The sequence below is a fragment of the Pelobates fuscus genome, chromosome 8, assembly GCF_036172605.1.
Source record: "Pelobates fuscus isolate aPelFus1 chromosome 8, aPelFus1.pri, whole genome shotgun sequence".
Classification (NCBI taxonomy): domain Eukaryota; kingdom Metazoa; phylum Chordata; class Amphibia; order Anura; family Pelobatidae; genus Pelobates; species Pelobates fuscus.
Genome location: NC_086324.1, coordinates 166,359,182 through 166,503,360, shown reverse-complemented (window position 1 = coordinate 166,503,360; position 144,179 = coordinate 166,359,182). Strand labels below are relative to the sequence as shown.

Here is a 144,179-nt window from a genome sequence, read left to right as displayed (position 1 = left end):
TCCCTCTATATACCGTGTAAACATGGCTCCCTCTATATACAGTGTAAACATGTCTCCTCTCTATATACAGAGTAACATGGCTTCCCTCTATATACCGTGTAAACATGGCTCCCTCTATATACAGAATAACATGGCTCCCCTCTACATACAGTGTAAACATGGCTCCTCTCTATATACAGAGTAACATGGCTCCCTATGTATACAGAGTAACATGGCTCCCCTCTATATACAGTGTAAACATGGCTCCTCTCTATATACAGAGTAACATGGCTCCCTATGTATACAGAGTAACATGGCTCCCCTCTATATACAGTGTAAACATGGCTCCTCTCTATATACAGAGTAACATGGCTCCCTCTATATACACAGAGTAACATGGCTCCCCTCTATATACAGAGTAACATGGCTCCCTCTATATACAGTGTAAACATGGCTCCCTCTATATACAGAGTAACATGGCTCCTGAGCTGCGGGTGGGGGCCCTATAAAAGAATAATGGGGGGGGACCTACTGTTCTCCCCCCCAACCCCACCCCTGAGCTGCGAGTGGGGGCCCTAAACAACAATAAGGGGGGGGAACCTACTGTCCCCCCGGCCCACACCCCTGAGCGGCAGGTGGGGGCCCTAAATGAAAATCTCCCCCTCCCCCATCAAAGGTGACAAGGGGTACCCAAGCCCCTAGTCACACACCCAAATAAAAAAGCCCCTAGTGAGGGGGGAATAAAATTACTACCCTGTAAAGTAAAATTCAACTTACTATTCAACGTCTTCTTTTTTCTAAAATCTTCATTTTTCAGCCGCGAAAAAGGCCAAATAAAAAGCCATCATACCCGTCGAACTTAAAAATAAAATAAAAAACCCGAGCGCAAAAAAAAATGAATCCATCTTCACCTAAAAAAAAATGTATGCAGCTTCCAAATGAATCTAAAATGGATGCTGTCCAAGAGGTGGGAGGGTCTGCTAGGGAGGGTGTGCTGCTGATTGGCTGGAATGTGTCTGCTGACTGTGAGGTACAGGGTCAAAGTTTACTCAATGATGACGAATAGGGGGCGGAACGAACCGCGCATGTGTTCGCCCGCCGTGGCGAACGCGAACACGCTATGTTTGCCAGGAACTTTTCACCAGCGAACCGTTCGGTACATCACTACCCATCACCTTTCCCAATCACTGGACGACACACGGTATCAGGAGTAGAACAGAAGTTTAATGGCAACATTCCTTCTTTTATGAGATTCTCCCATGCAAGGGAGGGATTTACATTTATTACACATTGCACCAATCATATAGACGTTACCTTCCACACATCTCCTCCCCTTAGCTTAACAGATAATACAATTATACTGCACATACTTTTCCCCACTTTCTAGATGTACCCCAAATGTGTGATATACCTTTAAATATGGTACCCCCTGGTAGCCCTGATCTGGGTGAGAAACATATCCAAAAATCACCCAGATCAGACCAGGGGTTCGGGTGTTATAGGAAGGTAAAGTTTTGACCGACTGCATAGGTAAAGAAGCCGAAAATAATTCCATGAAATTTGGCCCTGCGGTCGGTCTCTGCTCGTGCCCCAAAACTCCCGAAATGCTATACCACACATAATGAAGTCGGTAACCGGATGAATCCCCTAGTTCGTGGGATTCATCCTACCGAACGACGGGCCGTTCGTGTATTTCCTTCGGTAGTTTCTGCCGTCCTGGAGGTCTTAGCAGCGTTCGGCTAGTCGAGTGTCCGTTTTGAGTTCCAGACACTCGACGACCAAACACCGCTGTTCGTGAGTTTAAGATGGCTGCCGCCACGAGTTCGGCTACCGAAATGGCAGCCACCCAGGGGATATAGCAGCGTGTTCGTATGAACAAAGGGAATAGGAGAAGCGATCAGGGAGGTAAATTACATGAATAATGTACATCAGGGTGGTTCGGTTGTTCGGTACTTTCTTCGTATACCGAACAAAGTATGTCCATAGATAGTGCAATATAAATCCGTGCATTCCAGGCATGAAAAACCTCTGCAGTGCCAACAATAAAACAATAGATGGGACAGCCAAAAAGTGGTTCCGCTACAAGAAACTAGATGTTTTTTTCAAAATTTGGCCCTGTCAGCTAAAGAGCCAGACAGTGAGTAAATACATATGTGTCAATAAAGATAAGAAACACAGATAAGACAAGTATGTGTTCATTTTAAGAAAAAGTACTTGTTCAGCAAACACACATATATATTGCTATAAGTTTAGTTATATACAAAAACAGTAATATAGTGTGATAAATTCCTAGTCAGCAACTTATATATATTTGTGTAAGGGGCAAATAGCCGTATATGGAGTAAGGATCCAGCATAAGCGTAGGATAATATAAAGGGAGCAAGTCGGTTGTGGTGTGCCGAGACCGACGATACGGTAGGCCTGTAAATAAAGAGGGCCCACCAAGGAGTAAGAAAGTAAAAGTAAATGGAAAGAAAAGAGAAAGTGTTGAAATGAGGAGTGGGTGGGAGGGTCATTCTGATGCTGACCTCAAGTGATATGAGTCAGGTAAGGGGTGTCCCTTATATAGGGGAGTGAATTAATTTAAGCCCCTCCCACAAATACAGGCCAAATGGCCTTAATACTTGTGTAAGGGGCAAATAGCCGTATATGGAGTAAGGATCCAGCATAAGCGTAGGATAATATAAAGGGAGCAAGCCGGTTGTGGTGTGCCGAGACCGACGATACGGTAGGCCTGTAAATAAAGAGGGCAAAATGAATAATCAAAGATTTAATACAGTCAACAAATATATACAAATTAACCAGACATTTCCTTAAATGCATTACAGTATTTAATTCCTGGAAGAATTTTGAAGGTAGGAATCTAGGACCGAAAGTGGACACCATTTGTTGTGGGTAGGATAGTATGTTATCTCTACTGTTGGTCCGTGTTGACTCGTTTCGGAATGTGGTAGAGCCAAAAGGTAATGAAATATGTGTTTACGTACGTGGGATCGTTGAAGACAATGATCTGTCTGAGTGGTGGTGATGGTAGTGGATTCTCTGGCCCGAGAAAGGCATAAAAGGCAATGTGCATGGCTGGTAATGGCCGACTTGGTAGTATAATTGAATGGTTGTAGATCTAATAGGTCCAATAAGGATGAAAAGTTGAATGGCTATTGGTAATCTCTGAGAGTATCGTGGGGGAATGGATTCCTGAAAACCTCTGAGTATATTCTTGTCTGGTATGATAGCATGAAGTTATGGTAGTTTTGGCCATAGGTTATCATGTGTTGTTGAATGCCTGTAAAATATATAATTAATGGTGTGTGAGATAGTTTAAGGTGGCAAAAAGAAGCAAAACCTAGGAGAAATGTTATGACACAGGTTGAGCTATGTTGTGTTCCAATTAGATTCTTTAAGCCAGGTAAAACGTTGTGTTATGTGTTCTACAAGTATGGGATGAAAGTGCTAGATGGGATAGTGCATGCTATGCTGCATGAGTATGTCTAATCCATGATTTTGTCTCTGGAACAAAAGAGTGGCCGTGACTGTATGGGCGGCTGTAGGAAGCCTATGATGAACATGCCTGGAATATAAATGAGACAATTGTCGGCAGGGATGTATACTCCCGTCTGGTACATGAAAGTGAAATGTGATAAGTGGCCAACCAAGTGAGTTCCCCAGAAATATCATGACCTTATGGATGAGTAGTGGTGTTTGTTGATGATATGACATGTGCCTAGTTGTCTGAGTAACAACGGATTGATGACCCTGACCATGCCACAGCAGCTGCTACAATGGGGTAGATCTCCTAAAGGGGCTGAGGTGGTGGAAAAAATTCCAAACCTGGATGCCATGGCCAACAGCTCCAAAGCAATTGTTCCCGGTAGATCGCTGCCAAACCCGTGGTAGATGCCGCATCTGACCATCTGGTTGGAGAAGTGTCAGACAATCCTGGAAGGAACATGCTTTTACCATGCCAAGTGGTTAAGAAATTCCCCCCATGTGCAGGTCTGCTGTTGATGAGGTGTCTAGGGACATCCTCTGATCGTCATGTTGGAAGTGTGGAAAAAAGGGGAAAGTACTCTGGATGTGAAAGCGTGGTCTTGTGGTATGATTGGCATGGCAAAATTAAGGAACCTGGTAGGGATTGTAGTTCCTTGCATTTGTAAGTACTAAGCAGGAGGTAGTGAATGATGTAGTTGAGAATGTTCCCTATTTGTCTTGTGGTAACTTGCGTGTATCGATGCCGACTCAAGTCATATGCCCAGTAATGTGATGATAGTGTCTGAGCCTTCTGTTTCTTATGGGGTACTGGGACGCCCAAGTGGTCAACCAGACTAAGCTGCCGTGAGGCTTCTAGTGAAAAATATCTTCTAGATAGTGTATGACTAAGGCATCTGGATATGTTATCATAACCAGCACAGAGTATCTGCGAATATCGATAGTAGGCTAATCTACTAGCTCGAAAGATGAGCAGGGAAAGGATTGCCCAATTTATGCCATGTAAGTGCCAGTGTGTAGGGTAGATGGTAGCCGTTTACTGCGTTGATGATATTGGTCTTACTTAACCAAGCTTCAACCCATGCTTGAGTGATAGCTGTAAAGGTAGATCAATAGTGTTGTATAGTAAGAAAACTCCTCGGAGGGTATGAGCGAGTTGAGACTTGGGGTAGCGGAGGTGTGTGGTTCCAATAAGTCTATGGTTAGTCTTTGTTTAAGGGAAGATTCCTTGTGACAATACCAATGTGTTTGTGTTTGGTGCCATGCTGTAAATGGTGGAGATTGGAAGACCCCTCTGCAAATCTTGGCTATGAGTGTGTTTACAGCCAATGGTTTTGTTGTGCTGACTGTAAGTGAGGGCATGCTATATTCCTTGAAGGTGTGTTTATGATACCTGTATGGGAGCCCTTTGAAGCTCCAGAGCTTTAGTAAATCTACTACAAGTCTGGAAGGGTGATGAGTCAGTAGTGTTGAAAATGCATTAGTGTGTACAGATGGTGAGTATGTTATTTGTAAGTTGTATTGGGACACATGGTTTGTCATGTGCCCTGAACCATTTGAACATATATGCAACAGTCTATATGCAATGCAACTACTCATATCAATGGTCTCTGGTAGTTCAGAGGTGCTGGTACCTGGAGCCTGAGAGTGCTCGTCCATTTGTTTGGGACAAACTCCCTTCGGTATGGGTACCTGCACAAATAAACATCTCTACATATTCCAAATGCCAACCCAACCAAGGGATGGTCAGTTCCCGATTTACCTGGAATCCCTGGATCTGACCATCACCGATACATATATATGCCTTGCTTCCCCAATGTGCTGGGATCATACGTGCAGGGTTAACGACTTGTGTGTCATAAGAATTGATTGTACCAGGTAACCGAGTTTCGGTTGGTGCTGGTTGTAGAGTAGCGTGAGGCCCAGCCTTGTGAGGGCTGTGGTGACCAACTCGAGATTGCCAGTCTATCATAAATGTTTTATTTATTTATTTATTTTTTTGGGCTCATGAGTTTATGAGTGAGGCTAGCATAGCCTGGGTGTCACCTGAGTTGATGTAGCTGGGCCTTCCCCTGCCTCCGTGTTGTCCGTTGATGTATGGAGGAGTTTGCTGTAGCAGGGCAGGGGATTTGTCACCTCCTTAGGTCGGTGGTAATGTGTGGGATCGTCCAGGATCTGATTGCTGCTGGACTAGCAACATCTCCTCTGCTTGAAGGTGTATCAATTCTAGCCGGGGTGCTAGGAAGAGGTGATTCTTCACCATCTTTTGGAGAAATACTTAAATAACAATAAAGATTGCAATTATTATTTGTACCCAGGGTTCTTGTACTGGCTTTCTAGCTAAGCCGTAAGGCGAAATGATTAGGCTTGGTGTTTTTTGGTGACTGGTGAGGCCCTGCTAGTTGCCAAGTGGCTTGAGAGGCTCTATCTATGCTTGGCGCAAGGGGATTTTTTGTGGCCACTGAATGTTGTGGCAGGATGTTGGCCTCTCAGTGACAGTAACCAGAAAATAGGAAGGGGAGTGACAGGTGAGGACCTCTCTATGATACAATGCGAGGCGGCTAGCTCATGAGTGGCCCGAGGGGTGTATGCCTCCGAGTGTGAGGCGGGATGTTGGCCTCGCGGGACCACTAACCGAAGCATAATGCAGAGAAAAAAGGGGGTAATACCTATTGGGCACTAGAACCCTAATTGCCAGTACACTATTACTATTCCAGGGAAGGTAAGAGATGAATAACTACGTGAGCAGGTGTATGCACCCTGTAGTATGGTATTGAACCTGACAATCCATATAAGTTTTTAGTAGTAACTGTAACCGAATGGATAAAACCGTATGGCATAAGGAAATGTGGCATAGACCAAGCTTATCTTAATACGTACAGTATATGTGAAAAGTAAAGTGCCGTGATGTGTAAATATTAAACATCGTAGCCATACTGGTTAAATATGTATCAATCTTAACCCATTAAGTGCCGTATGTACAAGTGAAAATGTGGTCTGTCCCCACCTTGTAAGTTGTATGTCCCCTTGCTAGGGGAAAGTCTGTTGTGTGAGCAGCATGCTGTGAAAAATGTATGTGAACTATATTACCAGTGACGTATATACAGATGCGTCTGCTACTGTGTAATAATATATGTATTTATACCAGATGTTGATATAGTGCTTGCTATGTGAATTGTTGTATGTCTTATTGAATGGTAGGGGTCAGTGAACATGGTGTTGCAAAATGCAAGTGCACTGGAGATCTGCCGAGTGCCCTATAGGTGGCAGTGTAGTTGAATACTGATTGGTATGTGAAATGTTGTTTGTCTGTTGACCTATAGGTGTCAGTGTTTTGGTGTTTGTAAAACCCCATGAAAATTGTCAACGTACTTGACAGACCTGTAGTTGGCAGTGTTGATAGAACCACTGTTGGTCTTTATGTGAAATTTAAATTATTGTGAATTAAACCTGAAGTTGAGCCCGTGCTGGAGTTTAATTTATGGTTATGTTTAAAACAATCTTATGTGTAATTTATATTGGCTGGTAAATTGTATATGACGTGTGAAGACAGTTTTGCTGTTGACCAGTAGGGGTCAGAAATGCTGATTGTATGTTAAAATACCCTTTAACCCCTTAAGGACCAAACTTCTGGAATAAAAGGGGATCATTACATGTCACACGTGTCATATGTCCTTAAGGGGTTAATCCTACCGTTTGACAGATAGGAGTCAGTATAAAGGCGAAAATGCTGTAGTTAGTTTGTTTGCTTATGAAGTGAAAGAAAGTCTGAGAAGCCTGTAGTATACCGATTGACCGGTAGGGGTCAGCATGTAGGCGAAAATGCCGTGGTTAGTTGGTTTGTACATGAAATGCAATAATGTCTGAGAAGCCTGTAGTACACTGAATGACTGGTAGGGGTCAGTGTGTAGGTGAAAATGCAGTGGTTTATTGTTTTGTACATGAAAAGCAAAAACGTCCTAGAAGCCTGTAGTACACCGAATGGCTGATAGGGGTCAGTGTGTAGGTGAAAAATGCAGTGGTTTGTTGGTTTGTACATGAAATGCAATAATGTCTGAGAAGCCTGTAGTACACCGAATAACCGGTAGGGGTCAGTGTGTAGGCGCAAATGCAGTGGTTAGTTGATTTGTACATGAAATGCGATAATATCTAAGAAGCCTGTAGTACACCAAAAGACCAGTAGGGGTCAGTGTGTAGGCGAAAATGCAGTTGTTCGTTGATTTGTACATGAAATGCAATAATGTCTGAGAAGTATGTAGTACACCAAATGATCAGTAGGGGTCAGTATGTAGGCGCAAATGCAGTGGTTCGTTGATTTGTACATGAAATGCGATAATGTCTAAGAAGCCTGTAGTATACCAAAAACGGTAGGGGTCAGTGTGTAGGTGAAAATGCAGTGGTTTATTGGTTTGTACATGAAAATGCAAAAAACATCTAAGATGCCTGTAGTACACCAAATGACCGATAGGGGTCAGTGTGTAGGTGAAAAATGCGGTGGTTGGTTGGTTTTTACATGAAATGCAATAATGTCTGAGAAGCCTGTAGTACACTGAATGACCGGTAGGGGTCAGTGTGTAGGCGAAAATGCAGTGGTTCGATGGTTTGTACATGAAATGCAATAATGTCTGAAAAGCCTGTAGTACACTGAATGGCCGGTAGGGGGTTTAAACAAATGATATGCATGAACTTGCAATGGTTTTAGAACAGACTTAGACAAAATGCAGCCGTAAAGTGAGGACATGACCCGTGCATGGTGCCGTGGGACTGATGCCTGGCGTAACGGGTAGGTCGACTTACGGTTTGTGAGTCACTTGGACACCATCCACGGTGATGGATTGAAGAAAGAAGGTGGTAGGCCGGAAAAGCCTGTGGCTGGATTTCTGACACAGCTCTGCTTAGAAAACCTCATGGAGTAATCAGGTAAAATGGCGTCTGGATGACCCGGAAGTGGAAATCATTCTGATGCTGACCTCAAGTGATATGAGTCAGGTAAGGGGTGTCCCTTATATAGGGGAGTGAATTAATTTAAGCCCCTCCCACAAATACAGGCCAAACGGCCTTAATACATATATATATACACATATAAATATGTAATTATCTATACATAGATTAAGTTGAACTTAAAATTCTTGAAATAGAATAATGCTTAGATAAGCAAGGACACATTTGGTTTGAACAGGCAAAGTCCAAATTGAGAAAGGAGAAATGCTAACTAAAGCATATTAAAAGTAAAACATTCCTAAATTGTCCTAAACAAGACGCTAACCCTATATGATAATAGCTGATAATATTCCTGATGTAAGCCAACAGCTCCACCTGTTTGAAACATATAGAAATATATATCAAAATGACGTCAGCAGACATTAATATAAAACTTGCCCCAAGAATCCCATTGGACCAGGTCAGAAGCTTAACAGATAAGGAATGTCATATAACCCAATGACATAGGTATAGAAAAAAAAATCTTCACAAAGACATCACAAATCATCATAATACTCGGACGATCTCTTGAAATCCCTTGACATCTGACAATCTAAAGACATCTTGAAACAATCTTAAAAATAAAATCCAAATCTGAGAATTTCACAAACCATGCGATGTGGACTTCCCAACAAAATCCAGAGTTTTTGTGAGCTGAGTCTCCATTGTGTGAAAACTCAGAGGGGAAGCATAAGTAGAGTAAGAGGAGTGAATCTCGATAGACATGAGATGTAAAGATTATATCATGTCATTTATCATTGGATGTAGTAACTACGTACTACGTACCATAATTCCAAGGGAGGCCCATGATCCGATTGTCAGACATATTGTGCCAGAAAATATAAATGTTATTCTATTACACACACTGCATGACACTATTAGGATAAATGGTGTCACAGATAATTTTTGTAGCTATCAAAAATCTACCAACGGAAAATGCTTTCTGACGTTGAGAAACATTGAGATAGCAAGTTGCTCACTGACAGCCATCTCGTAAATACTTGTAGAATTCGCTTAGTGCACATACAGAGGTTACTTTATTATCAACAAGTATTTAAAAAAAAAAAAAAAAAATCTTGGAAAATTATATTTTCATTGGTTTGTTCTACATAATATTATTGAATACCAATATAGCGAGATATAGTTATTTTTATTACCATTTTATAAATGCCTTTGCATATTATCAGTTTGCAATTCCATGCTGAGAGAGTTTAGTTGCTGGGTGGATTGGAAAACGTTAAGTCGGTTTCCATCCATTTGTGGAAACAAGTAATTGATACTTTGTAGAAGCAGCAAATATGGATTATTTTCCTGTTTATAATTCCAGGAATAAATGCAGTTTGTGCTTAATTTTTCAGGTGATCTTGTAAAATAACACCATGTCATATTATGGTGGAGTATATTATATGTAGTATATATATATGGAGTATATTATATACTACATTGCTCATTATCCAGATTTCACTGTCTACTCTACTGAAAATGATTCTGACATGTTTGAAGCAAATTTTCTTTGTTACATGTTTTTTGATCACTGTTTATGGTACAATCGTATAGATTGTTGTTGTCACAGTAAATTATATTTTTTAAGTAATATAGTTATTGTATGCTGTCTTTAACGGGACACTATAGTCACCTGAACAACTTCAGCTTAATGAGGTTGTTCAGGTGAGAACTATAGCTCCCTGCAGCCATTCTCGTGTAAACACTGTATTTTCTGAGAAAATACAGTGTTTACATTGAAAGCTAGGAACACCTCCAGTTGCAGTCACTCAGAGTGAACCAGAGGGGCTTCGGAGTTGATGGAGGCATAATATGCCTCCATCCACTCAGATCTGCTGTCAGCAGAGCACAGGGCAGCATTGTGCACAGCATCCTGTGATTCAGTATCTCCTCCCTCTGCATGCAGACACTGAACTTTCCTCATAGAGATTCATTGATTCAATTCATCTCTATGAGGAGATGCTGATTGGCCAGGGCTGTGTTTGAATCATGCTGGCTCTGCCCCTGATCTGCCTCCTTGTCAGTCTCAGCCAATCCTATGGGGAAGCACTGTGATTGGATCAGGCTACCACATGTCAGCAGACTGCTTGTTTTTCTGAGTCTAACAGCATGCAGATTTATAGCTTCTGGCTTTAATACAGTAAGATTTTTACTATATATATGGAGGTATGAGGGGCCCAGGGGGGCTAGATGGTCGTGTTAACACTCTAGGGTCAGGAATACATGTTTGTGTTCCTGACCCTGTAGTGATCCTTTAATTTATAAAATTAGGATGAACTACAAGAATTTAAGATCAGAGATAATATAGTAGGTATCTCTTTAAATAAAAAGTGTTGGTGTGGTCAGATAATAATTAATATCACCATATTAATACTCATATTAAAAATAATTTATATATTTAATATTAATAAAATATAATTTTTTTGTAATTTTCATAAAATATTATTTTTAATATTTTATCCCACACTCAAGATCCAGCGCACTCACTCGTCTACTAAACAGCAACTTCAAAGTTCAACTTCACAGATTTTAATAGTTTTTTTAAAACACCTAATCTAGGCAAAAATAATGGGGGTTTAGTTACAATATAGGATCATACATTGCATAAACCAGCCACAACGTCAATCTAACCCATGACTAATGCATAGTCACCTTTCTCGGCATATGCTAAACAAACCCACCTAAAAAAAAAAAAAAAATATTTGGACACCTTTATTTGGGAAACTTATCACAGCTTTAATAATATATAAATAATACTTGAAATTTTTTAACATCATTGTCACATATTACCATTACATATCAACCCCAACTCCTTTAACAATACTATCCCAGACAATGACCTACATCACAATAAGTAAAACCACATTATAACATATAATTAGCATTAGATTTCCATCTTTCTTCCATGTAGGGGTATACCAAGATACACCCTACACACACCAGGTTCGAAACTACCAAAGAGCTCAAACCTACCAATACACAATCACCCCTTCCAAGCACCTAACATAAGCCGTCATGATTTCATTCACCTTCCCCTACTAATCGACAATGCCTGATGGTCTCTAGAGTGGCACCACTGCAATCGTAGTACCATCTCCGACCATATGACCCCCACGTCTTGGACCAACTGCCTCAACCTATCCACTTCCTTCTTCCTACAGGTGAGCAAAGCCCTCTGTGACACCAGACCTAAGTCATTCCCTCCGGCATGAAACAAAAAGATGTTCGGCACTTTACCCTCGCTAATCCTCTTGCATAGCTCTAAGCACACCACTTGCCAACTAATACCCCTAAACCAAACCACTCAATCGGCACCATTGAGCGCTGGAAGCCCAGCTGTATGCCTTGACGACGAACTGGAGCTCTCCGTTGTGCCCAGTACACATCGCTACTAGCCTAGCTACTTGTTCAGATATGAGGAATCTAAGCATGAAAAACATACAACAGGGTGTTTACAATGCATGCGATCATGTATTTGCTGAAATATGTAATCTCTAATGAATACCTTTTCCTCACTGTGTAATGCAATGTTTATGCTTGCCCGCAAAAATAAAGAATTACAAAAAAATGTGACGTTATGGTAGTTGGAGTTTCCCTCTAAAGGTGTAGGAGCCTATTTAAAAAAAAAAAAAAGTAACATAAAAAGAAATAGATTTTCTCACCCTTCCTGGGTAGGATGTTTATTCTCATTCTTGGGTCCTCTACCAGAGGCTTGGGAATTTGAGGGTTCTGCTCAGTGTGTTAGTTGTTCCTAGAACTGCACTCCTCTGGACAGCCATTTCATATGTCCCACCTGGAATCTGTTGAAGCCACTCCCCCAACTTGGGAGTCACAGCCTCGAGTGCTCCTATCACAACTGGGACTACTACAGCCTTCACTTTCCACATCTTTTCCAGTTCTTCTTTAAGTCTTTGGTATTTCTCCACCTTTTCATGTTCCTTCTTCCTGATGTTATAGTCACTGGGTATTGCCACATCCACCACGATTGCAGTCTTCCGTTCCTTGTCTTCCACCACAATGTCAGGTTGCTTGGCCAGCACTTGCTTGTCTATCTGGATCTTGAAGTCCCACAGGATCTTAGCCCTGTCATTCTCGATTACCCTTTGTGGTATCTCCCATCTGGACTTAGGTAGGTCCAATCCATATTCTGTGCAGATGTTTCGGTACACAATTCCAGCAACTTGGTTGTGCCTCTCTGTGTTATCTGTCCTGCTAACATCTTGCATCTGGCTACTATGGATGTGGAAGGCATATGCCTTAAATTGAGGGAGGGATTATTTGTCCTATTTAAACCACAGTAACCCCTGCTTACCTGTTGTCGACGATTTCAGAAGTTCCTCTGTTCTACTTCCGGTTTGCAAAGACTCTGATGTCATTTTTGCCCGCCGGCCATCCGTACGAACAAAGTCATCCAAATTACTTACATGCAATTCGTGAGTATTAAAAAAGGAACACAGCCATCACACGAACAGGAAAACTGTAAGTAGTTTGGATATACGAACACCTTTTCTTTCGTACATTGGTCTCATACAATTCATATCAATTTTGTGTGTTTCTCCGTTCGGTTAAATAAAGGAATTCATGTTTCAATCTGCTTCGTTCATGTGCTACTGATATTTCATTCGTATGGGGAAAGCATACGAATGGCATTCGTGGGTTCTCGAGTACCTTTACCTAGGCATTTCACATCATTAGCAGGCAATGTAATTTGTGCCAAATTTTACAATCACTAAATTCGTATGAAGGTTCCGTTCGGAGTCATTCCCTCCGGCATGAAACAAAACAATGTTCGGCACTTAACCCTCGCTAATCCTATTTTGTTTCTCTACCTTCATTCCTAGGAACTGAAATTTGTTTCACTTTCATATTAACACTAGGACAATGCACTGGGTTTCATGCATTACTGTTCGGCTATTATTTAGGTGAATTTTATTTTATATTATAATTTGCTGGTTTCATTTTAGGTCAGTTAAAACTCTTCATAAATTAATTTCCATTAGATTGTTACATTAATCTCCATCTATAATATCTGTTGGTTCAGTCTCTGTCATTTCACTATGTGCACATAATTCCTTCATATGCGTATTATCGCTTTCACAAATTTAAAAGACTATTCATATAACACTCATTCTCTTAAGTGGATTTCAGGTTGAATTTTTTTTTTTTTTTATTATTATTATTTATTCTGTTATATGCTTGTATAAAAATGTTTGTTTAAAAATGAAATTAGTTAAATTAACCAGAACAGCATTTTTGAAACTCAAAGTTTTAACAGTTCTAGTTAAATAGATTAAAGTTTCTCTATCTCTCTCTTTTCTCCCCTTTCCTACAAATAATATGATTACAGTCATGCAGTTATTAAACTTATAAGAGATAAAACTTCATAAGAGAGTCAGAATTAGGAAAAAAAAATAATTTTCATGTAAAATGTCAAGAAAAAACTCTTACCCATAAGAGGGAGAATACGCGGGAGGGTAAAACGGACCTCTGATGTATGATATTTGTTTTCTGGGTTGGCCTGTGAAAACAAAGTTAAAAAGCCAGTAAATAGTTGTTATAGTTTTAATTAATTTGTTGCTTCTCCCAGGGGTTAGATAAATACAAAGATTATTTTGGTTTTACTTAGAATCACATGCTTCTGGCTAGAATTAGTCTGAATTAAAAAGAACAAGGCTTAAAAAAAACATTATGGTGGTTATGGTGCCAGGTTTGCTCTGGCTCCCACTCAGAGTAACCAGGGACGAATTAAGAGCCTATTGGCCCCGGGTGCTGAAAATTATGATGGGCCTAACTACAGGATATTATTGACAGAAAACACCAAGTGTCTGTATCTGGTGGAGGTGGTGGTGGAAGGAAAATTACAGGATGCATTTATAAGAAAACACATACCCTATGCTAATCTCTGGTTGTCATCTCTCAGCCTAATCCATACCTAGGAACTTTGGCCTCCGATGAAGCCGGATGTCGGTAGGCGTGGTAAAAGGAGGTGAGCCAGTGACTCGAATGACATCACTAGCACCGCCCAAAGCTGCAGACCCGCCTGGAAAGGGGGCAGATCTGCCTAAAGAATTGGATAGTTAGTCTGGTGTTAATGTATGCCAGACTGCCTGCCAATTATGCAAGTCGGCCAGCTACAGGCGGGACTATGCAAATAGCGCTGAGCTTGACGAAAAAACGCATCTAGTGAAACGCTAGCTCTCTGCTTCCTGGGGACAGCACTCACTTGCCCACTCCTCTCCTTCCATTCTTACTAGAAAGCAGTAGCACCTGGAAAACCGTCTGGGACAGGGAAACGGGTGGATATAGTGAGTGTAGCTGAAAGGGAATATGCCACTCTTTAGAGAGACCAGAGCAGCAAATCATTAACATTGTGTGCAAAGTCAGCTTTTTGTTAACTATTTTATAGTCTACCAGACCACACAAGTTTTGTTCCCCTGCATCCCTTCTAGGTCCCCATCCTTAACCTCTGCGTAAAGCAAGAGCATGTGAAGAGTAGTAAAAATATACACATATTTTATTTAAATCAATGGCCCCTATTCCAGGAGCATGGACGTGGGTCATCAGCTCTATTAACCCCCATGTTAATCTGGCCCTGATCATAACTGGCTAAACCATATAAAATTATTTGAAAAAAAAAAAAATGACACAAGGGATTGTAGGTGGACAAGGCTGTCTCTCTAGGTCCACTCCCAATAAGCTTAAAAAACTTCAATTTAACTAAATAACACGAGAAGGTGCCAAATAGCACTACAAAATGACAATCAGGAGAGAGCTTATATAATAATAAATAAAATACAATTACCACTCTTGCAGTTGTATAGAACTTACATATAACACTGGACAAAAAGCAAAGGATCATGACACAAAAAAATGATTACCTTATATATAATAAATACACATTTTTATAAAAAATAGAAACACACAGCATAAAAACACTCACAAAAGATGTGGCACTAATTTTATAAAGAAAAGTGCTAGAAGCGCTGTGCCCAAATAGGGCCAAAGATGTAGATAGCTCACAGTAATCATTCAGTCCTTTGATCTCCAAGAGGCCTCCTCATTGCTGGATGTCACCTACAGGCGTCAAGAAGAGTAACTGGTGGCTACTGTGGCTGGCTTGCCTGGCTCGAAGCCTTTCATCCATTAGTGTTCAAAACTTCCTCAAGAACTATGGTTTCCTTGCCCACTCCTCTCCTTTAAATGCTCAAATCTGCAAGGCGGCGCATGCACGTTCGAGCATCCTCTGCGGGCCATATGCAATGATGCCATGGCATGGCGGGCACGCATTAAAGAGCAATGTAACTTTATTAGTCCAATGCTCATACGCTTTCCAGTACAAAACAATAAATATAGGAAAAGGCATATAAAAATGCAAAATGACATTATGAAAAATGCACTATATATATATATAAAGAAAAACAATATTTTAAAAAGCCTACATGAAGCAGACCAGATTTTATCTCGACTTGAACTGGACTGATCCTTTGATATATAACTTACCTAGTTACATAGCTGTTAAGGACATGCTTCCATCAAGTCCAGCCTTTCTCACATTTGTTTTTGCTGTTGATCCAAAAGAAGGCAAAAAAAACAAAAACTGTCTGGCTTAAGTGCTTCCAATTTTGCAACAAACTAGGAAAGAAAATCCCTTCTTGACCCCAAAATAGCAGTCAGATGTCTCCTTGGATCAAGAAGCTATTACCCCACTAATTAGAAATGATATCCCTGTATGTTATGTTTTTGCAAGTATTTATCCAATTGCAGTTTAAACATCTGTATGGACTGTGATAAAACCACCTCTTCAGGCAGAGAATTCCATATCCTTATTGCTCTTACTGTAAAAATCAATTTCCTTTACATTCGACTAAATCTCCTATGTTCCAGTTTAAATGCGTAACCTCGTGTCCTGTCCTGTGTATGAATCGATTTACAGACAATGCTTTGTAATGGTCCCACATATTTGTGTAATGCTCTCCTATCCCCTCTGAGGTATTGTTTTTCAATGTAAAGAGATTTAAACTGAGATTCTCAATTCCTTTTTTATCAATTTAATAAACTTTTCTAGTGCCATAATATCTTTCTTTAGGTTAGCATATTCAAGGTGTGGTCTTACCAGAGATTTATAAAGAGGCAAAATTACATTTTCATCCTGAGAATTAATGCCCCTATTTATACATGACATATACCTTACAGGCCTTAGCAACTGCCTAATGACCTAGCATATTGTTGCCTAGTTTATTGTCTATAACAATTCCAAAATCTTTCTTGTGAGTTTTTATATTTAATCTACTACCATTTAGAGTATAAATTGTTTGTGCATTCTTTACCCGGAAGTGCATAACTCTGCATTTTTCTACATTCAATTCCATCTGCCATTTGAGTGCCCAGTCCCCCAACTTATCTAAATCCCTCTGCACATTTCAGCTGCTCATCTCGACCACTATACTGCTATTTTCCAAGTCTTTTAATTTATTTTATAGTAGTGCTATTTCATTATCCTTACTTGAAGCTAAGGAAGTAATAAAGACTTTTATTATCAGTTTGACAAGATATATTACACAGACACACCAGTCTACTCTTAAATGACAATACCTATTGTATTGATTCAAAATGCTGCATGTTGTTTCTAACTGTTAGCAGGATAACGTTTATTTGACTGTTAATATAATTTATTTATTTTTAAATCCGGAAGTGTAGAAAATATTGTATAGAATTTAGCTTTGATAGAGAAATGTACTTACTGCTGTGATTAGACTTCGTGAAAGATTTCTGGCATTTTTCGTATACAAATTTCAGCAACATTGTACAGACAGTGACAGCCACACCCCAACGTATGGTATAGTCTGACTCTTCATCCTTGTCATCTATGGGTAGATATGAAATGCACTTGTTTGTTTTCATTTGTATATAGAATTTTTAAAAAATTAAAAAATAAAATAGTGTGACCAGTACTCTACTTCAAGGCATAATAAGGCACATGATATAAATTGTGGCCTAACAGTACTTCCACTGTCCACCACCCTCTGTGAAAACGTTAGAATTTACTTGGGAGATTGAGAGTGTAGCTGTAACCAAGTCATGGATCACTGTCCTGCTTTCACTGTCTGGCACTGTTTTCCATCATTATTCTAAGGCCCTGTCCACCCACAGTCCAGCCCCTACTAGGGTATGCGTAAGGCAGAGATTACACTTTTTCTTATAGTTATACCAATTCATACCAGCAATGGAGTCAAATCTTTTTAATAACAAATACAACATGCTACAATGTTTAACAATGAATTTCATACATTTGGAGTATACAAAACAGAATGGTCAGCTTTACCTATATATTCCAGCTGGAAGTCTTTTTGGCGAGGTCTAGATAGTGATGCATGTTGGATCTTACAGGAGAAGACCTCGTTTCTGGCCCGCTCGGTGGGTTTTATGGTTACTGTGCTGTACACACTGTATGTGCCGTCTGGGTTCCTCTGAGGTTTGAATATTCTATAATAATTTAATATTTCCCCGTCCCTGAGCCATTTAATGTCGATGTCCACAGGGTAGTATCCGGTAATCAAGCTGCAGAGAATACTCTCCTTATTCACAACAGCAATTCTCCCTGTGATAGTGATCTTCGGAGGAGCTGAAATTGATTAAAATAAGACAATAAACAATAACCTCTATCTCAGAGCATTGAGTGAATGGTTCATATACTGTTATATTCCTCCCAGTGTCAAAGGTAATAGAAATGTATAATAAATCTTAAACAACTATCACTAACCTACTAGTGAGGGTCATAAAGGGGAAAATTGACTAGGTCCCACTATTAAACTATGGTGCACAAGTGGCACAGAGGGGAGAGAGACCACAAAAGGATGGGGGTGGGGGACGGACAGACAAAAAGGCATACTGAGGGCTGAGGATGGACAAAGAGATACACAGAGGGGCTGAGGGGGGCAAAGAGACACACAGATGGGCTAGTGGGTCAAGAGGCACATAGTAGAGGGGCTGAGGAGGGACAGAGAGGCAAACAGAGGGGTTGGGAAAGGGGACACAGAGACACACAGAGAGGCTGGGGAAGGGGACAGTGATACACACTGTGATACACTCAGAGTGGCTGGGGAAGTAGAAAAAAAGATATGCAAAGGGGCTGAGAGGAGAAACGAAAAGGGGCTGTGGAAAAGATGCAAAAAGGGCTGAGGGGGAAATAGACACACAGAGGGGCTAGGGGGAGGGGTGGAGAGAAAACCCCCCACAGATGTGCTGAGGGGAAAAAGACACACAACGTTTGCAATATTTTTTTCCAGTTGGGGTGCTCTTTCCAAGGGCACATACTAGTCTAGCACCTGATCTTATTATTGCCATATCACATGGCCAAGGGGATAAGGTACAGGGCAAGTGGACAATGCCGCCGCCCTCTTGTTCTTTTCAGTTTTATCCCTCACCTACATAATGTGTGAAGAGCAAAGGGTGCCTTCTACCCATGTCTTAACTTTAAAAATGTATTGTGATCTCAGAGAGCAGTGAGCAGCATGATTGCCATACACTTTAATTTATTTTTTTGTCAATCTTTCTTTTATTTAAGGCATATAAGATGGGGTACAGAAGAAGAAGTATGGGAAATGTACGAGTGAGTTACATCTTGGGGTTGATACATCGGTGTTGTTAGTACAGTACATTTTCAGGATATTGATGCCTCATTTTAAATGTTTATGTTAAACACGAGCAAATCCACAGTAAATTGAGTTAAACAGGAGTAGCATAGCCTATTTACTGTATTAGTAAGTAAATGGAAGACATACATATAATAATCGCAACTTGCAATAGGAGTAGTATACTGGCTATTGAATCAGGCTAATGCGTTGGGCCCTATGATGGCGGAGCGTAGCTAAGGTAGGTGGGTCTTCTAACCATAGCATGCTCTGCTCGTATCTCCGAGCGGGCAGTGACAATCCTATTACTAAGCAATAAAGTAGTCAGGCAAGAGACAACAAAATATAACAAAAATAATGAAAGGCCGATGTGACTAAGATAAGACAAGTTGGTAAACAGTAGGTCATACATGTATTGAGAACAGTATTATGTGCCACTGTAGCCCATCCTCAGAGCGTGATAGCTGTTATGGTGACAGTAGGTTGGCAACTCCTAATATATGGTCATAAAACATAAAGACCTAAACAAGTTCAATTGTCCCTGGCCCGTGTTAAAGGCAAAATAGGTAAACTGCTAGCATAGGCAAACTGATAAGTGTAGCCGGTGGTTTAAGCATTGTTATGTTACGGTACTTGCATGTCGAGAAATCCCGTGGGCTCCTGTTAAACTGGGTAAGGGAGGTATTGGCTGGTATTTCTCAGGGAGCAGGAGTAACTTTTGTAGCTATCGGTATACATTAGTGAGAATTTCGGCCCAAGTCACAGTTAGGTGCCAGTAAGGTCATCAGGCACTGGGCAGTATGTCCGTTGGTGTCTCAGCCCACTCCGCAGGGTGTGAATGCTGCTCGGCCATTAGGAGCTGGTCTTCCGTGCCTCAGGATATTGGCCTTTTGGATGTCTGCCGCAGCGGAGGGCCATGCCGGTCCGCCGTTGTGTCTTCTCCGGTAGGAAGTGCAGCTGATTCTTCCCTTTGCGGTGGTGCCCCTGCGGCCGGGGACCGCCTTTCTTCGGCCTGAGGCCTTAGTAGGCGCTCGTGCCCTTTTGCCATTGATCCCATCTACAGGATCGTGGGCCCAGGGTTCCATCGGATCCCGATCTTCTCCCTGGGTGTATGGCAGGCTCTGGAGGAGTTCCTCCCGGTGAGCGCCCAGCTCAGATGAAGGGCGAGCGGTCTCATCCGCAGTGGCTTCCACGTGGGTGGTGCGTAGTGTTTGGACACTAGTGCCCTGTGCCCAGTGTGTCTCGGGTCCTGTGGGTTTCTGATCGAGTCTGGTTGTTTGCTGGTGCCTGCTCACCTGAGACAGCGGTGGCTGCGTCAGTGCTGCACGAGATTCAATTCGGCTCCAGAACGCTGCGCAGATTTTGTCAAAGGTTGCATTGAATTGTGCCTCCCATGTAGGCCTCCATGAGTTCTCCTCCACAGTCGCCATTTTAGGTCAGCTTGTCGGGAGGGAATGTCCCGGGGGGTTGGTGAGTCAGTTGTGTATATTGGTCGCTTCACCCCCAGGTGGGACCGGGATAACCCCCGCCGGTCCGGGGGGGGTCGGTCGGTTATGGTACACTGATGGCGGGTGGCTGGGAGACCGGCCGTGTCTCCCCTCCACTCAGTCTACCGTTCAAGTAGGCCTCAGTAAGGGGGTTTGGTTGCGAACCGTGGACGTGGCTCCCCAGTCGCTCGTGGGAGTTCCCTGTCAGTTTGCGGTTCAGGTTTGTGCCTTTTGGACTCCGTTTGACGGCTGCTGGGCCGTAGTTTAGCGGGTGTCGGTGTGATTATTTGAGGAGCTCCCCTCAAACACGTCCGTCGGCCATGCTTGCTAGGCCCCGCCCCCAGACTTTCATTTTTAACCCTTAACTGCCATACATAAGTGTGGTCCTTCTTTATTTTTTAATGTTCATCCCCTGTCCCCCAGGCCTGGGGATGAGGATGGGGATGGGGATCGGTGAAAAACATGGTGAGCTGTCCACAATTTATATTTTTTGGTATTGCTTCTAACATAAAGTTTAATAAAGATTAAGGGTTATATCATACCAGGGGTGTTACTAGGTTTCTAAAATACTTAATTAAGCTAAAGATGTTTTGGTGCTGATAATAGTCCTTTACATTTGAAATTTGCTTTGAATTCAGTTTGCATTCACTTTAGAATTCTTACTTTAGTAACTAACCTGATTAACCTCTTAAAACATAATTAATTTTGAATACTGAAAGTTGCAGTTAATGATGACTAGTGACTAATATATCAGATATGTCCTTTCTCACCGTAAACAAACAAGCTGGTTTCCTTTTCCTTCATCTTCCGATTGTAAAGTACTGAACACGTGTAGACTCCAGTATCGTTCAAAGAAACGTTGAAGATCTGCAGAGACACATCTCCATCCACTACCTTTGTTGTGTCTATGGAAAACCTGTTATCAGTTTTCGTCAGTGTACCATCGTAACTCAGGATTTGCTCTCCCTGGAAATTCCAGGATATTTCGAGGTATCTGGGATCCGCAGTAGGTGTATCCACAGAGAACTTGCAGGGAATTCTTGTCACTGACCTCATTCTGGCTTGATGAGTAGGAGGAACAATCAGCTCCAGAGGACCAACTGCAGAAAGAAACCGTGAATGTAAAAATATTTTTGGGTGTTTTTTAACATGAAGGATATTTACAGTTTCCTGTTCCCTGAAGAAGTCTTCAAGACACAATGTGTAGTGCGGGTTTATCTGGTGGAGGACCTTCAACATCGTTGTTGTCAATTGGGGCTTCTACATGAACTTTGCATTAATGCATTGCCTGTTTGATGATTTTATTATTTGAGTGAATAAAGTGTGTTTTAAACTTTTATGCTATATGGTTATTTTTATCTCCTTTTTTGTATGTTGCTATTCACGAAAAGGAAGATTTAGAAACCTACAAGAGTTCGATTTTGCATAGACCAGTATATAAAGATTATCCTGTGAATGTATTTGCTCTAAATTCCAGAAGACATTTAATGGCGTCACTCTATTTTCTTTTATCTTTGTCATTTGTGTATTTTTTTATAATTTCTTATTGTTTCCTTGTTCGTTTGCGGCTAATATTTTGTTGTTTGCTTTGCACATTATTTAACGCTGATTATTAGGACATATTTTGACTTATACTACATTTTGCATTATATCACAAGACTTGGAATTCTAGTTAGATGGGTAATATTAAAATCTTTATCCCAAGATATATTCCCAGTGTAGAAACATATACAGGGTTCTTCACTAATTTGTGAAATGTTTAGAATTTTAAAGTAATTTGTTAATTGTTTGGAATTCAAAGTTCTAGTTATCGACCAAACTAGTCAAACTGTAAACATAACCAACTTGGAGAATTGTTTTCAGTTTTGCTATTTTACCAACAATTCACACTTTAGTAAATAGCCCTCTGGTTTATTCACTAAATTCCATGCACCATCGATCTGGATTGGCACATGTCACTCAGGGTTACTCTATCTAACAATGTTCATATTTTGCAATACTGGCCCAGTTGCCACACAAAAAGGTATAAAAAAAAGTGTAAATAAGACAAGGCGTAAGTAGATGAGGAGAGACATGGAGGTGCTGATCCAAGAAGATAGAATTGGGGGAGTCAAAGGTGAGGGACAGAAATATAAAAGTAAAACAGAAAGATACATAAATGGGGGGGGGTGGAGGGGGGCATGTCAGGGCACAGGTGGAAGTACAATCACATTCACTGACACAACATTCAAATGAGTGACCCAGGTTGCGCAAAAATCTTAATGGAAATTCAACTACCTCAGAAAGACTGTGACAAATGAAGCAAAGGTTGTAATTTCTCCAAATTCTTTTTTACAACAAATAAATAAAAAGAATGGTTTGCTTTACCTATATAGTCCAGCTGGAAGTCTTTTTGTCGAGGTCTAGGTAGTGATGCATGTTGGATCTTACAGGAGAAGATCTTGTTTCTGTCCTTCTTGGTGGGTACTATGATTAGTGTGCTGTACACACTGTATGTACCATCATGGTTTCTCTGAGGTGTGGATACTGTGTAATTATTTACAGTCTCCCCGTCCCTGAACCATTTAACATCGATGTCCATAGGATAGAATCCGGTGATGGAACTTCTTAAAACACTCTCTTTATTTATAAAAGCAATTCTCTCAGTGATAGTGATATTTGGAGGAGCTGAAATTGATTAAAATAAGACAATAAAGTTCAATAAACAATAACCTCTATCTCAGAACATTGATTGACTGGTTTCTGTAATGTTAAATTCCTTCCACTGTTACAGATAATATGACTTATTATCGCCCTTAAAAAACACAATTACATGTCCTCTAGATCAGAGCAGGAAGCCAACCATCACTAACCTAATGATGAGGTTCATGAAGGGAAACATTGATTAGGTCCAACTGGTAATCGTATTATGCCCTTGTCCCATGGCCCAGGAACTGGGGTACAGAGCAGGAGGGCAATGTTGCTGCCCTCCTGTTCCGTTCAATTGAAACCCTCACCTACTCAATGTGTGAAGGGAAAAGGGTGCCTTCTACCCCTGCTTTAAATTTTCAAAAATGTGTTTTTATCTGACAGCTTAGGAAACGGGGCAGAGAGCAGTGCATAGCATGATAGCCATATACTTAAATTTTTAACCCCTCATCTACGATACTTGGGTGTAGGTATGCAAGCTGGGAGGGCCCTATGGGAGGGCCCTATGGGTGTCCCTTACACTTAATGACACCCGATGGGCATCTCAGATCAATGGAGGCAGTGAGGAAAGGTCAGTTCCTCCAAGCTAACAGAGAAAGCATCATGGGGAGGACTGGGAGGATGCAGAAATGAGGGGGATAGAGGAGGTGAGAGAGGAAGAATTAGACTCTCATCAGCCCCAGACTCCAATCAGTCTCAGCCACTAGTCCCACTGAAATCACCTTCCTGCACCCAAAAGGAAGAGAAACAGGATGGCACGCCTGGCACCCCGACTGGGTGTCTCCGCCAATTGCTGCTTCCTAGCTGTTGCCAAGTACAATAAGCACCGCACCGGACACCATAAGCACCGTAGCCCCTTGACCGCTGCAGCTTGGCTGGGGTCTCGCCGTCCCTTCTCATCCTGGATCAAGCCCCCAGTGAGAAGACCTCTCCTCCAAGAGTGTATAGCAAGTATAGCTGTGTAGCTCTTACAAGAGCTAGTGATTATAGCAATCCAAAGAACAATGCCAGGAGCAGGGATTATAGCTGGTATAGCTTGTATAGCTGTGCCCTACAATCACGAGATGAGGCTCTGTGTTGAGGGTGAAGATGATATGTTTTATGGCAGCCACAGTTGGCCTTATATGCAAGTCCCCATTCCAACATATCCAAAAATCACGCAGATCGGTTCAGGGGTTCAGGAATTTCCTAGAAGTCATAATTTCACTGACCGCACACATGGTCCCATGCCCAAAACAGTTCCAGAGAATCAGGGCTTGCGGTCGGTCTAGTTTGGTTGGTTGAACCAATTCTGTTCACATAGATTTTAAAGTGCCCATAGTCTTTTGGCAGGAGGCTGGCAAGCAGGCCCCTCCAAGAACACGTGGCAGAGGCATTTCTGCCACATATGGAAATAATGACTTGTGTGTGTGTGTGTGTGTGTATCTGGTTTTGTCAGTGTTTGCGTCATTGTGTTTATTTGTAAATGTATATGTGTAGCTGTGTCAGTATGCATGTATCTGTGTGTGTCAATGTGTATCTGTGTCAGTTTGTGTGTGTGTCAGTTTACACACCTGCATTCAAACACCAACACTACACACACATGCACACCTGCATTCAAATGGCAATACTACATATTAATTCACACAGACATATACTCCATATAAAAACATGCTCATATTTACATTCACAAACACAACTATGGAGAGTGGCAACACAGTTGAGGATCTTCCTTTTTGCCACCCTTGCGTTAGAGGAGGTCCCAAAAAAATGTATTGCGCCAGGACCCTGTCTAGTATGTTTTTCCACTAGCGTATTATGTGTATTTTTCAATAAGGCTTGTTGACACAAAAAGCACAGAATCTAAAAAAAAATTAAGCAGACACAAAGGCTTCTGCATGGCAAAAAAAATGTGGTTTGATCATAAAAAATATTAGTTATGGTGGTCCGAATTTTGTTCATTTCATTTTGGTTCAAACAAATTCTGTGCAGAGAAATGATTCTGGAAAATCATTCTAACAAATCAAAAGGGTGGGAAAAAGCTGTGTGCTGTAATAAAACTAAAAATGGCTACAATATCGCTTAGCCTAATAGCTGCACAATATTAGGCAATTATGCAATGCCAATTCCCAGTTGTCAAAATTATATTATCAGGAAAAAGCAACCTATTTTGTCCGAATGGACCACATTGGCACTAGTTCGAATGTGTTTGAAAATCCATATCCGCATGCCAACCAATATAAAACACAGGAATCAGACAAATAATTGACGATTCCATGGTGACCGAATATAAGTAATTCCAGCATCAGATTTTTCCCATAGGAAAGAATTGATTTAGTGTTTCCTATTTGCTGTTCATGCGCATTAGCACCCACTTGTCGCAGGACATCAGAGGAGGAGGAGCTGCGACCCTGTCAGGGTACCTGTAGTCTCTACCCCTGAGATGGGTAGAGACTTAGACGTTTTTCCATCCAGACGGCATGATTCTCCCGTTCCTCGCGGTCCCCTCGCGCATGTAAACGCCGGCCGCGAGAGAACTATGCCTTTTTGTAACGTGACGCTCAATAATCGACGTCATGACGCTATTCTAGCCCGACCTGTCAGTCAAATCCCGGACACGAATCAGGTCTCGGCGGAGGCGTGATTAGTCTCTAGAACCAGGGTATTTAAGGGAGCTCTCAGCATTTGCTCATTGCCCTGTTGTGGTTCTAGCCAGCCTAGTCACACAGTGCTCTTGTATTCTCTTGTCTTTTGGTTCTGACCCGGCTTTGTTATTACTTACCTGTCTTCTCTGTTATCCTTGACCCGGCTTGTCTCTCGCTTACCTGTCTTCTCGTTCCCTCGACCTCGGCTTGTCCCTGACCATTCTATACGTAGTATTACGTTAAGTCCGGCCATTCTAAGGTCCGGTATACGTATCTGCTACTCTTTGTACTCTGCGTGTTGGATCCCTGTCCCGATCCTGACATTACGACAGGGCCAATGGATCCTGCAGGTACAAACTGTCAGCTTGGTTCTCCTGATCCTAGGTTTGACGCCATGGATCATAGAATGGATCAGATGGCACTAGCACTATCACGTCCTAATAATCCACCTGAGGAGATGCGTAATACTTCTATTCCTCCTGTGAGTTCAGGGCTAGAGGTAGCCACTGTAGGTGCTTCTTCCCGAGTTACCCCACCTGTACGTTATGCTGGTTCTCCTGAAAGGTGTCGTGGCTTTTTGAACCAGATCAGTATCCATTTCGAGCTACAACCCCGTTCCTACCCTACTGAAAGGGCAAAGGTGGGATTTATTATCACCTTACTCATTGAGAAGGCTCTGAGATGGGCTAATCCGTTGTGGGAGAATGATAATCCATTAGTCTATAACTATAATGCCTTTGTAGCTGCTTTTAGAAGAACTTTTGACCCTCCTGGCAGAAAGGTCAATGCAGCTAGATTACTGTTGCGCCTTAGACAAGAGAACCGAACACTTGTGGATTACGCACTAGAGTTCAGGTCTTTGGCGGCAGAGGTTAAGTGGAATGAACAGGCTTATATAGACGTATTTTTAAACGGATTATCCGATGTAATACTTGACGAGGTAGCGACGAGAGAGCTTCCCGAGAATTTGGAGGACTTAATTTCCTTTATCTCTCGCATTGACGAACGTCTAAGAGAGAGGCAGAACACTCGAGATAGAACCGGTAGACCTTCCTTTAGACTAGCTCCTTCATTTCAAAGTCCTGAAACCAAAATTCCACAGTTTCCAGAGCCTATGCAGATAGGACTTACTCGCCTCTCAGAAGAGGAGAGACAGTACAGGAGAAGGGAGGGACTGTGTATGTATTGTGGAGTCAGAGGTCACTTACGTTTGAATTGTCCCAATCGCCCGGGAAACGCTCGCACCTAAGTTTCTCTAGAGGACAGGCCTTGGGTGTTTCTATTTTGTCCTCTACTCATAACTACAAAGAACACAGGCTTCTATTACCCGTCTCTTTAACTTGGGAGAAGGGAACTTTAGAGACTGTGGCATTGATAGACTCCGGAGCTGCTGAGAGCTTTATCGACCAAGTTTTTCTCACCAAACACGCTATCCCATCCCAGTTAAGGAAGACACCTTTGGCTGTTGAGGCCATAGATGGTAGACCTTTAGTTGAGCCTGTGATTTTCCGGGAGACCACACCTCTTAACTTAACTACTGGTATTCTACACAAGGAGGAGATATCTCTACTACTCATTTCATCTCCTTCTGTTCCCATAGTCCTGGGATACTCCTGGCTGAAGAGACATAACCCCATTATAGATTGGAAATCAGGGGAAATAGTCTCGTGGGGTCAGGGTTGTCAAGAGAGATGTTTAAAGAGAGTGTCACCCCTTTGTATTATTAACACACTTAATAACTCTACCGACTCTACTAAAGTACAGATACCGTCCTTGTATCTAGATTTAAAGGCGGCATTTGACAAAGGAAAGGCTGATACCTTACCACCACACAGGCCTTTTGATTGCAAAATTAATTTACTTCCTGGTACTATGCCTCCCAAGGGCCATGTATACCCTTTGTCTACGAATGAGAACTTAGTCTTAGAGGAGTATATTCGTGAAAACCTAGACAAAGGGTTCATTAGGAGATCCTCCTCCCCTGCTGGGGCTGGATTTTTTTTGTTAAAAAGAAGGATGGTTCTTTAAGACCTTGCATTGACTACCGAGGTTTGAACAAGATAACCATTAGAAATGCCTATCCGATCCCCTTGATCACCGAGCTTTTTGATCGATTAAAGGGTTCCAAGATTTTCACTAAGTTAGACCTCAGAGGTGCTTATAACTTGGTGAGAATTCAGCAGGGACACGAGTGGAAGACTGCGTTCAATACTCGTTATGGGCACTATGAGTATACTGTGATGCCTTTTGGTCTCTGTAATGCCCCGGCGGTATTTCAGGATCTAATTAATGAAGTTCTTAGGGAGTTTCAACATGACTGTGTTATTGTATACCTCGATCAGGGCCGGATTAACATAGGGGCTGATGGAGCTGCAGCTCCAGGCCCAGGCCCATGGAATAGGCCCATTGGTTTAAAAAAAACATTTTTTACATTTTTTTTATTTATTTTTTTACACACTACTCTTAGGGTTGCCAGGTATTTCTCATGTATTTCTTAGGGTTGCCAGGTATTTCTCATAAGTATTTCTCAGGTATTTGAGGCTGCCTAGCCGGTGCCGGTATTGCAGTAATACCGGCAATACAAATGTCTGTCTCAGTATAAACAGAGATTATTCTGCAATACCAGCGCCGGCCAGTAGGGGTCGCTGTTTGTGTGGAGAGAGGCAGTGATAAGAAGTTACGGCATCTCTCTCCCTGCCTCTCTCTACTCACTGATCCGCGGGGAGCAGCTCTGCACAGAGAGTCCAGACAGCAGCTCCGAGACATGGGGACGCTGAGACATTGGGACACTGGGGAACATGGGGACCCTGAGCATGGACGTCCGCAGGAATTTTTCCGGGGGGGAAGGGGGGGTATAATTGTAATGACATCCATGCTTGGCCCCTTTTTGACAGTGTCATGAAGGGGAGGAGCATAGTCATTTTCACATAAAGCAAGGATGAATAGCGTTTTCACAACTATGGTGTCAGGAATATATGTTTGTATTCCTGACACTATAGTGTTCCTTTCATCAAATTACAGGAACATTCTGGTCACCATAACAACTTTATCTAAATGAAAATGCTGTGATGCAAGGAGGCCCCTGGGTGCTCTTTCTTTGAAGGGGAAGGGGAAACCGTTTACCCCCAAAAGGCTTCCTTCAGCTTCCTTCAGCTCCTCCTCCAGATCTCCAGGTCGCTCAGTGGTATTTGACTTCTGAAACAGAGTGTCAGGAAGTGCAGATTGACGTTGGGCATGGGTGCCGCTGATTGGCTAGAGTGGTCAGCTGACACTCTAAGCCAATCGCTAGTTCCCGATTCATAAAAATGTTTTACGTTTTTAGGAATGGGGAGCTACTGATTGGCTTAGAGTGCTAGCTGACCCATCTAGCCAATCAGCGGTACCCCTACCCAGCGGCCCTCTGTGTTTCCTGACACTCAGTAAATAAAAGTGAACACATTAACACTGATATTGTTTGTTTTTACTTGGGGAGATGAGAAGGTCCAACGTTTCCCTGCCAGGCCCAGGTACCAACGCCTTATGATGTGGTGTCCAGAATGAAGTGCTACAATCTCATTTTCTTCTCCTTCATTTGACACAGTCTTCTTTGTCTTCTGAGGCTCCTTCTGCTCCTTTACCTTTCTGCTACTTTCTGCTTATTTTGCGCCCTTCTGCTCCTTTCTCTTTCTGATCCCTTTCTGCTCCTTCATGTCTCTTCCTGCTTCTTTCTGCCCCTTCCAGCTTCATGCAGCCCCTTGCTGATCCTTTCTGTTCCTTCTGATTCTTCCTGCCCCTTCCTGCTCCTTGCTGCCCCTTCCTGCTCCTTGCAGACCCGTCCTGCTCCTTGCAGACCCTTCCTGCTTTTTGCAGACCCTTCCTACTCATTTCTGCCCCTTCTTTCTCCTTGCTGCCCCTTCCTACTCCTAGCAGACCCTTACTACTCCTTGCTGACCCCTCCTGCACCTTGCTGACCCCTCCTGCTCCTTGCTGACCCCTCCTGCTCCTTGCTGACCCCTCCTGCTCCTTGCTGCCTCTTCCTACTCCATGCTGCCCCTTCCTGCTCCTTGCAGACCCTTCCTGCTCCTTGCAGACCCTTCCTGCTCCCTCTTCCTACTCCTTGCTGCCTCTTCCTACTCCTTGCTGCCCCTTCCTACTCCTTGCTGCCCCTTCCTGCTCCTTGCTGCCTCTTCCTGCTCCTTGCTGCCTCTTCCTGCTCCTTGCTGCCTCTTCCTGCTCCTTGCTGCCTCTTCCTACTCCTTGCTGACCCCTCTTGCTCCTTGCAGACCCTTCCTACTCCTTGCAGACCGTCCCTACCCCTTCCTGCTGCCCCTTCCTATTCCTTGCTGACCCCTCCTGCCTCTTGCAGACCCTTTCTACTCCTTGCTGACCCCTCCTGCTCCTTGTTGCTCCTTCTACTTTACCCTCCTGCTCCTTGAAAACCTTTCGACCCCTTCCTGCTTCTTGCTGCCCCTTTCTATTCCTTGCTGATCCCTCCTGCCCCTTGCAGAACCTTTCTGCTCCTTCTACTTTACCTTCCTCTATGCGGTCTCCCCCACCCCCATGCCTCACTTACCTGCTCTGTAGGCTACCTCTGTGCTGCTCCCCTGCGGTTTCAGTCATGAGAGAGAGGCAGGGATAAGCTGTAGCTTCCTGCTTTTCTCCATTCACAGCGCCACCTACTGGCCAGTGCTGGTATTGCACTGTATTCTCACACTAAAACGAAAAATAGCAGCACAAGCTGAAAAATCCGGGGGGGGCAAGTATCCCCCTTTACCCCCCCCCCCCATTCGGACGCCCATGACCCTGAGACACTAGGGACACAGTGGCCCCTAGTCTGTGTCCCCATGTCTCCCAGCCTCTGTCCCTAGTGTCTCAGTGTCCCCATGTCTCCCAGTGTCCCCATGTCTCTAAGTGTCCCCTAGTGTCCTAGTGACATCAGGACACTGGGAGACATGAGGACACAGACTCTAAGGGACACTGGGAGACATGGGGATACAAACACTAGGGGACACTGGGCGACATGGGGACACTGAGAGGCATGGAGACACAGGGAGACATGGGGACACTGGGCGACTTTGAGACATAGGAGACATGGCAGTGTCCCCATGTCTCCCAGCCAGTGTCCCTAGTATCTCAGTATCGCCATGTGTCCCTGGTGTCTCTCAGTGTCTGTAGTGTGCCAGTGTTCCCTAGACTCCCAAAGTCCCCTAGTCTCCCAATGTCTCTGTGTCCCCATGTCTCCTAGTGTCTCAGTGTCCCCTAGTATAAAAGAAAAAATCGCAGGCACTCACTGTGATAGATTTAGGCAGGTTTATTGGACAACGCAACGTTTCGACCTGTACCCAGGTCTTTATCAAGTCTCCAATGTCCCCTATGTATCAGTGTCCCCTATGTATCAGTGTCTCAGTGCCCCATGTCTCTCAGTGCCCATAGTGTCTCTGTGCCCGTAGTGTCTCAGTGTCCCCTAGTATAAAAGAAAAAAATCTCAGGCACTCACTGTGATAGCTTTAAGCAGGTTTATTGGACACCGCAACATTGTGACATGGGGACACTGGGAGACATGAGGACACAAACACTAAGGGACTGGGAGACATAGGGACACAGACATTCCCCCTTTTTGTGTATGTTCGCCCTTTCGGCCGTTCTGGGTATGTGATTTGTGTCAGTAGCCCACCTTTTTACCGCATCCATAGACTTCCTGCTTTACTGGACACTGCTGTTAGGGGGTATGGGTTTACTTGAAAGATGAAAGCATGAGATTAGCAAAGGGTATGTGTTTTCTCATAGTTGCATCCTATGAGTTTCCCTAAAGCATCATCTCCATCAGATACATGACGCTTAGGAGGTAGGACTTTTTTAGTGTGTTTGGTCAATAATATTTTGTAATTAGGCCCATCATAATTAACAGCACCAGGCCCACTGGGCTCTTAATCCGGCCCTGACCTCGATGATATACTTATACATTCCAGGGATGTTGAGACTCACCACGGACAGGTCAGAAGGGTTTTGCACAAACTTCTTCAACATGGCTTGTACTGCAAATTAGAGAAATGTAGCTTTGACCAATCCCAGACTGCCTTTCTTGGTTACGTGATTTCTGGAGAGGGGTTTGAAATGGATCCGGAGAAACTCCAATCCATTTTAGATTGGCCTTTACCTAAGGGTCTCAAGGCCATTCAGAGATTTATTGGTTTCTCTAATTATTACAGACGTTTCATTAAGGGTTACTCCTCTATTATTGCTCCTATCACCAATATGACCAGACAAGGGGCTGACACTAAGAATTGGTCTACTGAAGCACTTCTGGCTTTTAAGACTCTCAAGGAGCTGTTTGCTTCCGCACCAATTTTAGTTCACCCTGATACTACTCTGCCTTTCCTACTCGAAGTTGACGCTTCTGAGACGGGTATAGGTGCCATCCTGTCCCAAAGGTTGGGTGTGGATAAACCATTACATCCATGTGGGTATTTTTCCAAAAAATTATCGGGTACTGAGAGCAGATATGACATTGGTGACAGGGAACTCCTAGCGGTTATCATGGCTTTAAAGGAGTGGAGACATCTATTGGAGGGGACTTTGCATCCTGTTACCATTTTGACGGATCATAAAAACTTATCCTATATTGGGGAGGCTAAACGATTATCATCGAGACAGGCCCGTTGGTCTATATTCCTCACTCACTTCAATTACATACTCACATATAGGCCTGGTTCTAAGAATTCTAAAGCTGATGCCTTGTCTCGCCAACATGAACCTTCTGCCATATCTGAGCCGGTTTTATCCTCTATAGTACCTAAGTGTAATATCATCGCTAACACAACTCTCAAAATCCATTCTCCGCTTCTTGATCAGATCAGGAGCTTGCAGCATCTGGCACCTAGACTGACTCCTGCGTCTAGACACTTCGTTCCTCCTGAACTCCAACTGGAGCTCTTACAGTGTCTTCACGAGAGTAAGGTGGCTGGTCATCCGGGCGTTCGCAAAACATATTCCTTGATCTCTAAGGATTTCTGGTGGCCTTCTTTACGGAGGGATATTAAGGATTTTATCAGAGCCTGTGAGGTCTGTACTAAGACTAAACTACCTCATTCGCTTCCTTGTGGTCTCTTACATCCCCTGGAAGTTCCAGAAAAACCTTGGTCCTGTTTGGCGATGGATTTTATTGTGGATTTGCCTGTTTCGAAAAAGCACACTGTTATTCTCACAGTGGTGGATAGGTTTACCAAGATGGCTCATTTCGTGCCTTTACCTAAACTTCCGACTTCACCTGAATTAGCGGAGATTTTTGCTAAAGAGATCTTTCGCTTACATGGGATACCTTCCGAGATTACTTCTGATAGAGGTTCCCAGTTTGTTTCACGTTTCTGGAGATCATTCTGTTCTCAACTAGGCATTAAATTGAATTTTTCTTCTGCTTATCACCCTCAGTCTAACGGAGCCGCTGAACGTACCAATCAAAAGATTGAACAATATCTGCGTTGTTTTGTTTCTGAACACCAGGACGATTGGGTCGGTCTGATTCCTTGGGCAGAGTTCGCACACAATAATCTTGTTTGCGATTCAACTCGCTCTAGCCCCTTTTTCATGAATTATGGTTTTCATCCTTCCATTCTTCCCTCGGTTCCTTCTTCCCAGGGGGTACCGTCGGTTGATACTCATGTTGCCAATCTGAAGAAGTTGTGGGATCAGACTCGACAAATTCTCCTACATAATTCTATACTGTATAAAAAACACGCTGACAAACGCAGAAGGCCGGCTCCTAGTTTTGTCCCTGGTGATAGGGTATGGTTGAGTACTAGAAACATTCGTTTGAAAGTACCGTCTATGAAATTCGCTCCTCGCTACATTGGACCCTATAGGATCCTGAATCGAATTAATCCTGTTGCGTATCGCCTAGCGCTCCCCTCTGCCTTACGTATTCCTAATTCCTTTCATGTTTCCTTGCTAAAACCCCTGATCTGTAACAGACTCTCCTCCAGGGTCTCCTCTCCTCACTCTGTTCAGGTTGAGGGTCAGGAGGAGTACGAAATCAACTCCATCATCGATTCTCGAATCTCCCGGGGGAAAATCCAATACCTGGTTGACTGGAAGGGATATGGTCCAGAAGAGAGGACCTGGGTACCACAGGAGGATGTCCATGCTCCTCGTCTTCGCAGGGCTTTTCATTCCCGCTTTCCATCTCGTCCCGGTTCCTTCCGCCCGGTGGGCGTTTCTGAGAGGGGGGGTACTGTCAGGGTACCTGTAGTCTCTACCCCTGAGATGGGTAGAGACTTAGACGTTTTTCCATCCAGACGGCATGATTCTCCCGTTCCTCGCGGTCCCCTCGCGCATGTAAACGCCGGCCGCGAGAGAACTATGCCTTTTTGTAACGTGACGCTCAATAATCGACGTCATGACGCTATTCTAGCCCGACCTGTCAGTCAAATCCCGGACACGAATCAGGTCTCGGCGGAGGCGTGATTAGTCTCTAGAACCAGGGTATTTAAGGGAGCTCTCAGCATTTGCTCATTGCCCTGTCGTGGTTCTAGCCAGCCTAGTCACACAGTGCTCTTGTATTCTCTTGTCTTTTGGTTCTGACCCGGCTTTGTTATTACTTACCTGTCTTCTCTGTTATCCTTGACCCGGCTTGTCTCTCGCTTACCTGTCTTCTCGTTCCCTCGACCTCGGCTTGTCCCTGACCATTCTATACGTAGTATTACGTTAAGTCCGGCCATTCTAAGGTCCGGTATACGTATCTGCTACTCTTTGTACTCTGCGTGTTGGATCCCTGTCCCGATCCTGACAGACCCGACATCGGTGCTGGGAACAAGTAAGCGTTTTTAACCCTTTATTCACCCAGGGAGGGGTGGAGCAAGAGAGGTGGGAGGCAGTGGGAGTTATAGTGCTAGAAATGCAGAGCACTTCTTTGTAGTCTTCCTAATCCTGGATAACTATTCCTCCTTCCTTGTCCGCCCCTCTTATAACTGTTGTTGAATCCTTGGATCCTGTGATAAGCATTAATTGCTTGCCTCTCAGCTCTTGACAGGTTGTCATTCCTGTGTGATAGTGATAATAATTATATAATCAAAATGATCTGCTGTCACGCTGTTACCAATGAGCATATACATGCTCCCTCAAATGTGAGTACAGTACATTTTATTCCTACTTATTGCGTGTGTTTTCCATTTCAAACAGAGAGCACTATTCTCCTTATTTCTATTTTTTATATATCCATTGGAAAACACAGAGGAACATTCCTTTCTAACTATATTCGTGAGTGGGGATTATACCGCTTTAAGCTTTCACCAAGAGCTGAATTAGAAGCTCCTTGTTTGTGAGTGTATTTTATTCCCTCTTTTATATATACACTGAGATTGTCTTTACTGAGTTATACTATTGGACCCTATTTTCTTATGTATTTCATATGAGATGCACATGTTTTGAAAATACCACAAGACGTACCAACGTGCGTATAAAAATCCTGTGACAAGGATTATATTGTCAGAAGCAAATACAATCGAGCCAACAGATGGCTCCTTATTTGTGAGTTTATTTTATATGAATTTCTTACCTCTGAATTGATCACAAACAATATTACACTATTGTTGTTCCCTCTGTCATTCTGTCATTTCAGGAATATATCTGTATATATCCTGGAATTTACCCATTTGAATGCATTGGACTACCTACCCCAACCACTACCCTTATCAAAAACATTTTACCATTTTAAAAGGACAATTTTTTGTGACTATATAATTATTATCACTATCATAACTGTACTATCTAAAAGTATCGTTAGTGTATAGTTGTTTGGCGCAATCTGTTTCCTTTTCTTTTTTTATCTGTTTTATGCCTTCGGGTTGTTAGGGTATCCAACTAACAGAGTTTGCTGCCACCTTTGGAGTCTGCGCTGTATCTTCTTTTGCCTTTTGTCATTCCTGTGTACCTGTTGTTTAAAGAGTTGCTTAGATTAATTCTGTACTTAGGGTAGACATTCTCGATTGGTTAGGTAATGGATAAAATTTAAACAGTAGTAAAGGGTCAGCGCTGGTAGAACAAACTGGGAAAAGTGAAATTAAGGCAGCTTTCCTCCAAAAGGAAGGGAATCTCTCTATCCCTATAATAGTGAGGCAAGTACAAAATGTAAAAAAGTGTAGAGGATTAGCACCACTCTAAAAAGACACTGGAGAGGATATTATTACCAGCATAAGATGCCTTAAAAACAAATAAATAGAAAATAAGATAAATAGAAAATAAAATATTAAATATTAAACATAAGTCCAATATAGAAAGTCCAATAAAAGATGATGGTATATACTTCCCGGAAGAGCAATCACAAACTTGTTCAAGAAAAATGTTCTTGTTGGGATATCACATAAGGTCCAGGGGCGGGCTGGGAGGCAATTGTCACCCAGGTCGCCCTAAATCCAGGCTAAATCATGTTTAAAATGGCCGCTGCCTCTGCCTGCTTGCCTGCCACGGAGGCAGAGACAGGATCTCTTTGTCAGGATCGGGACAGGGATCCAACACGCAGAATACAAACAGGAGCTAGGTACGTATACCGGACCTTAGAATGGCCGGACTAACGTAAGGAGAAAGCAAAGAATGGTCAGAGACAAGCCGAGGTCGAGGGAACGAGAGAACAGGTAAGCGAGAGACGAGCCGAGGTCAAAGGACACGAGAGTCAAGCAGGAACGAAAATACAAGCCGAGTCAGAACCAAAAAGACAAACAGTAATAAGAGCACTGAGTGACCAGACAAGCTAGAACCACGACAGGGCAATGAACCATTATTTATTTATTTATTTATAAAATATTTTACCAGGAAAGATACATTACACACATCCCTATTTTATACCTTGACTCGTTAATTGATGACTCCGCCCCTGCCGAGCCCTGATTCGTTGTTCAGAACTAGATTGACAGGTCGGGACGTGATTGCCGTCATGACGTCGGCTCCTGAGCGCTGCGTCATAAAAGGAAGCGGGCTATCGCGGCCGGCGTGTAAACGGCTATGAGAGCTGTGAGGATTGGGTGAATCAACCCCCCTGAGAGGACGGCCGTTTGAAAGTCTAACCTCCTCCGAGGTAGAGACTTCAGGTACCCTGACAGTACCCCCCCCCTCTCAGAAACGCCCACCGGGCGGAAGGAACCGGGGCGAGACGGAAAACGAGCATGAGATGCCCTGAGGAGACGAGGGGCATGCACATCTTCCCGGACCACCCAAGACCTTTCCTCAGGACCATAACCTTTCCAGTCAACAAGATATTGCACCCTCCCCCGAGAAACCCGAGAATCGAGAATGGACTTGACTTCATACTCCTCCTGACCCTCAACCTGGACAGAACGAGGGGAGGACACAGCGGAGGAAAACCTGTTACAAACCAAAGGTTTCAATAAGGAAACATGAAAGGAGTACGGGATGCGCAGGGCAGGCGGAAGAGCCAGACGATACGCAACCGGGTTTATACGAGACAGAACCCTGTAAGGACCTATGTAACGAGAAGCAAATTTCATGGAAGGAACCTTCAAGTGGATGTTTCTGGTACTCAGCCATACCCTATCACCCGGGGAAAAAACCGGAGCCACCCGTCTGCGTTTGTCAGCGTGTCGTTTGGACACCGTGGAATTATGAAGAAGAATTTGTCGAGTCTGATCCCACAACTTCCTCAAATTGGCAACATGAACATCAACCGACGGTATCCCTTGGGAAGGGGAAACCGACGGAAGAACGGAAGGATGAAAGCCATAATTCATGAAAACGGGGCTAGAACGAGTAGAATCGCAAACGAGATTGTTGTGCGCAAACTCCGCCCAAGGAATCAGACCGACCCAATCGTCCTGGTGTTCAGAAACAAAACAACGCAAAAATTGTTCAACCTTTTGGTTGGTGCGTTCGGCAGCTCCGTTGGACTGGGGATGATAGGCAGAAGAAAAATTCAATTTAATGCCAAATTGAGAACAGAAGGGTTCAGTAGTTAGGAACGCTCAGTGGTTCTAAGTGTTCGTGCGAATCTCCCCGATGGCCTTGCACGATTTGGTTGTCAAATAGATGAATGGAAGTTAGTTTACACTAAATGTGGTTGTTGCATGTTAATGCTGGTGATGTAATGATCCCCCTGCGGGATTTGTTTAGTATTGCAGTTGGGTTATATGCTTATTTCTTCACCCTGTAGCATTATGTTATGTTATGCATTAGAGGTGGCTCACCGGTGGTTTAACTGTACATATGTTTGCATGTTTAGTTTCAGTTGGATACGATTGCCGCCATGCATATATCCCTGTCTTGGGCATCCAGCACAATAGGCATTTTCTTGCCTGGGAGCTTATTCTTCCTGGCATCGTTTGCCTTTGTTGCCTACTGCATTGTCGGTAGCGGCACACCACAACCGACTGGTGTTTTAAACTATGTCATCACTACTATACAGATGTTGTTTCTATTTATATGTTATCTAACCATTATGGCAATATTGCCCCGACCAAAAAGCTAAGGCAGGACCTGTAGTTGTGAGAGGGGCTGGGGGTCCCCTGTATTTGGGAAACTGCCTGACAACCCAAGCAATGTCCCTGTAGGCAGTTCAACAGATTGTTATTGCAACCATGTGATTGCGATGACAAGCTATCACATGGCCCGGAAGGGCTGGATTTGCTGCAGGTGTCAGGCATTCCCACCTAAGTGAATCGACGGGGTAGGTAAGTACTCAGAGACACAGGGGCTTCACACCGTTACATCGTTCTATGATGGCGTAACAGCTTTTACGAATTATGCCTCTACAGTCTCACTGCTCAATCATCAGCCATTTAGGAGTTAAATCACTTTTGTTTATGTTTATGCAACCCTAGTCACACCTCCCCTGGCTGTGACTAATTTACCTGTAATCACAAAGGAGGCTCCTGCAGGCTATTAACAGAGCAAGAGATAATACATTCTAAATTAAGCACACTGTGCAAGAAAGGAATTTTAAACATTAGATCTCTCTTCCAAGAAATGTTTATGGAGGCTGTGTAAGTGACAGCCAGGGGAGGTGTGGCTAGAGCTACATAAACAAAGTGATTTAACTCCTAAATTGCAGAGAATTGAGTGGTGAGACTGCAGGGGCATGATCTATACACCAAAATTAGTTAAGCTATAGATCTTTTAGCTTCAGTACAGACTCCGACACTAAAGCAGCAAATCAGTGTGCATTATTTCCCTGTTTGCATTATTCTATGTTTTGTAGATCGCATATGCACATTCTTACCATAAACAGACAAGCTGACTGACTTCTCCATTATCTCCAGACTGTACAGTATTACACATGTATAGACTCCGCTATCAGTTACTGTAACATTGGATATAGACAGAGACGCATCCCCATCTATAACTCTGGTTGTGTTTATGGAAAATCTGTCATCACTTGTTGTCACTGTATCATCGAAGCTCAGGATTTCCTCTCCCTGAAAAATCCAGAATATTAAAAGGAGGCTGGGATCCACAGGAGTCTTATACACAGTGACTGTGCAGGGAATTATTGTCTCTGAACCCTTTCTAACATGATGAGTGGGAGGAACATCCAGCTCCAGAGCGCCACCTGCAGAGAGAAACAGTGAATTTAAAAAAGTACAATTCATGATGACAATTAGTTTGTTTACACAGTATTCATTGCTGATTACTGGGAAATAAATGCAATTTTTATAAATCTAGCATTATACCACAACAATTGAAATGCAAGGAAATTGGGTGATAATAAAATATGTATCTAGTCTAGAGAAAACTAAAGGGTTATTTGCTAATGTGTAAATGAATGAGAATTCAAAGTCAATGTTAAATCTTAGGACAAAATAGCCAAACTGAAAATATCGCTACCTTAGATATCATTTTAATTGTGGTTAGCTTGGCCTAAAATTTGAAATGCAACAATTCATTCTTTAAAAAGAACAACCACCGCTTATGGCATTTGTTCTGGTGAGTAGAATCATTCCCTTCAGGCTTTTTGCTGTAAACACTGTCTTCAGAGAAAATGCAGTGTTTACATTACAGCCTAGTGATAACTTCACTGGCCACTCCTCAGATGGCTACTAGAGGTGCTTCCTGGAACGTTGCGCGTCTTCACGCTCTGCATGGTGATGCAATACTTTCCTTATAGAGATGCATTGATTCACTGTATCTCTATGAGGAGATGCTGATTGACCAGAACAGCATTTTGAAGTGAACGCATTAGCCCTATAATGTTCCTTTAATTAATAACCCCGGGGTGTATTTACTAAAGTCCAAGTACCGTCTGTCTGTGGAAAAATAATTCAGGTCTGTTTGGGGACATTTGACAGCAAAATCTGGATATTTTACACACTATTTAACACTGTCTAAATTTTGTAATACTGGATCTGAGTAAGTCAGAATTTTACGCAGATTTTATCCTATCTGGACATGGCCAAATAAAATTCGGATGTTTATATTAAAAAAACCCACTGTTTGCATGATAGCAGAAGTGAAAGAATTAAAGGGACACTATTGTCACCAGAACAACTACAACTTGTTCTGGTGACTATAGTGTTCTGGTGTCTATAGTATGTCTCTGCAGGCAGAGGCATAACTAGAAAACACTGGGACCCAGTGCCTCCCTATTTGTCTCATTCCCCCATCCCGCCATTTAAGGTGTCTCTTCCTCCATACCAACCCCTCTATCTGTCTCATTCTTCCCAGCCCCTCCATGTGTCTCATTCCCTCCCCAAGCCCCTCCATGTGACTCATTCCAACCCCTCCAGCCCCGCCTTGTCTATCATTTTTTTTTATCCCAAGATTTCCATGTGTCTCATTCCCTCCAGCCCAGCCCTTCCATATGTCTCATTCCCTACCACCAGATACTCCATGTGTATAATTTCCTCCTCCCCCCAGTCCCTCCATGTGCCCTATTCCCTCCGCCCCTCCTGTACCTGCTCACCGCCACAGTACTCATCTGACAGGAAGTGCTCTTTGTGTGCACTTCCTGTCAGACTGCAATCCGCTACCTATTCCCTCCACCCTCCCAGTCCTTCTTTGTGTATCATTCCCTTTCCCCAGCCCTTCCATGTGTTTCATTCACCACCCCCCAAACCCACCATGTGTCTCATTTCCTTCCCCCTGCCCCTCTATGTGTCTCATTCCCTCTTCCCCCCAGCCCCACCATTTGTATCATTCCCTCCTCCCCCCAGCCACTCCATGTATATAATTCCTTCCTCACCCAGCCCCACCATGTGTATCATTCCCTCCCACTCTCTATTATACACTGTATGTAACCTGCCCTATATAGCACACTCCCTCTCTGTAATTAGTTACCTGTAACTGTACATTACCCTCTCTCTATTATACACTGTATGAACAGTATGCAGTAACCTGCCCTATATAACACACTCCCTCTCTGTAATTAGTTACCTGTAACTGTACATTACTCTCTCTATTATACACTGTATGTACAGTATACAGTAACCTGCCCTATATAACACACTCCCTCTCTGTAATTAGTTACCTGTAACTGTACATTACTCTCTCTCTATTACACACTGTATGTACAGTATACAGTAACCTGCCCTATATAACACACTCCCTCTCTGTAATTAGTTACTGTAACTGTACATTACCCTCTCTCTATTACACAGTGTATGTACAGTATACAGTAACCTGCCCTATATAACACACTCCCTCTCTGTAATTAGTTACTGTAACTGTACATTACTCTCTCTCTATTATACACTGTATGTACAGTATACAGTAACCTACCCTATATAACACACTCCCTCTCTGTAATTAGTTACTGTAACTGTACGTTACCCTCTCTCTATTATACACTGTATGTACAGTATACAGTAACCTGCCCTATATAACACACTCCCTCTCTGTAATTAGTTACCTGTAACTGTACATTACCCTCTCTCTATTATACACTGTATGTACAGTATACAGTAACCTGCCCTATATAACACACTCCCTCTCTGTAATTAGTTACTGTAACTGTACGTTACCCTCTCTCTATTATACACTGTATGTACAGTATACAGTAACCTGCCCTATATAACACACTCCCTCTCTGTAATTAGTTACTGTAACTGTACATTACCCTCTCTCTATTATACACTGTATGTACAGTATACAGTAACCTGCCCTATATAACACACTCCCTCTCTGTAATTAGTTACTGTAACTGTACATTACCCTCTCTCTATTATACACTGTATGCACAGTATACAGTAACCTGCCCTATATAACACACTCCCTCTCTGTAATTAGTTACTGTAACTGTACGTTACCCTCTCTCTATTATACACTGTATGTACAGTATACAGTAACCTGCCCTATATAACACACTCCCTCTCTGTAATTAGTTACTGTAACTGTACATTACCCTCTCTCTATTATACACTGTATGTACAGTATACAGTAACCTGCCCTATATTACACACTCCCTCTCTGTAATTAGTTACTGTAACTGTACGTTACCCTCTCTCTATTATACACTGTATGCACAGTATACAGTAACCTGCCCTATATAACACACTCCCTCTCTGTAATTGGTTACTGTAACTGTACATTACCCTCTCTCTCTATTATACACTGTATGTACAGTATACAGTAACCTGCCCTATATAACACATTCCCTCTCTGTAATTAGTTACCTGTAAGTGTACATTACCCTCTCTCTCTATTATACACTGTATGTATAGTATACAGTAACCTGCCCTATATAACACACTCCCTCTCTGTAATTAGTTACTGTAACTGTACATTACCCTCTCTCTATTATACACTGTATGTACAGTATACAGTAACCTGCCCTATATAACACACTCCCTCTCTGTAATTAGTTACTGTAACTGTACATTACCCTCTCTCTATTATACACTGTATGTACAGTATACAGTAACCTGCCCTATATAACACACTCCCTCTCTGTAATTAGTTACTGTAACTGTACATTACTCTCTCTCTATTATACACTGTATGCACAGTATACAGTAACCTGCCCTATATAACACACTCCCTCTCTGTAATTAGTTACCTGTAACTGTACATTACCCTCTCTCTCTATTATACACTGTATGTACGGTATACAGTAACCTGCCCTATATAACACACTCCCTCTCTGTAATTAGTTACTGTAACTGTACATTACCCTCTCTCTATTATACACTGTATGTACAGTATACAGTAACCTGCCCTATATAACACATTCCCTCTCTGTAATTAGTTACCTGTAAGTGTACATTACCCTCTCTCTATTATACACTGTATGTATAGTATACAGTAACATGCCCTATATAACACACTCCCTCTCTGTAATTAGTTACTGTAACTGTACATTACCCTCTCTCTCGATTATACACTGTATGCACAGTATACAGTAACCTGCCCTATATAACACACACTCTCTCTGTAATTAGTTACCTGTAACTGTACATTACCCTCTCTCTCGATTATACACTGTATGCACAGTATACAGTAACCTGCCCTATATAACACACTCCGTCTCTGTAATTAGTTACTGTAACTGTACATTATCCTCTCTCTCGATTATACACTGTATGCACAATATACAGTATACAGTAATAGTAACCATATAAAGCAGGATAGTGTCCCCTACTGTTTGATATTAATTATATAATTGCATGGCTATAACAGACCTGATTGCAGATATAGAAGCAGTAACATTAATCCTCCTGGTCCTCGATCCATTTTCTAATAGAGTGATGTCTAAATCGTACTTTCACTTTGTTTAATTGATACCTTTTGCAAGCATAACATTACAGCTCTAGACTTTGTCCTCTGTTTTTTTATTATCCGTTTTATTAAGGAAATGATGACAGCACATTGCTTACGTGCTCTAGCTGGAAAGGGACACTCCAAGATTACAAAACTTAAACCCTATAAATTATTGTTATTATTAAATAAATGTTACTATTGGGTCAACAACACCATACAACTCTTCCCTCAAAAGTATCACAGCCCAAACTTGAATACACCGATTCCAGCTCATATTGTTGAAGGCTATGTTTGCTAAGGTGTTGTGGACCCAATGAAAACATTCCTTTCATATATCCTATATGAGTTTGGTGATCATAAACTAAATTTTTTGGATTTAACAATCTCCATTACGGACAACAACAAAATAGAAACTACCCTCTACCGTAAGCCATCTGCGTCTAACAACCTACTAAGATGGGATAGTTTCCACCCGGTGCCTCTCAAACTAGGCATTCCAACAGGGCAATACCTCAGGATGAGACGTAACTGCAGCTCTATCACAGAATATAGAGCCAAGGCAGGTGAACTCAGGAGTTTCTTTAAAGCAAAAGGATACCCAAATAGATGCCTCAAGAGGGCATACAAGAGAGCCCTCAATTCAGACCGCAATGATCTGATTACAGACAATACACGGAAAAATTTAGAAGATACCAAAGGGACTATACGCCTCATTGCAACTTATGATGCAGGCTTGGAGAGTGTCAAAAACTCTCTCAGACGGTTCTGGCCGCTCCTGACTAATGACTCACACCTCCAAGAGGTACTAGCACCAAACGTGACTATCACAGCCCGGAGGGGTAAAAACCTCAGAGATCTACTTGCCCCCAGCCACCTAAAAACAGGACCTCCTCCTACAACTTGGTTACAGACCCCCTTGGTTGGTACCTTTGGGTGCGGGAGATGTATCTCGTGTAAATTCATTAAGAGGGATTCCAAAAAAGTGAAAGACACCTCAGGGACAAAAGAATTCGCAATAACCTCATTTTTTAACTGTAACACTGCTGGCATTGTGTACCTTTTGACCTGCGGATGTAATAAGAAATATGTGGGCAAAACATTCCATCCATTCAAGAAACGGATACAGGAACACATTAGATCCTGTAAAAACCTGAATGACAACCCCATTTCAAGACACCTCCGTGAACACCATAACAGCGATCCTAAGGAACTACGTTTTTGCGGTTTGGAACTTGTTAAAAAGAATCCAAGACGGGGAGATTACGACAGATTCCTTAGACAAAGGGAGTGTTTTTGGATCTACCAGCTCAGTACCTTAAGTCCTAGAGGTCTGAACGAAGGTTTTTCCTTCTCCCCCTTTCTCTGAACCCCTGCTCTTTAGACGTGCTTATTATTCTTGATTACGATCATCACTATGTACTATCATACATTTTTTCTGGTAATGTTCTATTAACTTTTATATCTTCCCATTGCTTTCAATACTATTACCTCCAAGGAAGGTCTTACTGTCACTGTATCTATATTAGCACACTATAGGACTCCAACTTTATACAGGGGTTTTCATTCCCTGCTTTACCATTTATTATCTGAATATATTGGGCTCCTTTATGAGTGTCTAGAATTACTTATTGGGACCTGTATTATGATTGCTCTACTCTAGTTCACATATGTTGCCCTCTTGCCGAGTATGTTTATATCGGCATAATTAGTGATTACATTAAGCACCTTTTTTGGCAACATTTTGTCCTTTTGGGCTCTTGATGCCGTTTTTACTTTGTAACTTTTTGTTACATTTTTTCAGGCATCAATAGTCTCCCCCCCCCCCTATGACGTGGCAGTGTAACGAGCAGCCGCCCCCTTTTCTCCCTCGGCCGGCATCATGCTCCCTGTCCGTCCTATACTGAGGCCCACCCCCCCCTCCGTGACGCGGCGGAATCCGATTGGCCGCGTGACGTAGCATGAGGGGCGGGCTCTTCCTCATTTAAACCATGCTGGGGCACGAGTAGCTTTCACTGCTCTTGATAAAGGCGCCACATAGCGCCGAAACGCGCGTCGAGTTAGACGCTGGGGTGCTGGGGCTTTTTTTATTTTAACATGTCTGGGTCTCTCTGGTAGCGATATGTCTCTTAGCGGTCAATAGATTTAGGGCTGTATCCTGCCTGGCGTTTTTGCCGCACAGTTTTAGGAAGTCTTTAGGAAGGCTTGCATCTATTTAACTACCTCCTTAGGGTTTGCCTCTCAGGTACTGCAGTCATATTTCGAGTTATATTCAGGGACTCCTCTGCTGATATCTCCTGAGTACCTCTCAGGTACTGCAGTTATATTTCGAGTTATATTCAGGGACTCCTCTGCTGATATCTCCTATTTCTGTTAGCCCGCAATTACTCTGTTCTGTTCGGACAGGGCTACCTAGCATTCTTAGTATCGTATGCAGCTAGGAGTTTAGGCTACCTACCCCTCTTACTCGAAACTACAAGGAGGGCTTCTAATTATTATTTTTTAACTTTATACATATGGAGCTTGCCTTCCTAAGTGTTTTGTAGGTTGGGGGCTGTTTAGAGGTGTCTCCACAGTGGCATTGACTCTCAGTTCTACCTGTACCTACATAACTTACTGTAGAAGTCACCCGCTGGCTTTTTTGCTGCCCTCAGACAACTATATAGGTGACACCTCCACCTTGACTGTTAGTCGTACTAGGTGGACAGCTCATACCAGGGGCCGACTCACTGTATGGTCTACAAAGGTGACCGCACTACGCCTTTAAACTGTGCTTATGCAGGGGAGGTTCACTTACGTACCTATAAGTCCTCCATCTGTTTACACTACTACTAGCCCACCGCTGATTTTGACTTGGCTTATCTAGCCTGTCGCTTTTATATGGTCCCCCTGTGATATACTCCACATATAGTATATTACTTCGCAGGGGTATACCTATGTGACCTCCAATTTAATTCAATTTACTTGACTTGTAAGGTTGAGACCTAGTGCGTGTTGCACGTGTTTCCACATATATACCCCCTCTACCCCTCCCCCCCTTTCCCTTTTTTTCACAGTTTATTTGCACCTCCTTGGTTTACCAATTTTTGGTTTTTAGCAACTTAACTTCTTATTAAAGACTTTTTTATTTTTTATGTACTCATTTATGTTTACTTACATGATGCAGCAATGGGACTTTAGTTAATTTTGTACCCTCCTGTATGGGCACACCCTCGATTAGTGGTCTTTGGAGGCAGGGCCCTTGCTCTCCCTTCCATCTACCCTAATACTTGGGATTTCCTCTTTTGTTCAGTTAATATCTCTCTGGGTTATGCCCATGTATGTTGCCCATATAGTCCTCTTTGACTCCAGAGCTAGTTGTTTTTTTCTAACTCTGTAGTCATTCCTTTTCTTCTATTTATCCTATACATTCTAAGTTTTAATATTTATAATCTTGTAGTGTCGGTGTATCCTACATTGAGACTCTTTACCAATGAACTGACCCAGCATTGCAGGACAGGTTACAGGTGAGTAATAAAACTGCACATGTTTTGACTTCCTGCATTATGGGCTGCCAGGACAGTCCAGGCACCATGACAACTACAGTATTCCTTTACGTTACACCATTGATAAAGCAGCAAACTTGGCAGTCAAAACCTATACTTTATTGAGAAACATGTTTAGAAGGGAGTATAATTTTAACTTGAGAAACGAGACTTGTGGTCAAAGCGCGGTGATCTCTTACCTTCCAAGCCAACCAATCACAGTGATCCACAGTGAGGCAAGACATTAAATACTCAGACTGCACAGAGCCTCACATGGATGTACTTTTTTGATGTACTTTATTGATTTTTTTTTTTCACTGTTCGTTTTTTTTTTGCATATTTTTTATTAGTTACAGTTTCATTGGGATAGAATACATTTTCATTTTGGCTTTATTTTTTTATGCCAAACAAGATAGAAGAACGACTATCTTCAATCAAGATCTCATATAACAACATTTTTGACAGGATTTTTATTTTACATTTGTTAGGGTCCCCTCACTAAAAATAGGGTAGGGGGACTGGTGGGGAATATTCTGGATTTGTGGCCAGAGGGTAGGAGACCTCATCGACACATTGAGGGAGTCACTTTATGGACATTAGACACTGGCCATCACCTGGGACATGTCTGCCTATTTACACAGGGCTAAAGAGAATGGGCATCAGCTGGGCACTTTAAGGCGCCATATTAATAGCATCAATTAGGCCTGGCATAAACACACAATCTGTAACTGGTAAAATGACTACAAGCTTTTCAACCTAGACTGGTATTTGTTCCAACTTGCGTATCTCCATTCTCTCCCTGGGTGAAATGACATTCCAGCTTATATCAAAGCCAAATATTTAGCCCTGAATCCCCAATTACATTCATCATTGCTTGTACACGGTAATTAAAGGTGTAGTATGATATGTGTACTTTGTCGCTATGCTTAGAATATGCATTGAGAATAACGTGCTATTTACAAGGTAAATGGTATCATCTAAATAACAAAACATAACAAACTATACTTTTAATATGTGTATTCTGTCATAAGGTTTCGTAGTATGTTGATTTTATTATGATACGACAATAATTCAATAGAACCTGAGAATACCGTTTTAAAAATTCTATTATTTGCCCTGTTTTAACCTGAGGAGCCATATGTTCTTTTTTTTTGCTGTGCTGAGCTGAAAATTATTTTAATTAAAGTTGATCTAAGAATCAGGAGATATGACATAATGATTTCAGACTCCTGGGCGATAAATGAGGCTTTTGCTATGCAAGTGTCTCTTATGCCTCGTTTCCACTGAGCGGATCGGTTCGGGTCGGTACAGTTTGGAAGGTTTAGAATGGACCAGCCCATTCTGGTGAGCATTTCCACTGCAAGTCAGACCTTTCAGGGCCATGCGGGGTTTAGAAAAAATGCTCTTTCTGTCAACCAATCAATGGATTGTATAGTAGCTCCGCCCTAACCGAACCGTTCCATTTTCTATGGCCCTACATAAGAAGCAGGACCCTGAATGGATCGGTACGGTTCGCTTATATGGACCACTTTCAGAATGGAAACACCCAAAATAGCGAACTGAACCGAACCGATCCGCTCAGTGGAAACGAGGCAATAGAGACCACTTCTTGTCAGAATCTAACTTGGAGGTCTCCGCATTGATCATGGTTTTTTTGCTTTCTCTATTCATGATCAATAAACAATTTTTATTTTATGGGAAACCTCTGGTCTTTTCGTAGCTGTCCAGAGATACAATACCTTTAACCTGAAAGTAACAATGTCAATTATTACCACATCACTCAACAAGATGTTTGACTTGACATTGAAACTATCCGAAACACCCCTGGATGAAGGGCATTTCAAATTCAAGACAAAAACAAATGAATAGGAAATAAAACCACTTCAATTCAGCTTTGCTACCATCTTTGGCCTCTAATTTTTAATTCGCTTTGAATCCAGTTCAGTGAAAAATACCCTTACGGTAATTTCCTGAATGTAATTAATAAACAGACCTGATTGCAGAAGAAGAAGCAGCAATAGCAATTGTCCTCCGATACGTGGTTGAATTAGGTGGGCCATTTTTTATTCTTAAGTTGAATTTCACCCACAGCAACCGAGATTAAATATAATCACAGTAAAAAAAATCCTTATAGACACAACTGTTTAGTCAGCGTCAGGAAAAAAACAATTTTTTTCTTTTTTCAGTTACATCCAGTGACTCTTCCAAATATCTCCGCCTATAACAGGAAAAACACAACTTGTGCAATTGTCAGTGTTGTGGTTTTTTTATTTGTAAATAAGAATGCTGGCAAGGTGCCAGCACACCTTATTCTAAGGATTAAAGCTTTATACCCGGATATAGGCTTTTGGCACTGTTGCACATAGAAGGCTTATCAGTAAACGTCAATCTTTAAGCTTGGATGCCAATATTGTTGAATGGGTAAGGCAGTGGCTCAGTGACAGGCAACAGAGGGTTGTAGTCAATGGAGTATATTCGAAGTTTGGGCTTGTCACCAGTGGGATACCTCAGGGATCTGTACTTGGGCCCATTCTCTTTAATATATTTATTAGTGATATTGCAGAAGGCCTTGATGGTAAGGTGTGTCTTTTTGCGGATGATACTAAGATATGTAACAGGGTTGATGTTCCAGGAGGGATAAGCCAAATGGCAAATGATTTAGGTAAACTAGAAAAATGGTCAGAGTTGAGGCAGCTGACATTTAATGTGGATAAGTGCAAGATAATGCATCTTGGATGTAAAAACCCAAGGGCAGAGTACAGAATATTTGATAGAGTCATAACCTCAACATCTGAGGGAGGTAGTTATTTCAGATAATTTAAAGGTAGCCAGACAATGTAATAGAGCAGCAGGAAATGCTAGCAGAATGCTTTGTTGTATAGGGAGAGGCATTTGCAGTAGAAAGAGGGAAGTGCTCATGCCATTGTAGAGAACACCGGTGAGACCTCACTTGGAGTATTGTACGCAGTACTAGAGACCATATCTCCAGAAGGATATTGATACTTTAGAGAGAGTTCAGAGAAGGGCTACTAAACTGGTTCATGGATTGCAGGATAAAACTTACCAGGAAAGGTTAAAGGATCACTATAGGGTCAGGAACACAAACATGTATTCTTGACCCTATAGTGTTAAAACCACCATGAGCCCCTCATGCCTCCATAAATATAGCAAAATCTTACTGTATTCAAGCCTGAAGCTGTAACTCTGCATGCTGTTTGTCTCAGAAAAACAAGCAGTCTGCTGACATCATCAGAAGTGGTAGCCTGATCCAATCACAATGCTTCCCCATAGGATTGGCTGAGACTGACACGTAGACAGATCAGGGGCAGAGCCAGCATGATTCAAACACAGCCCTGGCCAATCAGCATCTCCTCATAGAGATGAATTGAATCAATGAATCTCTTTGAGGAAAGTTCAGTGTCTGCATGCAGAGGGTGGGGACACTGATTGTTTGGATGCATTTTAGGCAGCCATGACCCAGGAAGGATCTCTAACAGCTATCTGAGGAGTGGCCAGTGAAGTTATCACTAGGCTGTAATCAGGGACGTATTATCCGCGAGGCAAACAAGGCATTTGCCTTGGGCGGCATTTTCCAGGGGGCGGCAAAAAAAGCTGCCCCCAAATGCCCAGGGCAAATGTCTTGTTAGCCTTGCGGCTAACAGTCCAGGCAGGCGGGCGGCTAGGTAAAAATCCGTGCGGGCGACGCTGGCGAGGGAGCACTTTTCCCTGAGCTCTCTGCTCAGCTCCCTCGCGTGCCGCCCGCAGAGTGATGCTGGGAGCCAGAATATGACGCCATATTCCGGCTCCCAGCATCATTCTGCGGGTGGCGTGCGAGGGAGCCGAGCAGAGAGCAGCCACTAGACCCCCAGGGAGAGGGAGAACCCCTCCCCCCCCCCAGCATTCCCACAAGTGAGTGTGTTAATATGTGTGTTTGTTACTGTGTGTGTGTTAGTGTATGTGTGTGTGTATGTCTGTTAGGGAGTGAGTGTGTGTCTGTAAGTGTGAGTGTGTGTGTCTGTTAGTGAGTGTGTGTGTGTTAGTGAGTGAGTGTGTGTCTGTTAGTGTGTGTGTGTTACTGTGTGTGTGTCTGTTAGTGAGTGTGTGTGTGTTTGTGTGTCTATTAGTGAGTATGTGTGTGTGTGTGTGTCTGTTAGTGTGTGTGTGTTAGTGAGTGTGTCTGTTAGTGAGCGTGTGTGTTAGTGAGTGTGTGTCTGTTAGTGTGTGTGTGTGTTCGTTAGTGTGTGTGTGTGTTTGTTAGTGAGTGTGTGTCTGTTAGTGAGTGTGTGTATGTCAGGGAGTGTGAATGTCAGGGAGTGTGTCTGTCAGGGAGTGTGTCTGTTTAGGGAGTGTGTTACTATGTGAGTGTGTGTTAGTGAGAGTGTATGCGTGTCTGTTAGTGAATGTGTGTGTTTGCTAGTGACTGTATATGTCTGTTAGTGAGTGTGTATGTCTGTTAGCTAGTGTATGCGTGTCTGTCAGTGAAGGTGGGGCAGGGGGGATGTGTGCGCGGGGGGGGAGGAGGGGTGCCTGAGTTTGGTCCTGCCTAGGGCAGCACAAAACCAGGATACACCACTGGCTGTTTACAGCAAAAAGCCTGAAGGTAATGATTCTACTCACCAGAACAAATTCAATAAGCTGTAGTTGTTCTGGTGACTATAGAGTCCCTTTAAAGGATCTTAACATGTATAGCTTGGAGGAAAGACGAGACTGGGGTGGGATATAATATGTGGTGTAAGGCGTTGAACGCCTGGTACTATTTTCGGCCACACTAATTCCCAAACACCGGTCGACTTATACTGCCACCTGCTTCTTTTCACGAACGGAAAAACAAATGCTTTCGGTAGAAAGAATCTGCTGAATGAGGGGGTGTCCCGGTGAAGAGCTAGGAAGCGTGCTTGACGGAGGTAGCCAGTCGGGGTACCAGGCAGTCCATCACAAACATAATAGTAATGTAAATCATCTTTAATTATTGGGGTAATAGTAAGAGGTCTGACTGCCATTCTGGGGTCAAGAAGGTTTATTTCTTAGTTTGTTGTAGAATTGGAAGTGCTTCAAACTGTGTTTTTGGCTTTTTTTTTGGATTTACAGCAAATACACATGTGAGACAGACTGAACTTGTCTCTTTTCAGCCTATGTAACTATGTAACATTGGTAAAGATGTTAGTAACAAGCTAATAGCAGATCTCGTCCAACTCTGTGCTCGGGTTAGGTGATCAAAAGGAAATTCATTTAGAGAAGAAATGTGTTTATTAACACTCTTTGTTCAAACTAGAGAAGGGGATATTCTGAATGCACTGCTGAAATTCTTTCAGTGAGAAAAACTTAGTAAGTCCGTTCTCATACTGTGTCTCATAATGACGAAGTATTTTCTGTAGTTTGTCACCTTAAGGCTCATTATAAAGCTGGAATGCAATAAACTACAGTTCATAGTTCACTACGGCTACATTGGGATAATCGGTAGTTTCCATTGAGATCATGTGATCTGAAACCAGTTTCTTTTTCTAAGCCATAAAATTAGTTTCTAGCTTTTAGCACTCAAATATATAAGGAAAGCCCAGTAAAAATGATCAACTTCAAGCAATGTGGAAATGAAAGAATGTTGCAGACATAGATAACCCATAGTAATGTAGATGGCAGCCTAAGAACTACCTGTTATAATACGTTTCCAAAAGATAAATCACAGATCAATAGTTAGAGTTGAGCAGACTGTTAGGTCACTCTCAGATTACATTGTTGCATGCAGATCTACAGAAAATAGCACCTATGACTAAGAACTGAAATTGCGCCCCTCGCAGCTCCTGTGCAAACATCTGACATAAAATACAAGCTGTGTGTGCTGGCTGTATGTATCAGTAATAGTGTGTGTCTGTCAGTGAGTGTGTGTCTGTCAGTGAGTGTGTGTCTGTCAGTGAGTGTGTGTCGGTCAATGAGTGTGTGTCGGTCAGTGGGTCCGTGTCTGTCAATGGGTGTGTGTCTGTCAGTGAGTGTGTGTCAATATAAATAGAGTAAGGAGCACACCAAAAATCTTTATATATATGAAATGAATAAACTTTATTTACATGGGTATATACTCTGGGTCTGTCTCTTTAAATAGTATCCACAGAAATACAAAGTCATGCTATAATAAAGCATTTACCAAAACAACATATTTATACAGACACATATGAACACGCAATGCGTGGTATATAAATGACAGAAATATCATACAAACAGACCACTATAGTATAAAGTATAAACAAAACCCAAACATATAAAAAAAAATGCAAAAAAACATACCAAGATAAGTGAGAAGCAGGGACAGAGTTAATAAAAAAAAAAACAACGTTTCGGCTACAGAGCCTTTGTCAAGGGAGCCTTTGTCAAGTGAGTGTGTGTCTGTCAGTGGGTCCGTGTCTGTCAATGGGTGTGTGTCTGTCAGTGAGTGTGTGTAAGTGAGAATATGTGTGTCAGTAAGAGTGTGTGTTAGTTAAACAGTGTGTGCCAATGAGTGTGTGTTTGGGTCAATAAGAGAGTATGTGCTTTAAAGAATGAAAATGTTTTTCTATGTGATTTGTAGCAATTTGTATATATGTGCATGTATTATTAATGTGTATTATATTAAAGTGTATATAAAAAGTGTAAATAGATCATAATGTAAAGCTCTTTAAATACATTGTCCCTCCCCTAACTGTCAATAAAATCACACACAGGGTCTAATGCCATAGATTAAGTGGCAGGCTGCTCTCTTGCTCCCTGTGACTGTGTTACTCTCCTAGAATATATTTCTCATATTTGCTGTGGAATTTAGAGAGCACTGACGCCAATGAACTGGCACTGATCAAGCATGTTAGTGTCAGCAATGGAGATTGCCCTGCTTGGGTTTGTGTACCCAAGCAGGGCTAATCACGCCACACTCACATGCAGCCAAATCCCATTTACAATCAAACTCAGACAACCACACACACATAATCACACTCAGCCAAGCCCCACACAGAATCACACACATCCCTCTCAGGTCTATTACTTAGGAAGAAGCAAGGAGTGTTGATGAGGAAGCCCTTCTTTGATTCTTGCACCAGTTCCCAAGTTATAAAGGACACAGTGTATCACAGAATTTTAAGACAAAACATGACAGTAACCCCAATGGCCTTAAATGTATGGGTATTCAAAAAGTTCCAAGAGATTTTATGCAAAAATGTGGCCAATACGAAATTAAGTGGATATTCATGTATGGTTTATTTCTGGTTCCACACCTCACTCTGGTCTACTTTATATCAATGGCGTGTTCCAAGCCTCCCTTTCATTTTCGGCCTAGTCGCAAAGTTTTTTCCAGTTCCGGCCGGCTGTCATAACAGCATTTCCGGTTCCGGACAGCGGCCATCTTCTGCATTCCAACAGTTCGTGGCGGCCATTATTTGCATTCCAGCCAATGCCGATGGTCATTTTTTGTGTTCTACATTGGGATGTACATCCCGGCCACCATAATGGATGTATGAATAAAGAGTCTCTTTATGTCCACATCTTGGAACAGTCTTTTGATATATTTCTTACCATATATTAAGAGAAATAAACATCTTAATGATGTTACAAGTTTACAAGCAATTGTCCTATCCAAAACAATATACCACAAATGTTCAATACAACAAAAGAAACAAGCATAATTGGAGGAAATAGAAAATACTAATTTAAAAAGTAATAGTTCAAAAGTGTCTAAAGTGTCATATTGGAAATATAAATCTACCTTGTGGCTCTTACCTATAGGTTATCTACTAAATGTTGTTAAATTTATTTAAAAATTAAAACTTTAATATATAAAGTTAAAAGCTATAAAAAAATTACATACTTCAAAGTCTGAATTGAGACCATATGGGGCAAGTGAATTTAAATAAAAAATAATTCCATCTCTTGTTTAGCATTTTGTTTTCAAAATCCCCTCCCCCCTAACCTCCCACAATTTGTTCTATTATAAAAGAATTGAGATCATGACGGTTCTTATTATGGTCTGATCTTGTACCACATTTGCAATTAAGCAGATAAATTATATTCTTTGAATAGCAGGTTACTAGGCCCCTGATTGGGAATTTATTTTCCCATCACGGGGCCAGAATTCTTTAATGTGTTCTTTTTTCCTGGCCTTTCTTTTACAAGCAAGAAATGAGCCAAATTTAAAAAAAAAAAAACCTTTGTTATTTAAAAAATGCTTTTTTGATACTAGGGGCAGGGTAATCGCTTCTAACCAATTTATTCTTAATATTATTGGCTCCTCTGAAAGTTATTGCCATTTATTCTGGAAGGATTTGATTTAAAAGGTGGTGTTTTCTTAAGAGGGGTCAACATTTTATTAAAAATCTGTTTAAGTTTCTGACTAGAGCTATTAAAATTACAGGTAAAAGCAAACTCATAGTCCTAAATCTCCTCTCTTTATTAGATCTAATTAGTTGGCTCCTATCTGATTTTAAGACGTGCTCCTCCCATCTATTTAGATCCTCTTCTTTGTATCCTTTCTCTAAAAAAATACTCTTTTATTTTTTTGATCTGTGTTTTTGCCTCTTTATTATCACTGTAATTCCTCAATACTCTTAAAAATTTACTTTTTGTTACTCGCCGTAACCAAGATTGATTATGGCAGCTATCGGTTCTTTTAAAGCTGTTTGTATCCACTTTTTTGAAGAAGGTTTTTGTCTTGAGTTTGTCTTTTTCTATATAAATGGTAAGATCTAGAAAATCTACTTTTTTTGTGTGCTCCAATTTGTAGTTAGGGAGATACCCCATGTATTGTAATTTAAATATTCTAAAAAAGATTTTTAAAGTTCCTCCTCTCCAAATAAATAATATGTTATCTATGTACCGTCTATAGGTGACCAAGCGTTGTGCCCATTCTGGTTTTGATATAATGAAATCTTCTTCCCAATTAGCTATAAATAAATTTGCGCAACTGGGCGCAAACATGGTCCCCATAGTGTTACCTTTCTTTGGAGATAAAAATCTTAAAAAAAAAAAAAAATAGTTATTTTCTAAAATTAGTTTAATCCCCTCCGTAATAATATCACATTGTTCTTTTGGGTTATTGCGTGTGGGATTTTGGTGAGTGTGCGAGGTGGAGTCTAGAGAGCTATCTATTGACATGTTGAAGTCTCCTCCCAGCAGTAGAAGGCTGCTTGTAATGCCATTCACCTTTTTTCAGGGGTGTTTAAGCCTCTGGCATTTAGCGAGGCTATTGTTATAGTCGCCATGTGTTTGTTTCTGCTGGGGTTCAATTCTTGTGCGGTGTGTTGAACCCCGGCCACAAGACCCTGGGCCCCCGCCCAGTATTCGTGGGTAGCAGGGAGAGAAGTGCAAAAACAATAATTCAACGGTAACGTTAAATAAATAATAACAATAACTATTTACAGTACAATAATGCTTATGCGAATGGTTTCAGTGGTATATAAGAAGTGTCACGTCTACGGGTACCAGTGCTGGTGTCTTTCCCTGAGATCAACTTGGGTCTGCAGGGAACCCTCTACACCAACACTGCTGAGAAATTTAGAGGGTTTAGTGTGGTGTAATTATATTATTTTCTTTCGTATAAAAAAGAATCTTTGGAGTGATTGCGTTAAGGATGGGCATGAAAGGGGAGGCATGAAAGGATGGGCATGAAAGGGGAGAATGTGTCATCCACTTTGCCTATGAAGCTGGTGGGTATATGAAGTAGGATCAGGGAAGCAGATGGGAGGGCCACCAGGACTAAGTCTATGCATTTTAGTGAAAGGTAGTGAGAGGTATGATAAATTAAGTCTGTTCACTCCCTGCCTAGGTTTGGGGTTTCTGGACTAGAGCAGTTGTGGTCCATGAGTAGGAGGGGTGGTCTATTAGTAAAGGCTCCTGGTCTCCCCCAATAGGTAGTGAGCGGTATGAGGCATTGGGGTGGGAGGTCTCCAGTGAACTAGATGACCCACACTGGGTCACTAGGAGAATGGATGGGTTAGTCACCTATCGACTGGTTCCGAAAGGGCCGGTCAGGGGATGTGGTGAGACCTATGAGGAGTTTAACTAATGACAGAGTTGTGCAAAAACATAAACACAGCCTGCAACATTATACGACCTGGGATAGGCGTTACACAACTCAGTCTCTGTCCACCCACTTCTGGTGGCTGCTTTAGTGTAGCACCAGAATACTGTGTGGGAGGTCCACTCTAGCCACTTGATCTGATGGTTCTCCTCTTGAACTGTTAGGTGGAGAGAGTCCCTTCCGATGCAGCACCCTTGTGGTAATCCCACCGTGGGTGAGAATAAACGGTCCATAAAGCCCACGGATCATTTCAATGTCCAGAATTTTTTTTCAAAATTGTATGAGTCCGTGTTGAGTTTGGTAACATTACTGCTGTGTGGGCAGACTGTTGAGAGAGTTAGTGGTTCTGGGATTCAGCTGGACTGGCTGAGTGTCGTAGTGTGTCGGCGTTATCCGTTCGTCGTTTCTTGGACAGAGTCCATATCTTTTGGCCTTGCGGCAGCGGTAGAGTGTTCAGTTCCGGGTCAGTAGAATACCAGTCCATGACTTGTACTTGATTTACTCCGAGCACTCTGATGAATGGGTGCAAATCCTGATGTGTGACAATGATGTGAGTGGATCCCTTTTGTGCCACGATGTGGGCAAAGGGGATGTCCCAGCGGTATTTAATGTTACGGGTACGCAGTTGATCTGTCTAGTAGCATACCATACTTCCCCCGTCGACCGTCTGCATATGACTCTCCACAGGTAGCAGAGGAGAACATCTCCAGTGTTGATGTTGCATCACGGACATAGTTTATTCTTATTTTCCTTATTTTTTTTTTTCCCTTTATTTTTTATTACTATTACGTGACTCTCTACCCACACGTGCGGACTCAGTCTTTTCAACTATCCGCACCCGATAGTTTTTCAGACTTATTTACAAACTCGCGGGATGCCCGGTATCCAATGACTCTACCTACCACCTTAGCTAACACATCTTTTCATATTTTCAATGTAAATAAGTTTGTTATGATTTTTCTTTTGAAGTCCATGCAATCGCAGCTACCAAGTACACGGTGCTGTGTGCGCCATAGGGTGGATATCAGCCTGTTGAATTACTCTGATACTGTTTATATCTAAGTGATTATTGTACTTTTTCGTATATATAGCCTGAAACATCCTGATTTTTGCATACGCATATTCTGGTAGCACACGCATGAATAGCAAGCCGGATCTCGCTAATGTAAACTCATAGAGACATATAACGTGCACTAGGTCAACCCGGCCTTCACTCTACTAATTTTTAGACTAGCCAGTTAGCCTTACCAGGGATGTGCTACAAAGCCTAAGCTAGACAAGTATATTCAGGCTGTGAAACGCAACACATTTCAAAACGTATTACTGTGTTTAACCCCTTAAGGACACATGACGTGTGTGACATGTCATGATTCCCTTTTATTCCAGAAGTTTGGTCCTTAAGGGGTTAAAGGTATTGTTCTTCGACATTTAATATTTCTCTCTCAGTTGATAACCAGCTTGTTCTCCATCTACTATTATTATTATACAATGAGGTTGGAGCCTGCTGGAGTTTATAAGGGTACACTACGGTCACGACAGTGCTGTCTGTTTACTTAACAAACACTCCCTTATCTTCCTTATGTACCGTCCTTACAACTGCCTCAATCAAAGAAAGATTACCTAAAATGCGCAGCTTTCCAATAACTCCCACAAGAGCGACACACTGTGTAAACCTCACACACAGGCCGGCTAAGACCACAAGGCAAAGCGCATTAGCACACTGCTACTATTTTAGCGTCACTAAAGTAACTAGCCAAACACAGATAAGCGTTGCTATTTGTTCCCCCTTTATGCTTTTATTTTTGTTTTTCTTTCTAATCATCTCATGCCACGGTTCTTATGACTTAGCCATGCTGCTGATTTAGCGCAGATTAAGATAGTCACTTTAATTGTAAAAGGCAACCGATGTTAACTCATGTTCTATTTTTACATTTATACATAAAAATGTGCATTGCTCAAACGCCATCATTGTAATAACAATGTGCTATGTTGATGCTTGCAAATGCTATTGTAGCAAAGTGAGCTGTTCTGTCTACTTATGCACTCAAAAATAAAGAATTTAAAAAAAAAAAAAAAGTAGACAACACAAGGTATTGCAAATGGAGTATGCCCAGTCTTTTTAGTAGCCACTTTCTCTTCCTTAGTACCCACTGGTTAACACAGTCATTTCTGTAAAATGTGTATTTAATCATTGTCTCATAATATCTTTAACTATCTTGAAAAACAAAACAATAACATTTCAAGTTTAAAAAAGGTTTAACATTTAAATACTTTTTTATTATATTGCTGCATTTTTTTTTATATAAATATATTTTAATATTTGAAAACAATATATATTATATAAAAGTCTATCCATAAATATTAAATCATTCGAATAGTTTATTTAAAATTATTACGTTAAGGCCATAGCAAAGGTTTACTCTGCTTACTGAATAGCAATTTCTCATAGACTTTGATGGAGTAATTGCTATTAAGTAAACAGAAAGTAAACTCTTACTCTGCTATGAGAATCCAGTCCCAGGAGATGTTTTGTGGTGCACATGGATTATTAAAGGATCACTATAGTGTCAGGAAAACAAAGCGGTTTCCCTATAGTGCCTTAAGGGTGCCCCCACCCTCCAGGTCCCCCTCCCGTGGTGCTGAAGTGGTTAAAACCCCTTCAGCAGCTTACCTTAATCCAGCACCGGGCTCCCTCGGCGCTGGTGACCTCTCCTCCCCCGCCGACGTCAGTCCCCCGTCTGACGTCGGCGGAGCTGAATGCACATGCGCGGCAATGCCACACGCGCATTCAAAGTGTCCATAGAAAAGCATTTCTCAATGCTTTCCTATGGACGCTCTGCGTGATGGAGGCGGAATGCGCCCCCAGCGTCGTAGATGCGCCTCTAGCGGCTGTCCGGAAGACAGCCACTAGAGGCTGGATTAACCCCAAATGTAAACATAGCAGTTTCTCTGAAACTGCTATGTTTTCAGCTGCAGGGTTAAAACCTGAGGGACCTGGCACCCAGACCACTTCATTGAGCTGAAGTGGTCTGGGTGACTATAGTGTCCCTTTAATTCTTGTTATATTGAAACATTACAGAATCCTTGAGAGTCTGACATTGGAATACCGTGATAAGAGACACAAAAACAGAAAAGTCATCAGTTAGACTACACACACATTTAATGCAATGCTCGAATCTAACCTGTGATTTCGTACAAACGGTCTCATTGAATTACTTAATTATTCTCTGCCATAACTAGCAACACTGCAACAACTGCGCCTACCCTCTCTGTCAGGCTATTTCCTATTAATTCTACCTGGTTGAATTTTAAATATTGTTTTATTTATTGGTTTTTAGTTGACCAACTTGAATAAATGTTGAGTAACTACCTTGCCATGACAGTTTATCAGTTAGCTTACTCACTTACTCTGTTTTGAACCTTAATTATTGTGTCATCTACTGTTTTGTATACATTCCATGAAAGTATTTATTGTGAAACTCAATTTTTGTGTATTCTACTGTAATGTATGCAATATTTGGTAATGCATTCTGTGACACATCTTACTGTTCTATATTTCAATTTAAAAAAAAAATAATAAAAATCTTAAATTAGAAAAAAAAACAGAAAAGTCAATCACTTTTTTTTATATATACTGTAAACAGTGTCCCAGGTTTTTGCAGCTTTTAACAGTAATAAGAGTAACATTAATAATCCCAGAGATTTACGGTACATTTTTCTAAAGGATATATTTATATGTGTTATTGGGATAAGTCCGTGTTGGTGATGAGTATGTGGATCCCTAAACCTTATGAACGTGAGTAGTTTATGTAGTTCAATAATTTTATGAATTTTACAGATTGCATATATCTGCCTATCTATTTGCATATATCTGCCTGTACTTTGGTCTATTAAATGCTCTTTTATGGATTGCTGCTATACAAACTGACAAACACGGTTTTATATTTCTGGAATCATATTCTGTATGTAAAAATTGGTATCATTATTCTCTGTATTTATGTATCTCTGTTTTTATTTTTTTATTGTAATTTGTATTATTATTATTTATATCTATTTCTATTTTTATTCGGTAATTCATCTATTATTGTATTTATTGTTCATATACAATGTTATTATATTTACACACAACGTATAATATGCAAAATACTTTTATCTGATGTTTTATTAGTTGCATAACAAGTCACATTAATCAATTAGCAGGACATGTATATAAAGCACTACCGAAGCAATGGTTCTCCATCCGTCTCTGAAGAAGTAGGGGTTCACCTACGAAACGCGTAAGACTATTGGACACACATCAGGATACAGACCCAGCATCCGTACATCATTTGAAGCCAGTACTCCTACAGGACCTGTCGGTTTTTTCTTTCCTGAATCGGAGCCGCCTACAGCACATGCTCCTCCGGAGTGAGGCTCCCGCAGGGACGCATGCTGTATGAACACGCTGTCCTCACCGGCGGTATTATCACAAGCGGCAAGAAATTGAATCTACATCCATCCGAGTACAATCCGAAGGTCTCTGAATAATTCTGACTTCAATATTGACTGGTAACATCTGTATGAATTTCTCCTGATGCATATTTTTTAACAATACCTATTTTTTCATATATTTTATTCTTTGTCTAATAAACTGTTTTTTTTATTCCCATCCAGTTTCAGAACCATTGCTTTTTAGTACTGCTGTTACATTGTAACAATTTTTAGCTTACAGTTCCACATACTGTATCGCTATTATATTCCCATTGTGTACTTTTTCCATCTGTATCTTTTTAAGACACAGAGTATACTATTTAGTACAAGTGCCAGCCATTCTGTTTCATAGCAGTAATAGAGGCACCTGCACTGCACAGTTTTGCTTCGGACACAAACTTATCCTTTTTTTTTTTTTTTTCACTTATTCATTTATTTCTTCATTTTATGTATTATATGTCTACAAGATACCGATTTCTTATCCATATATATCCCATTTATGCTTTTTAACCCCTTAAGGACTGGACTTTTTTTGCGATGTTGTACATTTGCGACCAGGCATCTTTTTGACACTTTTGTGGTGTTTGTGTTTAGCTGTAATTTTCCGCTCTCTCATTTACTGTTCCCATACAAATTATATATTGTTTTTTTCAGGACAAAAGGGGCTTTCTTTACATACCATTATTTATATAATCTCATGTAATTTAATTTTAAAAAAATGAAAAAATATGATGAAAAATTGAAAAAAATACACGTTTTTTGAATTTTATGTGAAAAATCTTTTACTCATCTACAAAAGCGAATGAAAAAAACTGCTAAATAGATTCAAAATGTTGTCCTGAGTTCAAAAATACCCAGTGTTTACATTCTTTTTGCTTTTTTTTTGCATGTTATAGGGCTATAAGTACAAGTAGGATATTGCGGTTTCAAAACATACATTTTTAAAATGTATCAATAGTGACATTGTAACACTATTATCTGTCATAAATCTCTGAATACCACCCCACATGTACATATTTTTTTAAAAGTAGACAACCCAGGGTATTCAATATGGGGTATGTCCAGACTTTTTTAGTAGCCACTTAGTCGCAAACACTGGCCAAAGTTAGCGTTCATATTTGTTTGTGTGTGAAAAAAGTAAAAAACTAAATTGAACGCTAATTTTGGCCAGTGTTTGTGACTAAGTGGTTACTAAAAAAGACTGGACATACCCCATTTGCAATACCTTGGGTTGTCTTCTTTTGCAAATGGTATGCCATCATGGGGGTAATTCTCATTCCTTGGCTACCATACGCTCTCAAAGGCAACGTAACCAACCTGGCCATTTTCAATGTAAAAATATTTGACCCATATATTTGACCCTGTAACTTTCAAAAACACTATAAAACCTGTACATGGGGGGTCCTGTTCTACTCAGGAGACTTTGCTGAACACAAATATTAGTGTTTCAAAACTGGAAAATGTATCACAACAATTATATCATCAGTAAAAGTGCTGTTTGTGTGTGAAAAATGCAAAAAAAGTCACTTTCACTGACAATATCATCGCTGTGATATGTTTTACTGTTTTGAATCACTAATATTTGTGTTCAGCGAAGTCTCCCGAGTAAAACAGTACCCCCCATGTACATGTTTTAGGGTGTCGTAGAACATTACAGGGTAAAATACAGTGATAGCAAATTAAATTCTCTGGACTTTCGGCCTGGGTTGGCAGGCAGGTCCCTTAAATTGCAATCAATAAAATAACTTAATTATGTAAAAATATTACATAAATACGCACGTAGAATTTAAATATATATGCATATTTATATATTTGAAGTCTACGTGTATATTTATATAATTATTTATGTAATTTTGTATATCGACATGTGAATAGTTCGCATTCTTTTTATTTATTTATATATACATAGATATATATACAATTTCATTCTAAGTGTATTTTGATATAAATATATATATATTAATATCAAAATACAGTTAGAATAAAATTTCGTATAGATATATAATTTTTTTTAAATTTTTTATTATTATTTTTAATTTTTTTAATTTAATTTAAATTATTTATTATTCGTATTTTATAATAATATATATATACAATATATATAGTTATTATATATATTATATATATACGTGTGCAAATTAATTATAAGTGTATTTTTATATTAATATATGTACATATTAATATAAATTAATATAAATGATAGCAAATTAAATTCTCTGGACTTTCGGCCTGGGTTGGCAGGCAGGTCCCTTAAATTGCAATCAATAAAATAACTTAATTATGTAAAAATATTACATAAATACGCACGTAGAATTTAAATATATATGCATATTTATATATTTGAAGTCTACGTGTATATTTATATAATTATTTATGTAATTTTGTATATCGACATGTGAATAGTTCGCATTCTTTTTATTTATTTATATATACATAGATATATATACAATTTCATTCTAAGTGTATTTTGATATAAATATATATATATTAATATCAAAATACAGTTAGAATAAAATTTCGTATAGATATATAATTTTTTTAAAAAAATTTATTATTATTTTTAATTTTTTTAATTTAATTTAAATTATTTATTATTCGTATTTTATAATAATATATATATACAATATATATAGTTATTATATATATTATATATATACGTGTGCAAATTAATTATAAGTGTATTTTTATATTAATATATGTACATATTAATATAAAAATACACTTAGCATGACATTATATATATGATATATAGACATATATTATATAGGTATAATATATGTCTATATATCATATATATACACATATATAATAATAATATATTTTTTTTTTATTAACTATAACTTTAAATTTTTTTATGATTTTACACATGCAGGGAGACTGCCTGTCAGCACAGACAGTCCCCCTGCAGGCAGAGACTAGGACACCTATTGTGACCATGTGGTCGTCCTGTTGGGCGATCACATGGCCCAGGGGTCCTAAACCGCCATGGGGAGACTGTCTGGGCTGCAGGCAGTCTCCCCACACCGGGAGCACCGCCGATCGCCGCCGGGGGAACGACGGCGATCGGGTAAGTACATTTTAAATTTAGGACGGTTCAGGACCGTCGTCGGTCGGCAAGGGAAAAATGCCGATGACGGTCCTGAACCGTCCTGCGTCCTCAAGGGGTTAAGTATATCTATCTATTCATCTTGCTTTTACCTTTTATAAACATCAGTTCCCTCTTAAAGGCACACCTACTCACTTTCATATCCAGATATTCACCCTATCTCAGCCATATTCTAGGCCAGCTCCTGGTATCTGCACACACTGTCGGTGTTTATCCATAGTGTTTTTTCTATAGGTTTTAGTGGATTCCTATTTTTCCCGTTTTTGAGCGGCCCAGTGCCAGTCCTACTCCCTCACCCCTGGTTAACACATTAGGTGTTCCAGATACAATTATTTTATAAATATGAGCTGCTCATAGTAGTAGTGGTAGTGTCACTGCTTTAGATTTGGAAAACCGAGGTTCCAATCCTGCAAGGTTCAAATTCCTCATCGTCTACCAATGACCCATACGCTGTGTTGGTTCCAGAGTCTCTCATTCTAAAATCTATTCCGTTTTCCTCTAATGAAATTCCTGTAATATTTGAACTATATAATCTTCTATGTCCTCCCATCAAATAAGGTTCAAAACTATTATTTAAATCTCCGTCTTCCATGAAGCGTTGCAATTCCAATTTAGCGAAAATATCTTTGTATGGATCTTCAAGCCTTTCTACGTTATATCTACGTGCTTCGTTTAAAGGTTCTAGTTCTGTTTGAACAGCTTCCTCTTTTGTTTCTCTTCCAGGAGGGTGTATGTGAGTCTCTTTTCCAGTTTCTGTCTTTCTTTCATCGCGAGAGACACTTGGAGTCTCTGTCTCAGCATCTGCCTCCTCTCCTCTCAAAAGTTGGTTCACCGTATGATCACACATTACTGATGACTCAATATTTTCCTTTTTTCCTTTTTTGTTCTTTGACCGTTTCATTCTTTCATACAATCCGTTTATTCTTCCTTCTCTATTTCGTTCTGCAAATAATAAAATATTATTAGTTTAGTCCTCGTGATGTTAATGTTATAGGTTTGTACCAGTATGTAGTACAGTGGTCTGCAAACATTTTTGCATGAGGGCCATATGCTATGTCTCTGCATGGATGGAGGGATATATTTATTCATATAGCTATGAAGCTCGATAATAGTCATAATAAAAAAAAAATAAACACAGGAAAGGAGCCCATTACTTATTTCTGATTTTTCAGCAGTTTAGTAGAAGACTCCCTAATTTGGTTTCCTTATGTGTGATTGCCTTATCCAAGGAAACCAAATTCTGGAGCTCTATATTAAACAGCATACATTCATTCAAACGGCTGTACAGACACACACAGACGCAGCCATACACTTAATACGGGCACACACTCATACAGACAACAATGAATTCAGACAGGCATGCACATACATGTAAAAAAATTAGAAATTCATCCCTCCGTTTAGTACATGATCCTTCCGCCACATACGTGCCCCTTAGGTCAGACAATGTTTGAATTTATAAAGAGAAAGAAGAGATTCACAATATAAGTGAATTCAGGGCCGTCTTTAATTTTGATTGGACCCTGGGCAAGCATTTACTTGGGCCCCCCTGACTACATATAGATGCACACAAATACACTACTCGACACACATGCAGATGCACACTGACTGCATATAGATACACCCAAGAACATATAGATACACACAGACACTGACACACACACACACACAGATACAAAGACTGACATACATGCAGATACAAAGGTACACACACTGACTACTTATAGATACACCGACACACACACTGACACACATACAGACACACAGATACACAACCTGACACACATGCAGATATACAGATACAAACACTGACACATACAGATACACACACAAACACAAATGGACAACATACAGATACAGAGATACATTCTGACAGATGTACTGACACAGACAGCCATACTGAAACACACATACACAAAGACATACTGAACCACACAGACACTGACGGACTCACACACACAGACATACAGATACACTGACAGACATACTGGCACATATACACACAGACAGATGGACATACTGAAACACAAATACACTGACAGACATATTGACAAACACAGACATATAGAACCACACGGACACTGACAGACTCACACATAGACATTCTGTCACACATACACACAGACAGACAGACATACACACACACATACAGACATTTTGACACTCACAAACAGCCATACTGAAACACACATACACACATACATACTGAACCACACAGACACTGACAGACTCACACACACACATACATACTGACACACTGACAGACATTCTGGCACACATACACACAGACAGACATACTGAAGCACACATACACACAGACACTGAGAGACAAACACACATACAGACATTTTGATACTCACAGACAGCCATACTGAAACACACATACACACATACATACTGAACCACACAGAAACTGACAGACATACTGACACACTGACAGACATTCTGGCACACATACAGACATGCACACATACATATATACTGACACACACACACACTCATGCACAATTTGATAACCACCCTCCAGTTTCTTACCTTTTCCTGGAGGGTGGCTTCCCTTGGGTCCAGTGGGGTGGCTGGGAGTTAAGCTTTCGCTCTCTCCCGGCCTGGCCACCTCCTGAACAGCTCCTTCCTCCCGCGCGGCTCCTTTTTCTGTGAGAGGAAGTGACGCGCGGCGGTCACTTCCTCCTAGTGCTGCCGAAAAGCAAGGGCCCGGTCGCGCTGTTAAAGCGCCACAGCGCCCGACCGGGCCCCTGCTGACACAGGCCCACCGGGTGGCCCTAAGTGCATGGGCCACCCGATGGGCCCCCCTACTTTGTGGGCAGAGGGCAAACGGAGCAGCTGTCTTGGGCCCCCCAGCAGGGACAGGACCCGGGGCAGCTGCCCCGTTTGCCCCGCGTTAAAGACGACCCTGAGTGAATTCCCAATGGACCATCCAGACCTACTACAGGGGGTAACCCTCACAACAATACAACACTCTGAATACTATAAGTTATATTCATATAAAACTATATTTTGTGTTTCTAATAAAGTATACTACATTTTTTAAAGCTCACTTTTGGAGGCAATTCACACCTTTTTTGTTGTTCCTCTCAATTTTGGGTAACACATATGGTATTCAGAGTGCTGTGTTCGAATTTGAGTTTGTTGGTCTGATTAGGTCCCAGCCCTGTGCAAGGAGTGAATCAAGGAAGACCATAGAGCAGGGGTAGGCAATCTTCAAGATTTTGAAGTCCCTTGGCGTGCTTGTCCTATTTCTTTTAACTTGAGGTATCTATACTGACAGGCCGTGCCCCTCCTTGTGCTCCCAAATTAAAATGTCATACTGAGCTATCGAGCACTATGTCCATGACCATGGGCCCGACTCCAGTAAGGAGTCATGTGCCGCCAGTTGCAGGGCCCCTGTAATGCTCAATTGTTGATAAGATGGAAACAACTGCAGATTTCTGAGTTTGATAATGTTTATTACTTTAAATAAAAAAGATAATCAAATTGAACTGTCTCTTTAATTCCTGGCAGGTTATAAACAGCAGCGGTGTTGAAGTTGTTTTAAGATAAGGTAAATTAACACAACCAGCGAGAAGTTCCAAATTAGGATGCAGATAATTAATAAGTAGGTGTTGAAAACAAGGTTAGGAGTTGATGTGGAGCAGATAGCGAACTCCTTAGAATTAGGATGGTTATATATTAAGTGTGAGCCAATCTGGTTTACTTAACTTCTGAAGGAGCGATAATCCAAATTGGTGATAGAGATTCCACAGAGAATCGAGGTTGCAGCAGGCAAGAGAATATCCAAAAACAGTCCGAGGTCGTAGGAGAGGAGAAGGAGGGTAAACGATTAAACAGTCCGGGTCCGATACACAGTAGAAGTAAATATTCAGTTTGAATTTCGCGGGAGCTTTCGAGTTGATCCAGCACTGTGGTGTTGACGCGGTCTCTCTATGAACCCTGGGAACGACCACGTCATAGGAGGGGGAGTGGCCGCGCTCCGAGAACCCGGAAGTCCACGGGTAACGAATGCCGGAAGGTCTGACAGAACCCCCCTCATAAGAAGCAGCCACCGGATGCTGTCAACGAGGTCTGGATGGGTAGCGAGCATGGTACGCATTGATAAGTCGACGAGCATGCACCGCGGAGGACGACACCCATGAGTCTTCGTCAACTCCGTAGCCCTTCCACCGGACAAGATATTGTAAGGAACCACGATGGATTCGTGAGTCGAGAATCTTCTGGACCTCGTATTCCTCTTCACCTTGTACCAGAATAGGATCAGGAGTGGTAAGAACATCCCTCATGAAAGGGTCGGAGTGGTATGGTTTAAGCAATGACACATGGAAGACTGGATGTAGTTTCATGGTAGGTGGAAGTTTCAATCTAACCACGTTTTCGTTGATGAGAGACAATATACGAAAAGGGCCAAGGAAGAGTGAACTCAGTTTCTTTGAGGGACGGTTGGTGACAATGTTTTTTGAAGAGAGCCATACTAGATCACCAACCTTGTAAGTAGGGGAAGGTCGTCTACCAGTATCGAAAAACTTTTTCTGAGCAGATGATGCATTTTTAAGGTTATCACGTAACCTGAGGAAGAGGGCAGACATGAACGAGTTATGGTTGGAGACGTATGGATTAGAAGAAGGAAGTCCTTGATCGGGGAATGAAGAAGGATGGAAACCAAAATTTGAGAAGAATGGAGTCATTTTGCTACTAGTGTGTACCGAGTTGTTGTATGAGAACTCTGCCATTGGTAACCACGTGATCCAATCATCTTGTAAATGAGAGCAATAACACCGCAAGTATTGTTCAACACATTGATTAACTCTCTCTGTTTGTCCGTTGGTTTGGGGATGATAGGCTGAAGATAATTTACGTTGAATGTTGAGGGAGGAACACATCTCATTCCAGAATTTGGAGGTGAACTGTGTTCCTCTGTCTGATATGATTTCTTCAGGAAGACCATGGAGTTTCACGATGTTGTTGATGAATATTTTTGCAAGTTCAGATGAAGAGGGTAATTTCTTTAAAGGAATAAAATGGGACATCTTGGTGAAACGGTCTACCACTACCAGAATGGTGGTATGATGTTGTGAAGGAGGGAGTTCTACCAAGAAATCCATTGAGATGGACTGCCAAGGTCTTTCTGGAACAGGTAGGCTCAGTAATTGACCGAATGGTGGATGATGGTCAGATTTTGATCTCAGACAGGTTGGGCAGTTTTTGACATAAGATTCTATGGTTCTGTCCTGGCGAGGCCACCAGTAATATCTTTTAGACAGCTCCAGTGTTTTCCTTGTACCAGGATGACCAGCCAGAGGGGAATCATGAATCAAGGAGAGTATTTTATTCCTAAGCAAGGGAGGAATGTATAGCCTGTCTTTGAAGTAGTACAAACCGTCCTTTTTTGATAGATTGCCTTGTTTGGGAAGTTCAAGATCTTCTTCTTTAAGATGTTTAATATCATCAATTAAGGACGAAATAATACCTATGATTTTAGGAGGTTGAGTTTCGGTTACAGGAAGATCTTGGTGAATTCTGGACAGGGCATCGGCCTTTTTGTTTCTGGATCCAGGTCTGTAAATGATTTGAAAATTGAAACGGGAAAAGAAAAGATTCCAGCGTACTTGTCTGGCAGAGAGTGTTTTGTTGGAATGAAGATATTCAAGGTTCCTGTGGTCGGTATAAACAATTACAGGAGTGCGTGTGTCTTCAAGTATGTGACGCCAGTTTTCGAATGCAGCTTTAATACTTAATAATTCTTTTTCTCCTACAGGATAATTTCGTTCAGCAGGAGACAAAGATCGTGAAAAAAAAGCTACTGGATGGAGAGGATCTTGAGGCGTTTGGTGTTGAGAGAGGACAGCCCCGATAGCTGTGTCAGAAGCATCCGTTTCCATGACGTAGAGAAAAGCAGGATTAGGTAGTTGAAGAATGGGAGCACTTGTGAATCTCCGTTTTAATTCATCAAAGGCTGCTTGAGCCTCTTCGTTCCAAGCAAAGGACCGTTTACTGCTATTGAGCAGGTTGAGGGGATGAGCAACCTTAGAGTAATTTTTAATGAACTTCCTATAGAAGTTGGCAAATCCCAGAAAACGTTGTAAGTCTTTAGTATTAGTAGGAGTAGACCAGTTGACAATGCAATCTATTTTGGAGGTATCCATACTTATTGAATGAGGGGAGATAACATATCCCAAAAAAGTGATTTCATTGACTTCAAATATACATTTTTCTGGTTTTGCGTATAATTTGTGTGTTCTTAATCTGGATAATACCCATCTCACGTGTTTTCTGTGTTCTTCAAGGTTGTTGGAGTAGATGAGAATATCATCTAAGTAAATGATGACACAAACGTCTAGGAGATCTCGGAAGATATCGTTAATGAAATGCTGAAAGGTTGCAGGGGCGTTACATAGCCCGAAGGGCATGACAAGATATTCGTAAAGACCATATCTGGTTCTGAACGCCGTTTTCCATTCATCATTGGCCTTGATTCTAACAAGGTTATATGCCCCACGAAGGTCAAGTTTAGTGTAGATGGTAGCTGTTCTTAATCTTTCAATCAACTCATTGATCAGGGGAAGAGGGTAACGATTCTTGATAGTTATTTTATTTAAAGACCTGTAATCGATGATTGGCCGAATAGTCTGGTCCTTGTTTCTTACAAAAAACATGCTGGAAGCGGCTGGTGAACAGGAAGGTCTAATGAACCCCTTACGGAGGTTTTCATCTAGGTATTCCTTGAGGGTTTTTAGCTCTGATTCAGAGAGAGGATAAATATGTCCAAAAGGGATAGGAGCACCAGGAACAAGGTCAATCGGACAATCATAGGGTCGATGAGGAGGAAGTGTCTCTGCTTCCTTTTTACTGAACACATCAGCGAACTCTGAATAGCTGGAAGGTATAGTGGATTCCCTCGTAACATGCAAAATGGGGATGTGTTGTAGACACGTTCCCTGGCAATATGCAGAGTTAAACGTGAGAGAGAAAGGAGCCCATGTAATAAGTGGGTTGTGAGTCCGTAACCAGTCTATCCCTAATATTATTGGATAAAGAGGAGAATTTATGACATCAAAAACAAGAAATTCAGAATGGACATAATTAGTAGTAGTCCTTAAAGGGACAGTTTCAAGGCGAATGGGCCCCGAGGAGATTAAGGAGCCATCAATAACTCTGACAGAGACGGAATTACGTTTTTGAACACAAGGAATTTTATTTTTTGTAACAAAGGATGAGTCCAGGAACACCCCATTAGCACCGGAATCAATAATGGCCTTAGTCGTAATTCTTTCTTTGTCCCACTGTAATATGAGAGAGACAGAGGAGAAATGAGGGGTTGGTTTAGAAGGAAGTACACTCATTACAGTCGTGGTAGAACCATGCTTACCGCCTCTTGGACGTTTCAATAGGGGACAGTCTGGGACCACATGTTCTTGCGAAGCACAGTACATGCAGAGGTTCAGTTGTCTTCTTCTGGTTCTCTCTTCTGGAGTAAGAGGACTTCTCACAACCCCTATTTCCATAGGTTCAGCGGAAGTTATAGGTTTCTCCGGTGCCTTTGAAGAGGTGAAGGGTTTTTTCCATAAAGAGCTAGTGAGTGATTTCTCAGCTTTTCTTTCCCTAAGTCTTCTGTCGATACTGATTGACAGTTGAATAAGTGTATTTAGTGTAGTAGGTAGTTCAGTTCTGGAGAGCTCATCTTTGACAGCTTCAGATAACCCAATACGGAACTGGTTACGTAGAGTTATGTCATTCCACTGAGTTTCTGGTGCCCATCGTTTGAATTCAGCAATGTAATCTTCAACAGGCCGATTTCTTTGCTGCAGTGTTCTAATGGTTAAATCTGCAGTCGCTTGTTTGTTTGGGTCTTCGTAAAGGAGAGACATGGCTTCAAAGAATTCATCCAGAGAATCCAATATGGGATCATCATTCTCAAGAAAGGAATGAGCCCAGGCCATGGGTTCACCTCTCAAAAATGAAATAACAGAACAAACTTTAGATCTTTCAGTGGGATATGATCGGGGTTTTAATGCAATCAACAACTTGCAAGAATTGATGAACTCTCGGTATTGGGACCTGTCTCCAGAGAATTTTTCGGGGTTGGAGACAGCAGGATCACTAGCCGAGTGTGTAACTGTGTGAGGAGTATGGGTTTGCAAGTCCCTTACATAAGTAAGGATTCTTTCATTGGTGATCTGTAGATCTTGCATGCCTTGAGTAAGAGTATCCACTCTTTGGTTTAATCTGGTGATTTCAGAAGTGAGATCTGCTGTATCCATTAATTAGGCTGGATCAATCTGTAATGCTCAATTGTTGATAAGATGGAAACAACTGCAGATTTCTGAGTTTGATAATGTTTATTACTTTAAATAAAAAAGATAATCAAATTGAACTGTCTCTTTAATTCCTGGCAGGTTATAAACAGCAGCGGTGTTGAAGTTGTTTTAAGATAAGGTAAATTAACACAACCAGCGAGAAGTTCCAAATTAGGATGCAGATAATTAATAAGTAGGTGTTGAAAACAAGGTTAGGAGTTGATGTGGAGCAGATAGCGAACTCCTTAGAATTAGGATGGTTATATATTAAGTGTGAGCCAATCTGGTTTACTTAACTTCTGAAGGAGCGATAATCCAAATTGGTGATAGAGATTCCACAGAGAATCGAGGTTGCAGCAGGCAAGAGAATATCCAAAAACAGTCCGAGGTCGTAGGAGAGGAGAAGGAGGGTAAACGATTAAACAGTCCGGGTCCGATACACAGTAGAAGTAAATATTCAGTTTGAATTTCGCGGGAGCTTTCGAGTTGATCCAGCACTGTGGTGTTGACGCGGTCTCTCTATGAACCCTGGGAACGACCACGTCATAGGAGGGGGAGTGGCCGCGCTCCGAGAACCCGGAAGTCCACGGGTAACGAATGCCGGAAGGTCTGACAGCCCCTCTGCTCCGTCTACCCGGAAGACGCGGGGGGCAGTATCCTCCAGTCTGCAGCTCTAAGCCAGGACCCAACTGAGAGCCTTTAGAAGAGCAGGGCAGCGCAAGGGCACAACATCCACGTGCTGCTGCCCCCTGCCCTGTGCGACAAGTAGCAGATAGAATGGAAGCATGACAGCAGGACCTCTGAGCCCTGAGAGCAGATACCACTCTGCTTGCAATGGCCTGCTTTTAATGCCCATTGTATGTGAGGAACAAGTGAGGGCTTCATGTTTTCTGTGTTTGTGTGAGTATGTATTTAGCAGTCTGTGTATGTATGTATGTATTTAGCAGTGTGTGTGCATTCATTTAAGTGTGTGTATGTGTATGTATGTATGTATGTAGCAGTGTTTGTGTATTTAGCAGTGTTTGTAATTAGCAGTGTTAAATGTATTTAGTATGCTGTGCGTATGTATTTAGCAGTGTGCATGTGAGAATTGGTGCATGTATTAGTCAGTTTGTTTGACTGTGTATGTACTAGGCAGTGTGAATGTACCTATTAGGTAGTTTGTGTGTATGTATTAGGGTGAGCATCCAACCCATCCACTATAGTTGATCCTTTGGAAGTGACCATAGGAAAACATAAGCTGAGAGGTCTCTGGAAGTGGTTTAAGTGAGTATTGCAGTTAGCATGCTAATCTCCCATTTAAAATTAGTGAACTGAACTCCCCATATTTGTTTGCCAAGATAACTGACTCCCCATATTTGTTTGCCAAGATAACTGACTCCCCATATTTGTTTGCCAAGATAACTGAATCCCCATATTTGTTTGCCAAGATAGGTGATTTTAAGTAGCCTTATAAAATAGAAAACTGTATTTTTGTGTGTGTGTGTGTGTGTGTGTGTGCATGCTGTCCATTATCTGTATTTTGTGTGTGTGTGTGTGTGTGTGTGTGTGTGTGTGTGCATGCTGTCCATTATCTGTATTTTGTGTGTGTGTGTGTGTGTGTGTGTGCATGCTGTCCATTATCTGTATTTTGTGTGTGTGTGTGTGTGTGTGTGCATGCTGTCCATTATCTGTATTTTGTGTGTGTGTGTGTGTGTGTGTGTGTGTGCATGCTGTCCATTATCTGTATTTTGTGTGTGTGTGTGTGTGTGCATGCGTGCGTGTGTGTGTGTGTGTGTGCATGCGTGCTGTCCATTATCTGTATTTTGTGTGTGTGCGCGTGTGTGTGTGTGTGTGCATGCGTGCTGTCCATTATCTGTATTTTGTGTGTGTGTGTGTGTGTGCATGCGTGCGTGTGTGTGTGTGTGTGTGCATGCGTGCTGTCCATTATCTGTATTTTGTGTGTGTGTGTGTGTGTGTGTGCATGCGTGCTGTCCATTATCTGTATTTTGTATTAAGCAGTCTGTGAGTAAATGTAGATGTAGGAAGCTGTGTATTTACTGCACAACAAAATCCAGGTTGTTATAGTACATACAGGGCCGGTGCAAGGACTTTTGGACATCTTCTCTTTAAATGTCTTACCCCCTTCTAGTGTATCGTATCCCCTATTTTTCCCCATTGAGTATTTCTCCCTTGTGCATCTCTTACAACTTCCCTTCCCCCTTTGTGTGTCTTACTCCGCTCAGCCCCTTTGTGTATTTCTTCTCTCTGATTTCTTCCTGCCGGACACTCGGATTTTGGCCCACACAGCCAGTGTGCCCTAAGGCAGCCTTTTGGACGTGTCGGACCTGAATAAATAGCAAATCCATTAAACTTGATACAATTTGATGATACTGGTGCAACGGCTAAAAACTTTGGAGTTTCACAAACAGAAAATCCATACAACGGAAGAAGAATCTTCACTGATGAAGCTTCTTCTGGCATCGATTGAATTTCTCTTTTTCAAATGCCAAGTTTGTCGCTGTTGCAACAGTGGAGTTTTCCTAATTTTTTTCCCAGAGACGCCATTGTCTAATGTTTGTGCCATGAAGCGATCCTCTCCATGTACGTCTTGCTCTATGCTCCGTGCTTGAGCAGGATCTGATCCTGATGTGAAAGCTAATATGTTTGTTATCACGTTTGGTCCAAACAAAAAGCAGAAACAATGCGGACATTTCTAAATGTGTCACATTTAAGGGAGCCTGCAGCAACTATTAACCTTTTACACGCTACACATTGGGTAAGTAGTATAGGAAGGAGCCTGGATTTCCTTTCGGACATTAATCTGGTCTTCTGTTTAACCCCTAACCTTCTGATCATTTGGTACAGTTTTTAGGAGGATATTTATTATTAATAGAAAACTCTTAACGCTAGGATTATAAACATGCTTTCCTGAAGTTAGAGCACAATACTTACTAGTAAGATTTATGCTCCCCAGAAATAAGAAATTAAATTGTTGTAATGTGGGAAATCCTGATTGTTTTGTTTGCACATGGGGAGATGTAGCTTGTGGAGTTGCGTGGTAGGAGGAACCTGCTTGTGGGGTTGTGTGTGAAGGGGGCTTTTTGAAGTGTAGTGTGTGGAGGGGGCCGTTTGTGGTGTAGTGTGTGTGTGTGTGGAGGGGGCTGTTTGTGGTGTATTGTGTGTGTAAAGAGGGGTGTTTGTGGAGTAGTGTGTGAAGGGGGGTGTTTGCAATGTAGTTTGTGTGTGAAGGGGGCTGTTTGTGGAGTACTGTGTGTGTGTGAAGGGAGCTGTTTGTGGAGTAGTGTGTGTGGAGGGGCCTGTTTGTGCTTTGTGTGAGAGGGCTGTTTGTGGAGTAGTGTGTGTGTGAAGGTAGCTGTTTATGGAGGAGTGTGTATGAAGGAGGATGGATGTTTACAGTGTAGTGTGTGTGGAGGGGCCTGTTTGTGGTTTGTGTGAAGGGGGCTGTTTGTAGTGTAGTGTGTGTGTGAAGAAGGCAGTTTGTAGTAAAGTTGAAGCAACTAAGATGTGAGGAGTATGCTGACTCCTTCTCCAGTAATGTAATTTTGAAATGGTTTGTCCTCTTACCTGGGTTCCACACTTTGGACCAATGGTCCTTGCAGGTCTAGATACTGATGCGGTCTCCATTCATTGGCTGAAAGCTTTAATGACCACTCTTAGCCAATGAATGCAACTATGTGCATAGAAATATGCACAAAATTTACATTAACCAGCCCAGAACTCTTAGTCTTGGCTGACTAATGACACTGCCATGATCCAGAGGAGTTAACCATCTGGCAGTAAAGTTAAGCTTGGTTTCATAGTCCAACTTTGCGCATATGCACCAACTACTGGAACCAGGACTACTTTAGATGACTGAAGTGATCATGGTGCTTGGAGAAACCCTATTGCCAAGTTGCAGATTCATAATACACTTGTGACTAATAAACTCACCCGCAATTTGTAATGCTCCTAATTCTACTGGTTGTGTCACAACATGCTCCTCTCCTTGTACTACTCGCTCCACGCTCCGTGGCTGAGCAGGATGTGATCCTGATGTGAAAGTGAATACATTTGTTAACAAGTTGCTTCCAAACTGGGAAATATTAGTGTTGATGAATAAAAATCAACATTTAGAAAAAAAAAATAATGTAAAAGCTATTCTTGGAAAGGAAAACAGAAAATCTGCCATTTTGTATGTCTGACTTTATTTGTGAACTATATTTTATCGAAAAGCAGAAACATCACCGTTCTATGACATTAGTCCCGGTGAAGTAGAGTGACAACAGCCGTCTGTTGGGCTTCAGGGAGATCTTGGCCTCAGAGCTGGAATGGTGGTAAGTTTTAGCTATTTTCCAATCTGTCCCTGTACCTAACATATTAGGGCACCTCAACGCCCAGGGTTACAATTCTATTGGTGCTGACTAGGTTTTCTATTCCCGCAATGTCACGGCAATGGTAACACCTAATGCACATGCTCTACGTTTGCCTTGCGAACATCGAAGCTTCCCAATAGGAAAGCAATGAATCAATGCTTTCCTATGGGTAATTTGAAAATGTTACATGTCCTCACTCTTTGCAGTAAAAATCTATTAGACAGCAGGAAGCGTCTCTAGTGACTGTCTGGTAGACGTGGCAAACATTGCAGTGAGACAGGGACCAAGCACCCAGACCACTTCAAGAAGATGAATGAGTTTCTCTTTAATTCTGTAATAGGTTTCCATTCTGCAGGTCCCTTGCACCATCATTGGTAGCTGCTTGGAGAAACTTACCTGAGAGCATCTAGGCATGTCAAAAATGGGGCTGGTTTGATATAAGTCATGTTTCAGCAGGTTTTGCACATGCTTAGTTTCCTTTAAGGGGGAAGTTCAAGAATTTCCATTGAATAGCCATACCGGCTACAGAGTCAATTGCCCATCATTGGAGGCATGCTATTGGAATTTCTATTTAGGGGCCATCATTGGCTGATAACACCAGAGGGTGGGGCCACAGTGCCCACAGGACAAAGAAGAAAGAAGCCATTGTGGAAGTAAACACAGCAGCAGCTCCTGGTCCCTGCCCAACCTAAGTGTATACTATTATATTTTTTTCTCTCCCTCAAGAGCCTTAGTCACTGCATGAGGGCTGACTAAACTAGGGAATTTACTCAAATATGTCATTAATATACATATGCCAGGGTTGACAGGGAGAAAGGGGCCTTTATGGCACAGAGCATTGTGCTGCCCGTTACTAATAGTTTTAATATTTCCAACTGCACATACCCACCATCTTTTTTTATAGTGCGCAGTCAAGCTACAACTGAGACATTAGACACTCATGCCCTGTCTAGTGCGAAGCTTCAAACTGCAGGACTGGGGCAGTGACTCTGAGGAGTTGTCTGATTCTGATTTCAATCTGTCTTAATCTGTAATAACTGTTGATTATGTTAACCATGTCAGCTACCTCTTGGTTCCATATTACTACTTCAGATTCATTATATTGCCAGTTGCAAAAGTAATAAGGAGTTTATCAGTATCTTTCTGCTTTAACCCCGTGTGCTGAGAGCTAATTGTGAGTCAGGAGTAGCTGAAATGGTTGGAGTCTATCAGTATCTTGATGATTTCCTCAACGGGTGGCCATCGTTCGTAAAGACGAACATGTGGCGGTGGCCATCTTTAGCCTCGAATGCATACATTGGTGTTTTGTCGTCGAGTGCATGGAACTCAAATCGGACACTCGATGGGCCGAACACCACTATAATTTCAACTTCCATCAAAGTTCAGTAAAATGGGTGATAATTGAATGGCGTTCGGTGGGAGCAAGCTCCCGAATGGGGGACATATACTGAACCTAAAGGCCATTTTAAGCAGCCAGTGGAGGTGTGATTAGGGCTGTATAAACAAAGGAATTTAAAGGGACACTCCACTGTTAAAATACAGAATGATAAAACTCACTCTTTAGTAGATAATACCCCAAATAAAAACTTGCCTGCATTTAATTATTTATGTATGTTTTTATTGGGGATATATCTAAAAACAGTGTGCAAAACCTGCAGATCTCTTGCAAGCCCTCCTCTTCTAACCCCGCCCACACTTTCCTTAGCTGTCAATCATAGTCTTCACAATGCAGCTCAATGCAAATCAAAGGCAGGTGCTCTGTGCAATTGCTGTCTCTTGCATTAAACTCCACTGAGCTAACCAAACCAGGAAGTAACAGGACCGGTAGTCTGCTTGAAAGCCAAGGGGGTGTAACCAGGTTAATTTATAAAAGTGTCAATTTCTACTGAAATCTGCCCTTTTTGCTAAATTAAATTAAAAGAGGACACACTCTTCACACTGAAAGCTTTTCAGAAAGCTCAAGTGCTTTCAAGGTCTGAAATGCCCCTTTAACTTCTAAATGGCAGAGAATTGAGCAGTGAGACTGCAGGGACATGATCTATACACCAAAACCACTTAATTCAACTAAAGTTGTTTTGGTGCTTAGAGAGTCTAATCTGCTTCTATATTGTTCCCTGTGTCTAAAAACCTTTTTTTTCAGAGCATGTGAGACAATACTTTCCCTTACGTGTAGCATAATAAACTAGACCAAGGGAGAAGCAATAAGACTGTAAACCTGACAGTAAATAGCAGCCGCTTATAAGTACCAACTGTTGTCAATAGCGACAGCTTGTGACTGTAAATTTCTGACCTGGGCCTCCATTTAATTTATTTCAATCAGCATAAGAAATAATTCCAGTGTGCTAGGATAAAACTTTTCAAATGATTTATCTACAAACTTTTCCATAGACTTTAATAGTGATGTCTGTAGATAAAGTACCGTGAGACAACACAGGATAAACCCATGTGGATTGTGGGGAAATAAGGATGTCCGTATTGTGCATTGCACAATCTATTTTTTTTTTCTAAGAATATAATAATGTAACTCAATGAAATATTTCATTATAAAACAATAAAGACATACTTACTAAGATTTTTGTATTTTATCCAAAAGCAACAAGCCGCTATGATTATTATTGCAATAATAGCCAGCGTTACCGAATTTATAATGTGAATTATTTTTGTTTCAGATCCTTTATCAGCTGAAAGAAAAGAGATACAGAGATAATAAATATTGTTATAAATAAAAGTCAATCTTATAAACACAAACTGAGTAAACAATTATTACAAACACGTTAATGTGAACGTGCAGTTAACTACGAGTAACCCCAGCATTAAGCTGGGAAATGTAAGTTTGAGGTTCATATAGAAGCCAGCAGTACATATTCAGTAGTTGTATAGTGTACATTCCTGCTTTCTTAGAATTACTTATTCCATGTGACACAAGATAGAATTCGTATAATCTCAGCACGACTTTATTCATTTATTGTTAAGTGTTTAAAAGTGAATATGTTATATCATGTTCACTTCAACAGAAATCACTCCTATAGATATTGAATATATAGAGAGAGTAACCATAGCAACCACAGTGCATGTAGCACGAGGACTGCCTGTAGGGGTTCTCCTGCTCTCCCCTGTCAGTCAGTTCTTTAGCATATTATGTTAATCAATTGATTGACGTGGGGGTTGATTTTTAAATTTTAAATAGGTTTTCCTCGTAATCTATATATTTGCTGTCAACACACAATTTATAATTACATTTAATTCACTATTAAAGCGGCACTGTCATGCCGAATCCCGTTTTTTTTTTAACCCCCCTCCCGCCTCCACTACATCCAATCGACCCCCTAGTCACCCCCAAATGCCCCTAAGCCCCCCACATTACCTCTTTTTAATTCTTTATCTTCTGCCCCGATCTTTATTCAGGGCGCCGCCATCTTTGTGTGGGTAGGTGAAGTCCCTGTGGGACACGTCATCTACCCACACTAGACAGACTGTGAGATTCCCGCACATGCCCAGTGAAACACCTGGACATGCGAACGGGAATTTCACCTATGCATTCATTCATCAGACAGACGAATGAATGAATAGAAAAAATCAGATGAACAAACTAACACTGAGTATCAGTGTTAGTTTGTTCCTTCAGTTTATTACAAGGAGGGAGCTACCGGCGTGCAGCACCCTCCTTGTAATATGTAACTATAGAAGCGGCAGGGAGCAGTGCTCCTCGCCACTTCCTAAGCCCCCCAGGTCCCCTCCTTACTCTATGGGGGTCAATATGACCCCCATAATAGGACAAGGGAGATTAAAATCTCCCCAATACCCCTACTCGCTATACCGCGAGTAGGGGTATGTCCACTAAACAGTGAGCAGCCTGTGGCTGCTCACTGTAAAAAAAAAAAAAAATGGTAATAACGGGGGACCTACTGTCCCCCCGGCCCCCACCCCTGCGCGGTGGATGGGGGCCCTAATAAAACAATAAGGGGGGGGGACCTTCTGTCCTCCCCCCCGGCCCCCACCCCTGAGCGGTGGGTGGGGGCCCTAATAAAAACAATAAGGGGGGGGGACCTATTGTCCTCCCCCCCTGGCCCCCACCCCTGCGCGGTGGGTGGGGGCCCTAATAAAACAATAAGGGGGGGGACCTATTGTCCTCCCCCCTGGCCCCCACCCCTGCGCGGTGGGTGGGGGCCCTAATAAAACAATAAGGGGGGGGGACCTATTATCCTCCCCCCCTGGCCCCCACCCCTGCGCGGTGGGTGGGGGCCCTAATAAAACAATAAGGGGGGGGACCTACTGTCCTCCCCCCCGGCCCCCACCCCTGAGCGGTGGGTGGGGGCCCTAATAAAACAATAAGGGGGGGGGGACCTATTGTCCTCCCCCCCTGGCCCCCACCCCTGCGCGGTGGGTGGGGGCCCTAATAAAACAATAAGGGGGGGGACCTATTGTCCTCCCCCCCTGGCCCCCACCCCTGCGCGGTGGGTGGGGGCCCTAATAAAACAATAAGGGGGGGACCTACTGTCCTCCCCCCCGGCCCCCACCCCTGAGCGGTGGTTGGGGGCCCTAATAAAAACAATAAGGGGGGGGGACCTATTGTCCTCCCCCCTGGCCCCCACCCCTGCGCGGTGGGTGGGGGCCCTAATAAAACAATAAGGGGGGGGGACCTATTGTCCTCCCCCCCTGGCCCCCACCCCTGCGCGGTGGGTGGGGGCCCTAATAAAACAATAAGGGGGGGGACCTATTGTCCTCCCCCCCTGGGCCCCACCCCTGCGCGGTGGGTGGGGGCCCTAATAAAACAATAAGGGGGGGGACCTACTGTCCTCCCCCCCGGCCCCCACCCCTGAGCGGTGGGTGGGGGCCCTAATAAAACAATAAGGGGGGGGGACCTATTGTCCTCCCCCCCTGGCCCCCACCCCTGCGCGGTGGGTGGGGGCCCTAATAAAACAATAAGGGGGGGGACCTATTGTCCTCCCCCCCTGGCCCCCACCCCTGCGCGGTGGGTGGGGGCCCTAATAAAACAATAAGGGGGGGGACCTACTGTCCTTCCCCCCGGCCCCCACCCCTGAGCGGTGGGTGGGGGCCCTAATAAAACAATAAGGGGGGGACCTACTGTCCTCCCCCCCGGCCCCCACCCCTGAGCGGTGGGTGGGGGCCCTAATAAAACAATAAGGGGGGGGGACCTACTGTCCTCCCCCCTGGCCCCCACCCCTGCGCGGTGGGTGGGGGCCCTAATAAAACAATAAGGGGGGGGGACCTACTGTCCTCCCCCCTGGCCCCCACCCCTGCGCGGTGGGTGGGGGCCCTAATAAAACAATAAGGGGGGGGGACCTACTGTCCTCCCCCCCTGGCCCCCACCCTTGCGCGGTGGGTGGGGCCCTAAATGACCCCCCCCCCATCAAGGTGACTAGGGGTCCCAAGCCCCTAGTCACCCCCCACCCAAAACATTCTATCCCCTACCTACCCCCCTCACCCTAAAAATAGTGAGGGGGGAATAAAATAACTAACCTGTAAAAAAAAAAAAATTAAACTTACCATTTGACGTCTTCTTTTTTCTAAATTCTTCTTACTTCAGCCCCCCAAAAGGCCAAATAAAAATCCATAAACCCGTCGCACTTTAAAAAAAAACAAAAAAAAAAACGAGCGCAAACAAAAATTAATCCATCTTCACCCATGGAGGGCACGCCGCGTACTGAGCTCCGCAGGGCGGGTCAAGGCTTATAAAGCCTTGCCCCGCCCTGCAATTAGGCTTAGAACACAATGATTGGTTGGTTTAAGCCAATCAGAGTGCTCTGTGTCATTTTACACAGCGTGGGAAAATTCAAAAGAACTTTCCCACGCTGTGTAAAATGACAGATCACTGTGATTGGATGGTTTTCAAGCCATCCAATCACAGTGCTCTGTGTCATTTTACAAGCGTGGGAAAATTCCAAAGAACTTTCCCACGCTTGTAAAATGACACAGAGCACTATGATTGGATGGATTTCAAACCATCCAATCACAGTGCTCTGTGTCATTTTACACAGCGTGGGAAAGTTCAATTTTCCCACGCTGTGTAAAATGACACAGAGCACTGTGATTGGATGGCTTGAAATCCATCCAATCACACTGCTCTGTGTCATTTTACAAGCGTGGGAAAGTTCTTTGGAATTTTCCCACGCTTGTAAAATGACACAGAGCACTGTGATTGGATGGCTTGAAAACCATCCAATCACAGTGATCTGTCATTTTACACAGCGTGGGAAAGTTCTTTTGAATTTTCCCACGCTGTGTAAAATGACACAGAGCACTCTGATTGGCTTAAACCAACCAATCATTGTGTTCTAAGCCTAATTGCAGGGCGGGGCAAGGCTTTATAAGCCTTGACCCGCCCTGCGGAGCTCAGTACGCGGCGTGCCCTCCATGGGTGAAGATGGATTAATTTTTGTTTGCGCTCGTTTTTTTTTTTTTTTGGTTTTTTTTAAAGTGCGACGGGTTTATGGATTTTTATTTGGCCTTTTGGGGGGCTGAAGTAAGAAGAATTTAGAAAAAAGAAGACGTCAAATGGTAAGTTTAATTTTTTTTTTTTTTTACAGGTTAGTTATTTTATTCCCCCCTCACTATTTTTAGGGTGAGGGGGGTAGGTAGGGGATAGAATGTTTTGGGTGGGGGGTGACTAGGGGCTTGGGACCCCTAGTCACCTTGATGGGGGGGGGGTCATTTAGGGCCCCCACCCACCGCGCAAGGGTGGGGTCCAGGGGGGGAGGACAGTAGGTCCCCCCCCTTATTGTTTTATTAGGGCCCCCACCCACCGCGCAGGGGTGGGGGCCAGGGGGGGAGGACAGTAGGTCCCCCCCCCTTATTGTTTTATTAGGGCCCCCACCCACCGCTCAGGGGAGGGGGCCGGGGGGGAGGACAGTAGGTCCCCCCCCCTTATTGTTTTATTAGGGCCCCCACCCACCGCTCAGGGGTGGGGGCCGGGGGGGAGGACAGTAGGTCCCCCCCCTTATTGTTTTATTAGGGCCCCCACCCACCGCGCAGGGGTGGGGGCCAGGGGGGGAGGACAATAGGTCCCCCCCCTTATTGTTTTATTAGGGCCCCCACCCACCGCTCAGGGGTGGGGGCCAGGGGGGGAGGACAATAGGTCCCCCCCCTTATTGTTTTATTAGGGCCCCCACCCACCGCGCAGGGGTGGGGGCCAGGGGGGGAGGACAATAGGGCCCCCCCCCCCAATCTTTAACCCCCGCGCAGGGGAGGGGGGGTGTTTATTCGGTTTTTTTTTGTTTTTTACAGTGAGCAGCCACGGGCTGCTCACTGCTTACTAGACATGCCCCTACTCGCGGTATAGCGAGTAGGGGCATATTATTTACTAATACTAAGTAATCTTTACTTAGTATCAGTAAAGTTGGCTGAAAGACCAATTCAGGTCTTTCAGCCTTTTAGTAGATAGCTCCCTGATACCGTGGGAATTAGGGAGTCATCTACTAAGCGGCTGCAAGATGCAGCCGCGGCAATGAATAGGATCGGAGTTTCATTCATTAGAATGAAATTCCGATACAAACAAAGTACCGAATTGCATCCTAACACCAATGGAGAATTCTGTTAGGATGCAATTCGGCAGTTTTGCCGGCGTTCTGTCTAAGTGACAGGACGTTTGGCAATACTGACAGGAAGCATTGTGGGAACAGGGAGGAAAGCTAGGGATCATGGGAAAATTGCTCTGACCAGCGGAAATGAAGCACACTTTGCTCCTCCGCTGGTCAGAGCTGGTCAAGCGGAGGAATCCCATAAGACAAAGAGTCCCTACTTTGTCTTATGGTTTTAAAGAAAACTAAAGAAGACAGGAAGAAAAGAAGAACAGATCCTGAGAGAGGGGGAGAAGAGGAAGAGATTGAGGAAAGGTAAGTTCGGCATGACAGTGCCGCTTTAAGTTAAACAAAGTTGTTTGTACTCTGACAAGTACTCGTTTGAAGAGTACAATTTGGTTAAAAGAACACTCCAAGCTGTGGATATGTTACGAGGTATCTTAGGGTATCTTGTTAAGTGTTACCACTTAATACAGATGGATATTAATGCTATTGTAGCAACAATAAGATCTCAGCAAATTAAAGTAAAGCTGACTATGCAGTTCAGGCAAGATGAGTCAAAAGTGTCACTTTTGTTAATCTGTAGTAGTAACAGTAGACGCTTGATCTTTTTAAAATCTCACTATAATAAATACTTTGTATTTCCTCCAAAACCATTACATTTTGTTTATACCCGTGTTACATTCACACTAGGAATACTAAATGTTCTATCTATTCAATTCTGGGTGCATTCTGTTTATACTATTATTCCATCTGAAAGCTGTACATTTCTCTCTGCAAGTTCCGGATGTAACCCTGTTTGTTGGCCTTGCTGTCACACAGTAATAAACCTTTCATTTATGTTACATTGTTACAAAGCTGAAAAGAGACATGTAGCCATCAAGTTCAGCCTTCCTCACATCTATTATATGACGCCACTCCGGCCCTGGCATCACTAAACCGAGCGTGAGGGAAAAGGACCAAAGGGAAAGTATCCACTCCAGCTCTCCCAAAAGTAGGGAGGCTGGGTGGACTTAAATTAAAATAAAAGAAAAATTAACCATTTGTGAGTGTGTCAGTATTAGTGTGTGACTGTCTGTCTGTCAGTGAGTGTGTGTGTGTGTCTGTCAGTGAGTGTGTGTTTTGAGGACCATCCCCCTCCAATCGCATGGTAAAGGTGTTTTTATTCACCTTTTCTTCCATGCCGTGCCCGCCTCCATGGCTGAGATCATCAATACATTGAAAAGACTGATGGGACAGGCTATAGATACCAGAAGCACTACATTAAGCTGTAGTGGTTCTGGTGATTATAGTGTCCCTTTAAGAATTGTATTTTTGTCATTAAAAATAAAGGTTTGTTTAAAAAAAAAAAAAATGCCTCCTAATGGTTTAAGCTGGCTCTTAGGTTCCAAACAAATTTCTCAAGCCCTGATTTAGATTAAAGGCATGTTGGCACCTGGAAAACCCTTATTTTACCAACAATAACATTCCAACTCTGACACAAGCACAATAACCACTACCACCACCCTGGCACCGTCCCATGGTAAGTGGTCAAATCATTTTAACCCCTTAAGGACCGGACTTTTTTTGCGATGTTGTACATTTGCGACCAGGCATCTTTTTACACTTTTGTGGTGTTTGTGTTTAGCTGTAATTTTCCGCTCTCTCATTTACTGTTCCCATACAAATTATATATTGTTTTTTTCAGGACAAAGGGGGCTTTCTTTACATACCATTATTTATGTAATCTCATGTAATTTAATTTTTAAAAAATATGATGAAAAATTGAAAAAAATACATGTTTTTTTACTTTTATGTGAAAAATCTTTTACTCATCTACAAAAGCGAATGAAAAAAACTGCTAAATAGATTCAAAATTTTGTCCTGAGTTTAAAAATACCCAGTGTTTACATGCTTTTTGCTATTTTTTTGCATGTTATAGGGCTATAAGTACAAGTAGGATATTGCGGTTTCAAAACATACATTTTTAAAATGTATCAATAGTGACATTGTAACACTATTATCTGTCATAAATCTCTGAACAACATCCCACATGTACATATTTTTTTTAAAGTAGACAACCCAGGGTATTCAATATGGGGTATGTCCAGACTTTTTTAGTAGCCAGTTAGTCGCAAACACTGGCCAAAGTTAGCGTTCATATTTGTTTGTGTGTGAAAAAAGTAAAAAACTAAATTGAACGCTAATTTTGGCCAGTGTTTGTGACTAAGTGGTTACTAAAAAAGACTGGACATACCCCATTTGCAATACCTTGGGTTGTCTTCTTTTGCAAATGGTATGCCATCATGGGGGTAATTCTCATTCCTGGGCTACCATACGCTCTCAAAGGCAACGTAACCAACCTGGCCATTTTCAATGTAAAAATATTTGACCCATATATTTGACCCTGTAACTTTCAAAAACGCTATAAAACCTGTACATGGGGGGTACTGTTATACTCAGGAGACTTTGCTGAACACAAATATTAGTGTTTCAAAACTGGAAAATGTATCACAACAATTATATCATCAGTAAAAGTGCTGTTTGTGTGTGAAAAATGCAAAAAAAGTCACTTTCACTGACAATATCATCGCTGTGATATGTTTTACTGTTTTGAATCACTAATATTTGTGTTCAGCGAAGTCTCCCGAGTAAAACAGTACCCCCCATGTACAGGTTTTAGGGTGTCATAGAACGTTACAGGGTAAAATACAATGATAGCAAATTAAATTCTCTGGACTTTCGGCCTGGGTTGGCAGGCAGGTCCCTTAAATTGCAATCAATAAAATAACTTCATTATGTAAAAATATTACATAAATACGCACGTAGAATTTAAATATATATGCATATTTATATATTTGAAGTCTACGTGTATATTTATATAATTATTTATGTAATTTTTTATATGGACATATGAATAGTTTGTATTCTTTTTATTTATTTATATATACATAGATATATATACAATTTCATTCTAAGTGTATTTTGATATAAATATATATATATTAATATGAAAATACAGTTAGAATAAAATTTCGTATAGATATATAATTTTTTTTACATTTTTTATTATTATTTTTAATTTTTTTATTTAATTTAATTTACTTATTATTTGTATTTTATAATAATATATATATATATACAATATATATAGTTATTATATATATTATATATATACGTGTGTAATTTAATTATAAGTGTATTTTTATATTAATATATGTACATATTAATATAAAAATACACTTAGGGGGCGGGGTTTGAGCATGGAGCGGAGCAGAAGCATGCAGGCACAGCTCCCGCTCTACACTGCACTTAAACCGGACAAACGACGGATTACAGACCTGAAAAATCACAAACCGGGCTACCGGCAGACAGGCGAAGCGACGCTGAATGTTTTGATACCACACACGAGGCAATCGCAGCCGTCTGACAGACAACCGCATCTGAGGCCTAGCATGCCAAGCCACCTGATTGCCGGGGGAGGCGGCCGATCTCTCGACACAGGGCTAGCATCGCATGGCAGCTCTCGTGTTCCCTTGTTACCCCCCCCTATGGACCGGTGGGGGATATCCCGGTCCCCGCTGGAGATGCATACTCGCCCCATAGGGGGAGAATCGCGGCCCGACGACATGCCACGCAAGGCGCCCAAGATGGCCGCTGTGCCATGCTCCGAGCACACCGAGGAGGACCTGGAACTCCAGCAATGGAGACGGCGCTTTGAGAACAGATTTAATCGGATCTGCAAAGCGTTTTGGAGAAATCTACAGCACAGGCCTCCTCCCCTTGTCTCACACGTGAAACAGGAGAGTGCGCCAGCAGAGACCCGCCCGACCCACCCTGGGCGACGGACCCAAGCGGGTGTGCACCCACCCTGTCACCCCTCCAGTCGGAAGGCAGGTCGTAAACCGATGAATCCAGGGGAAAAGGCTCACACTGGGCTACTATCCGCCGTACTCAAACCACCCAGGCGACATCCTACGAAGCAGCGGGCAATTAAGAAGCGGCGGAGAACAGCCGAACGCAGCGGGCACAGGAGAGTACACCATAAACTTACCTCTGACCATACAGTCCAAGCGGAGGCCAAGCAGAGAGACTTGAGCAGCCACTCCCGCCACCGGGCCACCCGTCAAGTGCTGGGATCCCCCACGGAGGAGAATAGAGAAGCCACCCACCTCTTTGCGTGCCCCAAGAGCTTTCCGAATAAGGGGATCGGCTGATCCAGAAACTCGTTCAGGACAGTGGACTTTGTTGCCTAACTCTGAATCCCCCATGATACTGATGGCCACTATTTTCCCCTGGTAGTATACCATACCACAATGTTTAAACTGCACTCCAGCGGTCACTCTACATAATAAGCTATAATCGTGTGACCTTATGTCTCCCACTATCTGCACCCACCTCACATCCTCAAAGCATGTTAACCCTGTGTTCACTTAAACATTCTTATGTCTAGATCACTCACACTGTCAGTGGGCTCTATTATTACATATAAGCAGACATACATGAATAGCCTGCAACATAACTACTTACTTAGATATGTGTGTGATAGCAGTATACCTATATAGAAGAAACCAGATACACGTCTTAATCTAAAATGCATACCTTTATACTGTCAGTTAGAACAGTGAACGTTTAATCCGTTATCTCACTACCGACTACTGCCATGTGTTTACCGTGTCATTTCTTTGCTACATGCCTAAATTTATGTCTAGCTTGTTTTACCACAATTACTAAAATGTGCAGAATCCAAGTGCCAAATCGAATGCTTGTTGCATGTTCAATACGTGCTGTTGTGGCACATTACATATGCCTGTATCTTGCTTGCACAGTAAAAATAAAGAATTAAAAAAAAAAAAAAAAAAAATACACTTAGCATGACATTATATATATGATATATAGACATATATTATATAGGTATAATATATGTCTATATATCATATATATATATATACACATATATAATAATATATTTTTTTATTAACTTTAACTTTACATTTTTTTTAATGATTTTACACTAGCAGGGAGACTGCCTGTCAGCACAGACAGTCCCCCTGCAGGCAGACACATGGACACCTATTGTGACCATGTGGTCGCCCTGTTGGGCGATCACATGGCCACAGGGGTCCTAATCCGCCATGGGGAGACTGTCTGGGCTGCAGGCAGTCTCCCCACACCGGGAGCACCGCCGATCGCCGCCGGGGGAACGACGGCGATCGGGTAAGTACATTTTAAATTAAGGACGGTTCAGGACCGTCGTCGGTCGGCAATGGGAAAATGCCGATGACGGTCCTGAACCGTCCCGCGTCCTTAAGGGGTTAATACAGTTTGATAACATGCCTGCTGTCTCTGTACACACTCCCAGCTTCTGGTATTTTCCTTTAGGACAGGGGTTCCCAACCCAGTCTTCAAAGTACCCCTTACAGTCCAGGATTTAGGGATTACCCTGCTGTGTCTAAGGTATTTTAGACACAACTGGGTAATCCCTAAATCCTGGACTGTTAAGGGTACTTTGAAGACTGGGTTGGGAACCCCTGCAAAGTTTAGGAGGATCTGGTTAGCGCTACAGAGTGTCAGCTGAACGGTTTCAGTCACAGAGTGTAGTTCTGCATGGCTCTGCCTAGCTCTGTACAGCTACCTGGATTTTCCTGCAGGAGAAAACTGGAAGCAGGAACTGCAGCTGTGGATGTAAGATGAGAACCATTGATAGTTGTTAATCCCTTAAGGAAGGTGGGTGTGCTATGCTGTCCTTGGGGACCCGGCTCTTAACGCTGGTGGGCGGCATAGCATGTCCCCGCCGTCCTATGTACTTACCCGGTCGGCAGCGATCCCATGCCGGTAATCGCGTTGGGGGGACTCACCTGGCAGCTCAGGGAGTCCTCCTGCTGCCGTTCTGGCCCTCCTGGGCCATGTGATAGCGAGGTCCTTACCTCACGATCACATGGCATAGCCGTCCATAGCAGTGCTAGCAGAGGGAGTGCCTGTAATTACAGGTAGTCCCCCTGCTGGATGACATTTTTTTTTTAAATTTAAAACAGTTTAAAATAAAATGATATATATACACTAAGTGTATTTTAATATTAACCCCTTAGCGACCGAGGACGGTTCAGGACCGTCATCGGCATTTTCGGTCCTGAACCGTCCTAACGGTGCAATGTACTTACCCGATCGCCGTCGTTCCCCCGGCGGCGATCGGCGTTGCTCCCGTTGTGGGGAGACTGCCTGCAGCCCAGACAGCCTCCCCATGGCGAATTAGGACCCCTGTGGCCATGTGATCGCTCAACAGGGTGATCACATGGCCACAATAGGTGTCCATGTGTCTGCCTGCAGGGGGACTGTCTGTGCTGACAGGCAGTCTCCCTGCAACTGTAAAATCTGAAAAAATAAATAAAGGTACATGTTAATAAAAATTATTATATATGTGTGTATATATATGATATATAGACATATATTATATTATATAATATATGTCTATATATCATTTATATATATATATATATATATATATATATAATGTCATACTAAGTGTATTTTTATATTAATATGCACATATATTAATATAAAAATACACTTATAATTAAATTACACTCGTATATATATATAATATATATAATAACTATATATATTGTATATATATTTTATTATAAAATACAAATAATAAGTAAATTAAATTGAATTAAAAAAATGTAAACTAATAAAATTTTTTAAAAAATTACATTTCTATATGAAATTTTATTCTAACTGTATTTTGATATTAAAATATATATATTTAGGGAGCCAAGCAGTGATCCGAAGCGGACGCACTTTCCCGTAGCTCCGTGGCTAGCCACGAAAAATCGCCAATAACCGGGAAAATAAGCGCAGAGACCGGGACACAAATACCTCCAACCAGCAGAGGAGGTACCCACGAATACCCGGATGCCCTTCGTTTGTCCCGCGACCGCCAAAACCCGGCGCCGAGGCTCTCGGGCCTACCACGTGGGAAATTTACGGCTGCAAAGCGACTCATACTGGCTCGGAGCGGGCCTAACAAGGGAAGCAACCCTAGAGTGCCACAGCCAAACCTCATTGATAGGAGATATGGTGCGCAAATCCCAGAAAACGACTCAACCCTCAGCCAGAGAGAGCCAGGACATCGGCCACATGCTGACCTCCAGGACCAGGGATGCAATACCCCCAGGCCCTGCTAAAGCACCCGACCAACCTGCTGCACAGCTCTCTATGCCGGAGGCCCCGGCGATCGCAGATGGACATGCACCGTCCACTAAACAGGACATTTACAACCTGTTGGTACACATCCAGCAAACATTTTCAGCGGAACTCAAAACAGTGCAGACGGAGGTACAAGCAGTAACAAACAGGGTCCTACAGGCCGAAGGGGATATTGCAAGCCTGCAACAGGGCATGGACACAATTAATGACACCGTACAACTACTACAAACAGCACAGGTTCACCAAGGCATCCGGATGGCCCAGCTGGAGGATAGAGAACGGAACAAGAACATCAAAATCCGCGGAGTAGCAGACACCCTCCCGCCTGAGGAACTCCCTCACTTTGTGAGGCGCCTAGTCTCCTCCATCATGCCCGCAAAAAATGCTAAACAAATAGCCTTCGACGGTATGTACCGCATAGCAAAATCCTCACAAGCCCCAGCTCAGGCCCCACGAGACATTATTCTCTGCTGCCAAACCCTAGCCGACAAGAACAGACTCCTTAACGCAGTAAAGGGCAAGACCCCATTACAATTTGAAACTGTCAGGGTACCTGTGGTCTCTACCTCCAAAAGAGGTAGAGACTTAGCTGTTCCTCCATCCAGACGGTCTGATGGCTCCCTTCCCCGCGGTCTATCCGGTCATGCTAGGCCGGCCGCGAGGGAGTGACTGCCTTTTACAGCATCTAGGCAGGAAGTAGTCATCAGGACACTCCCCCAGAACAACCTGTCAGTCAATGGCTGCAGGACCAATCAGGACGCCTTGGGGGCGTGGTTACTGCTCTGAACAGGGTATTTAACAGAGCTTCTTTCATTAGCTCATTGCCCTGTCGTGGTTCTAGCTTGTTCTAGTCACTCAGTGCTTGTGTATTCTATTATCCCTTTTGGTTTTGACCCGGCTTGTTTACCTTACTCTGCTTATCTCTGTTACCCTTGATTCGGCTTGTCTCTCGCTTACCTGTCTTCTGTTACCCTCGACCTCGGCTTGTCTTTGACCATTCTATACTGTACTACTTACGTTAGTCCGGCCATTCTAAGGTCCGGTATACGTATCTGGCTACTGTTTGTACTCTGCGTGTTGGATCCCTGTCCCGATCCTGACATTACGACAGGGCCAATGGATCCTGCAAGTACAAACAGTCAGCTGGCTGCTCCTGATCCTAGGTTTGAAGCCATGGATCACAGAATGGATCAGATGGCGCTTGCGCTACAGGCTCTATTAGCTTGTGCCAATAAACCACCAGAGGAGATACGTAATACCCCTGTTTCTCCTGTCGGTTCAGGTCTAGAGGTAGCCACAGTGGGTGCTTCTTCTCACATTACCCCCCCAGTACGCTATGGTGGGGCTCCTGAGAAGTGTCGTGGTTTTTTAAACCAAATTAGTATCCACTTTGAATTGCAACCTCGCTCTTATCCTACAGATAGGGCAAAAGTAGGATTTATTATCACCCTACTCATTGAGAAAGCTCTGAGATGGGCCAACCCACTATGGGAGAACGATAATCCATTAGTTTATAACTATAACGCATTTGTAGCTGCTTTTAGAAGAACATTTGACCCTCCAGGTAGAAAGATTAATGCAGCCAGATTACTGTTGCGCCTGAGACAGGAGAACCGAACACTGGTGGATTATGCACTAGAGTTCAGGTCTCTGGCGGCAGAAATCAAGTGGAATGAGCAGGCGTATATGGATGTATTTTTGAATGGCCTATCTGATGTAATCCTTGATGAGGTTGCTACCAGAGAACTCCCTGAGAATTTAGAGGATTTAATTTCGCTCATCTCTCGTATAGATGAACGTCTAAGAGAGAGACAGAACACTCGAGAGGGGAACCAGAGACCTTCTTTTAGGTTAGCTCCCGCTGTTCCAAGTCCTGACTCCACGATATCTTTGCTTACTGAACCTATGCAGAAAGGGTATACCCGCCTCTCTGAGGAGGAAAGACAGCACAGGAGAAGAGAGGGTTTGTGTATGTATTGTGGAGCCAAGGGTCATTTACTCTCGAACTGTTCTAACCGCCCGGGAAACGCTCGCACCTAAGTCTCTCTAGAGGACAGGCCTTGGGTGTTTCTATTTTGTCCTCTACTCCTGATTATAAAGATCACAGGCTTCTGCTACCAGTTTCCTTAACTTGGGGGAAGGAAGTAGTAAGGGCTATGGCATTGATAGATTCCGGTGCTGCTGAGAATTTTATCGACCAAGCCTTTGCTAGTAAGAACAATTTCCCATCCCAGCTAAGGGAGACACCTTTGGCCGTTGAGGCCATAGATGGTAGACCACTACTAGACCCTGTTATCTTTCGTGAGACCATACCCATTAATTTAAATGTGGGTATCCTACACGTGGAGAATTTATCTCTTCTGCTCATTTCGTCTCCTTCCGTTCCCATAGTTCTGGGGTACCCATGGTTGAAAAAACATAACCCTATTATCGATTGGGAGTTAGGAGAGATACTCTCGTGGGGCCAGGGCTGCCAGGATCGGTGTTTGTGCAAGGTTTCTCCATTAGCTAATATTAACATACCGGAGAATCCTACTCAGTCCACAGAAAGACAAATACCAGACCTTTACCTAGACTTAAGGGCAGTGTTTGACAAGAAGAATGCCGATTCTTTGCCTCCACACAGGTCATTTGACTGTAAGATTAAGCTTCTACCCGGCACTATGCCTCCGAGGGGCCATGTATATCCTTTGTCTGTTCAGGAAAACTCGGTTCTAGAGGAGTATATTCGGGAGAATTTAGAAAAGGGATTCATCAGGAGGTCTTCTTCTCCGGCCGGGGCTGGGTTCTTTTTCATTAAGAAGAAGGATGGCACGCTGAGACCTTGTATCGATTACCGAGGCTTGAATAAAATAACTGTCAGAAATGCCTATCCTATCCCACTGATTACCGAGTTATTTGATCGTCTTAAGGGCTCCAAAATCTTCACCAAGTTAGATCTCAGAGGGGCTTACAATTTGGTGAGAATCCAGCAAGGTCACGAGTGGATGACGGCATTCAATACCCGGTATGGCCATTACGAATACACTGTTATGCCATTTGGACTATGCAATGCTCCTGCAGTATTTCAAGATTTGATTAATGAGGTACTTAGGGAGTTTCAGCATGATTGTGTTATTGTTTACCTGGACGACATACTAATACACTCTAAGGAGATTGAGACTCACCATAGACAGGTCAGAAAGGTATTACACAAGCTGCTGCAACATGGTCTATATTGCAAATTGGAGAAGTGCAGTTTTGATCAGTCTCAGGTAGACTTTCTTGGATACGTGATTTCTGGGGAGGGTTTTAAAATGGATCCTGTAAAACTTCAATCTATTTTAGACTGGCCCTTGCCCAAAGGACTCAAGGCTATCCAAAGGTTTATTGGTTTTTCCAACTACTATAGGCGCTTCATTAAAGGATACTCCTCTATCATTGCGCCTATTACCAATATGACCAAACAAGGGGCTGATACTAAGTTCTGGTCTAAGGAAGCTCTGGGTGCTTTCAAGACTCTCAAGGAACTTTTTGCCTCGGCTCCCATTCTAGTCCATCCTGATACGACTCTGCCTTTCTTGCTCGAGGTCGATGCCTCTGAGACAGCAGTTGGGGCTGTTCTGTCTCAAAGGTTAGGGGTGGATAAACCGTTACACCCTTGTGGTTTCTTCTCTAAGAAATTTTCTGGGCCTGAGAGCAGATATGACATCGGGGAAAGGGAACTGTTAGCAGTCATTAAAGCCTTAAAGGAGTGGAGACATTTGTTGGAGGGGACCCTACACCCTATTACGATTTTGACGGACCACAAAAACTTGTCCTATATTGGGGAGGCTAAGCGCTTATCCTCTAGACAAGCTCGTTGGTCCTTATTCCTGACTCACTTCAATTATGTACTGACTTACAGACCTGGTTCTAAAAACTCTAAAGCCGATGCATTATCTCGCCAATATGAACCTTCTACTGTACCTGAACCAGTTCTTTCTTCTATAGTTCCGAAATGCAATATCATTGCTAATACGAATCTCAGGATTCATTCTCCATTACTGGCCGAGATCATTAAGTTGCAACATCTAGCACCTAAACAGACTCCTGCGGGCCGTCATTTCGTTCCTCCTGCTCTTCAACTGGAACTTTTACAGTGTTTACATAATAGCAAGATGGCGGGACATCCTGGTATCCGCAAAACTTACGCGTTGATCTCTAAGGACTTCTGGTGGCCTGCTTTACGGAGGGACATTGAGGAGTTCATCGCTGCATGTGAAGTTTGTACTAAAACCAAACAACCCCATACGCTTCCATGTGGATTCCTGCAACCCTTGGAGGTTCCAGAAAAACCATGGTCCTGTTTGGCCATGGACTTTATTGTCGATCTACCTATCTCTAAAAGACAGACTGTTATCCTCACCGTGGTTGACAGGTTTACTAAGATGGCACACTTCATTCCCCTGCCTAAACTCCCGTCTTCTCCCGAATTGGCAGAGATATTCGCTAAGGAGATTTTTCGCCTACATGGGATACCCTCTCAAATTGTATCGGACAGAGGCTCCCAATTTGTTTCCCGCTTTTGGAGGTCCTTCTGCTCTCAACTTGGTATTAAATTAAACTTTTCTTCTGCCTATCATCCTCAGTCTAACGGAGCTGCTGAACGTACCAACCAGAAAATTGAACAATATTTACGATGCTTTGTTTCTGAACACCAGGATGATTGGGTCGGTTTGATTCCTTGGGCGGAGTTTGCACACAACAATCTCGTTTGCGATTCTACTCATTCAAGCCCCTTCTTCATGAATTATGGTTTTCATCCGTCTATTCTTCCTTCGGATTCCCCTTCCCAGGGGGTGCCGTCGGTTGATGTTCATGTTGCCAATTTGAGGAAGTTGTGGGATCAAACTCGACAAATCCTTGTGCACAACTCTATGTTGGTCAAGAAACACGCTGATAAACGTAGAAAGGCGGCTCCGGTCTTTGTTCCAGGTGATAGGGTATGGCTGAGCACGAGGAACATCCGTTTAGAAGTGCCCTCCATGAAGTTCGCTCCTCGTTATATTGGACCCTACAGGGTGCTGACCCGTATCAATCCAGTTGCGTATCGTTTAGCTCTTCCTAATACCTTACGCATCCCGAACTCGTTTCACGTTTCATTGCTGAAACCACTCATATGTAACAGATTTTCCTCCACAATAGCCCCTCCTCGCCCCGTTCAGGTGGAGGGTCAGGAGGAGTATGAGGTTAACTCTATTATTGATTCTCGAATCTCCCGGGGGAGAGTACAATATCTGGTTGATTGGAAGGGATATGGTCCTGAGGAGAGGAGTTGGGTACCTCAGGAGGATGTTCATGCTCCCCGTCTCCGCAGGTCGTATCACTCTCGCTTCCCATCTCGTCCCGGTTCATTCCGCCCGGTGGGCGTATCTGAGAGGGGGGGTACTGTCAGGGTACCTGTGGTCTCTACCTCCAAAAGAGGTAGAGACTTAGCTGTTCCTCCATCCAGACGGTCTGATGGCTCCCTTCCCCGCGGTCTATCCGGTCATGCTAGGCCGGCCGCGAGGGAGTGACTGCCTTTTACAGCATCTAGGCAGGAAGTAGTCATCAGGACACTCCCCCAGAACAACCTGTCAGTCAATGGCTGCAGGACCAATCAGGACGCCTTGGGGGCGTGGTTACTGCTCTGAACAGGGTATTTAACAGAGCTTCTTTCATTAGCTCATTGCCCTGTCGTGGTTCTAGCTTGTTCTAGTCACTCAGTGCTTGTGTATTCTATTATCCCTTTTGGTTTTGACCCGGCTTGTTTACCTTACTCTGCTTATCTCTGTTACCCTTGATTCGGCTTGTCTCTCGCTTACCTGTCTTCTGTTACCCTCGACCTCGGCTTGTCTTTGACCATTCTATACTGTACTACTTACGTTAGTCCGGCCATTCTAAGGTCCGGTATACGTATCTGGCTACTGTTTGTACTCTGCGTGTTGGATCCCTGTCCCGATCCTGACAGAAACGCACACTCTCACGTTTTTCCAAGACCTCAGCAGGGCCACCCTGCTTTGGCGGAAATCTATGCAGCCGATCACGAAAGCCTTGCAAGGAGCTGGGCTACCCTACAGATGGACTCTCCCCAGAGCTCTCACAGTCACCAATAATGGACAGACATACAAGGCAACGGGACCCTCAGAAGAAGCCATGTTCCTCCAGACGCTTGGACTACAAGCCCGGACCAGTGCGGCGGGTACAAGCCACTCCTGGGATGCCTCCAGAATCAACCCTTTTGTGCCCAGCAGTACCGACGACTTAGTGACCTGAATCAGATCGGGACTCCCAACTATGTTATAATTCTGTTATATTTCTTTCATATTCCCTTCTCTCTCACAGTTTCACACCTTTAATTGTTACTAAGCCGACCGTTTAACTTGCATGCCTCGGACAGAACGCCATGTTTAGACATGGTACATATGTTTATATAAATGTTTTTTCATTCTTCCTACTAGCTAGGGCAGACTGACATCCCTAGACCACCAGAGCCAATGTACCAAGCCATATACCTCCGGGACCCCCACTTACGCAACCTACGTAACTAATCGACATAGGGATCAGACGCACAAAGCGATAACCCCCTCCCTCCCCCCCCCATGGCCCCATAGGTTAGGGGGCAACAACACCACTACCAGGAGTTACACCTCATACCCATAGTCACCCACGGCTTGACCGAACCACCTAGTAGACTGAGGTATATGATGTTAACAAACCTGCAATCCAACACTCCTATGTGACTTTAGCCATCACCTAGATGTATAAAATTATAAAAAGGGGCCACCGCGTAAAGGACACCACCACTTTTGTACATCAATATTGTTTCATTATCTATTGTCTTTTGTATTGCACAATTGTATTACATCACCCGAACAAAATAAAGAATTAAAAAAAAAATATATATATATATTTAGATCAAAATACACTTAGAATGAAATTGTATATCTATGTATATATAAATAAATAAAAATAATACGAAATATACATATGTCCATATACAAAATTACATAAATAATTATATAAATATACACGTAGACTTCAAATATATAAATATGCATATACATTTAAATTCTCACCTCCCCAGGGATTCAAAGGGGAAGAAAAGGTGTCCAAAAAGTTTCCATGTGTCCGTACACTGTTTTTAAAAGGACCAGCACTGTTCAATAAAGGTCCATAAGCCCAAATATGGTGCCTTAAAGGGAAATCCATCCCAGGGCCATAGTCGCAGGGCAGGAGGCTAGCAAGCAGTCCCCTCCAGGAAACTGGGACAGACTCTGGTGCAGAGTCCAGTCCGCTACATATATATTTATATTTATTATAAAAAAAATATGTAAATACGTAAAAAATTATAAAAAATAACAAAAAAAAATATATATGTGTAATTTCGTTCTAACTGTATTTTGATATTAATATATATATATTGATATCAAAATACACGTAGAACGAAATAATATATATATTTATAAACATAAGTATATACGTATATATCACTATATATATTATATTTATATACATACACACACACACACACATATATATATATATATATATATATATATAATAATTCTGCGTATATATTTATGTTATATTTTTACAGAATTAGGTCATTTTATTAATTACAATTTGCGGGACCTGCCTGACAACCCAGGCTGAAAGTCCAAGGAATTTAATTTGCTAGCACTATATTTAACTTTCCAAGACACCATAAAACCTGTACATGGGGGGGGGGGGGGTACTGTTTTACTCGGAAGACTTCACTGAACACAAATATTAGTGTTTCAAAACAGTAAAATGTATTACAACGATGATATCGTCAGTGAAAGTGAATTTTTTTGCATTTTTCACACACAAATGGCACTTACATTGATGATGTAATTGATGTGGTACGTTTTACTGTTTTGAAACACTAATATTTGTGTTCAGCAAAGTCTCCCGAGTATTACAATACCCCTCATGTACATGTTTTATGGTGTTTTCAAAAGTTACAGAGTCAAATATAAGGCATGCGTTTCATTTTTTCACATTGAAATTCGCCAGATTGGTTACGTTTCCTTTGAGAGCGTATGGTAACCCAGGAATGAAAATTACCCCCATGATGGCATACCATTTGCAATAGTAGACAACTAAAGGTATTGCAAATGGGGTATGTCCAGTCTTTTTAGTAGCCACTTGGTCACAAACACTGGCCAAAATTGGCGTTCAAATTAGTTTTTTTGCATTTTTCACACAAACAAATATTAACAATAACTTTGGCCAGTGTTTGTGACCAAGTGGCTACTAAAAAAAGACTGGATATACCTCATTTGCAATACCTTGGGTTGTTCCCGTTTTCACCTTATATCACTGTTTTATTCTCATTTATTCTCAAATATTATTTTATTCTCAAATAGTTGTGTTTTTTTTTACACCTATTCCTGGGTGGTCTGGTTGTTCGGTAGTTTCACTCAATATAATGAATGGAGCGATTCTACTGAACAATCAGTCAAATGCTGCATACCTATAACACAGTTTAACCGAACACATAGACACATATATAATCTTAAAGACAATATTACTGTAATATGCTACAAAGTCTTAAAGGGACATTATTCCCAAAAGTCCCAATATGTCCACAGATGATTCTTAAGGAGCCAGCATCAGCAATATTAAATCCAACATGCCCAAATATGGTGCCTTAAAGGGAATCCATCCCAGGGCCATAGTCAGAAGGCAAGAGGCGGGAAACCAGGTTTCTCCAGTTCACAGTGGTGAGGTTGGTTTCGCCACACACAGTCTCAATGAAAAATTCTCTGCCATTTAGGAGTTAAATCACCTTTGTTTTTGTCCATGCAGCAAATACACTTACCAGGGGGGGAGGAGAGAAGGCTGGAGGTACCATGGTCCCTGGTGTCTAGTGGTGCATCCCTGATTTCTACTCTGTGGATGGGACAGTTAGCAGGCAGCAGGTGATGCCATCAAGCTGCACATGTTGCCTGTATTGGAGAGGAAACTCCCTCCCTGCAAGACCCGGGCAGAGGATAATGAAATATTGTAACCGGGTCGTGCAAGTTCACGCTACAAAGAGTGACAGGCGGGACAGGGATGCTTTGTGTACCCCATCCCAGATGTCACCCTGGACAGACTGCCCAAGCCCCACTGCCCCATGGTTGGAACAACACTGAATGTTGGAGAACTCTCTCTTATATAGGGAACATAATTCTTTATAAAGTAAAGATAATAAATATAGCCCATATACCATAAGGCATGTCACCTGTCACTCTCAACCTATCACTGCTACCCCTTCCCTGCTTCCACTTGAGCCCAAACACAGCAGGATAGGAGACCAGCACATGGGGACCCTCGTTCTGTGTTAAACCATTCAAAAACGGTCTAACACTGAAAGGTAAGACAGCACTAGGGTACTCCAGGCGCCATAACTACTTAATAAAGATTAAGAAGTAATGGTGCCTGGAGTGATCCTTTGGTAAATATAAATATGTCTCTTTGTGGTAAATGACTCATGAAGCAGAATTCAAGGGTTCAAATTCCTCCAGAGACAGAACATCCCTTGGACTTTTGACAATTCTGTTTGGTCTTAGGGTTTGGTACATAACAAACAGACACACAATGACTGATTATTTCCCTTTGAAGTATGCTTACCCCCAGAGTTATTACTAGAAACCGCAGGAACCCAGTAAAAGAAGCAATGAAGGGTCCCCCTTCTTCTCATAACCATATGCCACCCACCACGCTCTCCTTTTCGCCTTGCGTGTCTGGTTGGCTCAGTGTGATTTGTTTTGGTTGCCCAAGTGTGACTTGGGGTTGGCTGAGTGCAATTGTGTGTGTGGTTGGCCGAGGGTGTTTGTGGGTTGGGTTGGCCGAGTGTGATTGTTTGTGAGTGGGGTTAGCTGACTGATTGTTTGGGGGATTAGGTTGGATGACTGTATTTGTGTTTGGATGCTGGCCAAGTGTGTCAGGTTGCTGGCTAAATGTTTGTGTTTCATCAAGTGTAATTGTGTGTGGTTGGCTGAGTGTGAATGTGTGTGTTTAATATTAACCCCTCCTCCTGCAGGGAGTGTGATATATTTCCTGATTCTCCAATGGGTGCTGTTGGCAGGATGTCTGATGGACTAGTGGAGACATCTGTATCTCTGATGGGTGCAGACTGCAACACATGTTCCTTTCAGGGAATTCAGGTTATAGTAAAGGAGGAGAGTTATCCCGATAATAGGCAGGCCATTGTGAACATTAAATGAGACGTGGGCTACATTAGAATTTATTAGTGGGGAATTGAGGGACTATCTCTAATAAAAAAAAAAAGTAGGAATTCTTCATTTAAGCCTACTCCTAGTGATACGTGGCATGCAGAACAAATAAAAAAGGGCAACAAAGTTTGTCATTAAATTACATATATTTAGTGCATACAAAAAGAATGCTTTATATTACCTGTATATTCCAGCGTGAAGTCTTTGTGGAGAGTTACAGAGAGAGACTCATGTTGGACCCTGCAGGAGAAGATCTGGTTTCTGTCTTCCTCGCTGGGTATTATGGTTACTGTACTGTTCACACTGTATGTATTGTCTATGTCCATCTGAGGTGTGGATACTGTGTAATTATTTAGGATCTCCCCGTTCCTCAACCATTTAATGTCGATATTCACAGGATAGAATCCAGTGATGGTGCTTCTTAGAATACTCTCTTCATTCATAACAGCTGTTTTACTAGTGATAGTGATCATCGGAGGAGCTGGAATGGATTAAAAAAGTAAAAGACAAAAAAATAATAATAATTAATAATAACCTGTATCTCAGAGAAATCAGTGCACTTTATCAGGACAGGTTCAGACATTACTTGGTTTAAATCTAATAGAAACATAGAATGTGACGGCAGATGAGAACCATTCGGCCCATCTAGTCTGCCCAATTTTCTAAATACTTTTATTAGTCCCTGTCCCCATATGGTTTCCAGATACCGATACCTTTGTTAGGCAGGACTCCGCTTCCCAGAACAAGCAAGGAGACTTCGGAAGTCAGGTATCTGGAAACCGTATGTTTATCCAGCTTAGTTCATGGACTGATGGAAAGGATCCACTTTTAACTGCCTGCTGTTTTTTAATGAGTGGAATAAAGCCTTTACCTTTATTCTTGGCTGTTCATCGATTTTGTCAAGGAAAAAATCCTGTGCACACTGTATTACAGCGAACAAGCGCAAATAGCCTGAGCAGTCTCTTTACCTGTTCAATGTCTGTGAGTGCTGTAATATACCCTGTATTTATATATATCATTGTGTTTGCAATATTACACGATCTACCTCTTATGTATTTTTTTTTACATGTGAAAAACCTGCTCTCTGTGAAATAAGTTTGTGAGTGTAACTCTATGAGCACATTGATTTTTACCACATTGATTTTGAGTAATATGTTGATGTACACAGTATATATAAAGCACCTTTGCAGCACTCCCCCACAACCACACACACAACACAGCACCCCCCCACACAGCACCCCCCCAAAAACACACAACAAAGCACTCCCACACATACACAGCACACACAGCACCCCCCCACACACACAGCACCCCCCCGCACACACACACACAGCACCCCCCCCACACAGCACCCCCCCACACAGCACCCCCCCCCACACACACAACACCCCTTCACACACACAGCACCCCCCGCCACACACACGCACACAGCACCCCCCCCACACACACAGCAGCACCCCCACAGACAGCACCCCCCCACACACACACAGACAGCACCCCCCCCCCACACACACAGACAGCACCCCCCACACACACACAGCACCCCCCACACACACACAGCACCCCACACACACAGACAGCACCCCCCCACACACACACACACACCACACCCCCTCACACACACAGCACCCCCACACACATTCACACAGCAACCCTCAGACACAGCACTCCACACACACTCCGCACCCGTACACACAAACACATACACTGCACCCCTCAATGCAGCGTGTGTGTGTTTGTGTGTATGTATTTAGCAGTTTGTGTGTACTCGACAGTCTGTACTCAGCATTATGTCTGTGTGTGTGTGTATTCAGCAGTCTGTCTGTATGTGTATTCAGCAGTCTATATGTATTGAGCAGTCTGTCTATGTGTGTATTTAGTGGAATGTGTGTACGTATTCAGCAGTCTGTGTGTATGTATGTTTGTGTGCGTGTATGCAGCGGACAGTGCATGTATTCAGCGGACTGTGTGTGTGTCGGTGTGTATGTATTCAGCAGTCTGTGTGTATGTATTTTATGTATGTATTGCATTTGTTGGAGATACTAATAAATATAAGCCTAATTTTATCTATAATTTTTATTTTTATTCCTGTGAGTTGTGTTTAGGCATGTCCCCGGTGCACTGCTTTGCCCGGGGGCCCATAATGTTGTTAAGGTGGCACTGGTGGGTGGGCTGGAGGGAGCTCTGACTTACGTGCTGTTACAGCACTGCTCCCTCCATTGCGCCGCCGCCTGATTGACGTCTGTTTCCCGGCAGCATCAGCGGAGGGAGTAGTGCTGGAACAGCACGTAAGTCAATGCTCCCTCGTGCCCACACCCCATCACAGCATCGGGAAGGAGCCTGGGAGGACTTCAAACTCACACCCGCACCAAAAAAAAAAAAACATTATTTATGTGCTGGTAGGGAGGATATGCTGGGGTAGTGAGGGGAAGATGCTGCGGGGAGAGAAGAGGAGATGCTGCGGGGATAGAAGAGGAGATGCTGCGGGGAAAGAAGAGGAAATGCTGCGGGGAAAGAAGAGGAGATGCTGCAGGGAAAGAAGAGGAGATGCTGCAGGGAAAGAAGAGGAGATGCTGCAGGGAAAGAAGAGGAGATGCTGCGGGGAGAGGAGATGCTGCGGGGAAAGAAAAGGAGAAGCTGGGGGGAGAGGAGGAGAAGCTGGGGGAGAGGAGGATGAGGAGGAGATGCTGTGGGAGAGGAGGAGGAGGAGATGCTGGGGGAGAGGAGGAGAAGGAGATGCTGGGGGAGAGGAGGAGAAGCTGGGGGAGAGGAGGAGAAGGAGATGCTGGGGGGAGAAAGGGAGAGGAAGAGTAAAATCTGGGAGAGAGGACAAGGAGAATCTGGGGGAGAGGAGGAGAAGAAGATGCTGGGGGAGAGGAGGAGAAGCTGGGGGAGAGGAGGAGAAGAAGATGCTGGGGAAGAGGAGGAGAAGGAGATGCTGGGGGAAGAGGAGGAGAAGGAGATGCTGGGGGAAGAGGAGGAGAAGGAGATGCTGGGGAGAGGAGGAGAAGGTGATGCTGGGGAGAGGAGGAGGAGGAGATGCTGGGGGAGAGGAGGAGGAGGAGGAGATGCTGGGGGAGAGGAGGAGGAGGAGATGCTGGGGGGAGAGAAGGAGATGCTGGGGGAGAGGAGGAGAAGGAGATGCGGGGGAGAGGAGGAGAAGGAGATGCTGGGGGAGAGGAGGAGAAGGAGATGCTGGGGGAGAGGAGGAGGAGGAGATGCTGGGGAGAGGAGGAGGAGGAGATGCAGGGGGAAAGGAGGAGGAGGAGATGCGGGGGAGATGAGGAGGAGGAGATGCTGGGGAGAGGAGGAGGAGATGCTGGGGAGAGGAGGAGGAGGAGATGCTGGGGGAGAGGAGGAGGAGGAGATGCTGGGGGAGAGGAGGAGGAGGAGATGCTGGGGGAGAGGAGGCGGAGGAGGAGATGCTGGGGGAGAGGAGGCGGAGGAGGAGATGCTGGGGGAGAGGAGGAGGAGATACTGGGGGAGATGAGAAGAAGCTGGGGGAGAGGAGGAGGAGGAGATGCTGGGGGGAGAGGAGGAGGAGGAGGAGATGCTGGGGGAGAGGAGGAGGAGGAGATGCTGGGGGAGAGGAGGAGATGCTGGGGGAGAGGAGGAGAAGGAGATGCTGGGGGGAGGAGGAGGAGGAGATGCTGGGGGAGAGGAGGAGGAGGAGATGCTGGGGGAGTGGAGGAGGAGGGGATGCTGGGGGAGAAAGGGAGAGGAAGAGGAGAATCTGGGGGAGAGGAGGAGAAGGAGATGCTGGGGAGAGAGGAGGAGAAGGAGATGCTGCGGAGAGGAGGAGGAGGAGATGCTGGGGGGAGAGGAGGAGAAGGAGATGCTGGGGGAGAAAGGGAGAGGAAGAGGAGAATCTGGGGTAGAGGACAAGGAGAATCTGGGGGAGAGGAGGCGAAGAAGATGCTGGGGGAGAGGAGGAGAAGCTGGGGGAGAGGAAGAGGAGATGCTGGGGGGAGAGGAGGAGAAGATGCTGGGGAGAGGAGGAGAAGGAGATGCTGGGGAGAGGAGGAGGAGGAGATGCTGGGGAGAGGAGGAGAAGGAGATGCTGGGGAGAGGAGGAGATGCTGGGGGAGAGGAGAAGGATGAGATGCTGGGGGAGAGGAGGAGGAGGAGATGCTGGGGGAGAGGAGGAGAAGGAGATGCTGGGGGAGAGGAGGAGGAGATGCTGGGGGGAGAAGGAGATGCTGGGGGAGAGGAGGAGAAGGAGATGCTGGGGGAGAGGAGGATAAGGAGATGCTGGGAAGAAGAGGAGAAGGAGATGCTGGGGAGAGGAGGAGGAGGAGGAGATGCTGGGGGAGAGGAGGAGGAGGAGGAGATGCTGGGGGGATGAGGAGGAGGAGGAGATGCTGGGGGAGAGAAGGAGATGCTGAGGGAGAGGAGGAGAAGGAGATGCTGGGGAGAGGAGGAGAAGGAGATGCTGGGGAGAGGAGGAGAAGGAGATGCTGGGGAGAGGAGGAGAAGGAGATGCTGGGGGGGAGGAGGAGGAGGAGGAGATGCTGGGGAGAGGAGGAGAAGGAGATGCTGGGGGGAGAGGAGGAGAAGGAGATGCTGGGGGAGAGGAGGAGATGCTAGGGGGAGAGGAGGAGAAGGAGATGCTGGGGGAGAGGAGGAGATGCTGGGGGAGAGGAGGAGGAGGAGATGCTGGGGGAGAGGAGGAGGAGGAGATGCTGGGGGAGAGGAGGAGAAGGAGATGCTGGGGGGGAGAGGAGGAGATGCTGAGGGAGAGGAGGAGAAGGAGATGCTGGGGGGGAGAGGAGGAGATGCTGGGGGAGAGGAGGAGGAGGAGAAGCTGGGGGAGAGGAGGAGGAGGAGAAGCTGGGGGAGAGGAGGAGGAGGAGAAGCTGGGGGAGAGGAGGAGAATGAGATGTTGGGGGAGAGGAGGAGAAGGAGATGTTGGGGAGAGGAGGAAAAGAAGATGTTGGGGAGAGGAGGAGAAGCTGGGGGAGAGGAGGAGGAGATGCTTTATCAGGATAGGCTCAGACAGTGCTGGGTTTATATCTAATGAAATGACCACACACTATCAGGACAGGCTTGGATAGCGCTGGGTTTATATCTAATGTAAGGATCTGACAGCACGTTATCAGGACAGGCTTGGACACCGTTGGGTTTATTTCTAATGAAGGAATTCTGACTGCTAGTTATCAGGACAGGCTGATAAAGAGCTTGGTTTATAGCTAATGTAATAGATCTGACCACACATTATAAGGACAGGCTCAAACAGCCCTGGGTATAAACATACACATGATCTATAATTCTCATATAATACACTACAGAAGTAGTGAAATTGACTGAATTGTCTAAACTACTTCTTCTTTATGATGTATAACCAGAGCCATATTAAGAACCCATTGGGCCTGGTGCTGACAATTCTGATGGGCCTAATTACAGAATCTTATCGACTTAAAACACTAAAGCAGTTATACCTCCTAATCGCCATGTATCTGGTGGAGGTGGTGCTGGAGGGAAACTCACGGAATATAGCTTTAAGAAAACACATACCCCATGCTAATGTTTTGCTTTCATCTTTCAAGTAAATCTATACCCCCTAACAGCAGTTTCCGGTAAAGCAGGATTTCGGTGGGTGGGGTAAAAGGGTGGGCCACTGACGCAAATCACGTAGCCAAAACCACCCAAAGGGGCCATCTTGCCCAAATAAATCTGCCCGAGGAATTAGAAGGTCAGCCTGGCGTGAATGCATATCAGACTGCCTGCAAATCATGGAGGCTGGCCATCTAATGGTATACTATGCAGACAGCACCCTCAGCCTGGCATAAATGCGTCTAATGTTGCGATCACTCCATGCTTTCTAAGGACTGTCCCCTAGCCCTCGCTGGTCCACTCCTCTCCTTACCTTCTTACTAACAGGCAGAAGCTCCTGGTATACAGTCTAGTACAGAGTAAAGCTGGATGTTGTGAGTGCATAATAAAGGGAACATGCCACACTGTTAGAGAAACTGAAACAGGAAGAGCATTTGCATAGTTACCTTAACTAGTTTTATTGTCAGCCAGTCCACACCAGTTTTGTTTCTCTACATCCACATGTGAAGAGTAGCAATGGGCCTATTTCAAGAGCTGCAGCTCTTTCAGCCCCTATGTTAATCTGGCCCTGGCGTGTAACACAATAAATGTAAGAATTCATTTTAATATCAGTGAGTGGATAACTTTACCTCCGTATATCAGCTTGAAGTCTTCTTGGAGAGGTTTAGAGAGAGATTCGTGTTGGACCCTGCAGGAGAAGATCTGGTTTCTGTCCTCCTCGGTGGGTATTACGGTTACTGTGCTGTGCACACTGTATGTATCATCTGGGTTCCTCTGAGGTGTAAATACTCTATAATTATACAATGTCTGCCCATTCTTCAACCATTTAATGTCAATGTCCATAGGGTAGAATCCGATGACTGAGCAGTTTAAAACACTCTCCTTATTCATAACACCAATCCTCCTAGTGATAGTGACCTTTGGAAGAGCTGGAATGGATTATAGCATGATTTATTTATTTTCATTGTTGCACAAAAAATATTTTAAAAAAAATCAATCTGCCAGGAGCATAAAATGCTCAAAAGGGGAACAGGAATACAATGTAAACATTTGTAGCAAGCAGTAATAAGTGATACCTTTCACAATATATATGTTTATACAAATACTAAACAAAAGAACATCATAAATAGCACTGCACTAAAAAAACGAAACAACGTTTACCTAAACTTCCTTAGTTCTGCAGAAGAAGGGTAGCACATTACACGGCTCAGTTAGCTTGTAGTATTTTACGTTATGCCATTGTAATATTTTGTTAGTGAAGATAGCTGTTTTGTTAAACAGCAAAATATACAGTTGTGCTCAAAAGTTTGCATACCCTTGGAGAATTGGTAATATATGTACCATTTTTAAATAAAACATGAGGGAGCAGGCAAAACATATTTCTTTTATTCCTTATGGGATTTATATTAAAGGGACATTATAGTCACCTGAACAACTTCAGCTTAATGAGGTTGTTCAGGGGAGAACTATAGCTCCCTGCAGCCTTTCTCATGTAAACACTGTATTATCTGAGAAAATACAGTGTTTACATTGAAAGCTAGGAACACCTCCAGTTGCAGTCACTCAGAGTGAACCAGAGAGACTTCCGAGTTGATTGAGGCATAAAACGCCTCCATCCACTCAGATCTGCTGTGCACAAGCATCCTGTGATTATCTCCTCCCACTGCATGCAGACACTGAACTTTCCTCATAGAGATTCATTGATTCAATTCATCTCTTTGAGGAGATGCTGATTGGCCAGGGCTGTGTTTCAATCATGCTGGCTCTGCCCCTGATCTGCCTCCTTGTCAGTCTCAGCCAATCCTATGGGGAAGCATTGTGATTGGATCAGGCTATCACATGTCAGCAGACTGCTTGTTTTTCTGGGTCTAACTGCATGCAGAGTTACAGCTTCTGGCTTGAATACAGTAAGACTTTTACTATATTTACTATATTTATGGAGGCATGAGGGACCCAGGGGGGCTAGAGGGTGGTGTTAACACTATAGGGTCAGGAATACATGTAGTTGCACTGGTAACTATAGTGTTCCTTTAAACTGTAAGTTATAACTGAACGGCACAATCATAAATCAAAACATGGCAAATAAAAAAATGAAATGACACCTGTTCAAAGTCTGCATGCCCTTAGTTCTTAATGCTGTATATTGCCCCCTTTAGCATCAATGACAGTGTGCAGTCTTTTGTAATTGTTGTCTATGAGGCCCCTAATTCTTGCAGGTGGTATAGCTGCCCTTTTGTCTTGGCAAAATGTCTCCAGGTTATGCAAAGTTTTGCATGGACCGCACATTTGAGATCTCCCCAAAGTGGCTTGATAATATTAAGGTCAGGAGACTGTGAAGGCCACTCCAGAACCTTCACCTTTTTCTGCTGTAACCACTGGAGGGTCAACTTGGCCTTGTGCTTAGGGTCATTGTGATGCTGCAAAGTACAAGAGCGTCCCATGCGCAGCCTTCGTGCAGAAGAATGCAAATTGTCTGCCAGTATTTTCTGATAACAGGCCGCATTCATCTTGCCATCAATTTTCACAAGATTCCCCGTGCCTTTAGAGCTCACAGCCCCCCAAAACATCAGTGAGCCACCACCATGCTTCACAGTGGGGATGGTATTAGTTTCACTATAGGCCTTGTTGACCACTCTCCAAACACTGGTTGTGACTAAACCTCTATTTTGGTCTCGTCACTCCAAATTACAGTGTGCCAGAAACTGTGATGCTGTCAAGATGTTGTCGGGCATATTGTAACCAGGGGTTTTTTTTGTGGCATTGGCGCAGTAAAGGCTTTTTTCTGGCAACTCGACCATGCAGCTCATTTTTGTTCAAGTATCGTCGTATTGTGCTCCTTGAAACAACCACATCCAGAGCAGCCTGTATTTCTCCTGAGGTTACCTGTGGGTTTTTCTTTGTATCTCAAACAATTCTTCTTGCAGTTGGGGCTGAAATCTTTTTCGGTGTACCTGACCTTGGCTTGGTATCAAGAGTTCCCGTGATTTTTCCACTTCTTAATAAGTGATTGAACAGTACTGACTGGCATTTTCCAGGCTTTGGATATCTTTTTATATCCTTTTCCATCTTTATAAAGATCCATTACTTTGTTACGCAGGTCTTTGGACAGTTCTATTCTGCTCCCCTTGGCTCTGTATCTAGCCCGCTCAGTGTATCCACGTGAGAGCTAACAAACTCATTGACTATGTATTCACAGATACTAATTGCAATTTAAAAAAGCCACAGGTGTGGGAAATTAACATTTAATTACCATTTTAACCTGTGTGTGTCAACTTGTGTGTCTGTAACAAGGCCAAACAGTCAAGGGTATGTAAACTTTCAATCAGGGCCTTCAATAAAATAATATTTTTTGCATGATCAGTCATATTTTTAAAATCAATGCCAAAATTTCACAATTTCTTCCAGGGTATGCAAACTTGTGAGCACAACTATACATAATTTATATTGCTAGAAAAAAGGCTTAGTATGATTGAAAGTCCACTTAAAAACTTAATATGACACTAGAGATTGGGGAAGATTGCCCAAAGAAGCCATTCTTGGTGGTGCAAAAATTAAATTAAGTGGTTAAGTATTTAATATCACCAGCATTACAATACAGATCTGCTTTTTATTGTGCCCACTATTACAGTATAGAAAACATAATCATTCACACAGTTTCTGCCAGGTGTGCCAAGGTACACATTAATAGAGCTGTACCGTCAACTCTTATCGGGCACCATGATCCTTCACAGGCTGATCGGAGATCAAAAGATCTCACTGACTGGCCCTGTCCTCGCTCAGTTTTGAATGGGAGACTGTGATCTTTCCACAGGTAGCAGACACTTAACTTCTCTGAAATTAACTTTTACAGCGATATGTACTCACTAAGGTGCAGACTACAAGCTCTATCCACCAGAGAGCTACACACAGACCCCACCAGATAACAGGAAAACAGGATCATGGCCCCTCTGCCATGGTAAGCTGGGTGTGGGGTAAAAAAAAAAAACAATATTTTTTAAACAAATATTATGTTTGAGGGAGAAGGCTGGAACAAACCGTATCCTTTTACACAACTTACTCAGTTACACAGATACAGGACCGGACTGGCCATCGGGCAAGCCGGGCAAATGCCCTATGGGCCGCGATGGCCATGGGCCAAGGCCGGCAGGGAACATCAAGAGATCTCCCCTGCTGGAGCATGCAGCGGAGCACCGGCCCCAAGATGGAGTTCTGTCCCATCATGGGCTGAAGGGGAGATCGGGCAGTGAGCCGGACACTTTCCATGCGGCACGCAGCTTCTTTCTTTCCATCTCGTGAGCTCCGAGATTATTAGAGCGTTGCCATGGTAACCAGCGGCGATGCTCTGAAAAACCGGCGATCGCGAGAGAGACATGGTCTGTACCCTGCGGAGGTACAGACCAAATAACCTGCCAGCTGGACCACCAGGGATCAGTGTGTGGCATGCCCCTCTCACTGGACCACCAGGTATCTGAATGCTCCCTCTCCCCCCTGCAAAGTTATATGGGGGAGTAAATGGGATTATTTATTTTTTTTACTTTTATTTGTTTAATTATTAAATTAATAATTTATGGCCATATCCAACCACTATATACACACACCCTCACATACACACACACACAAACACACTACACCCCCTGCACTAACACACAAACACAGTACACACACTGCACTAATACACTACACACACTGCACCCCCTGCACTAACACACAAACACATTACACACACTGCACCCCCTGCACTAACACACAAACACACTACACACACTGCACCCCCTGCACTAACACACTACACACACTGCACCCCCTGCACTAACACACTGCACACACTGCAAACACCCCTATACACACCCTACAGCCCCTGCATTAACACACAACACACACTCTATACCCCTATATCCACATTACACCTCCTGCACAAACACACATCTCAAACACAGTCTGCTGCACATGTCTAGTAGGCCCCTAATGTTTTTTTTTATGTGTAGCATCGGACTGGACCAGAGATCATTCATTGAGGTACACTCAGAAGAGGAGGATCAGCTTGCCCGGAGGAGAAGGTAAGTAAAATTTTATTTTAAATTCATTTTACGGTGGACAGGGTCCATACAGTGAAAGACCAGGAACACTCCGTCATTAAAAACCAGTTACTGTTCTCAGAGTTACAATATATAATAGATGTTTCACTTCTTACCTTCAACAGTCAAGCTGACAGTCATCCCCTTTTTGTTCGGACTGTATATTACTACACAGGTATAGAGTCCACTATCAGTTACTGTAACTCTGGATATATACAGAGACACATCCCCATCTATTATCCTGGTTGTGTTTATGGAAAACCTGTCATCGGTTCTTGTCAGCGTATCATCGTAGCTCAGGATCTCCTTTCCCTGGAAATACCAGAATATTACGAGGAATCTGGGATTCACAGTAGGTCTGTCCACAGTGAGTGTGCAGGGAATACTTGTCTCAGATCCCACAATTGCTTTGTAAGTGGAAGGAGCCGTCAGTTCCAGAGCGACACCTGTAGAAATAACACATTTTGATTTATACACATGTAGCTTTTTTTGACTGCCCTTCTTTTTATGATAGTTTTTTTTTATTTTTTTTATCTTTTATCATATAACTTCTTTATCATTGGGCCAACACTTCCATTTGCTTTTCTACAGTTTGTATCATAGGCTAAACACAAATAACTAAATCAGTCACCCTTGGTATGACAACAGTGTGGAATGGCAGCCCACCTATCACAGCTGATTACACAATATGTAGTGCTCAGAATATAAAGCCTAACTTTCTGCCATGGTGTGAGGGAAGAGGTGGCATGTCAGGCCTAGCTCGAATGTATCTTCAGTTTTTATTTCTTTATATTTCTATGTCTGTTTTTCAGAAATTGCTTTTGAGTCAATTCCTGCAAAATTTGGAGCTCGTCTGATTAGAATGATCAGTGGACAGAACAATGACTCAGAAAAATATATATATATATATACACACAACATATCTATCTATATATATATATATATATATATATATATATATATATATATATATATATATATATATGTATATATCAATAATAGTATCTTGCCTCCAAATTGCCTTAGATTGGTCTTAATTAATTTTAGACTTTTTGAACAAAAGGAGGTACAACCCTGTTAAGAAATATTTAAAACCAGCAAATTCTGGCAGAAAACAAATTGAAATGACAAATGCTAAAAGCCATACTATCCAGCGAGTAGATAGCACTTCCTGGTAGTCCTGGTACAACTCTCCCGCTAAAAGGAACAGAAGGGGAGGAGGGAGAGGGAATGGAGACACATGTTTAAACTGGGGGGGGGGGGGGGAGGGAATACAGACACATGTTGGCGTGGGAGGGAGAGGGAATGGAGAGACATTTTGGGACTGGGGGGAGAGGGAAGGGAGACACATGTTGGGACTGGGGAAGCGGACACAAAGAAACACATAGGGGCTGGGGAAGGGCAATAGGGACAGTGGAAAAAGCGAAAAAGGGATGGCTGAGGGAAAAAGAGACATACAAAGGGGTTGGTGGGAAGTAATAGACACACACAAGAGCTGGGGTAATTAAGAGGGGTAACAGGTAACAAATTCAAAAGGGGGGTTAAGAGACACACAGGTGAAGATGTTTTTTTGGGGGGGCAGGGGGGAAGTAGGGGCAGCAAAATGCCAAAAATCCTTGCACCAACACTGTGTCTATATATGTATGGTTCACACAATCTCTATAACAATGTAGCTGTACCCGCCATGCTTTAGCAAACACACATTTCATCATGTTCACTGGCAGCACGTGAAAACACTGCCCTGCTCTCTGTAGAATCTATGCAGGATTCCTGATGGATATATAACCTGCTGTGTTTGCCCACAATGTGTTACAGGGCAGCACTTTCTAAATGTGGCCGATTATTACTGTGAGTGATGTGTGTCATGGAAAACATTGCTGATCTAGAAGCTCCAGGGACAGGAAACGCGAATCAGAAACCCACAGAAAGTTGAAAGTTTTCAAGCTGCACAAACAAGTATTGAAAACTTTGATTCAACTTTCTGTGGGTTTCTGATTCACAGTTCCTGTCACTGTTTGGGTAACATGTACTGAAAGTAATTTACAAAAGCCATACCTGAATGCAGAAACATAAACAGCAACAACAATAGCAATTCACGTCCTTTAACTCTCCACAGCTCCATTTCTCTGATCTCTGTCAGGTGTGGCTGTGGTGTGTAAGGTGTGGCTGTAGCACTTCCCCCTGGCCCCCTCTCTGTTTCCTGCTACTAGTCATTTATTTTTGCAAGACTTTCTCCTGGGCGGAAGGATGTTATTACTCATGGCTAACGTTTACAAAAGAGGTAGTACAAGCACCTCTACAATGTGCACTTGTTTTGCAATATGTGAATGCTTATTGCTGCTTTTCTTCTTTATTTAAAGACATGAAAAGATTAAAACAGCAACAGAATACTTTAGTACTTAAAGCACATAATACATAGACATACATTCAGGTAAAGAAAGTCCATGAAAAGACTACAGTGTTGCGAATAACAATTAAAAGTGCAAAATCCCCTATCAATATATTGATACAGCACTCAGTGAAAAATATAGGTAGTATAGGCATTTACATATGTTTTTTTGTGAAGGCAGGAGTCTCGAAACTCAGCGTAGGCCATAACTAAATTTCGCAACACATTACAAGACTCGTTCGGGGAGGAAAAAGAGTGAGACAAAGAGCAAAGGAAATATAGATATAGTAGGAATAAAAAAGTAGTGGGCGGGGTGGGTACAGATAATGCAAAGACTATTAGAACTAGACCACTGATGAGTCATATTCCAGCCATGGAGTCCAAACGCTATAAAAAGATGCAGATGTAAAATTACTAATCTCAGGTGAGTAGGAGAAACCTGTAGTCATTCTAAATAAGAGCTTATTCTCAGAGATTTTTAGAGCTTCGACTGGTTTGGAAAGGAGTAATGACCAAGGGTCCATTGGTATAGGCCGCTGGATTACTGCCTCACATAGGCTATGGACCTCCATCCAGATAGACACCACCTGAGGACAAATTCACCACATGTGCACGTTAGTCCCTCTAAGGCCAGACATACGCCAACATAGGTCAGAAGGTACACGTCTCATGCAGTGGAGTGTGACTGGGGTATTATACCTCTGAAACACTGTAGTGTAACACAAAGAGTAGCCATGGCGTTGTTTTCCCACATGTTTGTCCAGTCATAACTGGACAGCTCACCTCCCAGCTCCTAACATATGGAAGGTCCCTCCAATCAACCGTGGTGGTCATAGAGACGTATAGAATAGAGATTAGACTTTTAAAGTGTATGTCTCCTGCAAACATATCGACTTGTTATATGTCAGATCCCTGTTTGCAACTGCATTGTCATGGCGCGCCAGGAGGACCCAGTGTGCCCTGCTCACTCCCCGGACACCACATATCTATTGGCATCCCAGGAGTGAGAGAAACACTCCACCTTCCTCCCGGTTGCCGGCTGCCTCCTTCACTCCGGAGTGGCGGGCCATTAGCACAAGGCGTGCCGCTCCTGCTCAGGTTTCCACAAGCCCCACAGCCACACCACATGTGTTATGTCGTGCGGGGGAAGGGACACAAACTCTGCCCATCCACCTGCGTAGCTTCCCTCTGGCAGATATGCCATGTCCCAGGAGCCCCCCCAGGCTGAAAGAACCCTGTGGGACCCATGCTAGTTTTCCTGGATGCAGTGTGCGGAACAGTGGCTGTCCATTAACAAATGGACATAGCGTCCCACCCACATAGGGAAGTGTGGAACCTAGTCACCCAGAGGAGCCTTCCAATTATATAGGCCCTGAGACCACTCCTTGTGTGAGTGCTCCTATTAACAATCCCCTATTTAGAGCGGCACTGTCATGCCGAACTTACCTTTCCCCAATCAATTCCTCTTCTCTCCCTCTGTCAGGATCTGTTATTAATTTCTTCCTGTCTGCTCTAGATTTCTTTAAAACATAAGACAAAGTAGGGACTATTTCTCTTCTGGAGGTTTCCTACGCCATGACCAGCTATGACCAGCCGAGGAGCTAAGTGTGCTTCGTTTCCGGTGGTCAGAGAAATTTTCCCACAATCCTTAGCTTTCCTCCCTGTTCCCGCAATGCTTCCTGTCAGTATTGCCGAACGTCCTGTCACTTAGACAGAACGCCGGAAAAACTACCGAATTGCGTCCTAACAGAATGAGAACAGTTTCTCCATTCGGGTTAGAACGCAATTCGGGACTTTGTTCGGATCGGAATTTCATTAGAATGAATGAAACTCCGATCCTATTCATTTCCGCAGCTGCATCTTGCAGCCGCTTAGTAGATAACTCCCTAATTCCCACGGTATTAGGGAGCTATCTACCAAAAGGCTGAAAGACCTAAATTGGTCTTTCAGCCACATTTACTAATACTAAGTAAAGATTACTTAGTATTAGTAAATGCTGCCCCTACTCGCTATATCGCGAGTAGGGGCATGTCTAGTAAACAGTGACCAGCCAGTGGCAAAAAAAAATCCTAGTAGCTTAAAGGAAAATGGGGGGTGGGGACCTATTGTCCTCCCCCCCCCCCCCCGGCCCCCACCCCTGAGCGGCGGGTGGGGGCCCTAAATAAGAATGTGGGGGGGACCTATTGTCCTCCCCCCTCGGCCCCCACCCCTGCGCAGCGGGTCGGGGCCCTAAATAACAATAATGGGGGGGACCTACTGGCCGGGTGGGGGGGACTACTAGGGTTTTTTTTGTGTGTGTGTTTTTTAACTGTTTAGTAGACATGCCCCTACTCGCGGTATTGCGAGTAGGGGCATTCAGGAGATTGTAATCTCCCTTATGCTATTATGGGGGTCATATTGACCCCCATAGAGTGAGGGAGGACATGGGGGCTTAGGAAGTGTTGGGGAGCACTGCTCCCTGCCGCTTCTATCTTTACATTTTACAAGGAGGGAGCAGCGCACCTGTAGCTCCCTCCTTGTAATAAACTGAACGAACAAACGAACACTGATATTCGGCGTTTGTTTGCTCGGCTGACATTTCTATTGATTCCTTCGTCTTTCTGACGAATAAATGAATGGATGAAATTCCCGTTCGCATGTCCAGGTGTTTCACCTGCCTGAGGTCATTTGATCACCTTCACATGTTGGATTTCCTAAATCAACTCTTGACTGACTGCATTCTGCTAATTTCCTGGAATTAACCTTTGAATGTCTGGACTTTGGTTTAACCCCTGCAACCCTATTCCTGCCTTGGTTTAAACCCTGCTGCAACTTCAATTAAGCCTTTCATAATTTGCCCAGTGCTAAAGTTCTGGTAAAAGACTTAATTTTACCTTAAGAACTTTTATTTCCTGGTCTTATTAGATCTGGTCTTGTTTTTTTTTTCTTTGGCATTGGGACTTTTTCAATTATACTTATTTGCTTTATAATAAAAACCTTAAATTCAGTGACTGTGTCCGTACAAAATCTCTGCATTCCGAGCCCATTCACCCCAAGCCCGTGAGGGGCATGAGCATCCTGATTGAAACTGCAGATCTGAACTACCTAAAAAAGAGAGTTACAGCTGCGCTCTCCTATAGCCAGGGCTAGTGCAAGGATTTTTGGCTATACAGGTGAAGATGCATTTTGCCACCCCCACTCTCCCCAAAAAAGTATCTTCACCTGTGTGTCTCTTAACCCCCCTTTTGTGTTTCTTATTCCCTCTTTTAAATGTCTTACCTCTTTAGTGTATCTTATACCCCTTTTTGTCTTATACTCCCGCTTTAGTGTATTTTATCTCCTATTTTCCCTATTGTGTCTTAAAACTCCTTTGTGTGTCTCTTATCCCCCAGCTTTGTATGTCTCTTACATCCTCCCAACCCCTTTGCGTGTCTTACTCTCCCCAGCCCCTTTGTGTGTCTCCTTTTCTCTCAGACGTTTTGTGTCATTTACTCTTCTTAGCTTCTTTGTTTTTCTCTTTCTCCCCACAGCCTTTCTGCATGTCTTTTTCCCTTCTCCAGCCCCTCTTTTTCTCCTCCCCCTATTGTCCCTCTGTGTTTCTCTCCCCTCCATCCTTTTGTGTTTCTCTCTCCCCCCCCATCCCTCTATGTTCCCCCTCCCCCCCCCCTTGTCACTGTGTTTCTCTCTCCACCCGCCCCTCTGGGGTTCTCTCTCCCCCGTTCTTCTGTGTTTCTCTCTCTCTCCCCTCCGTCCCTCTGTGTTTCTCTGTCCCCCCAGGCCCTTATGTGTGTATTTCTCCCACACCAGCCCCAGCCTCTCTGTATGTTTTTTCTACTCCCCCCATATATTTGTGTTCTTTTCCAATCCCCCCGTCACTTAGTGGTCCCCTCTCCACCACCCTGTCCCTTAGTGGTCTCCTCTCCAACCCCCCTTCCCTTAGTGGTCTCTCCTCTCCCCCCCCCCCCCTGTCCCTTAGTAGTCTCTCCTCTTACCCCCCTCTCGTCCCTTAGTGTTCTCAGCGTAGGACATAACTGGTAAGAGGGAGCGCTGTGCGCTTCCTTCCTGACAGTCACATGAATCTTGTGCACCCTAAGGCGGATGCCTGTGCTGCCTTATGGGCTCACAGGCCCTGCCTTTAGGCTATCAAAGGTTATCATTGTAGCGGAGCTCTAGTCCTGACAAATACTTTTTCTACTGGATCCGTAGTAACTGGAACTCTGAAACAAGGCACTACAAAGTGAAACGCTCTATCCCTCCCCAGTAGCTGGATGACACACAATTCTGTGCCCAAATTAGCCTTTTTATACACAGAGGCCAGCAAGGGATGTCCATATTATATCACACAAACCCCGCCCAGGCATCCCTTTGTCTGGGAGATAATGGAGTCAAAGACTGGTAACTCAATTATCTCTCAGTTACAGGGAGCCATACATAAAATAGACAAAAACACCCAAAACCACATTCAAACTTCATAGGAACCCCACATGTCCCCGAATAGCCCAAATATGTGGGCCCAAGTTGTCTAAATAGCGTTCAGATCCATTTGGTGTAAAGGAATTGCCATCGTTTTGACCAGCCGGCCACGAGGTTGTAGCCCAAAATAGTTCCAGGAAGAAAGACCGGTCAACTTTCGGAAGTTCCTGTGCGAACATAAACTAATGCTCCCCCTGGTTCTTGGGGACCCAATGCTCCTCTCAGTGGAAAGAGTCTTTTTCCCGAAGAGTGCTCTCCTGGCTTGTCTGAGAGGAGCAGGCAGCAGTACAGTTTCCCTGGAGATTGCAAAATAGGGTAGCCAAAATTAGTTCCAGGCATTCGACGACCAGGTACCCATGCCTGCATTCAGGAGACAAAATGGCCAAAAAAAGAGCGCACTTGAGTTAATTGGTTCCTTTGAAGTCAATGAGCCGGGGGTGGTCAGTGTTCGGTAGCTATAAAAGGGGAAAAGAGTCTACCTTCAGGAAATGAACAAGGGGTGTATGTACAACTGAACGTAGAGAGGACCAAGTCTGCTACAATCATCGTTCTCTCTGTAAATAAATCTCTGAGTCTTTGCAAGTCTATATTCTCTAGTCATGCAAAATGAGAGGGGAACATCCCTGGTGGGAAATCCTTGTTCCTGAAAAGTGGTGTCATCAGGGAGGGATGTGAAAAAAGTTAGCATTTTATAGCATATTTATCATATATCTATTGAGAATTGTTGAGAATAGCTAGACATTGTGTACGTAAAAAGGGCTATGCAGATCTGGGGAACTAAATAAAGAATTGTGAAAAGTCAGGGGCAAAAAGTTCAGATGCAAGGTCATATCATCTGCAATGCCCTACTGGAGAGTGCAGGGCCAGATTAAGAGCCCAGTGGGCCTGGTGCTGACAATTATGATGGGGCCTAATTACAGAATCTTGACCAAAAATGCCAAAACAGTCATACCTCTCAAGCGTCATGTATCTGATGGAGTTGGTGTTGGAGGGAAATTCAAAGGATGCAGCTATAAGAAAACACATACTCTATGCTAATCTCTTTATCTAATTTATGCTTTCATCTTTCAAGTAAATCCATACAGCCTAACAGCAGTGTCCAGTGAAGCAGTAAGTCAATGGGCGGGGTTAAAGAGTGGGTCACTGATACGAATCACATGACCAGAACTGCCAAAAGGGGAAAACATGGGGACACTGAGACACTAGGGACATGGGCTGGGAGGCAAGGGGACATAGCACTTGGGGCCACTGGGAGACATGGGGGCACTTGTGGACATAGACATGGGGACACTGTGAGACATGGGGACACAGACATTTGGGGACACTGGGAGACATGAGGACACTAGGGACACAGACACTGGGAGACATGGGGATACTGAGAAACTAGGGACACTGGCTGGGAGACATAGGGACAATGTGAGACATGGGGACACTGAGACACTGGCTGGGAGACATGTGGACACAGACATTTGGGGACACTGGGAGCCATGGGGACACTAAGACAATAGGGACACTGGGAGACATGGAGACACTGTGTCCCTAGTGTCCCCATGTCCCAATGTGTCTACCTATGTCTCACAGCGTCCCCATGTCTCACAGTGTCCCCTAGTGTCTCAGTGTCCCCATGTTTCCCAGTGTCCCCATGTTTCGCAGTGTCCCCTAGTGTCTCAGTGTCCCCTAGTGTCTCAGTGTCCCCAGGTCTCCCTGCTGCATTTCCCCTCATCCCTCACTTCCCTGAGCTGTAGTCTGTCTCTGCAGGCTGGGAGCTGTGGTCTGAACTCTCTGTGCTGTGTAGCTTCCCCCCTGTGTATCAGTGAGTAGAGAGAGGCAGGTAACTTCCTATACCTGCCTCTCTCCATACACAGTGACCCCTACTGGCCTGGTGCTGGTGTTGCAGAGTAATCTCCATTTATACCGAGAAAAATATTTGCATTTCTATTGTCGGTATTACTGCAATACCATCACAGCCAGGCAGCCTCAAATACCGGTTGTGCCTTAAAATACCAGTCAGGTGGCAAACCTAAGAGTAGTGTGTTAAATGGGTCTATTCCCTGGGCCTGGAGCTGCAGCTCCATCAGCCCCTATGTTAATCCGGCCCTGTACCCACCTAGTGTGGGGTCCTCTCTCTGTTCCTTCCTAATGTCTTGTGGGGTGCCCCAGTAGGGAGAGGGGTTTATGGCCAGGGTCAGGGTGTTAGTTCCTACCTGAGGTTCCTAAGAATGTGAGGAGTCCATTGCTCGAGCCTGCTGCCCGGTGGTTACAGGTAGTGCTCCCTCCAGGGTTGGTGCAACAAACTGGGAACACCCCAAGTCATTTCCCAGTAGTACCTCGGCTGGTAAGTCTGGCATAATTCCCACTTCCAAGGACTTAGCTCCGGTACCCCAATCAACGGTGTGTCCGGTATGTTGGGATGGCTTGACAAGGGTTAGAATAGCTCCGGTGTCCCTCTGATCGAGGCCTCTTTTCCATTCAGCCGTACTACTTGTCTGTGATGAGCCCTGTTTTTGCTGGCTGCCTGTACCGGGTTAACCTCATGGAGTACAGACCAGTGTTCATGATGTCCAGATAAGGGGTAAATTCAGTGACTGTGTCTGTACAAAATCTCTGCATTCCGAGCCCATTCACCCCAAGCCCGTGAGGGGCATGAGCATCCTGATTGAAACTGCAGATCTGAACTACCTAAAAAAGAGAGCTACAGCTGCGCTCTCCTTTATCCAGGGCTAGTGCAAGGATCTTTGGCTATACAGGTGAAGATGCATTTTGCCACCCCCACTCTCCCCCAAAAAGTATCTTCACCTGTGTGTCTCTTAACCCCCCTTTTGTGTTTCTTATTCCCTCTTTTAAATGTCTTACCTCTTTAGTGTATCGTATACCCCTTTTTGTCTTAAACTCCCGCTTATTTTCCCTATTGTGTCTTAAAACTCCTTTGTGTGTCTCTTATCCCCCCTCTTTGTATGTCTCTTACATCCTCCCAACCCCTTTGCGTTAGCTCCGGTACCCCAATCAACGGTGCGTCCGGTATGTTGGCATGGCTTGACCAGGGTTAGAATAGCTCCGGTGTCCCTCTGATCGAGGCCTCTTTTCCATTCAGCCGTACTACTTGTCTGTGATGAGCCCTGTTTTTGCTGGCTGCCTGTACCGGGTTAACCTCATGGAGTACAGACCAGTGTTCATGATGTCCAGATAAGGGGTATACACACTGACCCCCTGCTGTTCTCTTATATAATCCTCCTGGACACAATGTGCAGCTGCTCTCATCGGTGGTGCTGGTTGTCACCCTCATTTGTCTGGGACGCGTTGTGGGCAATTAGGTTTTATGTGCCCTATTTGGTTGCACCCGTAGCACATTGGAGCTGCTTTCCGATACCCGGCTGCTGTCTGTGTAGAGTTAGATGGGGAAGCCCTTGGCGGTAGTGTTGGTGCTGGAGTGTATGTAGAAGGACAATGTCCCGGTGGTGCTCGGTTGTTGTCAGTCCGTCTGCCCTCATGGAACTCGTCGGTCAATCGTACAGGATCTTCTACTGACTGGGGCTTGCAGTCTCAGACCCGATCTCTGACCTCTGGTGGAGTGTGGTCAGAAAATTGTTCTAGGAGTAATAATTGTAGGGCATCTGAAAAAGTGGTCGCTTGGCACCACTGCATGCAATTGCGGGCGGGGCATGTCGAATGCCCATTCGGCATATGAATCTCTTCCTTCTTTCCCGAGACCCCTGAATTTTCTCTGGTAGGCCTCCAGCGTGACCGCATATCTGGCCAACAATGTCTCTTTCACCTTGTCATAATTTTGTATGTCGTCATCCGGCACGGCCCTGTAGACTTCAGCTGCTCTGCCTGATAGTTTGCTGCTCAGTATCGCAGTCCAGTTAGCCTTCTCCAGGTCATCCAAAGCACACTGCCATTCAAAGTCTTGCAAATAACTATCAATATCCATCTCACCATCCGTAAATGCTTTGAACGCTGCATAATTGACTTTCCTTGGCTGCCCATTGGTAGATCCATATAGCGACATCACATCCCCTTGTCGTAATCCTGCTCTCTGTTCACGGGCGTTCTGTGCTTCTGTCGCTTGTGCCAGGTTTGTACAATAATATACTGCGATGGATCAGGCCCCACAATGCTTTGTCTCCATCTCACATCCTTTTGGAACTCTGTTTCCTCTATGTTCTCCATTTGAACGTTACTGGTTCGGTTAGAAAGAAGAAAAGAATGGGTAGTATACCGATATGGGGGTATTGGAAACGTATAGGAGGTATAGTGAATATTAATACCATGGAGGCTAGAGATACCAATCAGAAATAATGATTGAAATATAAAAAAAGAATTTATTGAAAAAATATATATATGTTAAAAATTGCCAAACAACTTGGCAATCACCCAGAGTGTCACACACTAGCTAAAGATAGTGAGAAAACCTAAAATAAATTAAGTGGAATAAATTAAAAGAAAAAGGCTAGATAACTGAAGATTCTAAAGTTGCACTCCAATTTGTGTCTGTGAAGCACACGTCTGTGCTACAGAAAAATGATTAACGTGAAGTGTTGGGGGGAGGGGGGGGGGCGGAGGAAATAAGATGCCTTAAAAAAGTGTGGAAGATTAGCAGAACCTGTGTATATACAATTAGGGAAATTGCCTCAGTGGACAAAGAGCCTTGATACAGAGTCTGCAAACAACAGGCTCAATAAGTTGGCATATGTGTTAAGGATGTAGCAATTCATCAGTAAATGTTGCCAATATTTAGCACTGTCTGTTCGCTGTATGTGTAGACTGGCAGCAAAATCTCAGTAATCTCAGTATGCCACACCTGTGAGGTGGATGGATTATCTCGTCAAAGGAGAAGTGTTCATTATCACATGCAGGGAGGTGTGACTAGGGTTCATAAACAAAGGGTTTTAACTCCTAAATGGCAGAGGATTGAGCAGTGAGGCTGCAGGGGCATGTTCTATACACAAAAACTGCTTCATTAAGCTAAAGTTGTTCAGGTGACTATAGTGTCCCTTTAAGGGGTTAAACACAAACATATACTTATTATTTTATTTATTTATTTATTTCTATACTACCTTTTTTTTTTTTGCAAGACAAATTCTATCTAGCTTTTTATCAAAAAAATGTTTTAAGTAATCCTAAATAGTTAATAATCCTATTTAACTAAATATTTTCTATATATGGGATCCTCCACAAATCCATGCACCTATTTATTTTATTATTATTTTTTTATTATATGCATATTTTCAGTGGTAGATAAATAAATAATGCAACATAATATTCTGTTTCGTTTTAAACTCCTTTCAAAGGCCACAGCACAACCACAACCAATATATTCTTTATTTACCAAAAGAGCCAAATGCTTGTCAGCCATAGACAACTCAGCAATGAGTAACACCCCCACGTGTGAAAACATAAATACAAAAGTACAAACAAACAAAACAGCATAGATTGCCACCTTAAAACATATTGATATATTAGCCAGATAGAGATTTATGGGATGATAATAATAATAATAATAATACAATTTTCAAAAAGATCAGAATTTGAGGCTCTGACTAAACCTTCACTTGGTCATGAAGGGGTCTGCCAGCAGCTCATGCATGTGCAAAGGCTACAGATGTCAGATTTTTAAGTTATGATTGACATATTGTTTTTAACACTAATATCTTTGTAATGCATAAAAAATGGGAGCTGCGTCAGAAGTTTAAAAATGCAATGAGTTTGATTTTGCTGTATCTCAGGAATAAACGATACTTGCATGGATGAATAAACTGGTAATTGGAGATACTTGTTTATGATTCCTAGTTCCGAATTCCAACCCATCCATTTTTCCATACTATAAATGCGAGATGAAGAGGCTCAGTGAAAGTGGCGTGGAAGGTATGTAAGTGTGTGATTGTGTTACACAATTGGTAAAATGACAGTCTCCCACCCTCATAGTCCAGGTAAATCCCTAATTTCTTCAGGGAGGACTCAGGAGTCAAAATAGTTTCTTTTGAGTCATGTATTACAGAATAATCTTTCTTACATATCCGCAAACACCATGATTTGTCATTATATCCAAGTGAGGACTGATCTCCTTTCCTTTCAATGCTGGGATAGGCCATACCGACCCTCCAGTTCCCCAGTTCGCTGGTCTCCACCTCCCAGTAATGTTGTCCTGAACAAAAGTGCTCATTGCTTAAAACCTGACAAAAAGTTATGAACCTTTTTGGTGTTTTGGGGCGACCTTGGCTTATATCTGACCAGGATGCTGTCTTCAAGTCACCTGATATGACTACACTATTAGCAGCTGTGTTTACGTCCAGTGATACATCTGAAACCTCAGGTACAGGTGTTCCCCTCCGTATACCCCCTACAATATCAGCTAAAGCCTCACGCAAAGTAGCAGAGATTAAAACTTCATCCAAGTCATCTACAACAAAGACTTTTTTAACATCTCTCTTTTGGTCTTCACCCCAAATCTCACCATTGTTGCCCACTCTACTGGTGCCTTTTAAGACCATCAATGGGTCCGTCATGTTACACAACATATCAACATGACACATCTTCCTGGATAGCTCCTCCTTTTTTATGTGTAGTTGCTGGATTAGATCAGAGATTTGGAAAGAAATCTTTTCATTCTGCCTGGAGATTTCACGCAGGACTTTTTTCTCTAGAGCTTCCAGCTCCATCCTGATGTCCATAAAGAGGGAAGTGACATGCTCAGTTATGCTTGAAGCTTTATCGTGCACTACTCTCCTCTGCTCCTGCAGACTCTGGACTCTTTCCTCTGACTTATCTTTACTCAAACACAGTCTCTCCAGGTCATTTCTCAATTTCTCCTTCTTCTTCTCAAATGCTTCAGTCATTAGCTCCACGTGGTGTCCTCTGTGCTCTCCAAATACGCAACATGATACACAGATGCAATTTTCATCCTGAGGGCAGTAATATTTCAGGAGCTCATTGTGGATGGAACATTTTCTGTTCTCCAGAGAAGAAATGGGATCAGTTAAGACATGTTCGGCAGACTTGCTATGTACACTCAGGTGGACGTCACATAGGGAAGACTCACAGAGCAGACATGTCTTAGCTGCAGGTACAGGAGTGTGGACGCAGTAAGTACAGAATATCCTAGAAACCTCTTTTTCTGGCTGAGCAGTAAGGAAACACTCAGCAATGTTACACAGTTTCATATTCCTCTGCAGAACAGGACGTTCCTCAAACTCTGCTCTGCACTCAGGACAGCTATAAACTCCAGTTCCATCTTGGGTATATAGTGCTTTTCTAATGCAGGCTCGGCAGAAGTTATGTCCACAGCTCAGAGTTACAGGATCCGTGTAAATATTCAGGCAGATGGAGCAGTTTAGCTCATCTCTCAGATCAGCAGACGCCATCCTGGAAAATTTGCCTGATCTTCTCCTCTCTGTCCCACTCCAAACTGTTAATGCTGCTAGCTCTATGCTGTGATATCCACTCATATTGGGTTACTCCTGTAACTCGCTGTAAACTGATCTCTGCTTGTACACAGTCGGCCTGCCAGAAGGACGTGACATGGGGAGCGTGGACCCTGCACTGGATACCAAAAACGTACCTAAGCACTTCTACTGTATTTGTTTTAATCCTAGAATAACAAGGTAACTAATGCTGATCATTGACATGGAAGATGGATTTGTGATGCTATGTTTGGTGAAAGAAAGAATACCAAGCATTCTGGAAAATCAATTTTCCAATGTTTTATCACTAAATTTGCTTTTTGTACCATAAATTAAAATGATACGTGCTCAGATATCTAGCCCTTGAATTAAACACAATAATTATATTAACAAAAGCCAAAAAAATGTTACCTGCGCACTCTCTTAAACCCCAACGTACACGGTTAAATATATGCTTTATTGAGATAAATAGGTATTAGCGCTTATATGTAGATAAGATAAAGTTTAAATGAAATTTTATCAAAACACGGTATATTCAATAGCAGCTGAACGTTCGTGTATAACTTTTCCAAATAATACAGACAAATACTTTATATAGATAAAATAGATCATAATTAAATAATCACCTGTTATCATATAGGTAATGTATCTGATGGAATCAAAACTCACAAACATAGAGCTAAACACTTAGCTCTGCTATGAATAGCGTCCATGTCCGTACAGGCGACCCACCCCTTCAGGGAATATGTGTTCTGTCCTGGGCGAGATATATAAACCGCAAACATAGGGTAGCACAGTTGATGAAAGAATAGTGTCAAATCAGGATGCCAAGTGGGTAGTTACATACATAGATGTGCTTTACCTTTAGAAAGTCTTTGTGGACGAAACTAAATTAAGGAACACCCTGGAACTTTTTTCATTTTTATCAAATATTGGACTCTTTCAAGGAGGTTTCTCCAACCCTGGAGGGATCATGAGCCAGAAATAGAGGGTGGACTGAGCCTTTTTCAAGTGCTGGGGATACCTGTTTGCTGCTTATTGGAGTTTTTTTTAGACCTATTTATGTGCCCTTCTGGCACCACTAGTGGCCATTCATTTGTGAGTGCAATATTTGGTTTTAATTATATTGGTGTTTATGGTTTAACACTATGTTATGTATTTTATATGTTCCAAGTGATTGGAGATTTGGAGAATTTGTATCTTCACACATGTGATCTTTACATGGATCCTAAATACCATACGAAGAAGAATTTCAGGTGTAAGCAATTCTTGTAATTTTGAAATTTTGCAATTTCTATAGCCTCCGCGTTTTTTTTTTTGTTTTTTTTTTTTATTTTTTATTAAAGACACACCACAACAATTTGTTTGTCTTTTATATTTCTGTATTTTTCACGTTTATTCAGAGTGAACCGGGGTGTTTGTGTTTTTTAGGGTTATCACTATTTATATGTATTTTGGTTTTACTCATTGAAATACCAAGTTTTTAAAGAACCACCGTATGGCTATAAAATGTAAACTCACTTGCCAACGTCAAGACAAACTCTTAAAGTGAGTTATACACTAAAATGTAGTGTTCTGCCAATAGCGTTTCCCAGTCACATACAGTTACAGTATACAGTCTGTGTCCCCAGCCCTGTGATTGCTAATTATAGAAGCTAATGAGTCCATTCTGTGGTTTTCATTGCTGGATGATGACAGATGACCTCAGATGTTCTGCACCAGCTGCCAAGTGAGAAGTCTTAACTACCTCTGTCTCCTTCATTGCCCCAAGCTGTCCATGCAAGAAGACATGGTATGAACTATCTGTTCTGAACTTCTATTTAATAATTTCACACCATTACCATCAATTTTTCTTTTTCTTTATATTTTTTTTTAATTTTTTTTTTATTGCATTGCTTTTTTTGTAACAAATAAAAAATATTCCATATTCTGGTTTGACTTTCTCCACTTCTAACTTGGCATAGAGAGCAAGGCAGGATATTCACACATTCTTCTTAGTGTGATTAGGACTAAGCTACATGGAATGACCGTCAGGAGGGGAGCGCTGTGCAGAGCACTTCCCTCCTGCCAGTCAGCCAGGCATTGCTCCCCATGGGCTGGCACGCCCAAGGCAACCGCCTAATCTACCTAGTGGTCAAACTGCCCCATGGGGCACAATGCCCGGCTGACCAGGAGGAGGATAGTACTCTGTACAGCGCTCTACTCCTGACGGTCATTCCATGTAGCATGGCCGAACGCGGACCATGGGAGAGGAGCTTGTTTCCTTCTCTGGGTCTGACAGGAAGCGCTCACTGAGAGCACTAAACTGCTTTCTGTCAGACCCGGCAGAGGGAAACAAGCTCCTCTTTCGCGCTCGGCCATACTACACACAGGAGTGAGGTAAGCTGGAACCGGGGGTTGGTTACTGTAAACACATGGAGGGCTGGGGAGTTATTGAGACACATGGAGGGCTGGGGGGTTACTGGAGACACATGGAGGGCTGAGGGGGCATTACAGAGACACATGGAGGGCTGGGGGGTTACTGGAGACACATGGAGGGCTGAGGGGGCATTACAGAGACACATGGAGGGCTCGGGGGTTACTGGAGACACATGGAGGGCTGAGGGGGCATTTCAGAGACACATGGAGGGTTGGGGGCTTACTGGAGACACATGGAGGGCTGAGGGGGCATTACAGAGACACATGGAGGGCTGGGGCATGAGGGGGCATTACAGAGACACATGGAGGGCTGGGGGGTTATTGAGATACATAGAGGGCTGGGAGGGTACTGAGACACATGTAGGGCTGGGAGGGGTACTGAGACACATGGAGGGCTTGGGGGTACTGAGACACATGGAGGTCTGGGGGGTTACTGAGAGGCATGGAGGGCTGAGGGTTTACTAAGACACATAGAGGGCGGGGGAGGTTACTGAGACACATTGAAGGTTGGGGTGGGGGTTACTGAAACACATGGAGGGCTGGGTGGGTTACTGGAGACACATGGAGGGCTGGGGGGTTACTGGAGACACTTGGGGATTGAGGGGCATTGCAGAGACACATGGAGGGTTTGGGGGGTTATTGAAACACATTGAGGTCTGGGATGTATTGAGACACATGGAGGGATGGCGGGGTTACTGAGACACATGTAGGGCGGAGAGTTACTGAGACACATTGAGGGCTGGGGTAGGGGTTACTGGAGAGACATGGAGGGCCTTAGGGTGTTACTGAGACACATGGAGGGCTGGGGGGGACATTACTGAGACACGTGGAGAGATGGGGTATTACTGAGGCACATGTAGGGCTGGGGGTTACTGAGACACAAGGAGGGGCTGGTGGAGGTTAATGAGACACATGAAGAGGCACATAGAGGGCTGGGGGAGGCACACAGAGGGCTGGGCGGGAGGCACACAGAGGGCTGGGCGGGAGGCACACAGAGGGCTGGGTGGGAGGCACACAGAGGACTGGGTGGGACAAAGAGACACACAGAGGGCTGTGGGGGATAAAGAGGCACACAGAGGGCTGGGGCAGAGAGAGAAGCTGGGGAGGACAAAGAGACACAGTGGGGCTTGGGGGACAAAGAGACACGGTGGGGCTGGGTGAGCAAAGAGACACAAAGAGGGGCTGGGAAGGACAAAGAGATACACGGGGGGGCTGGAAAGAGAAAGAGACACACTAAAGTGCTGGAATGGAAGAGGGGCTAAGAAAGGAGAAAAGAGGCACATGAAGGCGTTGGGGGAGAAAGAGGCACACTAGGGGGATGGGAGAAGAAAGAGATACACAAACTTGACATCCCTGAGTGGGATATTTTTATAGAGGCGCAAAAACACTATAGAAATATGCAGAGAAAAAAATATAATAAATTGAAAGAGATTTTGAAGACCTAAACAAGATACTCTTCAGGACACATTGATAAATCCAAAATTAAGAGATGCTACCTGTGTAAATACTACAAATGGTGATCATTACAAGTGCCAAATATTACCAGAAAACTGTAAATAAAGAAACCGTCTGGCCTGGAATGACTCATTCACTAAGTGATTCAGTAAGCATATAATAAACATCAATATTTCTCTTACTCAGTTCAATATCTAGGATCATCTGAGCGTCTGTTTAATAAGGGACAAAATGGCGACCAAATGTGACACGATGGGGAAATTGTATCAAAGTGATCAGAAATTAGTTTTTTGGGATGTGGGTGTCACAATCTATTCCAATTTGTATTTATTTATTATAGGGGTTTTCTTTTTTTACTTCACTGATAGCAATGACGATGTGTCCCATATACTTCGATTTGCTTTATCAGCTGTTACCTGAACATCTAGCTATAGTTTTTGGTGATCAGAAACGATTTTTCTCCTTGTTCAGAAACATTTGTAGTTGCCCCCATTCCAACCCTGGGCCCAGAAGCTTACATTCAGATTTAATTTTATCAATTGGATTTATTCCCTAAAACTTGTATTGTCAGGAATCCATTTTTTTCTAGTTTGTTTATTGAAAGCTAAAATTACAAATTTACTTTTAATTGGCTTCCAGTTCCCAACAAATCACCCTTTTGTGAATACATCTGACTGTGAGTAAAATACTCTCCCCACTGCGCCTGTATCGATACTGTATAAAGCATTTACACTAGTTGTAGGTAAAATGACACCCCTGCGACCCCCTCCTCTTGGTGGATTATTGCCTGCAGGGTTTACGTTGGCAGATTGTTAAATGCCACCCCCCTGCTTACCCTCTCAGCTGTATTTGGTAACATGATAAAAATAAACTCACAGCTTGGACTGCCTCTGTCTTAGTTCTGCATGACCTTAATATAGATATTTAATCTTCCCGAACTACAGTATTAGAGTGCAAGCTCTGCCGGAGCAAGACATACACCAAATATATTGCAGAGAATATGTGAGATGTGAAGGAAAATGATACTAATGTCATAATATAATGGAGTCTGTACCATGTCCTGCCTATAGCCTTACTTACACTCTTACAAACTGTGTCAATACAGGAAAACATAGATTCTGGCCAATAAAATCTACCCATTTATATCTCTATTTTTGATATGTAAATAATGTATAGGCATAAGATCATCAGAATACTTTCTATGGGATCAACTATATTAGAGCACAGTGCTGCCCTCTCCTGGTGAAACATGTAATATACATTTCTGTATACAGGACATAGCTGGTTGAGATGTTGCTAGGCTGGTAGAATTAACACCTTGCAGTAAGGATTGGTGTTGCAGAATTTTTTAATTGACATAATTATTGTACCCGTTACCACGTCACGGATGGGATTTCCATAACCGCCATTTTCCATTCATTGTATCCCCTGTACCTTCTGAATAACAGTATATGAAGCATGCCACCTAAAGTGAGTAGCATTCATATGCTTCTGGAGGAGAATTGGTTATTTGACCCAAATGCATCCTTATCGACTAAGGAACAGATTTGCTTCCTGCAGCATGCATGATTCAGGTCATCACAACATGGAGAATGGGAATGGTAAGAGACAGCCCTTATAGATACAGTAAGATGGGCAGCATGGGGAGAGCTAGCAGTAAGAAACTGTATGTAGTTGGGGTGAATGAGAGACAGCAATAATGGGCAACTTAGGAATAGACAGCTTGGAGAGACTGCTAAGACAATAAGGAGAAGAGACCGCTATGGGGAATGGGAAAGACATTTTTTTTTTTTTTTTTCAATTTGACAATTTTTATTGTTTTTCAATTTTTTCTCGACAAAAAAAATAATAACAACGGGGTACAGAAAAGAAATGGGGTAGGGGTCAAGTTTTCGACATACCATGTCTTGTCAAACAAAAGTATTTTACATTAACATTGTACAATAACACATTAATATTACAATCCTTACATGGTTACAGAAAGGAAAATTGTTTGGGGTTAGAGTGTTGATATACCATGCTTTGACAGGCAGAAGTGTTATACCTTAACTTTATACATTAATACATTAATACAATGACATTACCATTCCGTGCCCCTTACAGTCTCTCGCTATGTTTTCTGCTTAGTGTGATGACCAGCTGTTATCTAGCTCTATTCCTGTTGTTGTGGTCCGTGCCCTTTTCCTTAAGGGTTCTCATGGACTTAGGGGTTATCATCTACGTTAGTATAGCGTTATGTATTATGCGTTTCATGTTTCCCTCCACCTTCTTCCCTTTTTAACTATCTGCCCCTCCTGTCTTTTACGACCCACCTCGATCCTTTACCTTGCTATTTCCCCTATACTCTTCCCATCTCTCTATGGCTGGACCTACGTGTTTTTTGAATCCGATATGTGTGTTAGCCATTCTTTCGTATTGCCAGTTTATTGATATTTGCTGCATGAGAGCTTCCCTAGTGGGAGGTGTTGGTGACCTCCATGATCTGGCTATTAACGTCACCGCTGCTAACAGCAGGTGAAACAGTAGGGCCTCCTCAACTCTGGTCATTGCCTGTGGTAACATGAACAATATACATTGTTGGATGGAAAGTTTCCAGTGCTTACCCAGTAAGTCCTTAGCTATTCCTTCTACTATTCCCCAGTAGTCCCTAATCTCCTTGCATGACCACCAGATGTGGCTCATTGTACCCTTTTCTGTCTCGCATCTCCAGCATACATTGGGGGTGTTCGGATATATCTTAGCTAATTGTTCGGGTACCCTATACCATCTGTATTGCAGTTTTCTGATTGTTTCTAAATGCGATGTGCATCGTGTGTTGCCCTTGTGTATTGCAAACGCCCTTTGCCACTGTTCTTCATCTATGTCGTGCCCCAATTCTGTATGCCATGTCTTTTGGAATGTCATGTCCGGGTCTATCCTGTCGTCTATAAGCGTGTTATAGATCTTTGAAATCGTTTTCTTGGGAGGTTTATTAGAGAGGCACAGGTGTTCTATAGAATGGTTGGTGGCTGACCCTTGGTGATTTATTGGTGTCCCTGTAAGTAATGATTTAAGCTGCAAGTATGAGAATAGTGCATTGCAGGGTATGCCGTATCTCGCTTGGAGGTCTGGGAAGTGCATTAACTGGTCCCCCTGGTACATGTGGGCAATTGTAGTGCACCCCCTTTCTGACCATTTTTTTGCGTCAAATGTCGGGATCCCTAGTGTTAAGCATGAGATTGGGGCGTCCTTAGAGAGTGTCCCCTCATTTCCTTCCCTCTTCCTATTTTCGTCCCAGAATTGCAGTGTTAGTTGGGTGGTGGCTAATGGGAGTATGTGTCGGGGTCGAAGTTTTTGTGGTAGCCATAATAGGTCTTTGAGGGATGCACATTGTGTCCAGTATGCTTCTATCTTTGTCCATTGTGGAGCCTCCCCTCCCGCCGTTGCTACTTTGATCGCTGACAGCTGGGCCGCCCTATAATAGTCACGTACGCTTGGCATGCCTAATCCCCCTTTTCTGAGTGGTATTTGTAGCGTTTTATTTGCTACTCTGGGTTTCTTGTTCGCCCACACAAATCTGGTTATCAGTCTCTGGAAGGAGGCTAGGTACGCTATTGGCAGTTTTATGGGAAGGGTTCTCAGGAGATATTGGAGCTTTGGGAGCAGCATCATTTTTAGCGCTGTAATTCTTCCTACCCATGATAGGTATTTCCCTTCCCATGAACTCAGTGTGGCTGCTGTTTCTTTCAGGAGCTTGGTGTAATTGAGTTCTAGCAGTTTGTCAGTACTCGGTGGAATGCGTATGCCTAAGTATGTTAAGTGGTCCCCTCGCCAGTCGAATGGAAAGGCGCTTTTGAGTCTAGCTAGTGTTTCTTTCGGCATCCCCAATCCCATCGCCTGCGTTTTCGTGACATTCAACTTGTAGTAGGAGTGTTTCCCATACTCTGTGATGGTAGCCATGAGGTTGGGAAGTGATATGTGGGGCTGTGTCAGTGTTAGAAGGACATCATCCGCGAATAGACTCGCCTTGTATTCTTTATCCCCTATTGTTACCCCATGTATGGAGGAGTGTTGTCTAATTGCTGCTGCTAGGGGTTCTAATGCCATGACGTATAGGAGGGGCGACAGCGGGCAGCCTTGTCGGGAGCCGTTTGTGATCTTGAGAGGTTCCGAGACAAACCCTGCATTGATGACCCTCGCTGTTGGTGAGTGGTATAGAGCCTTGACCGCTGAGATGAATCCCTCTGGTACCCCGAACTTCCTAAGGACCTGCTCCAAGAACTCCCATCCCAGTCGGTCGAAGGCTTTTTCTGCGTCTAAGGACACTAGCACACCTCCCACTTTTAGCTTTTTGACACTGTGAACAATGTTTAGTACTTTTCTTGTATTGTCGCCCCCTTGTCTATTTTTTATAAACCCTACTTGGTCTGTATGGATGATCTGTGTGAGCAGCTCACTCAGTCGCCTTGCATAAATCTTTGCATATAGCTTGGCGTCAGTATTGAGCAGGGATATTGGGCGGAAGTTTTGAGGGCATGTGGGTGGTTTGCCTGGTTTTGGAAGTGTAATGATGTGTGCCAGCAGAGATTCGGCCGGTAGCTGTTGTGTTGCTGTGGCCTCGTTAAACGCTTTCGTTAGGTGGGGCGTTAGGATTTGGGCGAACTGCTTATAGTAGCAGTTTGCGAACCCATCCGGGCCTGGTGCCTTGCCCGATGGTAGTAGGTTAATAGCTTCCTCCACTTCCTTTGGTGTTATATTAGCCGCTAGTATGCGTTGTTGTTGCGGTGTGAATGTTGGCAAGGGTATGGCTTGTAGGTAGGAGCTAATCTCTTGTGGGGTGGGCTGGTGTGAGTTCGCATCCTCTTTTAAGTTGTACAGAGAGGCGTAGTAATGTGCAAATGTGTTACTGATATCTTTAGGTGCTGTTATTTTGTGTCCCTCTGGCGATGTTAAGTAAGCTATTTTCTGTTGTGCTTGCTTCGATTTGAGGAGGTTAGCTGTTAGTTTGCCTGCTTTATTTCCCTGGGAGTATTGGTTGGCTTTTAGTTTTTGCAGGTGTAGCCCTGTTTTTTCTATGGCTTTTGCGTGTATGGCCTGAGTTATCTCTATAATGCGCTTTTTTAGTTCTTGTGTGGGGGCTTGTTGGTTTTGGGTGTTAAGGTCCTGCAGCTCCTTTTGCCACTGTCTCATCTGTGCTTGTGCCAACCTTTTTAAATACGAAGCTCTTTTTATCAAAAGGCCTCTGGCTACTGATTTATGCGCTTGCCACAGTGTGTTTTGGGATATGTCTCCCGTATCGTTTTCTGTAAAGTAGTGACCTAGCTCCGTTTCTAACGTCTTCCTGAATTTGCTATCCGTGAGAAGCGAGGCGTTTAGTCTCCATGGGCTTCTATGTGTGGAGTCATATAAGTCTGTCAATGTCGCCACTACTGGCGCATGGTCTGACCACGTTAGTGGAGCTATATTGCAGTCCCTAACTTGTTCCAGATGTTGGCCTGCAATCCATATACCATCTATGCGAGAGTATGTATTGTGTACAGTGGACAAAAATGTGTACCCCCTTTCTCCCACATGTAAAGCTCGCCACACGTCATAGTAATGGTTGTCTTGGAGCAGTTTTTGTATTGCTCTGCCTTGTCTCTTAAGCGGTTTCAGTCTGGCTGGTGTATGCGGTCCAGTGGTGTCTATCGACGGGTCTAGTACATGGTTAAAATCTCCGCAAATTACCCCTATGCCTTGGCTTATAGACAACAATTTTTTGAATACCTTGTGGAGGAAGTTTCTTTGTTCCTGGTTCGGAGCATATACACTAGCAATGGAGTATACGACCCCATTAAATTTCCCCACTACCATAGCATATCTGCCCTCTGTGTCTACCTCCGAACATATTAGTGTGAACGCCACATCCTTACTGATAAGTATTGATGCCCCTTTCGATTTATTCGAGTACGTGGCGTGGAATTGGTGGGGGTAATCTTGACGAAATAAGGGTGAATGTGCGTTGGCTTGGAAGTGGGTTTCTTGTAGGCATACTACGTCGGGTTTTAGTTTCTGCAAGTCTTTTCGAAGCAACCCACGCTTCGCTGGGTGGTTAAGCCCTTTAGTATTATGAGAGTATATTTTCATGGGGGGTTATACAGTCGAATTTCGATTTGTGGTGTGTTAGTGCTATCTGATTTGGGGAAGGACACCGTTCCCAGCTCAATCGAACATGGTGTCCGCTCCCTAAGATGCTTACAGAGTCTGGGGTTATTCCCATCTGGAGGTGGAGCTATAGTGGGTGTTAAGGTGTGAGGTGGTATCTGCCATGCACGTGTACATAAAAAAACATGGATGTCTAACAGTTGAACATAAACAAATAAAACTAAACATATTGCCATGGTAATGGCTTGGTGCCTAACTTTGGCACTGTGGGGTAGGAAGTAACCTACTTCCATGCCTGTCCACAATGGTCTTACGGCCTGTGTTGGGTGGATCTTTGGTGTACGCACCCGTTATCTTAAGACTTTAAAATTACCTTTGACATTAACATTAACCTTCCCATTAGGAGTCACTTGGGTGGTGAAATCAAGTGAGTCGCCCTCAGGCCCCGGTTTTACCTTGTTGGTTAGGAGTGTAACCGCAATAACATGGTGGTTTTACCGACCTTGGACCCCTTGGCGGGCGTTGTCCCCTTTTAGAGTCCCAGTCCCAGTGTCTCTATGAGGTACCTGCCACAGTCTTAGGTTGCGGGCTACAGCCCTATCTGTTTCTGGTGATCTTCTTCCACGTGGGAGGTAGCGTGGTTCGTCCTGCGGCTTGGGTTGGTGTCTTCGGTGGTGGTAGGCCCCAGTCTTTCAAAGCTTGAATACCCGCTTCAGGAGACATGATGGCTGTCATCTTGCCTTCGTGCATAACCAATAGTTTGACTGGGAATCCCCATCTATATGGCTTCTTATGTTGTCTCAGGCTCTCCGTGATGCATGCAAAAGCTTTCCGTTTTTTCAGCGTCACTGCCGATATGTCAGCATAGATTGTAATCCCTTGGTAAGGTGATGGTAGATTCGGGCGTTGTCTGTTTGCCCTCATGATATCTTCCTTTACATGGAAGTAGTGGAGTCTCACTAGGGTGTCTCTGGGCTCATCAGATGTAAGGAATCTCGGTTTGGGAACTCTGTGGTACCTGTCTAGTAGGAGCATGTCTTGGTGCATGTCCGGGATAAGAAGTTTAAACAGCCCCTGTAGGTATGCGTGCAGATCTGCTGTGCTGACCGCTTCCGCAATCCCTCTCAGGCGCAGGTTATTTCGTCTGGATCTATCTTCCATGTCTGCCAGCTTGTTTTCATAGGCCACCATTGTGTCTTGCATTTCGTTCATTTCAGCCCGCATGGCATTGTAGGCTTCGGCGTGGTCCGCCATCTTGTCTTCCAGTGTTGACGTGCGTGTGCCCAGATCATGGATTTCAGACTTAATTTCGTTAAGTGATGTGTGGAGGGTGAGTTGTATCTTTTGGTGCATATCGTCCAGCATTTTTTGGATCATGCTCTGAGTTGCGGGCCCGTCCTCTTTTGAGTGTCCCTGCGGTGCAGAGGATTCCTCTTGGGCGCCATCTTGGAGCTCCTCCGGTCTTGCCGGCAATTTCCCCTGGGCATTCCGAGCGGCAAAAAAATCATTTTTTTCGCTCCTTTCAGTCTGTCTGCGACCCTTGGCCTGTGACATCGTCGCTGGTGCAGTATTTTCTGCCTTTTAGGTGCTCGTTCCGCTGATTTTAGGCCGTGGTAGCACGGAGCTACATCAACATGCGACCGCTGCGCTTGAGCTCCAGGCCACGCCCCCCGGGAAAGATATTTTAAGACAGCCTTGAGTCAGCAGTGAGACAGCACGGGAGAGTAGTGATGTTATGGAGACAGACTGCAGAGAGACAGTATATTAAGGAAGAATAGGGAGACACTTGGAGTCGGAGGTGATGCCTGCAGCTTAGCTAAGGATATACAGCAGGAAAAGGAGATTACTGTAAACTAAATAGAAAGGGGATAACTATACGAATCACAGGAAATTGACAAAAAGTACAAGGAATAAAGTGTTGATAAAGAAAATAAAACACCTTCGTGGGAGACCTTGTGAGAAGAAATAAATAAAAGAGAAGTAATTAGTTAACATGTATTAGATGTAATTAGTTAATATGTATTAGATGTAATTAGTTAACATGTATTAGATGTAATGACTTTTTTGTCGGTCATTGATGTACTTTTATTGGCTGTCTCAAAAAGAGCTAAATTACAATTAAAATAATCATCAACCAATCATAGAGCAGCAGAATGTTTAATGTTACCTACACCAATCCAACCAATCACAGAGCAGCAGAATGTATAATGTTACCTACACCAATCCAACCAATCACAGAACAGCGGCATGTATAATGTTACCTACACCAATCCAACCAATCATAGAGCAGCAGAATGTGTAACGTTACCTACACCAATCCAACCAATCATAGAGCAGCAGAATGTATAATGTTACTTACACCAATCTAACCAATCACAGAGCAGCAGAATGTATAATGTTACTTACACCAATCCAACCAATCATAGAGCAGCAGAGCGTATAATGTTACCTACACCAATCCAACCAATCACAGAGCAGCAGAATGTATAATGTTACCTACACCAATCCAACCAATCATAGAGCAGCAGAATGTGTAACGTTACTTACACCAATCCAACCAATCATAGAGCAGCAGAATGTATAATATTACCTACACCAATCCAACCAATAATAGAGCAGCAGAATGTATAATGTTACTTACACCAATCCAACCAATCATAGAGCAGCAGAATGTATAATGTTACCTACACCAATCCAACCAATCACAGAGCAGCAGAATGTATAATGTTACCTACACCAATCCAACCAATCACAGAGCAGCAGAATGCATAATGTTACCAATATCAATCCAACCTCTGTGTGAACAGTCAATGAAAGAGCAGACTGTATTCAATTTAACAGAATGAAGCTTTCTCATTTATAATTTAACCCCGCTGGTTTCTAAATAAATTATATTCCTCTTTGTATATCAGCTACAGTAACAAAAATATTGAAATATATTATCTAATCCGTGTACAAAATATATCACAAACAGTCACAACGATAAAGATTACACAGTTTTTACTGCATTCTTCACTTATTTTACATCTTGTTTACATCGATTTCTGGATTACAAACAAATCTTCACAGCAATAAGACACTCAATAGTTTTTAATTTGTCTTAAAACCACAATCATTGAGTTTAGCAATAATTACAAAAAAAGATCAGATCTTGCAGCTCGTCCCTAGTCGGCCCTCATTTACCCGCCTCCCCAACATATAGACTACATATAAAATAACGTATACTGTTATATTGCTCCTTTATTCCGATCCAGCTAATTTAGTTTTTTATGTTTTCTGCTCTTTTTTTGTAAAATTTGTTTATGTCACTATCTGTTTATATTACAAGCATTCTAGAGCTATGTACAGTGCAAGTATTAGCATTAATATACTTCACAATTATTGCTTATAAAAAACAATAAATATCTGATTTACTATAAAAATGACAGACAAAATATTTTTTTGTATTATTTTTGGTGTGATTTATAAATAAAAGCTGTGTTTATATTATATTTTATTTTTCAATATTGCTTATTTGAATCAGGGTTTTTTTTTTGTCACATTAAATGCTCTACTAAAGTTTACTTCTCTTTACTGCAGGGAAAAATTAACACATGCAGGATTATTCAATAAAGTGAGAATTGTCAGAAATTCTAATTTAGCTAACTTCTAAGTAAATGCAAAGTGAATTTCAAATTTAGGCAAAAATAGCTGAATTGTAAACAAAATTGACTTTGTGAATTTTTCTAATTTAACCTAAATTTTTAAATCCACTTTGAATTCCCAGTAATTCCCACCTTAGTGAATAACCCAGTATGATTCTAAAGCAAGTGTAGAAGTTCAGATCTGCCTTCTCTAGGGGAATGGATACTTAATGCAGTGCTGGTATGAGCTGGGTGTGTGTCTTGACTTGACTCGTACAAACTTTGAAATTAAACCCATGCCAATGCATAAACGTTTTCAGTACTGGTGGAGAGAGCTATTTTTATATTTCAAAACGGCATCTAGGGAGCTGAGCAGACGCGCGAGGGAGCTGAGCAGACAGCTCAGAGGAAGTGCTCCCTCGCCAGCCGCCCGCCCGCCAGCCAGTGCCGCTCGCCCAGCAGCCACTGGACCACCAGGGAGGTTGAGACACCCCCCCCAGCATTCCCAAAGGTAAGGAGACTGGGGGGGGGGGGGGGTATTAAAATAAATTTTTAAAAATGTGTTAATGTGGGTGAGTGTGTGTGTCTGTTAGTGTGTGTCTGTGACTGTTAGTGTGTGTGTCTGTTAGTGTGTGTGTGTCTGGCTGTCTGTGTGTGTGTGTGTGTGACTGTCTGTGTGTGTGTGTGTGTGTGTGTGTGTGACTGTCTGCGTGTGCGTGTGCGTGTGTGTGACTTTATGTGTGTGGCTGTCTGCCTGTGTGTGTGTATGTGTTTATGTGTGTGACTGTCTGGGCAGACTAGATGGGCCGAATGGTTCTTATCTGCCGTCACATTCTATGTCTGTGTTTGTATGTGTGTGTGTTTGTGTGTGGCTGTCTGTGTATGACTGCCTGAGTGTGTTTGTGTGTGGCTGTCTGTGTATGACTGCCTGAGTGTGTTTGTGTGTGTGTGTATGGCTGTCTGCCTGTGTGTGTGTGTGACAGGGTGTGTGGGAAGGGGGAAGGAGTGGGGGAGTGGGGGACGGGAAGGGGGGGCGCTGTGAAGATTTTTCACACAGGGCGCCCAAATGCCTAAGGCCGGCCCTGATAGCAGTGACCCTCAACAGCCACTGCCCTCCACAATACTATAACTATATTCCCCATATGCAACAGCTCTTATCCCTCACACTAATGCCCCTGTCTGTCCATACACTTCAGCCCCTATCCTGTACATACACTGCAGTCCTTATTGCCCACAAATATAACACCCCTATCTCTTATACACTACAACCCATATGCCCCCACACATACACAACAGCTAATAATGCCCTTTACACACACACACACACAACAGATTATAATCCTTGCACATACACTGCAACCCTTATCCCCCACATATTACAGCACCCATCCCCACAAATACCACATCAACTATCCCCACAAATACCACATCAACTATCCCCACAAATACCACATCAACTACCCCGACATACACTAAAGTCCATATCGTCCACACATACTACAGCCTATATGCCCCCACACATACACTACAGCTAATAATTCCCTATACACACACTATAGATTCTAACCCCTGCACATACATTAAAGGCCCTATTCCCCTCACAAACAAACTACAGCCCCTATCCCTCCCACACAGACACTAAAGCCCCTATCCCCTTCCACACAGACACACTACAGCACTTATACACACACTATGCCACTATCAGCCCACTATCACATAAAACCTCATGCAGCACATGAAACCCCAAAAGCAGGACTTCCCTGCATACATATTTCTGCAGGCAGACTCCTTACACACACAACACTACAAGCAGCCTACCCCACACATGCAACTTCACAAGCAGCTCTAAAATACAAACAAAACCACAGAAGGCCTCTCCATTCACAAGCATAACACACCCTCTCCCAACCCTGCTCCTCTTTTGTCCACTGGCATTCCACTTATGACCATTTATGGGCGTCACCTGTGATGTGATGTCCATCAGTTCCCTCTGTGAAGGCCCCCCCATTCCGATTCCATACCTTCGAATGTTGGGAAACATTTGCAATGCTTACTTTGGTGAGGTATGTGTCTTTGGTGCTGACACAACACTCTCCATCTATGACCCCCACCCCTGATAGTGGGATGGATCCTGTGCCTTGAAATGCTCAGACCGAATTTGTGCCCAACTCTATCCCTGTTATAGAGTCCCATGTCATTGATCTCTGTCCCCAGTAATGTTGACCTGAGAAATCCTGAAATGTACTGGGTCTTGATGCGTTATTGAAGTATTCAACAGTAGGATAGGAATCATTTGTCACATATATATCATTAGCAGCCATGTTTACATCTAATACTAGCTCTGAAGCCGATGGCTTTTGGAGCCCATTCTTTTCAGTTACATCAGCGATGATATCATTTAGTTCATGCTGCAAGTTCAATGAGATCAGAACCTTATCCAGATTCCCTATAGCATTAAATGTTTCGTCAAATCTTGCTCTTTCCATGTGATATTCTTTTTCTGTCTCATTAAAGTCAGCGCTGTCTGCTTGCCATCTTTGTAAGACAGTTAGTGGGTCCGTCATGTTACACAGCTCCTCAATGTGACCCATCTTCCTGGTAAGGTCCTCCTTCTTTATTTCCAGCTGCTGAATGAGTTCTGAGACTCGGAGTGAGATCTGCTCTTCCTGCCGGGAGATCTCACTCAGGGCTCGCTTCTCTAAGGATTCCAGCTGTTCCCTGATATCACGAAAAATAGCACTGACTTTCTCTGTTACATTATCGGCTTTATCTTGTGCGTAACTCTTGCGCTTCTGGAGGTTCTGTAGTTTTTGCTCCGTTTCCTCCAGATTTAAGGTCAATTTCTCCAAAAAAATTATAATTTTCTCCTTCTCCTGCCCAGATGCCTCATTTACTGGATAAACTTGATGTCCCTTGTGATCCCCCAAAATCATACATGTCACACAGACACAGGTTGCGTCCTGAGAGCAGTAATATTTCAGGGGCTCCTTGTGGACGGAGCATTTTCTGTTCTCCAGGGAAGAAATAGGGTCAGTTAAGACATGTTCGGCAGACTTGCTATGTACACTCAGGTGGACGTCACACAGGGAAGCCTCACAGAGCAGACATGTCTTAGCTGCAGGTACAGGAGTGTGAACGCAGTAAGTACAGAATATCCCAGAATCCTCTTTTTCTGGCTGCGCAGAAAGAAAATACTCTGCTATGTTGCAAAGCTTCAAGTTCCTTTGCAAAACAGGACGCTCCTCAAACTCTGCTCTGCACTCAGGACAGGCATAAACTCCTGCTCCCTCCTGTGTATCCAGCACATTCCCGATACAGACACGGCAGAAGTTATGTCCGCAGCTCAGCATTACGGGATCCGTGTAAATATTCAGACAGATAG

General features: G+C 43.1%; 4 protein-coding genes across 4 annotated transcripts in view; all 4 read right to left on the bottom strand.

Moving 5' to 3' along the window:
• The window catches only part of LOC134571346 (hemicentin-1-like), a 46,526-nt gene extending 3,005 nt beyond the window's left edge, over nt 1-43,521 (bottom strand). Inside the window, exons 1-7 of the mRNA XM_063429548.1 lie at nt 43,470-43,521; nt 39,077-39,406; nt 22,934-23,233; nt 21,337-21,666; nt 17,771-18,070; nt 17,190-17,312; nt 13,897-13,966 (exon numbers count right to left, since the gene is read on the bottom strand). Coding sequence (XP_063285618.1) covers nt 13,897-13,966; nt 17,190-17,312; nt 17,771-18,070; nt 21,337-21,666; nt 22,934-23,233; nt 39,077-39,406; nt 43,470-43,521 — 1,505 coding nt within the window. The remainder of the gene's footprint in view (nt 1-13,896; nt 13,967-17,189; nt 17,313-17,770; nt 18,071-21,336; nt 21,667-22,933; nt 23,234-39,076; nt 39,407-43,469) is intronic.
• A 21,533-nt stretch (nt 43,522-65,054) lies between these two features.
• On the bottom strand, nt 65,055-115,071 carry LOC134571345 (signal-regulatory protein beta-1-like). Its single transcript, XM_063429546.1, has 7 exons — nt 114,993-115,071; nt 113,054-113,383; nt 108,492-108,791; nt 102,491-102,790; nt 79,904-80,017; nt 76,915-77,013; nt 65,055-65,617 (listed from the first exon to the last, which is right to left on the bottom strand). The coding sequence occupies exons 1-7, from the start codon at nt 115,057-115,059 to the stop codon at nt 65,055-65,057; spliced, it is 1,773 nt and encodes a 590-aa protein (XP_063285616.1). The 5' UTR covers nt 115,060-115,071.
• Nucleotides 115,072-125,462: 10,391 nt separating this feature from the next.
• Nucleotides 125,463-127,210, bottom strand: LOC134571972 (E3 ubiquitin/ISG15 ligase TRIM25-like). Its single transcript, XM_063430707.1, has one exon. The coding sequence runs from the start codon at nt 127,137-127,139 to the stop codon at nt 125,565-125,567; it is 1,575 nt and encodes a 524-aa protein (XP_063286777.1). The 5' UTR covers nt 127,140-127,210; the 3' UTR covers nt 125,463-125,564.
• Nucleotides 127,211-142,535: 15,325 nt separating this feature from the next.
• LOC134571976 (E3 ubiquitin/ISG15 ligase TRIM25-like) overlaps nt 142,536-144,179 on the bottom strand; it is a 1,702-nt gene continuing 58 nt past the window's right edge. The window contains exon 1 of the mRNA XM_063430711.1: nt 142,536-144,179. This exon is cut by the window's right edge and continues 58 nt beyond it. Coding sequence (XP_063286781.1) covers nt 142,945-144,179 — 1,235 coding nt within the window. The 3' untranslated portion in view covers nt 142,536-142,944.

Excerpts from the sequence above, each read along its gene's own strand:
- LOC134571345 (XM_063429546.1), bottom strand. The coding sequence starts at position 115,059 with ATGGAGCTGTGGAGAGTTAAAGGACGTGAATTGCTATTGTTGTTGCTG. Across the intron at positions 102,791-108,491 it reads CTTCAAGCTGATATACGGAG|CTCCTCCGATGATCACTATC; the intron begins GTAAAGTTATCC and ends AATCCATTCCAG. Across the intron at positions 80,018-102,490 it reads CTTCACGCTGGAATATACAG|CTGATAAAGGATCTGAAACA; the intron begins GTAATATAAAGC and ends CTTTTCTTTCAG.
- LOC134571972 (XM_063430707.1), bottom strand. The coding sequence starts at position 127,139 with ATGGCGTCTGCTGATCTGAGAGATGAGCTAAACTGCTCCATCTGCCTG.